This window comes from Myotis yumanensis, unplaced genomic scaffold (assembly GCF_028538775.1).
Source record: "Myotis yumanensis isolate MYYU_CA2020_CCGP unplaced genomic scaffold, mMyoYum1.0.hap1 SCAF_3, whole genome shotgun sequence".
In the NCBI taxonomy this organism is placed as follows: Eukaryota; Metazoa; Chordata; class Mammalia; order Chiroptera; family Vespertilionidae; genus Myotis; species Myotis yumanensis.
In genome coordinates, this window is record NW_027223754.1 from 167,370,198 (window position 1) to 167,514,376 (window position 144,179).

Here is a 144,179-nt window from a genome sequence, read left to right on the forward strand (position 1 = left end):
ACTTCCCAACCTCCAGGCTGTGAGAAAAAAAATGTTGTTGTTCATAAGTCACCCAGTCCATGGTATTGTGTTCCAACAGCCCAAGCTGGCTGAGGCACATTTTATACTTCGTTGGTTTGTCTGTTTGAAGCAATGGATGCTAGATATCTGAATCTTGCATGTCCAAAATGTTTTTATTTTACCTACCAATTTGATTAATATCTATCTACATATACAGTTTTAAATCCAAAACTTCAGAATTTACAAACCATTATGCCATTGCTATATGTGAAACAGCTAATGTTAATCTGATTTACAGTACTCTGTAGCTAGCTAGTTTTTCTCTTTACCTGGAGTTCTAAAGTTTTACAAGTGTGTGTTTTGATATGTTACTTATTTAAAAATTATTATATTTATATGTTATTTATATTTAAAATTATTATCCTCAGCACCTTTCAAATCTTTCTTTAGCTCAGTACATTTTCTACTATTGTTTCTCAATCATTTATTTCCTTTTACTTATCTTGTTTGTTTCTATTGCAACTCCAGACAAGTGGCTATTGGACTTCCTGAATATATCTTCCATCTCTTACATTCTACTTTTTAAATAGGCAATGTAGACTACTAGTTAAGAGTAAGGTCTCTGGGGTCAGATTCCCTGGATTTGAATTTCAGCTATGCTATCTCATCAGCTGTGTGACTTTGGGCATGTTACTTAACATCTATGTGAATATAACTCTCAACAGAGAGTTGTTATGAAAATTAAATAAGCTATTATAACTAAAGCACTCAAAACACTTAGGATAGTATGGCACATATTAAGTGCTACTATTTTTTCCTACCTCATTGATTCTTTATGTTTTCTAAAGAGTTCCTTGAATTTCCTCCCATCCATACTATCAACTTTTCCAGTTATCCAATTCATTATTCAAATGACTCATTAATTTTTTCCACTGGGCAACTGTAATTTTTTAAATCTTCACCCAAGGACATGCTTAGAGAGAGAAATGGGAGAGAGAGAGAGAGAAACATCAATGTGAGAGAGAAACATCGATTGGTTGCCTTCCATATGTGCCCTGACCGGGACTGAACCCGAAACCAGGTATGTGCCCTGGCTGGGAATCAACTGGCAACCTTTTGGTGCATAGGACGAAGCTCTATCAACTGAGCCACTCCTGCCAGGCAGGGTAATTGTATTTTTAACGGCAACAAAGTCTTTCCCATTTTCAGATTGCTTCATTTTCATAGCAGCTTGTTCTTATTTTGGCTGCAAAATCATCTTAATTCTAATTTTATTTTTTTAAGTGTACTAGTAAGCTCTTGTTTGTTCACCAAGTCATCTCCTTTTCTCTAGGGTGAGTGTTTCTTTTGTTCACCTCGGTCTTTCTCTCTCATGGTGCTGTTTTCCTCAAATGCCTAGTGACCCTCGATCTTCTGCTTATGTTTATGGGTGTTGGTAAGTGCACATACTGAGCTCGAGTTTCCTTTCTAGTTGTGTTCAGTCTGGCTCTGTATCTGCCAGAGTCCAAACAGGAAAGGAGAAATCACACTAGGTATTTCCAATGTTAATACAGATCAAATTTAATATAGACATTCTTTACGAGATTATTGAAAATTCTGAAGGAGCAAGAGACAGTGAGGTCAAGTTACCCGAAGATTAATAACTACAGGAAACTGCTGCCATCTCTGTGCTGAGGAGGGAAACTTGACCCAAAGGCCAGGTCAGATCTGCCGCTAAGGCTCCTGCTGGTGGAACCCAGTTCCCTGAGCGGGAACTCAGTAACTTGATCTAAATGGTTGGGGTTGGGGTCCACAAACTTAAATGCCTTCAGGGGCTTGGCAAGCCCCATGATATGTGAAGCAGGTGGGCCAGTGGGCATGGAATTACAAGGGTGGTAGAAACCGAGGCTAGCTGGAGAATGCATGCCTGGCCAAAGGCACTTGGATTTAATTTCTACAAAATATTACTCTGTCTAACAAGACGGATTTTCAGCTAGATTCTATGTCTGTTGGTTTTTCTCTCACCCCAAACATGTTAAATACTTATTTTAAAGAAAAAATTATTTTAAGATTTAACAAAGGCTTAATGTATTCCATAGAGAGTGAGTTTATTATTATTTGTTAGTTGAATAAAAGCAATTTGTATCCTGCTTTATCATTTTGTTAAAATCATATATCACAGCATGATTTTGGTCACACTGGTTTAATCATTTAGTTGCTTTATTGATTGGGTCCTTAAGGGTATAGGAAAAGAATTGTGTTCCTTTTAATATTTTATAGCCAGTTTTTTGGAGTCCTGTCTGACAAACATGAACTGAAGTGTCATTATGATTTGGATGCTTTCCAGATATGAATATCACTTTTTAGGCCATAAAAGGAGTGATCAGATCCTTGGCAAATGGACTAGAACTGCCTGAACCTCAGGACTAACTTTATGCTGACTTGAAGCAGTGGAGGGGAAAAAAGGGGGAAAGCAAACAATCATAAATCACTTGGATTTTTTCATGCACTGTTAAACTTATGGGGGAAAACTCATATCAAGATCAAGCAATTATCTTTAATACTAGGAGAAAGAAACCAAGAGGTTTTTGTGCCAAATACATGCCAGGTGTGTACATGTATTGTTTTGTTTTTCTCAGATTAACAACATAAAGCAGGGCTTTTAGCTCATGTTATGCATGGAAACCTGAGACTTGGAGAATTTAAGTCACTTGACCAGTCAAACAGCTATTGAGTGGCAGTTCTGTTATTCAAACACAAATCTGTTTGATTCCAACACTCAGGTTCTTTCCTCTCCATGTTACTATCTCTTTATGAAGACAGCAGTTGTCAAGAAATTTCAGAAGATCTTAAGTTCTTAAGAGGGGAAGGGAGAGGGAGAGAAAAATTAATTATGAGAATCAATGATTGGCTGCCTCCAGCCCCCACACTGGGGAATGGAACATGTGCCCTGACCAGGAATTGAACCCCTTGACCTCCTGGTTCATGGTTGATGCTCAACCACTGAGCCATGCTGACTGGGCAAGAAAGGAGCATTTTTGAGAGCTGTCAATTTCCCCCTAAAATGTGTTGAAAAAGTGTTAAAAGTTTCAGACATTTTACTGGCTAATTTGCAAGCAGAGCAATAAATGGGTAGAGTTATTTTAACTTAACATCACTTAGAAAGCCACTGAGCCAAGTCAGGCTTTGGAGAAGCCCTTGCTCTTTGCCTCTAGCTCCACAAACAGAGCGGCGACGTATCAAACCCACCCGCTCACACATGCACCCTGGCCTGTGTTCCCCAAGGACTTACGGCGTCTCTGAATGTTGACAGCCAGCCACGTCTAAAATCACAGCTAGGAATAGCAGGGAATCGAGAAACCGGATACTGCTCTCCACTTCCAGAACCCTCACAGCATCATGCAGAAACCAAAGCTGGTCTTCAACAGGCAGCTGAGAGATTAAGTTGTGAGATGGCAGAATGAAACCACCTGAAGCGTTTGAGAGGCAGTTCATCCTATGACTCACTGTAGGGACCCCGAGAGCCTGCAGTTCATGCACACCTGGCTGTATTCCCTTCTCAGAGCAACCTGTTGATATGTTTAAGAGCACATAATGGGCACTGCCTAATACCACTAATTGCCACTTCATGTTAATCTTGGGCTTTATTTTTCTTGCGTGCTCCATGATCCCTTAATTGGTTAATCAGACCAGCACTGACTGTAGAGGAGAAAAGTTAGCGGGTAAGCCAGCACTGCCTCTGCATCCATTGGTAGGTGACTAGAGGCCCTACACTATTCTAGAAAACCGCATCTCAATGTTTCCTTGGCCATATCTTGTTTTGAAGTTATGTATACCTGGGAGGACCTTCGCACTTGTTAGTTTTAACTAAAAAGGTCCTAAATGGCTCCTCAACATCCTGTCTTGCTGCCCTCTGGTCGAGTGATCATCAAACTTTAGCTGCATCAGAACCACCTGGTGGTCTTGTTAAAGCACAGATTGCAGGGCCCAGTTCTGAACGCTTATGCATCAGGCGTAGGGTACAGCCCCTAAATTTGCATTTTCAACAAGTTACCATGTGATGGGGGAGGGTACACCTTGAGCAACTACTGCTTTAACCAGTATCTCAAAGCTGCCCTGGAGGACAAAGGAAGGGGGCAGTCTTCATCCACCTAGCCTTGCAGGTGCCCAGCATGGAGACTCTGGGCTTTGTGAAAAGAAACGCTGAGGAAAAGCCAAACTCTCTGGGTTATTCCCCCACCCACCTTTGAGATGAATAGAAATGGGGAAAAGCTACAGTTCCTCCTGAGACTTCCTTTCCCTCCATAATTCTTTCAGGTGTTAGTTGCTCTACTATGGTGCCCCTTCTCTATAGTTGCCTGGAATATGTTTCTGTTTTCCCTGTTCTCTAAGCTCCCTGAAGGCAAGAACTCTTTCTTCATTGCTGTCTCTGCATTGCTCGTCAAAGTGCCCGCCACACAGGCTGCCGAGACCCGAGTCACCAGCCACCCTGATGTGCAACCCTCCTCATAGGACCACCCACAAGGAAGGAAAAAATTAACCAAACTTTAGCTCTGAAATGAACATCACCCTCATCATCTCTGATCTGCTTTCAAAACATTCTGCAATTACAAAGAGACGTTTATTGTTGAGCACTTGTGTGGCATAGTGTTTTGGCAAAGTGTTTTGTAATTAGCTCGTTGATTATTTCTCAAAACGCTTAAGGAGAAATGTTCACCCTCTCTCAGAGATTAGGGAACTGAGCTCAGAGAGATCAGAAAACCACATCTAAAGTCACGTGGCAGCTCATTAGCCTCACCACAAAGGGTCTGTCTCCTTGGCTTTGGCCCTGGTGTGTAACTGCTCGCTGTACTGGGAAGTCCATGACACACAGGGAGTTATCCAATAGGCTGTTCTTTTTGGACCATTCACAAAATTCAAATGATTATGGAATGTGCTTACTTTTTAAATGTGGAACTAAGATTCTTGTTTAAAGAGTCAGGCTCATTATAAGGCCTGCTCATTAGCTCACTGAATAGTTTCTGGTTTACGGAATGGACTCCACAAAGCAGTACAATCATTCCTACAGCTTCTGTACTATTGGGAGTCGAGAAAAATATTCACAAATGGCATTGGTTCATTCTCTTTATTTTGCAAAGTTTCATCTGGGTCTCTTGTCTAGTAAATAGTTGGAGCAAAATTAAAGACATCCATTGTAATCCACCCACATTGTCAGATCAACCTGAGCCAGGGGTTCTCAAACTACGGCCCGCGGGCCACATGCAAATACAAATATTGTATTTGTTCCTGTTTTGTTTTTTTACTTCAAAATAAGATATGTGCAGTGTGCATAGAAATTTGTTCATAGTTTTTTTTTAAACTATAGTCTGGCCCTCCAAAGGTCTGAGGGACAGTGAATTGGCCCCCTGTTTAAAAAGTTTGAGGACCCCTGCCTTCAATGCTGGGCCCTTAAAAAAGGAAGAAGGGCCTACTCAGAGGGAATAGTAGACAACAAAGAAAATTCTGGAAGAATACTTTCTTCCTATATAGGAAGACTATCCCCTTTATAGCCTGCTCTTTTAGCTCTAAGGTAGTAAATTCTGACTCTATATAGTTGCCTTTGGGCAGCTGTGGTTGGGACAAATGCAGTATTAGGGCTCCTTCTTAGACCAAGGCTAGACTGCTGCTGATCTCCATTCTTGCCCAGAAGAAGAAGGCATAGGGAACAGGCCAGTCTCAAAACATCACTTGAGCCGAAACCGGTTTGGCTCAGTGGATAGAGCGTCGGCCTGCGGACTGAAAGGTCCCAGGTTCGATTTCAGTCAAGGGCATGTATCTGGGTTGCGGGCACATCCCCAGTGGGAGATGTGCAGGAGGCAGCTGATCGATGTTTCTCTCTCATCGATGTTTCTAACTCTCTATCTCTCTCCCTTCCTCTCTGTAAAAAAATCAATAAAATTTATTAAAAAAACAAAAAAAACCAAAACATCACCTGAGCTAGTGAGCTGGATACAACAGCAGCTGTAACCTGTCCAGGGCTAGGCCTCACCCCACATCCATCCATTAAACAGGACCTCCTCATTTCTGGTTGATCTGCCCCAGGACTATTGCACCAGGTTCAGAAGTGTACTTCCCACAGACTTATTTTCTCCTAAACTCACTCAGAAAGAGATTATAGACTCAACAGTTTCATCTTGCTTATGAAGGTAACATTTAGCTAATACTAGGATTTAAAACATATTTGTAGTCTGATTCCACTGACCAATATAAAACTGTTGTTCATTTATTTATTCAACATATACTTACTGAGAACTTTCTCTGTGCCAGGTACTATGTTTGGCACTGAGCACAGAGGGGTGAACAACATAAGCAGGGGCTCTACCTTCTTGGAGCTCACAGTTTAGCAGGGAAAGAGCTGTATATTAAAGTCATACAAATGCACATACACCTCCTTTACCTCCTTTAAAGCCAGCCTATGTATGCAGCATTGATTTGTTATAACACCATTTATATTTGAAATACACACACACACACACACACACACACACACACACACAGCACGTTATGAATAAAACACTCTTGCAGTGCAGTGTGGGTGCATGTGCATGTGCTCAGTGAGAGCCAGCTCAGCCACTGGAGCATCAGGCACCATCTGCAAAGACCCTCAGCCTGCAGGTCTTTCTTAGGACAGCAGCGCTGTGCTGCCCACATCCACATGGAGCTGAATTCTGACAATAACTTGAATGAGCTTGAAAGTGGGTTCATGCCCAGAGCTTCCAGAAAGGAATGCTGCCCTGATGACACATTAGACTTTCTAGGTCCTACCTGGATCGGAAAGCCCGCCAAGCCTATTGGGTTGCTATGGGACTTGTGAGATTATAATTAGCGTTGTTTTAAGATGCTGAGTTTTGATAAGTTGTTATAGTAGCAACAGAAAACTAATAGAGGAATAAGGACATGCACACCAACAAGAAATTACTGTAAAAGTTTAGCAAAAATTACTAGTCCAGGCAACAGCAGTATGGAAGTGATCAATAAGAAGTGGTCAGATTCTGTATATATTTTGAAGGTAGAACCTGAACGATTTGGTGATTGGTGTGCGTTTGGGAGGAGCCAACGGTCACTCCAAATTAAAAGAATGGAGTTTTCGTTGAAATTGAGTCCACCCTGGGAGGAGCAGTTTGCAAAGAGGAGTTTAGAGAGGTAAGTAGGAACCAAACTATACAGAACTTTCTAAGTTATGTTAAGAATTTTGAACATGATCTCAAAAATAAAGGACGATTATTAAATACTTTTAAGTAGGCTAAGGTTAGAACAAGATTTGTGGGTTGTTTTTTTGTTTGTTTGTTTGTTTTTAGCACTCAGGAGCCCTCACAGTGATGAAACTGATGGAGTAAGGTACATACAACCCACCCATGTAGGAAACCCACCCATGTAGGAAACCCACACAAGTAGGAAACCCACACATTCAGGAAGACCGGCAAAAGCAGGGTCCCCCAAGTGAGACTAAGGAGCATCTCCTATGTTGTTAGAACAGAATCTCTCAAATGTAAGTAACAAGATGAGACACTATTTCAAAAGAAAAAAGCCCTCATAGTTGACTAGGCTTTATTAAACCTATTTTAATGACAATGTTACTTAAATATGAAACTAGGCATAAATAATGTATAATTATAGTTCTTATACTACTATAAAACCAAATCAATTTACAAATTAAACACTAAGGAAAATATAAGTCAAAATTAGAGTATGAAATAAATTGCTAAAGCTTATTTAGTAGTTGAAAGTGTGGTGTCTTTTTCTTTTCTTTTTCTTTAGTTAAGGTCCTCTTATCCATGGGCTGACCTCTTCCAGCTGATTTAATAATATAAATGCAAATGCCTGTTCTCAAATGTGTTGTAAAAAGTGATGCTACCAACATCAAAGCTTTACTTACTAGTTCAAGATAATCGGATATATTAGTCCAATTGGCCAATGGACAATCTTCAAATGGAATTTTTAATGCGGTACAATTTGATAGTTCTGTAAAGTTTACTTACTGGCGTCAAGATGATATAGCATTGCAACATCTTAGGAGTCTTCATTAACATGACATTGAATAGTTTTGTTAAACATTCTACATTATATATTTACCTCTTCACTTACTACTGATGAACTATTGCAAATGGGTACAAATAATGGTGGAATCTGTGTAATACATTACTTACAACAGCACGGTTCCTTTTTTTTAAAGTTATTTTTTGTTTGTTTTTTTAATCCTCACCGGAGGATATTTTTCCATTGATTTTTAGAGAGAGTGGAAGAGAGAAGGAAAGACACAGAGAAATATCGATGTGAGAGAAACACATAGATCGGTTGCCTCCTGCACAAGCCCGACCAGGGCTCTTGCCGGGGAGGAGCCTGCATGTGAGGTACGTGCCCTTGACCGGGACCCTTTGGTCCACTGAGCCAAACCGTCTAGGGCAGCACAGTTCCTTTTGAAACTTGCAAAGAAGACAAGTAGAAATAAGTAAAACTATAAGCATTAGAAAGGAAGAAACAAAAGTATTTGCAAATGTTGTTATTTTGTGCATAAACATTCCAAAAGAAGCTTCAGAAGATTAGTAGAAATAAGAGTTTAGCAAAATTGCTGGAAATAACTCAAAAGTGCTGGCAGAGCCAAGCAACTGTCAGGAGGGGGCACCTTTTCTTTCTCACACAAAGGCCTCAACAGGCTCACAGAGGCCTTGGGTGGACAATATGACGTGACCCCATCACGCCAGAGGGTGGGCCTCAGGAGGCCATCGCTGCCACCTCCCTGAGCCCAGCACCCTGCAGGTGACAGAGCAGGCATTCCTGTCACTGCTGCCAGAGAGACAGTATCCTCCCAGTCCCCGAGTGGAGTGTGCTGGCAACGCCTGAGCTACTTTGGGCTCTCACTTCAAAGGAGGTGGGGAAAGCAAGTCCCTGACATATTCCCCTTTAATGGTGAGCAGTGTCTGAACCACCCAGCAAGACTCAAAAGGTGAGGCATTCCCCAGACACTGGAAGGGGGAGTGGAGGCTGTGCAGCTAAGAAGGCTGCCACACATTTATTTGTTGTTGATGTTTCCTCTGTTTCTTTTTTAGCCTTTGTTTTGCCTTTCTGGCATTCTAAGCACAGACAAATGAGATGGTGCCCAAATGCAATAGAAGACTAAGGAAATCAGCTGGAAGAGGTCAGCCCGTGGATAAGAGAGGACCTTAACTAAATAAAAAAGAAAAAAAAAGAAGAAGAAATAAATAATTTTTCTAATAATTGTACTGTCCTCCAGTCTACTGAGATTCGTTCCATTTACATGGACCATTGTGTGACATGAGGAGATGTGGCAATTAGGTGTTAGTTTAAAATGAAAGGACTAGATATGATTAAGATTAACACTATTTCTTATTTATTAAAGTTTGCCCTTGGAATGTTATTGCTATAGGCACACACGAGGATGGAGAGTGTTACGTTATACGTATGTACATAGGGGCAGCAGTATGTACTAGTGTGTATGTATATGTGTGTAGGAGTGTATATATACTAGATAACATCTATAGCATATATGCATCAGTCTCTGTGCTTGTGATCTTTCAACCTTGCTTCTATTTACTCACTTTGTCTTGTATTTTTCCTCCTTCCTTTCTCCCTTCCCTCCTCCCCCTGCCCCCAGCACTATTGATTGAACCTGATACCAAAACAATATATATTTCAACCCTCAGCCACAAGTCCTTGATCCTGGCTCGATTAATTCAATTGAATAAATATTTGTCTACTATGGTCAGAGAGTTATTAGAAATTCAGCAACAGATTTTTTTCTCTCTTTGTCTCCTCCCCCTCACAGCTCATAACAGATCAACCTGCCCCAGATAGATACCCTATAAAAGCAAATGAGATGAATGAGGGAATATAGAAAAGATACACAGAGAACAAATGAATCAGTTATCCATAAACTATCAGTGTATCAGTAAAATACTTCTCTTTGTCACAACTTTTTTTGTTTTTATTCTTTAATGTCTGAAAATACCTGATTTTAGCACAATCATTGGAAAGCAAATTCTGCATACAGTTAGAAATTCACTATATAGAAGATAAAACCTGTGATGAGTAAATTTAAAGTAAGCTATTTTACACTATTTCATACAAGAGAAAAATGTTAGAGATGTCTTTCGTATTTTTGATTCACTTTTTTCAATATTCAGTAAATATATTCTCATAAATTAGTAAATGATATTAAGAAATGTGCATTTGAGATTGAGAAAAAAAAATGTCCTGAGACACTTACAATTTACCAGAATTTAATTAGATATATTCGTTAAATATGCTGGATACAGTTGGAGCCAGCTAATTAGTAATACTTTTGAAGCCTAAGTCAGGCTGCATTGCCTCGCCCACCTGAGGAAGGCAGTGGTAATGGCCCTCCCTGTAAGCCCAGGGGAAGAGGCTGAATGACTCCTAAGAGCAGCGCATTAACATCTAATTAAGAACCTAATGAGGACTTAGACAGTTGTATTGCTTGTGATCTAAACATCTATCTTGTCACTTAACAGTCCTGAAGACATAGATTTATCTATTACTGGTACAATTTCTGTGAATTGGAGTTACTTCTACAAAAGGAGATTGTTGTTGGCCACATTAAAAAGATAGCCGTAACTAACAGATTCTGAAAGAAAGAGGATTTGCTTTTCAAAAGCAAATATGTGACGCTGCCAGCTTAAAGTCAGGTTCTGGGACTTGAATTTAGAGAGATGCAAGCAAAAAGTTCTGCCAAGCTCTGTTCTTGTTTACATATGCCTGGTCTGTCTGTTTCCTCTTTCCCTACTGCTCCTGTTCTAACCTTCATCTCTTTCAAGCCCCCTGCTCAACTCCATTCCCTTTCGCAGCAAGTAACCTTGCCTTCCACCTTTCAGTGAAAGAAGAAGGTCAACTCTCCCAGAGTCCCAACTTTCGTACTGACGTAAATAGGTGTGTAATTATTTGCTTAATGTCTGCACACATTTCCTGCTAAATAGAAAGAGCTCCCTGTGAGATCAGGGATGGAGCCCGTTCCCCAGTGTCCCCAGCACCCAGCACAGGGTCTGAATAAACATACTTCCTTCTCCTCATTTATAAGTTTTGTTTTTAACATATATTATTACGGTAGAAAAACAAAATAGTACTGAATTCTGTTGAAGGAAATGTCAAAGTTGCCTTCCCGGGTAAATTCCACTGGCACCTCCCTCACCCCCTTCTCTGCAGCCCCAGAAGCAAACTCCTGAGTCCCCGCTTTCACCCTCTGTGATCTCTTAGGAACCACTTCTCCACGTGGACAAGTCAGGGAGGGGCTCGGTGGGGTGGTTGCTTAGCGTGGCCAAGAGTTGCAACAGCTGAGGGTGAGGGCAGTAGGATGGCCAAGAAGAAAGTGGCCAGGTGCCAGAGCAGCTAAATGAGTCATCAAGTCTTAAGGGTGAGTGCAGGTGAAAGAAAATATGAGGCAAAGTTAAAGGTCTGGGGAATTCAGTAGTAGGCTAGGAATGGAAACACAACTCGAGACCCAGTGAGAGGACTCAGAGATATAAAGGACTAACTTCACAGTCATTTAAAAGGAAAACATTTTCTGAAGAAATTTATGCACTTCCTAAAAGAAAATTTCTCTTAATGAAATTTTAAAATATTGACATCAATAAGAAGGTTAAAAAAATACCCTGTACCTATTTGACCCCAAATACATTTGCAATGTTCATTTATTTTTATTTATTTACTTATTTTTAAATTTATTTATTTTTTAATTCCAAAGCATACAAGATATTGGCATTCCTTTAAATCTAGGGGTAGGTACATGGGTGTTTGTTATATGTCTCTGTATTTTTTGTATGAGTGAAATATTTCAAAATGAAACAACAACAGCAAACATGAAATATTCCAGGAAATAAGCCAATAAATAAGCCAATAAGCCAATAAAAAGTCAAGTCAGAAAATTAAATACCAGAAGCAGTAAAAGATCAGCAATATTGCCAAGGAGCCTCAAAAGGAAAGTTTATAGTCTCAACCTAATAAAATGTACCTTGAAATATTCTGCCGATATTTTGTAGTAATTTCCAATATTGTAGAGACAATAACAAATAAAATCTTGGCTCTATTTATATTTCAGGATAATGAGAAGCAGGAAGTTGGCCAATATCATTTGCCTTGGCCGCACATAAAAGCCATTAGTCTGGTTTAATGAGTGGATATTACTCTTGTGAGACAACATAAACAGAAATATTATTTAAAATTTGGAAGCAAACTATGTCTGAAACAAGAGTGGGGATCTACAAGTGATCGCTAATCAGACATGGCTTTGGTCATTGGTACAGAGAATAATGAAACCACTTCTCCCTCCCCAGCACTGCCTACTATCACAACCACCATCTGGAGAGTTGGAGGCTGAGAGGAGGAGGAGGATGCAGGAGCCAGTGTGGCCTCTGCTTCTGCCCAGAGACCCAAGGATCAGAGAAGTCCCTTCTCCCCACCATTGTCCCTGCCCATCCAGGCCCTGGTGGACAATGGGCATTCTGCAGGCCATACTGTGGGTGTGGCTCCTGGGACAGCACTGGTGGAGGAGGTACAGAGCAGGAAGGAGGGACAGGGTAGTGACTGAAGCTCACCACAGTGACTGGTATGTGGGCATGTGTGAGGTACCCCCTTTGGACATACTTGGAAATAAGTAGGAGCACCGTGAAAAAGAAGAACCAGATCCCAGGCCCTCACCGAACTTTGATGGCAAATCATATCTATAATAATAAAAGCATAATATGCTAATTAGACTGGACAGCCGAATGACCATCTGGACATCATTCCAGACGTCCTTCCAGACGAAGCTGTGGTGGTGGCAGGGGCCAAAGCAGAGGCGATCAGGCAGGCAGGCAGAGGTGGTTAGGGGTAATCAGGCAGGCAGGCAGAGTGGTTAGGGGTGATGAGGCAGGCAGGCAGGTGAGCGATTAGGAGCCAGAGGTCCCGGATTTTGAGAGGGATGTCTGACTGCTGGTTTAGGCCTGATCCCGTAGGACATCCCCCGAGGGGTCCTGGATTGTGAGAGGGTGCAGGCTGGGCTGAGGGACACTCCTACCCTCCAACCCCCCTGTGCATGAATTTCGCGCACCGGGCCTCTAGTATATATATATGTGTGTGTGTGTGTGTGTGTGTGTGTGTGTATAAATAACATATAGTACTATGTGATGTTATGTGATATTATATATATCATATATTGTATTATCCTCCATTAAATATAAACTTATATAGGAGTAGAATTTTGTATCTTAGAATAAAGAGGCAATAAATACTTATGACTGAAAAAAACCCACACATTTTCAGGACATTAAAGTTCTGAATAATGCCTGTATACAATAAATAGACATGCAGAAAGAGACAGGGAGTGAGTTTATCCTTTTGCCTAATTTTACATTTTAAAAATTTATTTGTTTCAATTCAAATAATACAAATTGTTGGTGAAGTATTTTTTTTAAAGCACCTCCAGAATGGGATTCCCCCTCCCCCCCCGCTACCCCCCACCCCCAGTTTTTGTTAATCCTTACCCGAGAATATTTTTCCATTGATTTTTTTAAGGGAGAGTGGAAGAGAGAGGGAAAAACAGAGAGAAACACATTGATTGGTTGCCTCCCAGGCATGCAGGAGCCTGCAACCAAGGAGCCTGGCAACCAAGAAACGTGCCCTTGACCGGAATTAAGCCCGGGATCCTTTGGTCCGCAGGGCAACACTCTATTCACTGAGCTAGGGCCAGAATGGGATGGTTTTAACAAAAGTCTATTTGTGTACTTCTCAAAGTTATATACTCTCCTTTTCATTCTTTTATTTAATTTCCTTTTGTTATTAAAATGGACACAAGTTATGCAAATTAATTTTATTGCTATATAAAGCAGCGCTTTTCATAAGTGAAAATAGAAGTAAATGCTTTTTTTTTCAATTCCTCTGGGTTTTATTTTCTTATAAGTATTTTCTTGTAGGACTGAAATTGTATAAAAAAATGATTCCCTGCAATGATTGCCTGAAGTTCAGTACCTGACTCTCCCACCGTGAGGACACTGGGGCTGGCTTCTCTGGGCCCCGGCCTTAGCAATAATTCCTCACCTTAAACTACCCTTCACTCACAGTGGCCACCTGATTTTCCATGTGCAGAATCAATTTCAACCCAGTTCAGAAGAATCTGATATTCAGGGACTCTCCCTCCAGCCATTGGTGTACCCAGAGCTGACAGTGTGTTCCTACATCTTTCTTCCATTTAAATTCTTCCTTGGGAATCAGCCTTGGACTCCAATTTTCCTGAGAGACTGGTGTCCTGCCTTCACTTCCCAGTGCCACAACCACGGTCCTTCTGCTCAGAGAACCCTATGACCTAAGTCTGAGTCTCCAACATCAGGCCTCACTCCACCTTCCCCACACCATCCTCTGGAATTTCCTCTGCAGCTACTCCCATCACTTGGCCCTCTTGCTCCTTCATACTGCCGCAAGTCATCACCAGATCCTTCAGGCTATGTTTGGCCTGCTGGGCCTGCCACCCTCCCAGCACAGCCCTCAAATCTATCTCCTCAGTGGGGAGCCTGATCTAGATGTTCTCAGTCTCAGCAGCAGCAAGAACCACTGCTCATTCCAGAGCTTCTGATTCAGCAGGCCTGGGGTGGGATTAGGGAATTCGTCACAAGGTCCCTGAGGAATTCTCATTCAGGTGGCTGTCCAGGGACCCTGCTTTGCAAAACATTGATTTGGTTCCAGGCCCCATGCCCTTTGGCCCTGTCCTGCTGAAGTTCATGGACCAGGATTCCAGAGCAAGCAGCATCATGTAATAGGTATGGACACTGAAACCCAAGAACCCAATCCTACGTCGTACTCTGGCATTAGTGATGGCCCCAGGAAAGGGCGAGAGCTCACTTTCCAATAGACATGCCCAACCTGGCATAACTTCAGGCATTTCAAGAGACAGCAGTTTCCAAACTTGCTCACACATTGAAATGACCTGAGGTATGTGATTAAAATATGGATTCAAAGGCCACGGCTGACATTACTAAATAAAATTCTCCAGAGCGGAGAGAGTTTCCATTTCACCGTGTGCTCCAGGGGAACCTGGTACACACCTGTGTGTGGACCCGTCAGCGAGGAGAGACTGCAAGGGACGAGGTTATGCTTCCTCCTGGCACCTGAAACTCCACAGTTAGAGATGCATACCTTTGGCCTAAAGTTTGTTTCGATTATTCTGCGAATATTAAACATCTCTAGGAAAAAGGACTCCTTCCAATGCTAAAGAACAGAAATAATTAACATTAAACACCACCAGTTATTTTGAGGAGGGTATTGAGATAGGTCCAGCAATGTCCCAGCTGGAACCATGAGGCTACTTGGTTCTACATTTCTTCACACATGCTCCTCACCATGTCCTCCACCCCATCCCAACAACTACTGTCACTTAGAATAATTATTAGGCACACGTACACTCCGGGGCACTAAGCCACACATGCCAAAGAACAGAGAACGCCTGATTTGTCTCTGTATCTTAGACATTGTCCAGCATGCAAATGTTCAATAAGGTGTTGCTTAATGAACACAAGATAGCATCTTACATCCTTACGCCTTAAAGCCAGGGAGTTTATCAGGCCTTTTCCTCTGAGCAGGTTTTGATACGGACAAGGGTGAGACTATGAGGACACTGGGGCCACCCACATCTCCCCACACACACCACTTCCCCTGGGGCAAGGAAAAGCTGAAGACATATGAGATACATCAAATGGTTGTGTTTTGTGCTGAGGGCAATTCTCAAAAGGCTTGTGCCTCTCCCGTCTCAGGAGACCTCTTACGTCGGCTGCCACTAGACAGCTCTTTCCAGGGCTTGCTGTGCAAGCAGGCAGAGGGAGGGACTCTCTGAGGGTGTGGTTTAGGTTGCACCTGAAGGCTTGCTTGACCTAAATATTCAGTCTGCCTCATATCTCAATAAGAACAAGCTCCTGGTAAAATGAAGAAAATACATTAAGTTTGATGGGGTGTCAAGATTCTGGGACACTACACTAGGGAACACAGTAGGGAGTTTGCCTCCCTGGTTGGACAGAAAGCTCTTTCCAGTCCTGCAAAAATAGGAATAGGGTAGTGAACAGGCCTGCAGGGACCAGAGGACACTCCAAGGGGAAACAGGCCAATGTGCCAATGTCACATTCTATATGATTCAGTCTCCTGACCAAGGCGGGGGCCCTGTGAAGTGAGATTTTATTGAGAGAGCAAGCAAAACACTAGGTCTATGAGCAGAAGACTCAACTTGATAAGGATATTTGGAATTGATATTTGGAAACCAACTGTCTTGGCCATCTTGACCAACTGTCTTGGCCATCTTGACCAACCCGTGCACTACCGCATACCTTTGAATCGGGATGACCATGTTTACCTGGTGGGATTTCCCCTTCATGCTGTAAGTTAAATGATCGAGTGAAAACGTGCTAGAGTGATGGTTACATTAAAAAAACAGAAAACCCAGAACTCATGATTGAAGTGTGACTCTGTCCTTTACACATTAAATATTGCAGAATATTGTGACACAACTTTCCTAACATACTATATGCTTCAATATGTCAATGAAGAAATGTGGGAACTGACTATAAATTTCAGTTCAAATCAACTTTCCCACTTTTTTGTTTGTTCTTCTGTTTAAGGTTTATTTATTTATATATTTTTAAAAGGTATATATATATATATATATTTATTTGTTTTATTTTTTAAAGTATTACAAAGAGTATTATATATGTTTCCTTTTTTTTTCTCCCCTTGACCCTCCGCTAGCCTCCCATGCCCCCCGGTGTCTTGTGACCATTGGTTATGCTCGTATACATGCATAAAAGTCCTTCGGTTGATCTCTTACTCCCCCCGCTCCTACCCCCCAACCCTCCCCAGCCTTCCCGCTGTAGTTTGACAGTCTGTTCAATGTTGCTCTGCCTCTGTATCTATTTTTGCTCATCAGTTTATAATGGTCTTAATTATCCATAAATGAGTGAGATCATGTGGTATTTTTTTTTCATTGACTGGCTTATTTTACTTAGCATAATGCTCTCCAGTTCCATCCATGCTGTCGCAAATGGTAAGAATTCCTTCTTTTTTACAACAGCATAGTATTCTATCATGTAGATATACCATGGTTTTCTAATCCATTCATCTGCTGATGGGAACTTAGGCTGTTTCCAGAGCTTAGCTATGGTGAATTGTGCTGCTATGAACATAGGGGTGCATATATCCTTTCTGATTGATGTTTCTGATTTCTTGGGATATATTCCTAGAAGTGGGATCACTGGGTCAAATGGGAGTTTCATTTTTAACTTTTTGAGGAAACTCCATACTGTCTTCCATAGTGGCTGCACTAGTCTGCCTTCCCACCAGCAGTGCACGAGTGTTCCTTTTTCTCCACATCCTCTCCAGCACTTGTCGTTTGTTGATTTGTTGATGATAGCCATTCTGACAGGTGTGAGATGGTACCTCATTGTTGTTTTGATTTGCATCTCTCGGATGATTAGTGACTTTGAGCATGTTTTCATATGTCTCTTGGCTTTCTGAATGTCCTCTTTTGAAAAGTGTCTATTTAGGTCCTTTGCCCATTTTTTGATTGGATTGTTTATCTTCCTTTTCTTAAGTTGTATGAGTTCCCTATAAATGTTGGAGATTAAACCCTTATCGGTGATAACATTGGCAAATATGTTTTCCCACGAGGTGGGTTTTCTTGTTGTTTTGTTGATGGTTTCTTTTGCTGTGCAGAAGCTTTTTATTTTGATGTAGTCCCATTGTTTATTTTCGCTTTAGTTTCCAATGCCCTAGGAGCTGTATCAGTGAAGAAATTGCTTCGGCATATGTCTGAGATTTTGTTGCCTTTGGATTCCTCTACTATTTTTATGTTTCTCATCTTACATTTAAGTCCTTTATCCATTTTGAATTTATTTTTGTGTATGGTGTAAGTTGGTGGTCTAGTTTCATTTTTTTGCATATATCTGTCCAATTTTCCCAACACCATTTATTGAAGAAACTGCCTTGACTCCATTGTATGTTCTTGCCTCCTTTGTCAAATATTAATTGAGCATATTGGTTTGGGTTGATGTCTGGGCTCTTTATTCTATTCCATTGATCTATATGTCTGTTCTTGTGCCAGTACCAGGCAGTTTTGAGAACAGTGGCTTTGTAATACAGCTTGATATATGGTATTGAGATCCCACCTACTTTGTTCTTCTTTCTCAGGATTGCTGCAGCTATTTGGGGTCTTTTTTTTATTCCAGATGAATTTTTGGAGAGTTCATTCTAGATCTGTGAAATATGCCATTGGTATTTTAATGGGAAGTGCGTTGAATTTATAGATTGTTTTGGGTAGTATGGACATTTTAATGATGTTGATTCTACTAATCCAAGAACATGGTATGTTCTTCCATCTGTTTATGTCTTCCTCTATCTCTTTTTTCAACATCCTGTAGTTTTCTGAGTAGAGGTCTTTTATCTCTTTAGTTAAGTTTATTCCTAGGTATCTTAATTTTTTTTGGTGTGATGGTAAATGGGATTGCTTTTTTATTCTCTCTTTTGCTGGGGTCCAACCCCAGCAGGTCCAGGGGTCCCCAAAGGTGTGGACAGAGTTGGCGAAGAAGGAAGAACACGGAGATAGCATTCAGTTGATCAGCAGCCTAGCCAGGATCTCTAGCCAGGATCTCCAGCCAAGTTCTGGTCTGGTCTGGATCTCCAGCGAAGTTCTGATCAGGATCTCCAGAGAAGATCTGGTTCTAGGTTCTCCAGCCAGGTTCTATCCGGGTTCTCTGCCATGTTCTGTCTAGGTTCTCCTGCCAAGTTCTGTAGCCAGGTTCTGTCCAGGATCTTTTGCCATGTTCTCTCACTAGGTTCTGTCTCTAGGTCTGTCTCTAGGTTCTGTCTCTAGGTTCTTCAGCCAGGTTCTCTTGCTAGGTTCTGTCTCTAGGTTCTGTGTAGGATCTTCAGCCAAGTCCTGACTCTAGGTTCTGGTCATGGTGTATGATCCTTCTGATGTACTGCTGGATCCGATTTGCTAAGATTTTGTTGAGGATTTTGGCATCTATGTTCATGAGGGATATTGGCCTGTAATTCTCTTTCATTGTGATGTCTTTACCTGGTTTTGGTATTAGGGTGATGCTGGCTTCATAGAATGAGCTTGGAAGTGTTCCTTCCTCTTGAATTTTTTGTAGTAGTCTGAGGAGAATAGGTTTTAGTTCTTCCTTGAATGTTTGGTAAAACTCCCCTGTGAAGCCGTCTAACTCTGGACTTTTGTTTGCTGGAAGCTTTTTGATTACTGCTTCAATTTCTTCCATAGTTATTGGCCTATTGACATTTTTAGCTTCTTCCTGATAGAGTTTTGGAATGTTGTATTTTTCCAGGAATTTGTCCATTTCCTCCAGGTTGTCTAATTTGTTGGAGTAGAGTAGTCCATAGTATTTTTTAACAATCATTTGTATTTCTGTGGAGTCTGTTGTTATTTCGCCTATATCATTTCTGATTTTGTTTATTTGGGTCCTCTCTCTTTGCTTCTTGGTGAGCCTGGCTAGAGGTTCATCAATCTTGTTTATCCTTTTAAAGAAACAGCTCTTGGTTTCATTGATTTTATGTATTGTTTTTTGGTCTCTATGTCATTTATTTCTGATCAGATCTTTATTATCTCCTTCCTTCTGCTCACTCTGGGCTTTTCTTGTTGCTCTCTTTCTAATTCTTTGAGATGTAGAGTTAGATGATTTACTACTATTTTTTCTTGTTATTTGAGGTAGGCCTGTAGAGCTATGAACTTCCCTCTCAGGACTGCTTTCATTGTATTCCATAGGTTTTGGATTGTTGTATTTTCATTGTCATTAGTTTCCAGGATGTTTTTAATTTCTTCTTTGATCTCATTGGTAACCCAATCAATATTTAATAACATGCTATTCAGCTTCCAAGTGTTTGAATATTTCAGGTTGTTTTTATTGTAGTTTATTTCTAATATTATGCCATTGTGGTCTGAGAAGACGCTTGGTGTGATTTCAATCTTCTTGAATTTGGGGAGACTTTGCTTGTGACCCAATATGTGGTCTATTTTTGAAAATGTTCCATGCGCACTTGAGAAGAACGTATATTCTGTGGCTTTGGGGTGAAATGTTCTGAAGATGTCAATTAAGTCCATCTGATCTAGTGAGTCATTTAGGATTGCTGTTTCTTTGCTGATTTTTTGTCTAGAGGATTTATCCAGTGATGTCAGTGGTGTATTAAAGTCCCCTACTACGATGGTATTGTTGTCGATCTCTCCTTTGATATCTTCCAAGAGTTTTTTTTATGTATTTGGGTGCTCCTGCATTGGGTGCATATATGTTTATCAGGGTTATATCTTCTTGTTGTATCGAACCCTTTAGTATTATGAAGTGGCCTTCCTTATCTCTTGTTATGGCCTTCACTTTGATGTCTATTTTGTCTGATATAAGTATTGCTACCCCAGCTTTTTTTTCATTTCCATTTGCCTGAAAGATATTTTTCCATCCCTTCACTTTCAGTCTGTGTGAGTCCCTTCTTCTGAGGTGGGTCTTTTGTAGAAAGCAAATATATGGGTCATGTTGTTTTATCCGTTCAGCCACTCGATGTCTTTTGATTTGAGCATTTAGTCCATTTACATTTAAAGTTATTATTGAAAGGTACTTGTTTGTAGCCATTTCTATTTTTTGTGGCTGTTTTCTTTCTGAGCTTTTTATTTCTTCTTTTTACACCAGTCCCTTTAGCATTTCTTGCATTGCTGGCTTGGTGGTGATAAACTCCCTTAGCCATTTTTGTCTGTGAAGCTTCTTATTTCCCCTTCAATTTTGAATGATAGCCTTGCTGGATAGAGTATTCTTGGATTCAGTCCTTTGCTTTGCATCACTTTGTAAATTTCCATCCATTCTTTTCTGGCCTGATGTGTTTCTGTTGAGAAATCATTTGATAATCTAATGGGAGATCTCTTGTATGTAACTTTCTGTTTCTCTCTTGCAGTCTTTAAGATTGTCTCTTTGTCCTGAACATTTGCCATGGTAATTATGATGTATCTTGACATGGGTCTTTTCGGGTTCATATTGTTTGGAACTCTCTGTTCTTGTGTGACTTTTTTCTTCCCCACCTCAGGGAAGTTTTCTGATATTATTTCTTCGAATAGGTTTTCTAACCCTTGTTCCTCTTTCTGTTGTTCTGGCACCCCTATTATTCATATGTTGTTTCGTTTCATGTTGTCCCTTAGTTCCCTTAGGCTCTCCTGTCTTTTAATTATTTTCTCCAATTGCAGTTAAGTTTGGGTGTGTTTTGTTTCCCTGTCTTCTAATTCGCTAATTTGGTCCTCTGCTTCTCCTAGTCTACTGTGGAAACTTTCAATGGTGTTTTTTATTGCAGTTATATCACTCTTCATTTCTTCTTGGTTCTTACATAAGTTATTGATTTTTTCATCCATTTCTTTTTGATTCTTACATAACTTGTTGATTTTTTCTTTTTTTTTAAAAATTTTAATAATTTTTATTTCTTAAAGTATTACAAAGAGTATTATATATGACTCCTTTTTTCCCTCCCTTGACATTCCCCCGGCCCCTACCCCCCGCCCCCCCCCCCCCCCCGCCCCGTGTCTTGTGTCCATTGGTTAATCTTATATGCATGCATATAAGTCCTTCAGTTGGTCTCTTAAGCCCCCCCCCCAACCCTCCCCAGGCTTCCCACTGTAGTTTAACATTCTGTTCAATGTTGCTCTGCTTCTGTATCTACCCCTGTTCATCAGTCCATACTGGTCCCCTTTATTTGTCCCAACCTCACTGAGGTAATCTCAACCTCACCAGGGCCGTCTGAGCCTCACCAGGGCCGTTTCAACCTCACCGGGGTCGTCCCTACCACACTGGGGCCGTTTCAACCTGACCGGGGTTGTCCCTACCACACCGGGGCCGTTTCGACCTGACCGGGGTTGTCCCTACCAGACTGGGGTCGTCCCTACCTCACGGGGGGCGTTTCAACCTCACCGGGGTTGTCCCTACCACACCGGGGCTGTTTCGACCTGACCGGGGCCGTCCCTACCTCACGGGGGCCGTTTCAACCTCACCGGGGTTGTCCCTACCACACCGGGGCTGTTTCAACCTGACCGGGGTTGTCCCTACCACACCGGGGCCGTTTCAACCTGACCAGGGTCGTCCCTACCTCACAGGGGCTGTTTCGACCTCACCGGGGTCGTCCCTACCTCACGGGGGCCGTTTCAACCTCACCGGGGTTGTCCCTACCACACCGAGGCTGTTTCAACCTGACTGAGGTCGTCCCTACCTCACGAGGGCCGTTTCAACCTCACCGGGGTCGTCCCTACCACACCGGGGCCGTTTCAACCTGACCGGGGTTGTCCCTACCACACCGGGGCCGTTTCGACCTGACCAGGGTCGTCCCTACCTCACGGGGGCCGTTGCAACCTCACCGGGGTCGTCCCTACCTCACGGGGGCCGTTTCAACCTCACCGGGGTTGTCCCTACCACACCGGGGCCGTTTCGACCTGACCAGGGTCGTCCCTACCACACGGGGGCCGTTTCAACCTCACCGGGGTCGTCCCTACCACACCGGGGCTGTTTCAACCTGACCGGGGTTGTCCCTACCACACCGGGGCCGTTTCAACCTGACCAGGGTCGTCCCTACCTCACAGGGGCCGTTTCGACCTCACCGGGGTCGTCCCTACCTCACGGGGGCCGTTTCAACCTCACCGGGGTTGTCCCTACCACACCGGGGCTGTTTCAACCTGACTGGGGTTGTCCCTACCACACTGGGGCCGTTTCAACCTGACTGGGGTTGTCCCTACCACACCGGGGCCATTTCAACCTGACTGGGGTTGTCCCTACCACACCGGGGCCGTTTCAACCTGACCGGGGTTGTCCCTACCACACCGGGGCCGTTTCAACCTCACCTGGGTCGTCCCTACCTCACGGGGGCCGTTTCAACCTCACCGGGGTTGTCCCTACCACACCGGGGCCGTTTCGACCTGACCAGGGTCGTCCCTACCTCACAGGGGCTGTTTCGACCTCACCGGGGTCGTCCCTACCTCACGAGGGCCGTTTCAACCTCACCGGGGTCGTCCCTACCACACCGGGGCCGTTTCAACCTGACCGGGGTCGTCCCTACCTCACAGGGGCCGTTTCGACCTCACCGGGGTCGTCCCTACCTCACGGGGGCCGTTTCAACCTCACCGGGGTTGTCCCTACCACACCGGGGCAGTTTCAACCTGACTGGGGTTGTCCCTACCACACCGGGGCCGTTTCAACCTGACCGGGGTCGTCCCTACCACACCGGGGCTGTTTCAACCTGACCGGGGTAGTCCCTACCACACCGGGGCCGTTTCAACCTGACCAGGGTCGTCCCTACCTCACAGGGGCCGTTTCGACCTCACCGGGGTCGTCCCTACCTCACGGGGGCCGTTTCAACCTCACCGGGGTTGTCCCTACCACACCGGGGCTGTTTCAACCTGACTGCGGTTGTCCCTACCACACCTGGGCCGTTTCAACCTGACCAGGGTCGTCCCTACCTCACAGGGGCTGTTTCGACCTCACCGGGGTCGTCCCTACCTCACGGGGGCCGTTTCAACCTCACCGGGGTTGTCCCTACCACACCGGGGCTGTTTCAACCTGACTGAGGTCGTCCCTACCTCACGAGGGCTGTTTCAACCTCACCGGGGTCGTCCCTACCACACCGGGGCCGTTTCAACCTGACCGGGGTTGTCCCTACCACACCGGGGCCGTTTCAACCTGACTGGGGTTGTCCCTACCTACCGGGGGCCGTTTCAACCTCACTGGGGTTGTCCCTACCACACCGGGGCTGTTTCAACCTGACTGGGGTTGTCCCTACCACACCAGGGCCGTTTCGACCTGACCAGGGTCGTCCCTACCTCACGGGGGCCGTTTCAACCTCACCGGGGTCGTCCCTACCTCACGGGGGCCGTTTCAACCTCACCGGGGTTGTCCCTACCACACCAGGGCTGTTTCAACCTGACCGGGGTTGTCCCTACCACACCGGGGCCGTTTCAACCTGACCAGGGTCGTCCCTACCTCACAGGGGCCGTTTCGACCTCACCGGGGTCGTCCCTACCTCACGGGGGCCGTTTCAACCTCACCGGGGTCGTCCCTACCTCACGGGGGCCGTTTCAACCTCACCGGGGTTGTCCCTACCACACCGGGGCTGTTTCAACCTGACTGGGGTTGTCCCTACCACACTGGGGCCGTTTCAACCTGACTGGGGTTGTCCCTACCACACCGGGGCCATTTCAACCTGACTGGGGTTGTCCCTACCACACCGGGGCCGTTTCAACCTGACCGGGGTTGTCCCTACCACACCGGGGCCGTTTCGACCTGACCGGGGTCGTCCCTACCTCACGGGGGCGTTTCAACCTCACCGGGGTCGTCCCTACCTCACGGGGGCCGTTGCAACCTCACCGGGGTCGTCCCTACCTCACGGGGGCCGTTTCAACCTCACCGGGGTTGTCCCTACCACACCGGGGCTGTTTCAACCTGACCGGGGTCGTCCCTACCTCACGGGGGCCGTTGCAACCTCACCGGGTCGTCCCTACCTCACGGGGGCCGTTTCAACCTCACCTGGGTCGTCCCTACCTCACGGGGGCCGTTTCAACCTCACCGGGGTTGTCCCTACCACACCGGGGCCGTTTCGACCTGACCAGGGTCGTCCCTACCACACGGGGGCCGTTTCAACCTCACCGGGGTCGTCCCTACCACACCGGGGCTGTTTCAACCTGACCGGGGTTGTCCCTACCACACCGGGGCCGTTTCAACCTGACCAGGGTCGTCCCTACCTCACAGGGGCCGTTTCGACCTCACCGGGGTCGTCCCTACCTCACGGGGGCCGTTTCAACCTCACCGGGGTTGTCCCTACCACACCGGGGCAGTTTCAACCTGACTGGGGTTGTCCCTACCACACCGGGGCCGTTTCAACCTGACTGGGGTTGTCCCTACCACACCGGGGCCGTTTCAACCTAACCGGGGTTGTCCCTACAACACCGGGGCCGTTTCAACCTGACCGGGGTTGTCCCTACCACACTGGGGCCGTTTCGACCTGACCGGGGTCGTCCCTACCTCACGGGGGCCGTTGCAACCTCACCGGGGTCGTCCCTACCACACCGGGGCTGTTTCAACCTGACCGGGGTTGTCCCTACCACACCGGGGCCGTTTCAACCTGACCAGGGTCGTCCCTACCTCACAGGGGCCGTTTCAACCTCACCGGGGTCGTCCCTACCTCACGGGGGCCGTTTCAACCTCACCGGGGTTGTCCCTACCACACCGGGGCTGTTTCAACCTGACTGCGGTTGTCCCTACCACACCGGGGCCGTTTCAACCTGACCAGGGTCGTCCCTACCTCACAGGGGCTGTTTCGACCTCACCGGGGTCGTCCCTACCTCACGGGGGCCGTTTCAACCTCACCGGGGTTGTCCCTACCACACCGGGGCTGTTTCAACCTGACTGAGGTCGTCCCTACCTCACGAGGGCTGTTTCAACCTCACCGGGGTCGTCCCTACCACACCGGGGCCGTTTCAACCTGACCGGGGTTGTCCCTACCACACCGGGGCTGTTTCAACCTGACTGGGGTTGTCCCTACCACACCGGGGCCGTTTCAACCTGACTGGGGTTGTCCCTACCTCACGGGGGCCGTTTCAACCTCACCGGGGTTGTCCCTACCACACCAGGGCTGTTTCAACCTGACTGGGGTTGTCCCTACCACACCGGGGCCGTTTTGACCTGACCAGGGTCGTCCCTACCTCACGGGGGCCGTTTCAACCTCACCGGGGTCGTCCCTACCTCACGGGGGCCGTTTCAACCTCACCGGGGTTGTCCCTACCACACCGGGGCTGTTTCAACCTGACTGGGGTTGTCCCTACCACACCGGGGCCGTTTCAACCTGACTGGGGTTGTCCCTACCACACCGGGGCCGTTTCAACCTGACCGGGGTTGTCCCTACCACACCGGGGCCGTTTCAACCTGACTGGGGTTGTCCCTACCTCACGGGGGCCGTTTCAACCTCACCGGGGTTGTCCCTACCACACCGGGGCTGTTTCAACCTGAACGGGGTCGTCCCTACCTCACGGGGGCCGTAGCAACCTCACCGGGGTCGTCCCTACCTCACGGGGGCCGTTTCAACCTCACCGGGGTCGTCCCTACCTCACGGGGGCCGTTTCAACCTGACCGGGGTTGTCCCTACCACACCGGGGCCGTTTCGACCTGACCAGGGTCGTCCCTACCACACGGGGGCCGTTTCAACCTCACCGGGGTCGTCCCTACCACACCGGGGCTGTTTCAACCTGACCGGGGTTGTCCCTACCACACCGGGGCCGTTTCAACCTGACCAGGGTCGTCCCTACCTCACAGGGGCCGTTTCGACCTCACCGGGGTCGTCCCTACCTCACGGGGGCCGTTTCAACCTCACCGGGGTTGTCCCTACCACACCGGGGCTGTTTCAACCTGACTGGGGTTGTCCCTACCACACCGGGGCCGTTTCAACCTGACTGGGGTTGTCCCTACCACACCGGGGCCGTTTCAACCTGACCGGGGTTGTCCCTACCACACCGGGGCCGTTTCAACCTGACCGGGGTTGTCCCTACCACACCGGGGCCGTTTCGACCTGACCGGGTTCGTCCCTACCTCACGGGGGCTGTTTCGACCTCACCGGGGTCGTCCCTACCTCACGGGGGCCGTTTCAACCTCACCGGGGTCGTCCCTACCACACCGGGGCCGTTTCAACCTGACCGGGGTTGTCCCTACCACACCGGGGCCGTTTAGACCTGACCGGGGTCGTCCCTACCTCACAGGGGCCGTTGCAACCTCACCGGGGTCGTCCCTACCTCACGGGGGCCGTTTCAACCTCACCGGGGTTGTCCCTACCACACCGGGGCTGTTTCAACCTGACCGGGGTCGTCCCTACCTCACGGGGGCCGTTGCAACCTCACCGGGGTCGTCCCTACCTCACGGGGGCCGTTTCAACCTCACCGGGGTTGTCCCTACCACACCGGGGCCGTTTAGACCTGACCGGGGTCGTCCCTACCTCACAGGGGCCGTTGCAACCTCACCGGGGTCGTCCCTACCTCACGGGGGCCGTTTCAACCTCACCGGGGTCGTCCCTACCACACCGGGGCCGTTTCAACCTGACCGGGGTTGTCCCTACCACACCGGGGCCGTTTAGACCTGACCGGGGTCGTCCCTACCTCACAGGGGCCGTTGCAACCTCACCGGGGTCGTCCCTACCTCACGGGGGCCGTTTCAACCTCACCGGGGTTGTCCCTACCACACCGGGGCTGTTTCAACCTGACCGGGGTCGTCCCTACCTCACGGGGGCCGTTGCAACCTCACCGGGGTCGTCCCTACCTCACGGGGGCCGTTTCAACCTCACCGGGGTTGTCCCTACCACACCGGGGCCGTTTAGACCTGACCGGGGTCGTCCCTACCTCACAGGGGCCGTTGCAACCTCACCGGGGTCGTCCCTACCTCACGGGGGCCGTTTCAACCTCACCGGGGTTGTCCCTACCACACCGGGGCTGTTTCAACCTGACCGGGGTCGTCCCTACCTCACGGGGGCCGTTTCAACCTCACCGGGGTCGTCCCTACCTCACGGGGGCCGTTTCAACCTCACCGGGGTTGTCCCTACCACACCGGGGCCGTTTCGACCTGACCAGGGTCGTCCCTACCACACGGGGGCCGTTTCAACCTCACCGGGGTCGTCCCTACCACACCGGGGCTGTTTCAACCTGACCGGGGTTGTCCCTACCACACCGGGGCCGTTTCAACCTGACCAGGGTCGTCCCTACCTCACAGGGGCCGTTTCGACCTCACCGGGGTCGTCTCTACCTCACGGGGGCCGTTTCAACCTCACCGGGGTTGTCCCTACCACACCGGGGCTGTTTCAACCTGACTGTGGTTGTCCCTACCACACCGGGGCCGTTTCAACCTGACCAGGGTCGTCCCTACCTCACAGGGGCTGTTTCGACCTCACCGGGGTCGTCCCTACCTCACGGGGGCCGTTTCAACCTCACCGGGGTTGTCCCTACCACACCGGGGCTGTTTCAACCTGACTGAGGTCGTCCCTACCTCACGAGGGCTGTTTCAACCTCACCGGGGTCGTCCCTACCACACCGGGGCCGTTTCAACCTGACCGGGGTTGTCCCTACCACACCGGGGCTGTTTCAACCTGACTGGGGTTGTCCCTACCACACCGGGGCCGTTTCAACCTGACTGGGGTTGTCCCTACCTCACGGGGGCCGTTTCCACCTCACTGGGGTTGTCCCTACCACACCGGGGCTGTTTCAACCTGACTGGGGTTGTCCCTACCACACCAGGGCCGTTTCGACCTGACCAGGGTCGTCCCTACCTCACGGGGGCCGTTTCAACCTCACCGGGGTCGTCCCTACCTCACGGGGGCCGTTTCAACCTCACCGGGGTTGTCCCTACCACACCAGGGCTGTTTCAACCTGACTGGGGTTGTCCCTACCACACCGGGGCCCTTTTGACCTGACCAGGGTCGTCCCTACCTCACGGGGGCCGTTTCAACCTCACCGGGGTCGTCCCTACCTCACGGGGGCCGTTTCAACCTCACCGGGGTTGTCCCTACCACACCGGGGCTGTTTCAACCTGACTGGGGTTGTCCCTACCACACCGGGGCCGTTTCGACCTGACTGGGGTCGTCCCTACCTCACGGGGGCCGTTTCAACCTCACCGGGGTCGTCCCTACCTCACGGGGGCCGTTTCAACCTCACCGGGGTTGTCCCTACCACACCGGGGCCCTTTCGACCTGACCGGGGTCGTCCCTACCACACCGGGACCGTTTCAACCTCACCGGGGCCATCCTGACCTCACCGGGGCCATCCCAGCCTTACCGGGGAAACAGGAAGTTTGGCCCTCTGTCCGCTGCCGGCGGCTCCCCACCAGACAAAATCTCCAGGCGTTCCTGGTGGTTGAACATCCAGCACTCCTGCCCTCCACCAAGTGCACAGACTGCCTGTCTGCTGTCCCCCAGCGCCCCACAAGAGACTGGGACCAGTGGGCATGTTTGTGCGCTTGCTGGTACAGCAGTTCTACAGTGCCGGCCGAGTCAGGCCCAGCCCTGGCCGGCCCCGGACCCGACTCTGCCCCCCGATTGCGTCCCTCCCAGATGCAAGGAGCTGAAATCTGCAGCCTGCTGGGATGGGCTCTGTACTTGGTGCCTCTGCACATCCTACTCTTTCTCAATGCGCTTCTTTCTATGCGAGGAGTTGAAATCTGCAGTTTGTTGGGTTGGGCTCTGTACTTGGTGTCACATCCTACTCAGTCTCAATGTTCTTTCTCTCCTTCCAGTTGTAGAGCTTCCACTGGGCCAACTTTCCCATGGTTCTGTATGATAGGTGTTTGTCTGATATTTGGTAGTTTCCATGTTGTTGTGTGAGGTAGCACGCACAGGTCTCTTCCTTATGCCGCCATCCTGGTTCTCCTGGGTCTGCTTCTTGAGTGTGTCTCCCATGGCTGCGAGCAGTTGAAGTCTGCAATTTGTTGGGATAGGCTGCAAAAGCGCAGGTGGGTCTTTTTTGTGCACCTGGCACAGCTTGGATGGGGATGTAAATTGATTAGGGCTGAGACTCAGGGAGTCGCCATGGCGGAGCAAATAGCACTGGCTGAGTCTCCGCGGCCCCTTGAATCTCTGCCAGGGCTTTGTGTCCCCCAGTGCCGGTGAGCAGCTGTGCGACAGAGTCTCCCTTGCTTTCTGATGGCTGCAAGGCCGTGCTGCCTCTCCCCGTAGGGTCTGGTGCCTCATGATCCCGCCTGAACCAGCTCAGTGGATTTGAAAGTTTGCAGAAGCAAAGGCGTTTCTACTTGTGAGTCTGGCACAGCCCAGATGGGAATGTAAATTGCGTAGGGCGGGGTCACAGGGAGTCGCCGGGGCGGAGACTCAGGGGCCCCTTGCCTATCCAGGACTCCAGGACTTTGTGTCCCCCAGTGCCAGCGAGCAGCCGAGCGCCAGAGCCTCCCTCGCTTTCTGACCGCTGGAAGGCCGTGCCGTCTCTCGCCTTGGGGCCTGGGGCCTCAGAGACCCGCCCGAACCAGCTCAGTGGATTTGAGAGTTTGTAAAAGCACAGTCATTCGCTCTTGTGCCTCTGGCACAGCCCTGAGGGTAGGGCGGGGTCACAGGGAGTCGCCAGCGTGGAGGAAATAGCGATGGCGGCGTCTCTGCGCCCCTCGCCTCCCCGGGACACCAGGACTTCTTGTCCCTCGGTGCCGGCGAGCAGCCGCGTGTCAGAGCTTCCCTCGCTCTCCAACCACTGCAAGGCCGTGGCCGCCTCTCCCTGTGGGATCTGGGGCCTCAGAGACCCGCCCCGAGCAAGCCCAGAGGATTCGAGGGTTCGTAAAAAACCGAGAATCCATTTGCAGCCCGCGTGGCGTGTGACTGCGTACCTCTGGTTTTGGTGCCTCCGTAGCTCCCACTCAGTCTCACTGCGCTTCTTTCTTTTCCTCCAGTTGTAGATCTCCCACTGGGCCAACTTCCCCATGGTTCTGAGTGGCGGTTGTTTACTTCATAGTTGATAGTTTCAATGATGCTGTGAGAGAGCAGCACACACAGGTCCGCTCCCTACGCCGCCATCTTGGTTCTCCCCACTTGTTGATTTTTTCATCTGTTTCTTGTTGATTCTTACATAAATTGTTGATTTTTTCCTCCATCCAGTTTATGCACTCTAGGACCCTTAATCTGAATTCTTTTTCTGACATGTTGCATGCCTCTGTTTCACTTAGCTGCTTTTCTGGCGAGTTCTCCTCTTCTTTCCTTTGGGGGTTTCTTTGTCTACCCATGTTTGATCTCACCGACATATCTAGATGTTGAGTCGTTCAGTGGCTGCTCCTTGGGTGGCTGTGGCTCCTTGGGCTGTGGTTGCTCCTTGGGTTGTTGTGGTAGTAGTTGCTCCTCAGTTGGCAGCAGCTCCTCTGGTGGGTGCTGTTCACAGCCGTGGTGGCTCCTCTGGCTGGTGGGGGGAGGCTCCTCTGGCTGGTAGGGGGATACTTCTCAGACAGAGGGTGTGCTGATCATGAGGCTGCTGTTCCTTGGATGGGGGTGGGCTACACACACAGCTGCTACTCCTTGAACTGGGCGGACTGCTCACATGGCTGCTGTTCCTTGAATGGGGGCTGGCTGCATGCTGCTGTTGTTCCTCTGATGTGGTGGACTGCTTTTGGGGCTACTGCTCCTTGGACTTGGACAGGTTGATTGCAAGTCTTCTGCTTCTCAGATGGGGGTTGGCTGCTTGCACAGCTGCTGCTCTTTGGATGGGAGTGAGCTGCACACGTCGCTGCTCCTCCTCTCCAGGTGTCTGGTTATGTGGCTTGCTCTCTAGCACTTTAGCCAGACAGGATAAAATTCACCTTAACAAGATATGACTCAAGGGGAACAAAGCATGAATGTACTCATGACACCGATAACCCCAATATAAGTGACCACCTGAGAAAGAGAATTAGGGGAGAGAAAAGAGAGTACAAATGATATCTAAGAGAGAGAAAGAGAAAAAAGAAAAAAAAAGGTAGGAGAGAAAAGAAAAAGGAGAATATCCTATATAATAAAAGGCTAATATGCAAATAGACCAAATGGCAGAATGACCGGTCACTATGATGCATTCTGACCACCAGGGGGCAGACACTCAATGCAGGAGCTGCCCCCTGATGGTCAGTGCACTCCCATAGGGGGAGTGCCACTCAGTCACAAGCCAGGCTCATGACTGGCAAGCACAGTGGCGGTGGCGGGAGTCTCTCCTGCCTCCACAGCAGCCCTAAGGATGCCCGATGGTGGGCCTAAGCCATCAGTCAGACATCCCCCGAGGGCTCCTGGACTGGGAGAGGATGCTGGCAAGCTGAGCAACGCCCCCCTCAAACCAGTGCAAAATTTGTGCACTGGTCCTCTAATATATATATGGAGAAAACACCACAGAACCAATAGATAAACCAAACAAATACAAACACCAAACACCCAGTAAAGATGGTGGGGGCAGAATCTGTAGAGGCTGACCTGATATACAGGAAATAAGGTTAAGAATTGTATAAATATGGGGAGGACCTCACATCAGTATAGCGGAGGTAGAAAAGGGATGAGTGGATAAGAAGAGACAGAAAGGGAACAAAATAATATATTTACAAAAAATTGATTTAAAAAAATGGTATAAAATATAAAATAACAAGTAATAAAATAAAATTGAATGATGAAAAAATAACGTGAAAAGAAGTAGAAAATAAAGCAACAAACAAAAAAAGGGAAACAAAGAAAAAAGCAAGAAAAAGAGCTAATAAAATAATAATAAAAAAATAAAAATGAAAAATTGAAATGTCATTCCTTTGGCTGGCTTAAGACCCCTAAAATATATTTTTATTGACTTCAGAGAGGAATGGAGAGGGAGAAATAGAAACATCATTGATGAGAGAGAATCATTGATTGGCTGCCTCCTGCATGCCCCACACTGGGAATTGAGCCCACAACCCTGGCATTTGTCTTGACCAGGAATTGAACCATGACCTCCTGGTTCATAGATTAGTGCTCAACCACTGAGCCACGCCAGCTGGGCTTTATGTTTAAGGTTTAAAGGAACCTCTCTGTGTTTCCTGTACCAGGCCCTCCTCAAAATGCTGGTGCTCGATGCCCCCGCATGTGAGGCTCATTCTTTACCAGCTCACTCAGACGCTGCCTTCAGTTTATAATCTGGCTTATTATAAGAACTAAATTCTTTTTTCCTTCTGAACTCTTTGTGGCAAGTGGAACTAACAGATTTCTCCCTCCTCAACCTTGCTCATCAGCAGAAGACCGGTATCAAAAAGATTCCATGAAGCTAGATCATTCCTCCCAGACAGCAAAGGGAGCAAACTGACAAGCAGTGTACCAGTACTATGATGTTTGTACCATGTGGCTGGCCTAAGGCAGGACAGAAAGAGTCAAAAGCACTGTATTGGGGGTGGGAAGGGACCCTCTGTTATTCCTAAAGGATCAGGCAAAAGGAGGAGTAACTCTGGTTATTTATAGAGGAGTAAAGCCTATCTCTGCAGGCCTGTTGATTGACAGGGGAACTAGAAACACAGACCAGCCACCCCATGGCTCCCACTAGTGGGAGACAAAACTAGAATCAGGGTCCAGTATTTATTCCAGCAGGAGAGAATGAGTAGAGAAGAACTGGGCAGGAAAGAGGACTTGCTGCCTAAGGCAATTGCTCCACCTGAGATCCAACCCTGCTGCCACCTCAGGAGCACCAGCTATGTCCTGCCTCAACCGCAGCCTGAGCTTTCCATAGGCGTATAAATATGCTGACATCGCTACGGCCTTAAGAAACAAAACTTTCCTCTCACTCATCTTCAAGAGTCATTTCTCCAGGGGAGCCTTTGCCTAGGCCCAGTGCTTCCTTCCTTCACTGCAGTGTTTGTCATTTTATATTTTCTAGTCACATTTTGATTAAAACATTTCCTCCAGCCAAATTATAAACTCCACGGGGAAAGGGGTTGTGTCTATTTTATTCATGATTCTGTCCCTAACACCCAGCACTTAGGAGGCCCCCCAAACTGTCTGTTAAGTCAGAGGATGCACAAATGTGGACTGAACTGGGTTGCTGAGGGAGGAGATGGACTCACCAGATTTGAATAGGGAGCTACCTGTGGGCATGCAGAGTCCAGAGGGGACAGGTGTCTCAAATGAAGTAGCATCCAGCAGGCATCAGAGCCTTCCTTTGTGCAGTTAATTTAGCCAGAATTTCAACCTTGACTCTTCCACCTTGGAATACCCTTCTGAGACTGCCTCACTCTTCAGAACTTGGCATATATCTACGTAGTCCTGCGTCTGTGGGCTTTTGAAGGCTGACCAAGCAGGACGCCATGAAAGAGGAGGGTATGGACCTCCGCCACTTTGCTGAGAGCCCCATCAGAGAGGAGGCTGGAAGAGTCCTGGCCTCCCAGGTGGAACAGGAGGTGGGTTTCCTCTCGGTCAGAGGCAGCCGCATGGAGTGGCACAAAGGACCTGAAGAAGATCCAGCTTCTCCAATGGCCTACATAGGTTATGAAGATCCCCCTCCAGCCTGAAGTAAGATTAGGCTCGCAGTAAGCCAAGTTATAATTGTAAAGCCTCTAAGTTCTAAAATCTTCTTCATGAGAGTATTTCAATCTGAAATGTTCTTGTTTGATTAAATTCCATCCTTATCTTTAAGAAAATGATCACTCAGCTTTTCAACTTCTTAAAAAAACAGGGAAGCATCAACTGACTTACCCATTCATTCATTCATTTATTCAGAAAATAAATTTGAAAAAGCATCTATAGAACTTACAATCTCAAGAGGAACCCTGCAAACAACCTGTTATACAGTGAAAAAGACTGAAACAGTACCACAACTTTGGAACATCCAGATGCTGGGGGAGTTGTAAGGACTAAATTCCAGGTCCAATGGAATTTATTTCTCTTTTTCACCCTTCAAACTTCTCCATCACTCCATGCCCCCAGCCTACCAAGAGAAAATAATAGCTGGAGGTGTTGGGGAAGGTTTCATTCACTTACGTGGTGACATGTGAGCCGGGGCCTGAAAGATGAGTAACAGGTAAAGTTGACAGGCAGAGCCAGGAGCAAGAGCTCCCAGGAGGTGGGGACAGTGTGTTCAAAAGCACTAAGGCATGGGAGACCATGGTGTTGGGCGCAGGGATGGTGAGCGGCTTAAAATATGGGCTGTCTGAGGAGTGCAGTTGAACGGTACCATGAGCATCAAGATGGAAAAGAAAGGTGGACGTGACTAGTCAGCCGTCAACATGTAGTGCTATTTCCTGACCAGAGAAATAAAGCCAACCTCCCTGAGGCTGGGTGTGGCTCGGAGTGCACAGGAAGCACCCTCTCCTCTCGGAGCTGTATCCAGGTACAGCGTGGCCCTGCTCTCCCCTTTCACCTCCTGGGTGGGACCTCAGAGTCTGGGCCCTGACATTGCAATCCTGAACTTTACAGTTGGGTCTTCTAAGATCCTAAATCTATTTTTGTTTTGAGACCCAATATCTAGTTGTTACATTATGTGTGAAACTGAGACGGTGAGCGATCTATTCAAGTATCTTTTTCCTGGTGCCAGTAAGAAATAGTGGCCCATTTAGAGAACCTGCACTGAAGAAACTCAACCGTAATCATTAGTCATGGTATTACTCAGTTTCTCACATAAATCAAATTCAAACCCACAGAAAAGAAAATCATTATGCTGACATTAGAGTTCATAGAGGCTTGTATAATTATGATAAGATAATCACTTTTATAGTAGTTATTTTTAAAATCATAATTTTATAGGTAAGCATGCCATTTAGGGTTAGCTACACTGTAGGCACAAAAAAAATTAAACAGTCCTAGTAAAGAAAATGCTCAGAAGAAAAGAGACATGAGCTATGGGAATGGAGACATTGATTTTGAAGCCAGGAAACCTGGTTCATGAGACTGTCATTTACTGGCTCTGTGTCTTTGGGGAAGCCACTTAACTTCTCTGAATCTCAATTTTTCCTCCCATTGAATAGAGAAAATAATATCTATGTGATTAGCTTATGTTAATATCAAGTAGCATGGCATATGTTAAGGTGCTTTGTAACCTAAAGCCATTTTACTAATTATAATAATTACTAGAGGCTCGATGCATGAAATTCGTGCAAGGGATGCGGCTCGGCTGCCTGCTCACTGGTCCTTCCGGAAGGCATATTAGCTCTTTATTATGTAGGATTAGTTAGAAAAATAATCCAGGTTAAAATTCTCATATCAAAGAAAAATATTATACAAAAGGCTACTAAAATTACTGCTACCAAGCTTTGCAGTGATAATCCATAAACCAAAAAACTTCATACGAAAGGTGCTTGAATAATAATTGTATTCTTCTTCCTTTCTATGGTATTTGTTTATATTAAAATTAGGAATGGCTGTTCTCTAGACCATTAGACCTTAGAGATACTCCTCCAAAAAGGGCTCATGATCATACTGCACACTGCAACTCAACTTAGAGAGGCTGATTAAAACCTCTGAGGAACGCCACAATAACTTTTAATACAATGTTCTCTAAACCTCTTGGAGCATAGAGCTCCATTTTCAAGTATTAGCTTCAGTTCAAAAGAATATATTTTGGGGATTTTTAAAAATAATAGTTTATTGATTTTTAGAGAGAGAGGAAGGGAGAGGGAATGAGAGAGAGATAAAAACATGTATGTGGGAGCACAACATTGATCAGCTGCCTCCTGCATGCCCCTTACCAGGGATGGAGCCCGAAACCCGAGCATGTGCCCTGACTGGGAATTGAATTAGCAATCTCCTGGTGCATGGGAAGACGCCCAACCACCTGAGCCACACTGGCCAGAGCAGGAATATTTTTAATATAGAGTTTTCTTAAAACACAAGCATCCACAACAAAACTAATAACCAATTCTAGAACCAGTGTGTTAATATAATTTTAGAGTGGAGAGCCCCAATCAGTTCAGCTTTGTCAAAATGGTAATAAATTCTAACTGCTCTGTAAGCTTTTTTACTCGATTGCAAACAGTTTATGTTCCTCCTTCACTATGTGGGTTTGCAGTTCTCTGAAAATATGTCAGGAAAAGAATGTATTAAGAAACTGAGTCACTTAGAATTTAAGCGCCTTTGCCAAGGAGGTGGCTGTGAGATTCGAACTCAAGCTATTTTCTTCAGAGCCAGAGAATGATCTGATGATAAATCAAAATGTTTCACACTGTGATCCTGCCTGGATAATCATGTTGCTGATTAGAGCTGCTTCTTTCAAATGCCAGTTTAAAATAAACCCTTGAGTATTGTTGGGTAGATTCAGCATAGTCATTAATGATTCAAGTTTTTTAAAAATTAATTTTAAAATATGTTTTTATTGAGAGAGAGGGATAAAAACATCAATGATGAGAGAGAATCGTTGATCAGCTGCCTCCTGCTTGCCCCACATTCCGGGCATGTGCCCTGACCAGAATTGAACCATGACCTCCTGGTTCATAGGTTGATGCTCAGCCACTGAACCACACAGGCCAGGCAATGGCTCAAGTTTTTTATTGTAGCACAGGAGATAATGGATTATCAGCTGTCTCATATCACCCAGACATTGCTTTAGCTCTTCTAAAACTCTACTGATGTAGCTACAAAAGATGAGATTGGAACTTTGCTCAGCACTTCATAGCTTTATGGATGAATGAAACTCATGTCGCCTCACCCCACAACCTGTTAATAATTAATATTAACAGCATATATAGATGAGTAACCCATAGTTCTCTGGGAAAGGAACCCCTGTTTTTTATCTTTTCTGTACTAGCTAAGATAGAGATGCCAAGAACTGGTTAAATAAGCAGTGCTTTACAAAGTTGAGCAGTTGCATAGTAAATTAACATCTCTTTTAGAACTGCATTGATCCATCTTCATTTGTGCTTTTTTCCTGGAAGGGTTTTTAGAAATCTTGGTTTTACTTTTACTAAATCTCAGGTTAGGCAGAGAGAAATACATATCTGTCTTCATCTCTCACTAATCTTCTCCCAAACCTACCGTTTTGGACATTTTAGTAGTTTTATAAAAGATGCTTATATTTATTAAGAATCAAATGGAGAAGTGTAATAGGGTAAAGGTAATCTAGTTTTAACAAGTTTAAAGGACTTTCAAAATTATTCTGATGTGTTCTAATTTTACAAAATGGAAATCTTATGAGAAACTGAAGAGGTATATTGTGTTTGGTCAGATGGGGAATAACCAGCTTTCATAAAACAAATATTTCTCATATACTCCATTTAATAATTAATTTGTTTTTAAGTTCCAAATAATAACTCCAGCGAAAATATTTGGCATTGTTGAATGGCTTTAGTACAACTTGATGTGTGTGTGTTAGTCATGTTTTTAATGTTCCTTACTATTATGCATTATCTGGATGGCTTTTTGTTGTTAATACCCTGTTTCTTAAAATGCTAAGGTGCTGCTCAAATTTTAGTTAATGGGACCTGTGAAATGAAAGAGTTCTAGGTATTCGTTTTATGAACAAGCATGAGACCCTTCTGAACACAGTTAAATTGGACATTTGAGAATTCAAAAAGTAATTTTTGTTGCCTGGTGAGATTGCTAAAGTGTGGAATCAGTCTCCATAGGAGAATATTTCCCCTCTAAAGAATGAGAAGTGAGTGCTAAATGAACAGGGGATCGTGAACATATGTGTTACACGGGCTTTCTTTGAAACAAGAATTGTGGTTAACATCAGAGAATGGTTTTAAATAGAAATATTTTTTCTTAAAATGGTAGTTAGTGCCTTCAACAAATAGAATTGAAATGTCATTTATTATATCCTAATTTCTTTTTCTACACTGAGGATTATGCTTATACTGGACTCCCAGGGGGAAAAAAAACTACCCCTACAAAAGCCCCTACCCACGGCTAAGTGTTAGCAAGTTACCCCCCACTTTCCTCTCCCCTAAGGAGACTGTAGCTGTGAATGACAGCTTTTTCATTTGTACCCCTTCCCCATTTGTTTATTTTTTCCCCTGATGTTAAGTTGAGGAGTGACATCCCCAAACCCAGAGGAAGTTTGGTCCCCTTCCAGAAAGACTTACAGACTGCAAAATGAAGACCAACATATTCCCCATAGAGAACAGATCCAATAGATGCAACCTTGACTCATGAAACATAATCGCCCAAAAAACAAACAAAAAATCCCAGTCACACAAAGAGCTTCTCTCCCTGTTTGGGGGGACCCAGGAGAGAGGGAGCAGGGGCTCGTAGCTCCCCGGCTTTGCTCTTGGGGGACAAAGGACAACTCAGCCCCACCTGGGAGGATGCTGCTGTGTACAGATCAGGTTGCCGCCTGACGATTGGCGGCTGGGCTGGAAGGGAAGGTCCTCAGGAAACGCGACACTGGGGATGCTGCCCCCGATCACATGACGGAAATTTCCACTCTTAGGCGAAAAGAAAAGGAATAGGGTCTCTCAATCCGCCCTTTTCTGATACTTCCCCTGGAGCCCAGTCCCGAGAGGGCGGAAGAAGAGCCGGGTGAGTGGACGTTTTGATATTTTCTGTTCGCCTTGGAGACTTGTCAGTGTGCAAACCTGTGGCTGGATCCCCGCGGGAATGAGTGTGTGCGCGCGCGCGCGTGGAAACCCGCACACGTGTGCATCTCGTCTGGGGCTTAGCTCGGGCGTTGTGGCTCTTCATAACTTGTTGGTAGCCTCAAATTCTTATTATTTCCCCAAGGACCACACTCTGGGCGGGTCATTGCAGGCTAATGACCGGATTGAGTAGGAATTAAGTAACCAGGACGCACGGAGGTAGAGGAGTCTGGCAGAGGGAGCCGCTGGAGAGCTGGCTGTGCCAAGGCAGCCAGTTCCTGGGGGGCGGGACGGGGTGGCCGGGCGTGGGGCGCTCCCCCCCACCCCGGGATTCCCTCCGCGCCGGGATTTTGAGCTCCATGGCCAGCGGCCACGCTAACTGCCCATCGGAGGAGTCCGCCCCGCTGGGGAGCTGGCTCTGCCGCAGCTCAGGATGGAGCGGGCAAGGTGTCACCCGAGTCGCGGGACCGGTGCCCGCGTCCTCAGGGCGGGAGCACTGGGTGCAGGACTTAAAATAGACCCGCCGTCCCTGACAGCTGGGCCACCCCGAGGCCAGCGGGGTTCCGGGGGGCGGCACCTGGAGCCCTGGGGAGTCTCCTTCTAGGGAGGATGGAAGCCAGAGCAGTGCTGGGTCGGGGCGGGTTGGAAGCCCGAGGCCGCGATTGCGAGGGAGGCGCCGCTGGCGGCGGAGTAGGGGTCGTGCTGGAAGGCAGGCAGGGCCGGTGCCGAAATGGCGAGCGGGAAAGGGGATGAAATTGTGGAGCCGAGAGAGGAGGTGGGGGGAGAGGGGGAAAGCATGAGTGATAGGAGTCCAAACCCCAAGAGCGTGGGAGTGGGAGGAAAATGGAGGAAAGAGAATGAATGGAGCGAAGAGGAGGAAGCATGGACAGGGAGCCCCTGAGAGAGGGCGTTGGGAGCACCTCGGAGTCCAAGAGACTAGAGGTGAGGGAGGGGGCCAGCCCGCGGGTCGCGGGAAACGGCGCTCGGGGAGGGGCTCCTCCCTGTTGGAGCTACAGGTGGGCGCTGCGGAGGATGGATGCGCGGAGTGGGGGGACCCGCGAGTCCCCCTGTTCCTCTTAGTGATTCAGCAGGGCGTGTCCTAATGTGCGCGCCCGGACCCCTCCAGGGGCTGCCTAGCGAGCTGCTGACTTGGTTAGAGGAAAGGGGCTGAATTTGCTAACCTGGGGAACCCAGGCCAAGGAGACTTAGCCTTGGGGTGCTAGGGCTGTGTCGGGAAGTGAGGGGCAAGCAGTTGGGAGCCTTGAGATTGTTTCAAGAGATCCCCAGCCGCAGTCCTCCCAGAGCCTTTAGGCCCTGAGGCTGGCCCCGGGGAGGAAGGTTGGCTCCAGCTGTCTGAGCCTCAGTGCAAAAAGGTGCCCCTCTACCTGTCTCTTACCTCCGAGAGCAGATCTTACCTCCGAGAGCAGAAGTGAAGGGGCTGAGGCCCTAGAGCTGGGGGCTGACCTGGGCCAGGCGCTCCTCAAGGCTGCCCCTTCCCCAAGGCCCTTGACCAGTCTTCCTTGATATTCACTTGGGAGAGATGCAGCTTCTCACCCTTAAATATGGGGAGGACAGAGCCGCCAAGCCTTGGCCCTGGATGGCCTACTTCCCAATATTCACCTGTAGTTGCTTCTGCGCAGCGCAGACAATCAATCATTCTGACTAAAATGTCTCACTTGTAGGGAGAGCATCCTACACCTAGAGCACACTCCCCCGGGCCTGGTAGCCAGGGTCATAGCTTGGGCTTGTTTCAGCTTTGGTTACAGCCTTTTGTAGACCGTACCTTTTGGGGCTGGGGTGAGGGTTGGAGTGGGAAAATTAGCCCATGGCTGTGTTTCCCCTTCACTGCAAACAAGTCTCTAAAGAGTCAGTGAGATTGGTGGACTGTCTTAGATGGAACATGTGTGTGTGTGTGTGTGTGTGTGTGTGTGTGTGTGTAATAGATCCGCTCACATTCTAACAAATGAAGCTACAGAAAAAAAAAAAATCTGTGTTCCTGGTAGAAGTCTATGAGGACAGAGATACTGAAGGAAACACCTGCTCTTCCCAAATCACCCAATACCATCTGAGTTCAGAGACAGGAAGCTTTTAAGCTGATTTTATCCCCAACATCTAAAAGCAGGAAGACTGACATCAGGGGATGAATAGCTTTCCAGGCTGCAGGCTGGGTAGGGAGCTCTGTGCTAGAGAGTGCCATGCCCAGGGCTCTAGGAGCTACCAGGGGTGGGCAAACTTTTTGACTCGAGGGCCACAATGGGTTCTTAAACTGGACCGGAGGGCCGGAGCAAAAGCATGGATGGAGTGTTTGTGTGAACTAATATAAATTCAAAGTAAACATCATTACATAAAAGGGTACGGTCTTTTTTTTTTTTTTTTAAGTTTTATTCATTTCAAATGGGCCGGATCCGGCCCGCGGGCCGTAGTTTGCCCACGGCTGAGCTAGTTTCTACCAGGTTACCAATCAGAGTGGTTCATATATACACACACGATTCCTTCTATATTACTAGGTGCTTCTTTTACGTTATCACTTACTCTCATAACAACCTTATGAAATAGATTCCATTATTATACCCATTTTAAAGAACAGGAAATGGGGACACAGATCAGTGTGGGGACGAGAGAACATCTTTGGAAGTTCTATTTGGACATTAATTATTCTTAAATGTAAATGAAAAATTCTCTTTCACTTTGTACTTTATCATGGACAGAACTGGACAGGTGACTTCTTAGGGACCCAAAGCTGACTTTTTGGTCGATTACAGACTAATCCTAGCCTAAGAAAGACAATAACACCATCATGTAGCTAAACACTAACTCTTTGCAGCCCCAAGACTGGATTGCTTGAACAAGTGGTTTTTGAGAAATGCATAGTATAACTGTGGTTACCTGCCCATTATCAAATGCTGAAAGCAAGCTTAATAAACATAGCAGCTTGTGGACTCTGTGTTAAATATTTTTCTTCTCTTATGTCATTGCCTTTGTTCATTTTCATCAGTGTTTTTCAGGCATCTATTCCTTTTCTTCCTATTTGTACTGACTTTCTGATATTTTCTATTTTTGAAACCTAAACTCCTCTTCTTCTCCCTCCTCCTTCTCCTTCTCCTTCTCCTTCTCCTTCTCCTTCTCCTTCTCCTTCTCCTTCTCCTTCTCCTTCTCCTCTTCCTCCTCCTCCTCCTCCTCCTCCTCCTCCTCCTCCTCCTTCTTCTTCTGTACTTTTTACATATCCAATGCAATGATTTCTATAAAAATTAAAAGTTTTATGGGGTTTAATGACTATTTACATATTTTAATAGATATCAAAATAATCATACATTTTAAAAAATTGCTTCCATGTATCACCTGAGATTATTTCACATGCCATCCTGCCTTGATGACACCCTGTAGGAAGGGTTAGGGGTGGGCACCAGGGAGAGACCAAAGGAAGTGAAGGAGGCTGCTCTAAGTCAGACTTTGCACGAAGCCCTTTGCATATTCAAATCTCACTTAATCTTCACACCGTACCCCAGGCTATAGGTGTTGGTTATCTCCATTTAACAGAGGAGGAAATTGAAACTCAGAAAAATCAAGGAAAGAGTCAAGGGTCACACAGCTAGGAAGCAACAGTGCTGGCATCAGATATGTCCCTCCTGTGTCAACGTTTGCTTCCAATAAAGACAGCAGAAGGAGAGACTACTATGAGAACAAACACTTAAGGAAAGAAGAGGCTTAGAAAGGTGTTGCACAACAGAGTATGATGTGAGAGATGGGAGAATAGAAAAACCGAGTTACTTCCCTGTGACTGCTAATCTTCCTCTGGTCTTCCTTCCCCTATTTCTGTAATGACCTAATTCCATTCATTCATCCCACAGACAATCATCGAGTATCATTATCTTCCAGAAACAGTATTAGGAAGTTTCTTTCATCCCTGTCTCCCTGACACCTACCACAGTCCTGGGCAAATACTAGGTGCTCAAAAAATGTTTGTGAAGTAAGTGACTTAGTCTAGTGGGGGAAAGAATAAACAGTTGTACTAACAGCATGTTAAGGGCCAGGGAAATCAGATTTGAGTACTCTGCCACTGAACCTGGCTTAGAAAAGGGATCAGAGAACACGTCAAGACTAGGTGATGCCTGAGCTAGGTTTTGAAGCAGAAATAAAAGTTAGTTGGACAAATGAAGTGGGGGAGGATTCTCAACAAAGACACCAGTGTGAACAGAGAAGAGAAAAAATGGGAGCCACTCTGGGAATATAGGAGTTCAGTTCTCAAAATGGAGAATGCAAGGGAGGGGGCTGGGAGGGACATTCGGTCTAGGAGGTCTTTTGCATATTCTCTCTGCAAGTGTCCCATTTTCTGCCCCTCCCTTGAAGCTCTGAAGAGAATTGTGCTATAGGGAACAAAATGACTGGATATAGTACATCCTCACTTAACGTGGTCGATAGGCTCTGCAACTTTAAACAAAAAGGCATATAACAGAACCAGTCTTAATGCTGGCTAACTGATATAAACAAGAGTTAAGTTCCTCCAAAATGACGTTGGACAAAAGCACATTATTTGAGTACCTGCAGTACAGGAATTAGCAATGCATTTTATTATTTTATCATTTTATTGTGGCCCTATAATAGAGAACTATAGTTATTTAGACTCCTAGATAGTGTTTTAAAACCCATACTCAAATGGACAGACTAGATTTCATTGTCTCCTATGTGGAAAAACCAAATTATTTTTCTGTTTCTCCAGGGGATATTCTTTTTTAGCATAGACACAATCCACGCAATTACGAAAAAAGACTTCCACGCAAATGCTCTTCTGTGCTTTTCCTTGGGGGGTAACTGGAGGGAGGGGGAAGGATTTCTCTCCTTATTTTAGCTTTTAATAGTTTTATTTTTTTTTCAGTCTGTTATAGAGGAGTCAGGAAGTAAAAAGGTATTAAAAATAAAGTGAGATGGGGAATGGAATAACAGATAGATATTTGTGCCAGTTAAGATGGCTTTTGATAATAGACTTCGAAAACTTAATGCCCAATGTCGCTTTTTCTTTAGGAATCTTTTATAACAATTTTTCATTCCAGGCTCAGAGGGCTGTATGCCTTGTCACCCTTCCCACACGTGTATAATACTGTTAGTTACATTGTTATTAGGAAGGGAATTCAAAGGGTAAATGAAATCTGCAAATAACCCCAAGCCTAATTTCAGTTAATAGACTAAATCCTCCACTCTTTAGCATTATATCCTTGCCTTATAGCCAAGTTCCTTAATGTTTCTGAGCTTCAATCTCTTTATCTATAAAATCAGGATCATAATAGCATCTACCTCATGAGATTGTTATAAGGATGAAATGATTTCGCACGTGTAAAATGCTTAGACTAATGTCTGATGCATAGTAAGCACTCAATATGTGATAGCTGTTATTCGTGTTATTACTAGTACTTCTGCCACCCGCTGTATTATTTGAAATGTTAACATATGTCCATGATAAATGTTCTTTGATAATGTGTTTTCCTCTAGCTGTCGTAACTAAAATGAAGGAAACAGAAGAGAGGAAATGAAAAAAGGGCTGCATAACACATATGTAGAACCATCCAGTCCACAATAGTGTCATTTCCTAAATAATAAGATTGAACTGTTCCTTTATTTCCTGTTGGCTACTTGCCACTATTGCTCCTGATAAACCTAATGTGTGTCCATCATTGAAATGAACAGCATCTCCAGTTTCCTGTTTTCTCTTGTTTTTGTCTCTTTTGGTCACTGCTGTTACCCTGGTCCCTAATTTCATGCCTGGAATAAACAGACACTCGTGCCTGTTTGTAGAATGAAGGGAGAAAGGAAAACCTGTTTCATTTTTTTCTTCAACTAGACACGTCTTCATTGCAGTGTTTAAGGCCTTTGCAGAGTGAGTTTGTGCATTGTTGACAGTCAATATAAGTATTTTCAAATTAAATTATTTCCTCAGTATTCACTGCTGCACAAGATTCCATGTGCAGTCTTGGGTGTCAGGGCATGTGGCTGTGAATCCCAGTGTCATCCTAGAGTTGGACTTCCTGGATTCAGACCTGGGCTCTATCACTGGACTTCCTGTGATCAAGTTTTGGCTCTCCCACATTCTCTCTGAGTGACCTTAGGCAAGTCACTTAACCTGACTGCCTCATTCCATTCATCTGTAAAATGAGGGAAATAGTTCCTATTTCATAAGGATTTTTTGAGGAAGAAATGAGTTAATATGTGTAAAGATTAACATTTGGCACTTTGGAAACATTAGGAGTGTCTGTTAAACAGGTTTTTAAAACCCTGGTTTTCTAATTCGATATCATAATAGTACCTACCTTACAGAATTGATTCGATGATACTACATGATACGTGATAAACACTCAAAAAATGTTACTTTTGCTATTGCTTTGATTGCAAATATTTATTTCTTTTATCTGCTATGAGGAGTCGGGGCTCTGACCTGGCTTTTCCATTTTTTGGGTCCATTGAAGTCATCGATTCTATCTTACCTTTCACACGTATACCCTGTGTTTGTCCTGTCATTGTGCCTTGCGTCATTGGCACCTTTTACATCGCATACTCCTCAGGACAAGGACTTTGCACTTTGTTTTGGCATAATTTTATAACATTGGGTACACCCACGGTACTATAAAAATGTTAAAGAAAAAAAGATGTAACTGACCAAGAGGCCGCTTTGGCTGGCAGCTGGCGGAGCTGCTGTTCTGTTTGCAGTGCTGGTCCTCCCGCCCAGCAGCATCCCGGCGGCTGTGGCTGGTGTCGCCTGGCTCTGGGTTGACACGCGCGTGTCCTGCGGGCCACCACCGGGGCGTGCACGGGTGCCCTGAGCATGAGCTGCGTCCTGGCGCGCAGGGAGGACCACGGGAGGCCAGCGCCTTGGGACACAGCACTGCTCACAGGTTTGTCTGCGTTTGCTTGACTTTGCCAGAGAGGCCGGACGAGTGAATGAGATGAGCTTGAAAGGAGAAGGAGCAAAGAACTGAAAAAGGAGGGAAGAGGGAGGCTCCATGAAGGAGACTGTAGTAGCCCCGTTCTGTTTTAAGCAACGCTTCCGGGTGGCCACACAGCCTCTGGTCGTTCTGGCATGTTTCCATATCGGAGAAATGTGGTGTATGGATGCGAATGTTCTTGTAAACTCTATGACCAAACCGACCTTGAGTGCTAACGTTATCTAACGGGGCTCGTGTTTCAAGCCTGGCGCTGGGAATGCCTGAAAAGCAACCACTGGTTCAGAGCATTACATAAACAGGGCGGTGACAGTCCTGGGAGCACATTTCATCACTCTTTTATTCCTTGTTGTCTTTGAAGCAGCTCTTTGGTAACAGCACATTTAAAAACGTACCTGACACTTGTTTGGCTTGTGCTGTAGTCACACCTGCCGTACAGCAGTCCGCACAGTTGGTTGGCATATGTATTTAACCCTTTTATTTTGGAGCAATTGTAGATTCACAGGAAGTTGCAAAGGTAACTCAGAGAGGCTCCAAATGCCTTTTGCTCAGTTTCTTCTAATGATTCCTCAGACATAATTTTCTTGCAATAACACCAGGAAATTGACTTTGGCACCATATGTATGTATAGTTTTTATGTCATTTTATCACATACAGTGTAACCACCACCACAACCAAGATATAGAACTTCTACCGCCACAAAGATCTCCCTCCTGCTACCCCTTTAGTCAAAACCACCTCCTTCTCCCTATCCTTGGCAACCAGACGTGTTCCATCTATTTATTTATTTATTTATTTATGTATGTTGTATGAATGTATGTATATGTATAGTATGTTACATAAATGGTATCATACTGCATGTAACCTTTCTGAGATTTCCCTCCCATTGAGTATAATGTTTTTGAGATACATTCAGGTTGTATAAATAGTTGGGTCCTTTTTATTGCCAAGCAGTATTCCAGTTGCTTGACTATATTCAATGGTATTTTTTTCTCTCTGAATTGATATACTTACATCACTTATGGTGATGTAAAAAGTGTGGGGACAAAGTTTGAATAAGTTTTTCCTCTTCAAAATGACAACTAGTTTGTGCTGGGGCAAAAGGGTTTATAAACTACATTTTCATTTAACACAGAGGCCAGTGGAGGATTGGAAAGAAGAAACAGAACAGAGCAGAGATAAGTATGTATTTGGACAATAAGGTGTAAAATCTGGCACCTTTAAAAAATTTCCACGCCCATATGATAATCTAGTCTGCGATCTTACCTTTAGTTAAGACAACTTATATATTTTTTAAAATTAATAAAAAACACACCTTTGTTATAGGAAATTCCCTGCCAGTCTATGTTCAGTCACAGAGATGATAAGTCAGGGCCAGGGGCATGGCTGGAAATGACAGCAAGTGGCTGTCCAGTTTGACACAGGTCTCAGAGAGTCAAGACAGCATCTTCAGTCCCAGGGCAACCATCACGGGTCCAGAGACTGTCAGTGCTATGCTTTTCTGTCCTTTCAACCCATTTGCCGGTGGGAGAAGCCTCTCCCAGAGGTGGCTTAAGTCGGATTTTAAAATGAGAATGTTATTCTTCACCTGAATTCTCACAGGCATGGGGACTCTGGACACTGGTGGCTGCAACCAGCTCAGGGAAGTACATCAGTTCTGAATAGCACCTGGAACAGCGAGGTGCAAGCCCTCCCTTTAGCCAGCACCCGTTGGAGAGCTCTCCCCCCACCATCCTGCCACCCAAGCAGAGGAGAGGATAAGATACCCACTGCTATCAGCAAGTGTAAACACCCCTTAGAGTTTTTAGAATTTCACATTTTGAGCTTTCAGAGATGTATTGTCAATTCATGAAATCATAACAAGCTATCAATCAGTCTGGAGCCCTTGCTAGACCCAAGTCTAACTGAAGGCACTGCCCTGGGTCTTCATTTTAGTGATGTCTGTTATCCGAAAAATGGCGCTTGTCCCAGACCCTTCCAGAGGATGGAGGGTAGGTAGGGGAAGCTGGTCCAAAGTCTAAACATTCGAAGAACTGACATAGCTAAAATAATTTATAACTCCTTTCATAGGCAACATTGCTTCTCTGAATCTTTTGAAATGGAATAAAATCATATGTGCTGTCTGTGTGATTTGTTTTGTGTAAACATTAGACACCTCAGGTCACTCTGCAGGCTGTTCTGGGTCCTCTCCCCTGGCTGTGGGCTGTAAGATCCCTCAGCATGTGGTGGGGCAGATGACACAGCCCTGTCATCTTGAAGGGCTGAACAGTTCTCTGTAAATGGGCGACTGGACAAAAGGTCCCCTGAATTTTGTGGACCTCTCTGGTGTGATGCTGTTTACTTATTTGACTAATGGTGATAGTCAATAGCGGGGGTGGGGGAGGGTGACAGGAAATGTAAACACACTGGTTATGGCTTCCAACCTCACAGGCATTGTTTTTGTAAGGGGTAATGAGAAGGTTTATTTGCCTTTTGAACTTTTTCTTTAATGAGAAGAAATAGAGTTTTTCTGAAAGAAAAGTGAAATAGAAATGCCTTATGTATATGTCAATGTAGACAAAAATCAAGTCCTAGCTTTACTTTCAAACAACTGGGTAATATTATAGCTGTATTCACACTTGGAAGAATGAAACCAAACACAATACTTAACACTATATATTTTTTTAATACCAGAATTCCATAAAGTTTAAACTCGTTTACCTGGCCGTCAAGGTCAACCTCAGCCAGACTCTCTACAAACATGCCATTTGCGCTAAAGCCAACTCTAGTTGTTTTGTGGCCAAACCTCTGCTCCCATTTCTCCTGCCTGGAGCCCTCTCCTCTCTCTGAAGTCATACCATTCTTCCTCCATAAAACCTGCTGTTTGCCCTCGCTCTCATGCTGAGCTCTCAGTTCACTCCCATGTCTCCTAGATGGTGCTCCTGTTAGGAATCATGTCACCATGGAATGAAGTGGTAATGGAATATCATTAGGAGGGGCCTCTGCAGTCAGATATGGGGGTGTGAGTCCTAGCTCAGCTATTCGTTCACCAGCTTTGGTTTTCAGGCAAGTTACTCAATCTTTGAGTGTTAGTTGCCTCATTTGAAAAATGCGGATAATAATTACACTTCCCCAAAAGGTGAGGGTATTACTGATATGATACATGTGAAGTGCTTGGCACAGTGCTGGGCTATCATGAGTATGATGATTACTCAAGAGAACTTTAAAACATGAGATTTCAGACTTTACAAAATTAACAGCACTATGGTCTGAGTGGAGGATGCAGACCATAAAACTTGATTGTTTAGGCTTCTCTGTGTCTGTCAACCCTAATTGCTGTCATAAGAAGGGGCAGGGTCCTCTACACCCATCGACCTGGAAGAGAGAATCTCCAGTTGCCACCCACTGAGATTGGACACAAACAGATTGAAATGGAATGATTCTTTCCTTCTCAGATAGAATAGAAATATGTGTGGTTTGGCAGAGGTTTCATTTTAGTAGGAGGTAATCAACTGATGAATGAGTTTCTATAAAGAAGGGAACAAATGCTAGATATTAGCAACTAAGAGTAATTAAAATAGCTTCATGATGAATCCTCTATCCTTGAAGTATTTATAAGCACAACCTGAAGGCTTAGAAAAGTGAAAATGTCACTTAACTGGTTGTTTGATCTACAAATACAAAATCATAGGTTTTCTGATATTTCCCTACAAATTGGTTGATGTTTCACTGAAGCATGGCTTCAATCAAACCAAGGGCATAACCATTAGCAGTTTTTTGGTAACACTGATGTCTAAACAAATCCCTTTTGTGTTTTGAATTACAGATCTAAAAATGATTGTCTGGGCCACAGCATGCAATTACAAACAGAACAGGCAATACTTTAAATAAATATCAAGCCAGCTTGGGTTTGGGATGAGGCATGCAGTCCCATGCAGCTTCTGATTTCATCCTGTCCCAAGGCCACCCTTAAACAATTACTCTTTGTTAGATGATTGGAGCTTTATGATGCAAGTGTTTCAGAACTTTTCAAAATTTCAGTGAGGTGCACATGTGCACATGGATATGTATAAATTTTACAGGCACAGAAAAGGGAAATTCTGCTTAAAAGTCTCCCTTGTCTAGCTGAGGATATAGAAAAACTCGTTGTTACATAATTTTTTGAACATAATTTAATCTTCCGATGTTTCAGAGTGCCTTAGGTTCACCATTGTTAAAGTCAACTATAATGGCAAAACTCAAAAGCGCTTGTTAATAGAAACTTCTAGTTGGCTGAAGGAATTTATAGGATCTTCCTTCTTCTTTCAAACTTTTGGGAGGAATATTAAGAAATATATATGTTCTAAACTAGGAAGCTTAAACTTTTTTAATATGAAAAATTTCTAACACATTCCAAAGTAAAAAATAGTATGAGACTCCATCTTCACCCATCTTTCACAATTATTAATACTTGTCTGTTGTATTTCTTCTCTACCCACACCTCTCTTCCCTGCTACTCCTATGATAATCATTTCTAGATTATTTCCAAGTCACCATATAATTTGATCCATACATGATTCGGTATGTATCTCAAAAAGGTAAAGAAGTCTTGAAGAATACGTAACTAAAATATTATTACACCTTAAATAAACCAACATTTCCTTAATATTATCACATTTCCAGGCAGTGTTCAAATATCTCTAATGAGTCTCTATTTTTTTTGTTTTACACTTAGTTTGTTTGAATCAGAATCCAAACAGGGTTCATAAACTCATTGGTTGATATGTCTCTTAAGTCTGTTTTAATCCATAGGTTCAACCAATCTCTCTCTCTCTCTCTCTCTCTCTCTCTCTCTCTCTCTCTCTCTCTCTAGTTTTGTTTTACAATTTACTTGATGATGAAACCAAGTCATGTGTCCTATAGAATTTCCCATATTCTGATTTTTTTTCTGTTTATACAACCTCTAAAATGTCATTCTCAAACTTGAATATTGTGTTTCTTCAATCTCATAAAATTGCTTCTCTTTTAAAGAAAAATTGTACTTTGTTGTCATTCCTTTGCCTGTTTCCTTGAGGATTTTCATTTTCTTGAGGGCCTACATTTTGCCCAAATATCCTTCCTCCTCAGTAAATCTTCCATGACTTACCTAACAGTTCTTCCTGATAGAACCTGATTGACCTGGAATGCCCCTTCAGTTAGGTTTCAAAATGTGTACTGGTCTACCCAGTGCTTACTCAGCTTTCCCTAAGATTGAAAGGCATCACCAGTAAACAGTAGGGTTGTTTTGATTTTAACAATTGTGCCACATGATTACTTTTTAAAAAGTACTTTTCTGTTCCTATTATATAAGGATATATTTAGTAGGAAATTATATATTTGGAATTTGCTTTAAAATAATGGTGGGAGGAGTGGTAGTTTAGATGTAATAAGATTGCCATGGTTAATAATTTTGAAGCTAGATAATACATATGTGAGGTTTCACTATAGTATTCCATCTACAAATTTCCATAATAAGAAATAAAAATGAAAATCTGAAAATTTCCATAATAAGAAATAAAAATGAAGTTTATCATTCTACCTAAGCTAAGTAATGAAGCATTTCATTTTGGGGGTCTATATTGTAACACTTTTGCCAAGGATCATCATCGAAAAATTATGTCTAAGGTGGTGAACACACAATAAAACATACAGATAATATATTATAGAATTGTACACCTATATAATTTTACTAAATGTCACCCCAATAAATTCAATAAAAAATAATAATGTCTAAGGAACAACAAAGCACTTGCTTTTCTCATTCTGCAATTCTGGTTTGCCTAAAAACAAGTCAGTTTTGAAGTAAAAAAATTCAGCATGTAAATAATATTTTATGTTAAATATTATTTTCATTATTTATATTATTCTTATTATTGTATACGAAATATTTAATATTTGGGAAAATGGTTTGGAATGATTGAAAATACCAGCCATGCAGAGGTGCTTCATAGGTTTTGTGATCTACCCAGGCTGCCTTTAAGATTCTCATGTGGCAAAACTCATTGACATGCACCTGTAGTCTGCCAATAGCTGATAAGACTCCTAGAAGAGGAATGACCTAAACCAGTGGTCGGCAAACCCGGCTCGCGAGCCACATGCGGCTCTTTGGTCCCTTGAGTGTGGCTCTTCCACAAAATACCACGTGCGGGCGCGCACGTACAGTGCGATTGAAACTTCGTGGCTCATGAGCAGAAGTCGGTTTTCAGCCTGGGCAAGTCTATTTTGAAGAAGTGGTGTTAGAAGAAGTGGGGGTATGTTCGCTGAGGTCGACCACTCAGATTGAGGACGTTTTCAGCAAAGGCCAGCTTAGGAGTACCCTAATAAAGTTAATAACAACGTACCTACCTATATAGTTTAAGTTTAAAAAATTTGGCTCTCAAAAGAAATTTCAGTCGTTATACTGTTGATATTTGGCTCTGTTGACTAATGAGTTTGCCGACCACTGAACTAAACCATTCAGTTATCTCATAAGAAAATATACTAGGATGGACTATGAAGGTCATACCTACAAGCATTCCCTGCTGTTATGTCAGATGAACATGCAGGCCCTATTTTCCAAGGTGAAAGTCTACCAGCTTTTATCTTTAGTCTGAGTTCTTTTTATTCTGTTCCATCACTGAAAAGACAGGAGAATTTAATGACTTATGCTTACACTAGCCATATATACTAGAAAATAAAATTTAAGGATCTTGACCTTTGTGAATTATTTTCTATTATTTCATTAGTGTTGCATTTTAAGTAATTTATTTAATAGTAATTGAATTTTAACTGCAGTTAGCTATGCAACAGCAAAATTTAAGACTCTAGAAACATTTTAGTAAACTAAAGGTGAAAAGTTGAAATTTAATTGTATTTCTTATTACCAATTTAAAGTATGTAGCAATATCATTGGTAATATTTTTCCTTCTATGAATGTAAAAATATTTTACAGATTCACACAAGCTTAGCCCCAACCCTATAACCATGTCTCCCCATAAGCTGTTAAGTTACTCAACCTGGAATTCTCTTGTCATGGACTTTCAGGAATTTGATCCTCTCATCTCGTGGGAGGTTATTCTATATTCCCCATACCTTTGAGCTATTATTACCTGCACATAAATTTTGATCAGAATTGAAATAAAGCCCTGACCAGTTTGGCTCAGTGGATAGAGCATCGGCCTGTGGACTGAAAAGTCCCAGGTTTGTCAAGGGCATGTACCTTGGTTGCGGGCACATCCCCAGTAGGGAGTGTGCAGGAGGCAGCTGATCGATGTTTCTAACTATCCCTCTCCTTCTCCCTTCCTCTCTGTAAAAAAATCAATAAAATATATTAAAAAAAAAAGAATTGAAATAAAAAGCCAATTTGTGCCCCTTTGTATTTTTTTCAATAAAACTAATATTATATATATATATATATATATATGAATTTCTGAGTTTCTAAATTTGTATGTATTTTAAGTTTTGAAAAAATTTAGAAAAGCAATTAAAAACACACATGTGAGTACTTTTTTACTCCTTCATTCTCTACCAGAATTAACTGAGAAAAATAAATGAAGGCAGCAACTTTTTGAATAGAAAAAGTAAGGAAATAGTCAAGTGTGGTGAGCTTCAAATTTCATGGGATTTAAGCCACCAAATATACCAAACTAGAGGCCTGGTGCATGAATTCGTGCACCAGTGGGGTCCTGCGGTCTGGCCTGGGGATCGGGCCTAAACCAGCTCTCCGACATCCCTCGAGGGGTCCTGGATTGCGAGAAGGTGCAGGCCAGGCCAAGGGACCTCACTGGTGCACGATTGGGACCCGGGAGGGACACAGGAGGTTGGTCAGCTGGGGAGGGACCACAGGAGGGCTTCAGGGCATGTCTGGCCTGTCTTGCTCAGTCCTGATCGGTGGCCCCCAGCAGCAAGCTAACCTACTGGTTGGAACGTCTGCCCCCTGGTGGTCAGTGCACATCATAGCAAGCAGTTGAGTGACTTTAGCATATCATTAGCATATTATGCTTTGATTGGTTGATGTGGTGACCAGACACTTAGCATATTAGGCTTTATTATATATAGGATAGGATATTGAGACTGAAAGAAGACCTAGTCATCTGCTCACCTGATAATAGAATACTAATCATTTTGCACAATAAAAATGGAAGAAATGTTTCATACTTGTTCTTTAGAAATAGGTGTCTCAGAGTGGTTTTGTTTCAGGTTCCTCAAAGTTCATTTTTAACAAACATATTCAGAAAACATTAAGCAAAATAAAAATAAGGTATTATATTTACATATTGTGTTTTTTATAAAGTGACAGTCTTTAACCCACATTCTTACTTTGCTATGGTTGTGCATTCTTTGCCAGAGTTACTGTTATGCATCCAAATATACTACACATTTAAGATTCCTTTTATAAATAATAATAAGTACTTAGAAATATTGTATTTACAAATATTCTTATGGTTTTTTATGGAAAAGTTATTACCATACACATTTTCATTTTGCAGAATATCTAATTTGTACCTGTACAACTAACATATTTCTGTATGTTTCTTTTAAAAAAAGGCTCTTTTTAACTTAAAAGCACATATAAGCCCATATGGCAGTGGTTGCTATGGCAAGTTTGTATATTTTATTGAGCACCAGACCAGAATCAACAGACATTGCATCAGACTGAGGTAGCACTGGAGGTATCAAGACCGTATCATTATTTCTGCTATAAATATGTATATTTTCAGGATTCCATATACATGGAATGGTAACTTCATAACAAGTTAATACAAGGCAACAAATACTAATGTCCATGTGGATGAATATTTTAAGGGGCCCACTAAAGGAAGCTATATCTCCTGGGAATCTGTGAATATTGCAAATAACAGAAGTTTGGGAACCATTCCTGGAATGTTTGCCTAGGAATTAAATTTGTCATCTAGTTCTCAGCCAAGAATGCAGAATGAAATTTTTGAATTGTGGTTTAGTTAATATGTAATTATTCTTCTGAATAAAAATAACTGACTGTTTAAGAGTAGGTCCTTATAAAAATATTAAGTACCTAGGCTATTTTATGAGGTTCACTGATTTAAAAATATACATACAACCAACAACAGCAATTAATATTACTTAGTTCTTACTATATCCCAGGCCCTGTTGTAAGCTCTTTACATGTACTATCTGACTTGCAGAAAAGGAAATAAAGAATATACTTTCCCTCTTTAATATGGTACTTTTCTGTGCAAAATTAAGAAAATAGGAAGGAATGGAAGGAAGGAAGAGGGGAGGTAGGGAGGAAGGAAGAAAAGAGTAATAGAATAAAAAATAAAAATAGGCCTTAATTTATTAATCTACTCAAGATTCATAGAGCCACATATAGAGAGTGAGACAGATACCTTCTAACTACTTAAAATTCTTGAAAAGTTATCCCCCCACCCCACCCAAATGTACTCAATACAGGCATACCATCTCATGTACATCTGCGCCAATTATTCTCAAATAATTTCAGCAGCAACAACATAGAATAGCTGAGTGTGATTAGATCATGTAGAGCTTTGAAAGTTATTTCTTAAACATTTTAGAAAACTCATGTGCCACAGTCATGTGACCTCATCTATTTCCACACATTGAAAAGAAATAAATATATACCTAAATATTTCTCATGGGTATATCTAAATATTTGTGATAATACACATGAGCACTTTTATGTGCTGAAGTTCTAGGGGAAGAAGAATAAACAGAGCCTCCAATTTTTCACTATAGCTGGGGTGATTTAGTTTACTGAGGTAAACCTAAGATTTCTCTGTTGAGAGGCCATCTAAAGATGTGTTTCATCTTTTTTGCTACCTATTTCTAAATCCTTATATTAGTGTGATAAAAATAAGTACTGCTGACTAATAAAGAAATATTTAAATAATGTTTCCTGTGACCAAACTATGACCAGATAACATGGAGCAAAATCCTAGGGGGTGTTTCAAGAGCCCACTGAAGCTCGTTTTCTCTATTTCATATTGCAGTTCTTGCTCCTGTCAATTGGGAGTAATAAAAATCTTGTTTACTTAACGATTGCCCCAGGAAAATAGTCTAGATGACTATGCATTAGACAACTGAATAATTCAGCAGACTAATTACTATTATCCAACCACCAAATCGTGTGTTACTGACTTTTTAAAACTAAATTTGCCTTATATCAATTAAGCTGGATTATTGAGACCATGAATCTTAGTACTCTGAATAGGTACTAAGCCTAGAGACATCTGTACCTCCGTAATAAATGTACTTCAATATTATTCTGTTTAGGAGGAAACAGGCACTTATTCATGTCAGTATATTTACACTCCTGAGAGAACAATTCAGCATGTCAGCAACTACAAGACCAACTGTTTGAAAGGGGAAGAGATGAAAATTATGTAAAATACCAGAGTGGACATCACCAATTTCCATCAGCATTCTATTTATCCCCATTTTAACCCATAACACCTAATAGGTAAATAAGCTGCTATATTTCTCAAATAGCATAAAATATTTTATAACAACACTAAAGGTTTTTAAGTAATGTTATTTTTAATTTCTATAAAGCTTCCTATTTGAAAACACCTGCATATGTGTCTCATTTCTAAATTTTAGACAATGAATCGTGCTGGACCTAATAAAGGATTTAACACTACAGACTTTCAGACATCAACTCGAATTCTAAGCAGCGTTGTCCAGGTTAACCTCAAATTAATGAGAAGTAGTATATATGCATGCTCATAAGACTTCCTTATATTTAAGATTCGTAAAGATGGAAAATGCCCACCAATGATACAGTCCTATTGGATCAGCAAGCTGCCTCAAAGAGAGCCAGTCATCCATTCCTATTTCCAGTTTATCCATTCACTAATCCATGGATGATTCAAAGGGTTTTACACTTGAATAAACTATGATTAGATCAAAATTATGTGGCTGGCCAACTTGAAAATGAGTACTAAAATGCCCAGCAATCTGAAATCCTAGAATGTAAGCAAAATGTATGTCACTTACTTAGGCATTTGGAAAATGTGCCTTGATACATCTTAGGGTCTTCGTGTTTGTCAATCTGACTGAAAAGAAAAATAACCATAGAGAGTCCAACCAAATCCCCCCGAATCTGCCAGCACATTTTCATGTTTAAACACTGGCTCTGAGGACAGGTTCAGGGGTAAATATGCACCATGGTGCTGTTCAACTTCACAGTTTGGTTAACGTTAAACAAACACATTGCAAACCATGTCTTATTACGTGGTTGTTTTCTGAGATTCCATGGGTCAGGGTCAAAATCTGTCGTTTTTCTAGCCTTTCTACAGCACTGGTCAATAGTTTAACAAATGAAATAATGGTCCATTGAACAGTGGCAATACACCTCCGAAGCAAAAGGCTTTGAAACAAATTTAATTCCATGACCAATTTTGCTAATGTCATAATGCCCTTATGAAAGAACAGTAATGAAAATACCTTTTATGTTTACAATGCGTAAATGTCCATGATCTCATTTAATCCTCATAGTAACTTTGTATTGTGGCTTTTCTTAGACCCAATTTTAAAGAGAAAAATGAATTCCAGAATATTTATATGATTTTACTTACTCAACAAAGACTTACTAAATCGGAACCATAATTAGGTTTTGATGTTGGAGACAATTCTTTAAATACACACGTGTAACAAATACATAATGTTTTCTGTGTGCCAGACACTCTTCTAAATGCTCTACAAATATTAACTTAGTTAGTCCTCATAATAGCAGAGTGAGGTAGGCACTATTATTATCTTCTTTTTACTGATGAGGAGGACACGGATGTGCAGAGATGGCAAACAACTATCCCGAAGCCAGACAGCTAATAAGTGATGGGAATCAGAGTTAAGTCTAGTCACTTGAGCTCCAGAATCTATACTAGTTGACCCCGTGCTATACTGAACAAGACACGGTGTCTGCTCCTGAGGACTTCAAAGTCTAGAAGGCAGACATATAGGCAAATGTTAGTTCAGCATGTAGCACAACAGCAAAGCGTGCAGCTCAGGAAGGGAGGGATTAATTCTGTCCTGTTTAACGTCTCTCAGAGAGTAAGCAGCAGGATGAGTCACATCTGTACCCTTGAGTTTGAACTCCAGTGTGCTCTCCATTTCATAGGCCAGCCCCATATTTGATAAAAAGAATTTGGAATCACAGTGAGAAAACAAACTGCACTTACTGGAACATAGCATATGAACCAAAGAATAAAGGCTGAGCTTCTTTGAATAGGAAAGACCCCCCTATGAGTCCTAATAGATATAGATGTAGATAATACAAGTATGCAGATCTCTTTCTTCATATATGCAACATATACTATGTAATATACTGTATACTTATGTAGATGTGGACAGAACTCTTTTGTGTGTCAAATCAACTTTATAGCTCCCCAGTTATTCTAAAGCTTATGGCCAGTCAGAAAAAAAAACAGAGGCAGATGTCTCCAAGTAGAAGGAAATCCTGAAGTCATAGAATCACTGGTAACCATCATACCGGACACAATAAATGCTCAGTAATTACTTATGGTGATTACTTGCTTGATTAACTGATTGAAACAGGAAAGGGAAAGAAAAAAAGACTAAAGACATTTCAGTCCACTGTTCACCTTTTAACTTTGGTGAAAATATTGATGAAGAAATACTTAGAATCAGAATTTTATGACAGCGTTATCAGAATTGTATGTCCAACATGCCTCTAATGGACAACTACTTTGCTGTTTCTTTTACTGCTATTAAGTATAGCTATCATCTAATTACATTTCTAAGTTTTGTAGTCCAAACAGTGGCAAAAGAAGCTCCGCATGAATACAGAAATGACTATTTTGCCAGTTTGACCTATATAGCGTTTATAAGTGTATTTTTGGCACATAGTAGATCCTCAATAAATGAATGAGTGAATTTCATTTCTTTCTTCCAATGGTTCTGTTTTAACCCGGGAATTATATACTCTATAAATGAGAAAATGAAGGCCCAGAGAGTTGACCAAATGATTGATAGTTCCATAGCTAGTGAGTGAAGAAGTTAGAACTTGAACTCAAATCTGTGGAATGGAAATCTGCTAAATGTTAGCATAACGAAGGAGGAAGACCCTGTTCAGCCACTTAGAACATTTGGGTGTTGGAAGATATCGATTAGAAGGGGTGAATAGAGAGAATTTCAATATGAAAAAGTGAGCTCTCAGGCTTCCTCTGAAAAAGCTAATGTTAAAAATCTTAAGCAAGCTTCAAAGGATGTGCCATCAGCCTTTTAAACTCTAGGCAAGGGCATAAGCAAAACTATGTGCACCAATAAGATTGTCTTATGCACATGTAAAATCATACATCATTATAAAGCAAATACATTTATAATGATGTATGATTTTACATAAGCATCAATCAGACCGTCAAACCTGAGAGGGAAGGTAGGGGAGGGTGGGGCTAAAGGGGAGAGATCAACCAAAGGACTTATATGCAAGCATATAGGCCTAACCAATGGACACAGACAACAGGGGGGTGAGGGCATGAGTGGGGAGAATGGGGGGGAATGTAGGGATAAGGACACATATGTAATAACTTAATCAATAAAAAAATAATCAAAAAATAAAGCAAATACCATTTTTCCAATTGTGACGTATACTACATTAGACATTATAAAAAAGGATTAGAGACTATAAATGCTTGCAAATTAAGACATTAATATTATTCAGTAAATTACTCATGATTTACTTAGGCATCAATCTTTACTTAGATGTATTTTAAATTATGACGAAAAGTTTAAATATGTTGAACCTTAGAGTCTAACTTAAAAATAACCTTTAAATATCTAGGAAGGACTAGAGAAAAAGCCAAGATTTTTGTAGTTAAAAATTCAATTTTTTTAAGTCTTGTAATTAGCTCCTTTTTCATATATTTTACATTATTTGAAGCAAAATACCTCATGACCTGAACTTTTCTGTCCGTAGCTAAATTATAATACAACAATTCTGACGGTCGAAGCACAAAGTAGAGACCCAGGCCATATAGATACTCTCTCCAAGGACTCGATGCAGGCAAGAATTGCCTCTTGCTACCCTGATAATTTTTACTTTGCAGTATCCTTTATTATCACATTCTCTTCACCTATCTGAAATTTGGAGCTCTGTGTGGCACCGTAGCCTGGTCTTTTTTCTGAACTGATTTGAACTGACAGAACAAAGACAAGACATGGCACCCAAACACCCCGTGGTCCCGCCAGTGACCTCTCCAGCCGCATTTCTCAGCATTCCAGGAACACCAGGTGGCCAGGAGCTGCTTCCTTCCTCCTTGCCTTTGCTCTGCTGTCCCTCTAACATTTGATCTGCTCCCCACCCTTTGCTCCTGGCCAGCTCTGTTTATTCTTTTAGTGGGAGCCCAGCTGTCACCTTCCCGTGTAGTCTTCTCTGCCCTGTTCACTCTGAGTTGGGTGCCACACTTCCTTCCCGACAGTTCCCACAGGCATCTCACCCACCACACTACAGCAGAGTGAGAGACCAGAGTTTCTTGAGAGCAGAGACTGTGTCTTATTTTTTTTTATTGTCTCTTTTGCCTTAGCCCCTCCGGTAAAGCCTGACACGTAGGTGCTCAATAATACGGATTGAATGAATAAATGAGGATTATTCCTTATGCTATCATAAAAATTGATGATCTCACAGCATTATGAACAAATATTGAGGCTCCAAATATATTGTAAAATCTCCATTTTTCTCAATAATATTTTGAGATCTATTAGAGTACTTCTTGCTGATGGAAAAAACAATCCATCTTCCAGAACAAACTGGACATATATAATTTTATGTAGATTTTAAATAACTCATAAGTGCCCACTCAGAATTGAAGATGTTTTAAGAGAGTTGATTGTTGCTGGTCAAGCATGTGAAACATTCTCATTAAAAATAGGATTTAGCTAGTGGCTCATGACTGGGATTGATTAACAATTGTTATAAAACCTAAGAGAGGAACTCTTTGGTTTTGCTGCTTTTTTAAAAAAAAATAACACTTGTGATTGTTTTTTTGGAGTAAAAGCAATTGATACTTTTTAAAGGTTAGTTGACAAATAAAGATGAGAAAAAAATAAAAATTATCCACATTTCCACAATCTGGAAATAACCACTATTTATATTTTGATATGTGTTCTTTCAGGCATTTTTTCCTTTGCAAATGCTTTTCTATATCGTATGCATAATTTTAAAAACAGCACAGGGATCATATTACTATTAGATTTTGTATCTTGCTTTTAAAATCTTACCAAAATTATAATTTTGCCATGCTTTTGTTATTCTTTGAATATTCTTTGAACACGTGATTGATTGGTAATTACTGCTTAGGATTCCGGGAAGGCAGGTCTCTATACAGGGACTAATGGCTCCTTGCATGAAGCATGAACTTTCACTTTACCATCTCACAGTGGGCCCTGAGCCTAAGAAGGGACTACTGCATTAATACAAGGCAGGGTCCACCAATTGGGATACTTATTAGGATGTTTCTTGTTGAAACCCTTAAATGAGTTCTAAAGAATTGTTTTGGAGGTACAGATTGAATCAGTGCCTTTATTAAAGACTTTCATTACTCAACATTTATAAAATACCTACTATGAACCAGGCATGGCCTAATGCTAATCAAGGTAAACAGACAAAAGATATTATTCACCACTAATCTAAATGGGCTGTCTGGAATGCTTGGATCCATCCCAAACCTACTAAATATACCCTCTGCCCAGACATCCCCCCTCTGCTGTGGTCCTCCTGAATGAGGTCAAGACATTTACTTTTTCTGAGTCAGCTTTTCTATATTTAAAGAAAGAGTGTGCTACCAACTTTATCCCCAACCCTCCAGGAATTGTACTTCCCAACTCGTGCAACCCATAGACAACAACAAGCTCAGTTAACCTTGCCATGCTGGGCACTGCTGACCCTTGTAGCAAAGTGGCCTGGAGCTCTGACTACAGCAGGGCCCAGCCCTGGAACTGCTTACAGACCAGCAGGAGAGGCAAGCACCCCAGGCAGAAACCTACCTCCTCATTAGGAGACCTGACTCAGGAAATCCTTCGTTGCAGTCACCAAAAAGTCCATTAAGAAATGCTAATCTGCCCTAACCGGTTTGGCTCAGTGGATAGAGCATCAGCCTACGGACTGAAGGGTCCCAGGTTCGATTCTGGTCAAGGGCATGTACCTTGGTTGTGGGCACATCCCCAGTAGGGAGTGTGCAGGAGGCAGCTGATCGATGTTTCTCTCTCATCGATGTTTCCAGCTCTCTATCCCTCTCCCTTCCTCTCTGTAAAAAATCAATAAAATATATTAAAAAAAAAAGAAATGCTAATCTCTAATATATATATATATATATATATATATATATATATATATTATCTATTATATATATCTCACTCTGCTCAAATTCCTTTGAAGACCACTTTATAGTCGACATGCATTCCTTATTTCAACATTCTGAGTAGGATACTGACAATGCCAGCCTAGCAGACCACTCATTATCAGTGACACTGCTTCTTTCCCAGCATAGGTCTGTGGTGTCACCTCCTAGGAGCGCCTCCCATTACAGAGCCTGCTGGGTGCTCTTCTCCCTCGCTTGTGCCCTGTCTCATCCCAGTCTAGCCACTCAGCCTAGTGGGTCACAGCTCAAGATACTGTTGGGGGTCCGAGTTCCAGCAAGATGACAGGTTTACAAAGTACAATCACTGATGAACCTACAAAATCAAAATGCAATGACACCATTCTGCTAGGGAATTTGTTTTTAAAGGAAAGGGATGGGTAGCAACATGAAAGAGCAATGGAAATGAATGTGCTGTGGCCCAAAAGGAGGTAATTTTTTAAAAAAATCATCAATTGCTATTATGAATTAGTAAGGCAGTTAAATCAACCCAGCACTACATTAATATTGCATTTTATATGAATAACTCAACAAGATGATTTGATTGTTTAAAAATTTTTGTTATATTTATCATTATAATTATATATCTCTTAGTGGTGCTATTTTCTCAAGCAGGCATTTTATTTTATTTTTTTTTAATGAAACATTTTTTTAAAATATATTTTTATTGATTTCAGAGAAGAAGGGAGAGGGAGAGAGAGATAGAAACATCAATGATGAGAGAGAATCATTGATTGGCTGCCTCCTGCACACCCACAACCGGGGATCGAGCCCGCAACCAAGGCATGTGCCCTTGACTGGAATCGAACCTGGGACCCTTCAGTCTGCAGTCTGACGCTCTATCCACTGTGCAAAACCAGCCAGGGCTCAAGCAGGCATTTTAAATGGTAGGAATCAGTCTTTAAAGCAAGCTTCCAAAAGCTCTAATTTAACATTTAGAATCAGTACATTACTTCAGCCATGAGGCTTACAGACCTTGTTTTCCTTCTTCACCAGGATCTATCTGCTTAGGCAGAAGTTGGGAATGAACTTGTGATACTCATTCCTCTCCATCCTTTCGTTGTGGGATCAAGAAATGGAATTGGCCAGAAGGATTTGAGTTGCTTGAAAAGGGAAAGGCAGAGAGCAGAGTATCATCAACAACATGAGCTGTTTTGTTTGTCAGCTGAGGCTAAAAGAAATTTTCTATTTCGGTTTGTGGCAAAGTCAGTAAGTTTGTCAACCTGCACCAAACTTGTTTGCTAATTTTGCAATGTGGCAATTGACTGTCCAAACATTTCCCAAATGCACCATTGTATAACTGTAAAGGCGGTGTGGGCTGGGCTAAGGAGAGGGGAGGCCATCAACTTTGCAATGTCCTCAGCACCCCTGGGTCATCACATTTCTCTTAGGGAAGTTTACAGAACAGAAAAGCAGAGCCTCTCCCAAGGGGCCTGGGCAGGGAACCCCTTTGGGGCCTCATATTCAGGAAGGTCCCAAGTTTAAACTTTTTGAAAGTATCATCAAATGAGGTTATTCATAAAGTCATTTGTAGTATAAGTGTGTTAAGGTGTTGTTTTGTTAAATAAGAACATTGAAAATGTACTACAACTTAGTAACCCTGTTTTGGATTTTCCCCCATTGATTTTTAAAAAGAGTGGGAGGGAGGGAGGGAGGGAGGGAGGCAGGGAGGGAGAGGGAGAGAGAGAGAGAGAGAGAGAGAGAGAGAGAGAGAGAGAAACATCTAGGTGAGAGAGACACATTGCCTCTTGCACTAGGCTGGACCTGGGCCCCGGGGTTTGAACCTGCAACCCAGGTCTGTGCCCTTGGCCAGGAATAGAACCTGTGACCTTTTGGTGTGTGAGCTGATACTAACCACACTGGCCAGGTCTGGATTTTTTGTTATGTAAGTAGTTGAGGTTAATAACTACATAATCATGAAGAGAGATACCTATTAGCATACTAAGCTTTCATCACTCTGAAAATCATATAGTAACACAAGTATGTAAGTACTCAATTCACTTTCAGAATAACATGGGATTCTGCTATTTGAATGATTTGGGAAGATTTCTGTAATATTTCTGTATGGATCTTCTCTTCCTCCTCCTCCTCCTCTTCCTCCTAGTTCTTTTTGCCCATATCCATATTAAGAGGGATAAAATAAAGGATTTGGAGTGCCAAAGTAGGTCATTAAAAGAGATCACAAATTCTCTTCATCACTGTAAGTCTGAAACCCAAAAGGCCAGAGGGTAAATCCTAGGATAACAAGGAATCATCAAAATATTGTTCTTAATTGCAGTTGTGCTACTGTCTTCCAATTTTAGGAGTAACTTGGTAGGTCAGACAGACATTTTCCTATCTATACTAATAAAAGGACAATATGCTAATTTGGGCAGACGTCTTCCAGACGTCCATCTGGACAAAGCCACAGCGGCTGCGAGGCCTGGGCTCATGGCAGCCATGGGCTCAGGCAGCTGCGAGGCCCGGGGCTCAGACCTCACAGCTGCCGTGGCTGGCAGTGGCAGCAGCAGCAGGGTGATGGGGGTGACGCCTTCCCCTGATCAGCCCAGTCGCCTCCTGCAGAGACATTAGTAGGACATCCCCTGAGGGCTCCTAGACTGTGAGAGGGGGCAGGCCGGGCTGAGGGACCCCCTCTCTCCCAGTGAACAAATTTTCATGCACTGGGCCTCTAGTAATACTATAAAAACAGTTGGATCAATGTAAGTGTTTTTTTTATATTGGGAAGCACTAATAGGCTATAGGATGAAGACAGACATATACTCTTGAGACTTGATTTACTTCATTAGATTCTGAGTTTATAAATCTGAAGGCTGAAAATGATAAAAGGTAACTAACTCTTCTTGGAGAATAAGGCATAATAAAAGCAGGGTAGTATAGAAAGGTTAAATTGAAACAGAAAGGAGAAAAAAGGAAGGTGACCTAATTGGTATTTGAAGTGGGAGCAAAAAAAAAAAAAAAAGCAAGTGAATGCAGGTACAAAGGGAATATGAGATTTTTAAAAATTAGGGAATTTGGTTTCTTAGTTATCACTATTTCTACCTGTTTTCTTCTAATTTGCCTATAACTAGATTCTATTTCCAAGTATTATTTTGTCCTGTGACTAAAATTAGAAATTTGGGTACACTCATGATTAGAACAAGAGGTTATCTTTCCCTGTGTCATTGCAAAATGCCATGATGGTCTGGCTAAGGGATTTTTTTTTAATTGTTGACTAATTTTGACTTGGTCCAGCTGGCATGTTCTCTTCGAGGACATCATTGAAGGTAGAAATTTTAAACAAAGATGATGAGTAATTTTTAAATATGGGCATAAGTACGATCTGAATCACTTTGTTTATTTTGAGCAATTTTGTACATTCAATAGATAGTATATTGGAATATACTAGGACCTTCTCTGGACTATGTGAAAACGACAGCCAGAGACAGAGGAAAGGGGTGCTGAAGTGCATGGATCATACCATATATTCTCTTTCTCTATGTCAATAAAAATGAAGGTTTTATTGCAAGTTTCTGTTTCTCATTGAATGATTACATAGAAGTTTTTATAACATGTACTAGTATTGTTAGCTAGTGAGAGTGATGAACAGAAACAGTACTACAAGAAAGAATCAAACGACCTTTGACCCCAATTAAAATTCTTTCCATGTGCCTTTTCCTCGGCCATCCTTCTCAGACAGGCACACATTGCCAAGGCCAACTATCAGTCAACCTCCTCAACTGTCCTCCTTGTCCCGGCCTTCGTCTCTAACCCATCATCCCACTTGCACTCCTTCCCCGCTGATTTCCCTTAGAAGCTTTCAAGAAGAGACCCTCATCACTAAACACGTGGGTTTCCTGGACTTAATGCCTTTTATGGTCTGGATGATTCCATTTGGTTCTGTTTTGGTCCAGAAAGTCTCCACTGCAGCCAGACTGGTTCTCTTTGTTGCCAGAATATCTTTTTAGCATATCTGCATTTTTCATCCAGGATGCCTCTCTCTTTCCTCTCTGCCTATCGGAATTGCACCTGGATTTTAAGGCCCTCCTCAAGGTACATGGGCTCCCTGAAGGCTTTGTGAATGGCCGCAGCCCCTGGGGACTCTTCTCGAGTCCTGGGCATATTGTGCAATTCTACTAACATTAATTGTTATAGTTTGAAAAGCCAGCTATCGCTGTATGTGTATATCTCTTACCCCCTACAACCTACTGTGCCCCTCTCTGGACCAAGTCTCATATACCTATTCTTGGTGGCACTTACATGAATGCCTTATATGAAGGATCAGTTAAAGTGTTTGTCGTCTCATTGCTCAGACTTCCTTCTTTGTTCACTACTGACGTATTTTTCATTTTGTAAAATCTAGACGTATTCTGGTCCATTACCTCTTTCTACATTTGCCATGCTTTAAATATCAAAAGAGCATACACCTATTGCCAAATGTATATGAAATTATATTATGGTATGATTTTAAGAAATATTCAGAACATTAAACTATAATGCTTTAGCTTGTGTTTTCCTTATGGAAGGAAAATTACTGAGTTTTGTCAAGACCATACCTTTCTTCATTAATTTTGGCATATCTAAATAAACAAGTTCCTGAGCTATTTTAATTCAGCTAACTTTTGTCAAGATAGTTTTCATGTGTATATTCAATTTTTGAGTCAGAATTAGGAAAGTTTTATGATAAAAACTTTGCTATTAGAGTAGGTTCAAAAGAAATAGAAATCCTTTTGTGTGCTTTTTATTTTAATCCAACATGCTAACTTACTATAATTATTTAGTACACTTGAAGAAGATCAGAATTACAAGGAATTTAAAACTTTAAAGAGGTAAAATTTGAGGTATATATACATTTATCTCCATCCTATTTATATGAGGGTATCATAATATGAAATTCACATTTTGTAGTACATTCATTCTTTTTCAGTCGATCCACTATCAAGTGGGATTTTACTAGGATAAAAGTATTTAATTTTCTAACAATTATTTCAGGACTGTGCTTGATTAATCTTATACTCATGTGGTAACTTTGCAAACAGAAGGACATTTTAAGTGGAAAAGATCACAGTTAAATGACAAAAATTATTTAAAAAGAAATATTCTTCAAATTTCCTATATATTAAAATAGCATATTTATTATTATTTTTCCCTAGACCATAATACTTCTCATTCGATAAAGAACAAAACTACAGGATAACTCTGAAAAATAAAGAACAAGTTAACTAAAAGACAAATAAAAGGAAATATATAAAACTTAAGACCAAACGGGCACATTTGATAAGGAAAAGAGAAATGGGTACTGGGCATTTTGTTTACTGTTTAATATCTTGCATTAACTTAATTTCTTGCTCTAAGAACAATGTTTAGTTGTTTTTTTCTAAAAACAGGGAATTAACACAACTCTTGTAATGTAGCATTTCTTCTAACAGCTTATCAGATTGTTCATTCATGTTATAAAGATTGATTTTCATTCTATATATTTTCAATTTTTAAAATTGAAAAAATATAACATTTTTCAACATACAGTATAAAGATATATTGAAAAGGCAAAATTTTTATCATGAAACTTTCTTAATTCTGGATGATTTGGGAGTGTTGCTTTGTTGTTAATCCTCACCTGAGGATACTTTTTCCATCGCTTTTTTTAGAGTGAGTGGAAGGGAAGGAGGGAGGAGAGAGAGAGAAAGAAACATCAATGTGAGAGAGACAAATTGATTGGTTGTCTCCAACACTCGCCCCAACCAGGGCCTGGATTGAAACTACAAAGCAGGTACCTGCCCTTGGCTGGGAATTGAACTCACAACCCCTTGGTCTATGTGCGGACCGACACTCTACCCACTTAGCACACTGGACAGGGAACGGATGATTTCTAATATGCTTTTCTCACTTTACTTTCAGACCAAGTCAATTTGATCCTTTTTCGTAACAGAATAAATTATTTGCCAACACATTTTAATTCTTCCTCTGATAGGTGGAAAGCTAAGTAGTTTTTTTAAAAAAATGTCTGTTTAAAAATTCTTTAAAAACTCCAAGTAGAGTTTTGCTTACTCAGCACACTTCCTGTGGAATGGTAGCAGCAGTGGCAGGGCGTGTTTCCAACCTCAGGGCACCTTGAGTAAGTTGGTGACTGTCATTCTACTACATTTTCTCTAAATAAGTCAACCATCCAAAAGAAAACAATTCTTCTGCTGTGTAATTAATTTTTTCTGTGTACTCGGATTATAATATTTCATTTAACAGTCTAACTCCACAACTATAATTAGTGTGTTGTTTTACTTTGACTTCAGTTCATAAACCTTTTGAAAAACTAACATTGCTAGATTTATCAGTCAACCAGAGTACAGAATCTTGATACGGAATGACACCGATCAAGGTAGAACTTTTAGTAAATGGGTATTTTGTTGAATAAAAGCCAAAATCCTAAAAGCAAATAGAAATTGGTGTAACTGATGTTTAATCCAAATGAAAAACATTAAACTGATTTAGCTTTTCGTTTTTTTGTTTTTTTTTTTTAAAGAACTGACGCAATTTGGACAGAGGGAGGTGTTGGGGCAAGGTGGTGGCGGTGATTGGCTTGTCTCCTTTACGCCCTCTGGTCTTTAAATCATTGTCTAGATGCCCAAAGGTTCATATAAGTCAACTCTGTTTCAGGGTTCTGCGTTCCAAACAATTCTGGAAAGACTGCCCAGGACTGGATGAATAATTAAGGTAAAGCTGTTTTTACATGAATATATGCAGTGTTGAAATAATGCTTCCTTTCTTCTTTTTATAGTGTTTATTGTTTACTACAAACTTAAAAGTTTAAAAATACTATTTGGGTCGCTTTTTTCTCAATATGAAAAAAAAGGACCAATTTAATATAATGTCAGACATTGGAATTATTTACTCGGATTCTGATTGCAGTTTTCTTTCGCAGATAATTTTAGGTTTGAGCATAAAATCAGGACAGTGGATAATAGGAAAGGAAAACAGCCCAAACCCAGTGGTAGAAAGGCTTAGTTATTTACATATTTTGGTTAATCACTAAATAAAGTGAAGGGTTAACATAATTTGTTTTAGGAAAAAATATAAAGTTTTAAAAATATGTTCTCAATTTATAACATCGAAGATTTTATCTTGAAAAACAAAAAGAGTAACCGAGAAGGAACATCACATGCAGCAGATGGGAAAGGCTAAAGGTTTGGGCTGTGTCACTGTTAAGTGAAAAAGAGAGAGTGTGTCTCACCTTGTCTTCTTGTGTGACCATTTTAATATAGTATTTTTAGAGCTACTTACTGGAAGAAATGGATAAATTGAATAGAATAGAAGCACAGCTTTATTAATTAATTAATAAAGGACTGAAATTAATTATCTAAAAATAGAGCTATACTCACATTTATTAATTAGACAGGGAGAGAATTCTCAGGGGATGTGGGTATCCTTGCATTTGGGGCATATGGTGATGGTTTTTATTAAATGCCCAGGTGATAAGATGAACAGTGCTTTATAAGTTAGTGAAAATTTAATTTGACTGATGACATAGATCATATTCATGGACAGTTGGTTGAGAGTTTTATTTTTGACAAACTAAAGAAATTTAGGTGTGTGTTCTAGAAAAAATTGGCATTTATTTTACAGGTCAACTTCTTCTAGTCATTCAGATTTATATTTCAATAATGTTTTGGGTTTTTTCTTGACAGTCTTTCTATTTATATTTTTAAGAAGTATAAACACTTCAATGTTTAAGTATTGAGACATGTAGTATTGGGGCTAAACTCTTGAGTTTTCTTTAACCATGTTATTTAATTTATTTTCATAAAGAAAAAGTACCTCTAGGGGTGGCTCACTATCAATTATATACAATGTACACATTTTGGAATTTACTGTACCCACAATTCATTATAAGTTATTAAATATCATGCATTAGCATGTATAGCATAAAGAGGTCACTATGTTAATATCATATATGCTACATATCCCTGTACATTTATGGAAACTACTGTTTGGGGAAATAGGAACTACAATTAAGCAGGAATTTAAGATGTTTCTTCATGTTTAAGATGACGAGAGAATCCATGTTTCTGAAGAGCAGAGCTAGAAAGTTCGTAAGCAAAATAACATATTCAGATTTTATGAAGAGTCCTTTATACCTCTTCATAGGTTGCTTTAAATCTTATATTAGCAAGCATGTAATATTCTTAGCAAAGAGAAAAGACATCACTATGGGGTTATTTTAACTTTTCTAGTTCTCCCTAGATATTATTTCTAAGCTGTGTCTAAGTAGAGGAAAGGAATGAAAATGCTATAATATTAGCACTGGCAATAGGGAATAGTCAAGTAAACACAGTTCTGCTGTTACTGGCCGTCATTTCTTTTCTAAGATGTACCTCAGACTGACTGTAGTGAATGTTTCTCTGGAAGTTAATTTCGGTGAGAAATCATGCCAGAGACTAACAAGTCATCTGATTATCAATGTGCGACTAGAACGGTATTGTTTGGGAGGTTGTTTAAGAGAGTTTAATTTAAAAATGATATTAGATTGATTTCATTGCCAAAGCTATATTCATAGGTCTCAGATACATTTTGTATGTGGATTTAAATCAGTTCCTGGGATCCAACATAGTTGGCTTTTAGAAGTTGCATGACCAGCTACACCCTGTTTGCTCAACCAAAGGGTACAAGGCATGTGAGGCTATGTGCTACCTTAATCTAGATTTCAGAGTAGATTCGTCAGAGCTGGTTGGCATGAAAGACAGAACAGATAGGGATGGTGGGAAGTGCTCTGACCATGTTCGCTCCCTTCTCACTCTCACTTATCAGGAAAAATAAATGTTTGCAGTAACTAGGGAAGGTCATAACTTTTGTCTCTTGACTCAAGGACAGTTTTGCTTCCAGGTTGTTGATGTTCTTCTTTGAACAACGTAAGTAAAAATTTGAGATATTTGCTTTTTTGAGAATCTTATATACTGAGTTTCTTAGGTACATTTTCAAAGAACAGGATAGTATAGTATTTAAAAAACAAGCAGTTGGATATAAGGAATTAGCTAGTTGGTATATTTAGACATCTCTTAATAAATGTCATGAAACAAGATCTTCTAATGCTGATAATATTCTAAATACTTTTTTTTCAAGTTTTGATTTTACATCTTCGTGAATGAGTGAACTGAAGCAATAATTCTGCACTGGAATATGTTCTACAAAACATCTTTGTATCACAGAATAACAACCTCATCAGAAAGAAAGGCTAGACTACACAAAGTTCCGTCAAATCGAATTTGATTTTTCTTTTAGAATAATTTTGAATATTCATTGTGCAACAAAGCTATTCTTCTGGTAACCAGAGGAACACTTTCCTTTTCACTTTGAAATATTAACCTATGCATACTTGTATCTACATAGGAAATCATATGAAGGTGCACTGGTCTTAGTAGAATATAACACTAGGCAACGTGCTAGATATTGGGAATATGTAGAGTCTACAAACTGGACATCGTTTCCACCTTCATGAAGCTTTCTGCCTACTGGAAGAAACAGTTTTTTTTTTTATCAAACAAGCACAACTAAACATGTAGGTGCAAAATGTGACAAGTACTCTGAGGCAGAGGAGAACATGCTGTGTGAATATGTAACAGGGGAGTTAGTTTTCATGTGGGGCCTCTGTGACCACACGGCATTTAAAGATTTTCAGGTTCTTTTAATTAACTTTGGGAGAAACCTGGGTTCAGAGGAGCATCGGAGGCAGAGGGAACAGAATGTTAAAAGGTCCTGAGGTGGAATGGGAAAATCCAGTTTCTGGCTCATGTTTCATTCTCAATATTTGTTGAAAGAACAAATAAATGACACCTGTAAAATACTTCTGCATTGAAGTAGAATAGTGTAATTAATTATGAAAATAAATTTTAGCCATTATGATGTAGTGGAAATGCTTCAAAGCACGTACTTTGTGCTGCAGGCAAATGGTTCAGAATATCTAGTTTCTCCTAATGTTCAACTTTTTTTAATTTTGCTTTTAGCTGCTGTTCCCTTAAAATAGATCAGTAATAGAATCTTCAGAGCTAAATATGTGAGCTCTGCAAAAGTGTTCCAACTTTTGTGAGAAGATGTCGCTTGACTGGGTCCAAAATTAGGATGAGGGGCCCAGGTCTTAATCCACTACAAGGGGCATAACATCATGTTATATCACCTCAAAAGAGAGTGGACTAAGTATTTTATATATGGTAAAGTAGCTTTAAGTTTAGGTCTCAATTTCCTTATTTGTGAAGGGTACCTACCTTTCCTACCATGTTTGTGAGAGTTCTGAGAACTATAACGTTCTCTTTTGTAATTGCCTAAGGTATACTTATATGCATGTGTAGATATGGGTATAAAATACTGATTATTGGAAGAGGGAAAAGGGATTTAAATTTATTAAGGGCCCACTACACACCAAACTTTGACATGCATAGTATAATTTAAACCCTTATGGTACTGCTTCGTGGTAAATGATATTTTCCTCATTTTACATGTGGGAAGACACAAGTAAGAAGTCAGCTAATTTGGCCAGATTTATACCCACTTTTATCATCAAAGCCAAAATTTCTATTCCCCATGTGGACTTGAGTTCTCTGTAGCAGAGATAGCAAGCAGTCCAGAGGTGACAGAGCATGCAGGCTACTTAATCTCTCTGTGACTCCATTATCTCATCTGTAAAATGGGAGTAAGGACAAAAATAGTACCGGCCAAGAGTGATGGTGGAAGGAATGCAAGTAGACTAATTTAAGCCATACTTTAGTTATTTGTAAAGTCAATCAGACTTTGTAAAAGACTGGATGCCAGGGGGGAGAAAGAAAACATTATAATGGAAGACTGACATTTCTTGGTTTGAGTAGCTGGATAAGGGGTGACAACATTCTTTGGATAGGAAACATTGGAAGGAGAGGAAACTAGCACCAGTTAGATTTGGGGCACATGGAATTTAAACTACCTTTGAGATATGCAAGCGTATACATCAGCTAGGCCACAGGACACATGGAACTAGAGACAAGAGTAGAGGCCTGGGCTGAAGATGACCTTGAGGAATCCTTGGTGTATAAAATCTTAGGAGTGGATTGGAAGAAGGGGGGCTCAGGACCTAGCCTTGAGGAATTCAAGCAGTGAAACTTCAAACAAAATGATACTTTTAAAAAGAAAAACAAAACAAAAGCTCTGACAAATAACAGCAGTGTTATTAACAATCAGAAAATTTGAAGACTTCCTAGGAGCTAGAAAGCAGATAGGGCTGGGAAATCTATGAAAGAAAAAACCAGGGTAAAGCAGGGCATGGAGTGGGAGGGTCCATGGGAGCCTGGTAGCAGTTCAAGTTAAGTCAATATGTACAAAGAGGAGGATTGGACCGCAGGCAACCAGTGACCAGTATTTACCAAGCAAGCTCAGTTTGGACATCTTGGTCAGTTTGGGCTGCCACTGGTGCCCATCGGATAAGGCTGGTTGTAAAGAAAATCTGAAGGTGGACTCTAGAATAGGTCTAAGGGCCACCACAGCAGACAAAGATGGGTAACAAGCAGGACTGGAAGCTCCACCAAGAGAAAATACATCACAGCATTTTGCTCCCAGAGGAACCTCTCTGTCCAGAGGGCAAGCTGTGTCTGGGCGTGGGCTCCTCTAAGGGCACTCAGACAGGCCCTCCAAGAGAGGAAGCCATCAGTGACAGGCCTGCAAGACATCAGAGCAACCCTGAGAACTAGCTGTCGAAGTTAGCCAATATACTCTCCATTCATAAATATGACTAGACAACTCAGGATTGCTAAGACTGTAAGGAAAACCAGCAGCATGAAAGAGAAGAGCCAAGAATGAACGAGCAGAATAACTAACTCCAGAGGAAAGATACATAATTTAAGGAACAAAAGGAACCCTTGAAAACTTCCAATCAATATTCTGAGAAAGAGTTAAGAAAATAATTGCATCTGAAAAACAACAACAAAGGTAATACGAAAAAAGAGGAACGGGATAGGCACACATTATTAGAAGTTAAAATATGATTGACTAATTAGTGGACAAGTTGAAAAATAAAATGGATACAGACTAAAAGTAAATAATGTTTATCTACTCTAATCTCAATACTTCCGTCTGATACTAAATGTGTGTATGTGTGTGTGTGTGTGTGTGTTTTCCCACACTCACCAATTCTTCAACACCAGCTGGATATCCTACGATTCAATTCAAATCTGATACTATCTACTAGGCGTTATTGTCAGATCCCCAGGTTAAGGGCTCAGTTCCACAAGGCTGCCCCTACTTCAGATGATATGGCAAGTCCAGACATTCTGTACTTCTGACAAAGTAAATTGAATGGAATAATTTGCTAGAGTTGCTTACAGAAACTCTGGAAAGCAGTTTACTTACTAGATTACTAGTTTATTATAAAAAGATAGAACTCAGAAACAGCTGGATGGCAGAGATGCATAGGAGAAGGCATAGGGAAAAGGTGTAAGCTTCCACACTCTCTCCTGGTGTACCACCCTCGCAACAATTCTGTTAAGATTTTTATGGAGACTTCATTACTTAGGCAGGATCAAATCATGGACCACTAGTGATTAACTCAACCTTCAGTCCTTTCCCGCACCCAGGAGGTTGACGGTGTGGTGCTGAAAGTTCCAACCCTCTCACTTCTATTCTTCTGGGTGGCTTTGAAGATGTTTCTCTATATCTTTGACATCTTGAACTACCTCATATTAATGAATATATTCATTTTCACTCCTCCTGCTTGAAGTACTATGCGCTTTTTTTAAACCCTAAGAACTACCATCTTTTTTCCAGTTCCAGACAATTCTCTACCATTATGTCTTTCTATTGTGTGACTCCCTAGTCTCACAATTCTCTCCTATTAGAATAACTATTACCGTGTGTTTAAACTTCTTATTCTTATTTTCCTCCATGTCTCTTAATGTCATATTTTTCTTTATCTCCTTGTGATATAACTTGAGTGCTTCCCACAGATCTATCTTCCAGTTTCATTACTCTACCTTCAGTGGAATTTTCTTTATTTCAATGACTATGTTTTTTATTTTTAGAATTCTCTCTTGGCTTTTTTAAAAACCAGCCTGATCTTCTATTCTAAAGATGCTATTTATTATTTTAAATCTTTTTATTATTTTTATTATATTAATTTTAAAGTCCCTTTTTAATTGCTTCGCTGTAGTTAACTCAGGTGTGAATGTTGTTCTCATGCCTATGACACTCTCCCAAGGAGTTTCCATATGTGTTTGGTAGCTTTTGTAATTTGGAGTACGAGTTGCCTTCCACAAATATGCTGCATCAACGCCAGATTGTGTAAGCCTTTTCATATATATATATATATATATATATATATATATATATATTTGCAAGGGGGTTTATGGATTTAATGAGTTCTGAAGTATTTTTTTGTTTGTTTCTCTGCTCAGGATTTCATTACCAAGAACCACATCTTCCAAGAGTGATAGTATTTCCCCCAATATGGTTCAACAAGAAATGAATGATTCTAATAGCAGAAATTTCATATGAAATTGTATTGATAACATGATGGATTCATAGCATGTTTTCTTTCCTTTTTTTTTTACTCAATGCCAGTCCACCCTTTTTCAGTTACAACTGAGAAAACTAAGGGGCAAATAGTTAAATAACTTGTGCTGAGATCTCATGAATTAAAGATAGAGGGGAGTCTAAAAGCTAAATATCTTTGTTGTTAAAATGTATTTTAATTTTATGTAGATGGTGACTGATACTGATTCAAAGATAAACCTGAACTTCCTTTTGTTTCTATTCTTAACATTGGCTTCATGATCCAAGTGCCTAGAAAGTAGCTCCCTGAGCCCAATCCTACCCTGGGTTGCATGTTATCAAGCATTTTGGTGGTGTTAATTCTTTCATGCACAATTAGCAAATTAAAGTGGTAAGATCTGGATGTTACTCCTAGTAGAGACCCTGATAGATTCTGCATTGGTAGATCTTATTTGTCATCAACTTACTTTTGTATCCCTTCCCTTTAAGTCTTGCAATCTGCTTACAAATACCTAAAGGTTTGGAGGTAGAAGAGGGTTAAGGGAGGATAAATGGTGACAGAAGGAGCCTTGACTTTAGGTGGTGAACACACAAGCAATATACAGATGATGTATTATAGAATTGTACACTCAAAACCTATATAATTTTATTAACCAATGTCACCCCAATAAGTTCAATAAATATAAAAAAACATAGCTAAAGCTTCTTGAAGACTGTTGCTACATCTTAAAATTTATTTTTTTCTTCCCACGGTGACTAGCAAAGCGCCTGTAAGTTCACATACGCAGGCACTTTATAAACATGTGCTTGCCCTAACCCGTTTGGCTCAGTGGATAGAGTGTCAGCCTATGGACTGAAAGGTTCCAGGTTTGATTCTGGTCAAGGGCATGTACCTTGGTTGCGGGCACATCTCCAGTAGGGGATGTGCAGGAGGCAGCTGATCGATGTTTCTAACTCTCTACCCCTCTCCCTTCCTCTCTGTAAAAAATCAATAAAATGCATTTTTTAAATGTGCTGATTTGGCAATTTACTAATAATTTTCTTTCTCCCTGCAATTCAATTCAATCTTTCTGTGAATATTTATGTGAAGTTCTCAGGAGTTTATTTCCTTTCCATGTTTGTATAGAGAACATACACAAAATAGGTGGTTCATATTCTTTTATCATTTAAAGAAAACTATAGTAATTTATTTTATGTTCTATTTGCAGAACAGAGTGTACTGAACACCAACACAAAGTGGAAGAGCCTGGAGCTGAAGGTACAGTATACTGTTTACACTGAAGGAGCTGGTGTGTGGACAAGGCAGCGCTGACGGCTCAAATGGATCCTGTGGAACTGGCAAATGTCAACATGGGACCCGATGATGAGAGCAGCAGTGGAGAAAGTGCCCAAGACAGCTACTCCGGGATGGAAAACTTAGAAAAGGCAGCAATGAACAGGTATGAGGTTAAAAATGGCCAGGTTCCATGGGAGAATCAGACAGGTTTATGGACATGGACAACAAGGTGTTTGTCAGGAAGAATTGAATGCATTACCTGTCTGAGAGATAACAATGATATTGATGTTAGCACATCAACTCCCTGATCCTGAAGTACTGATTATTACACCATTTTTATATGTCAATCCTTTGTGTGGCTAATTTAGAATTAAAGTTACGTTGTTCCTATCCTCATTAATAATATAGAATAACTGAAATGATATTAGCCTATCACTTCTCTTACCTATCGGACCATTCTATCTTAGAGTCTTCTTCCTTGACTACCTTTTAACATTTGCTCCATCTCCAGAGTGCTGTAGGGATTCTTTTCTCACTAAAAGTGCCCTATCAGGAAGCTCATTCATAACTATCATGGTTTTTACCCACTAAATATATGCTGTATCTTTAGCCTGTTAGACTTCTTAACTGAAGTCCAAATCATTATATCTCCTGTCTATTACACATCTCGACTGGATGACTCTTGTATCTGAACTGCCTTATTTATGAAGTCAAAGTTGTAATGTCAAACATGAAACTCCTGTGATTCCTTTCAAACCCTGCTCCTCTTCCAGTAATTCCCATGTTGGTGAAAGTCCCCACTGGCATTCAATAACTCAACCAAAAGACCTCAGTGGTAAAACCACACATCTCCTACCCCAAACGACACATCCAGTTGGGTCCACCTCATTAATGTTTCAAATTCACTCTCTTCTCTGTATGCATTCTGTTGCTACCTACTATAGGCCCTCATCCTCTCTCACCTGTCTATCACCTGATTGGGCTCCCTGTTAATACATTTTGTTCTCCTCCAACTAGCCCTCCACCTTCTTGCAAAAGTAATCTTTTTTAAAAAATATTTTTATTGATTTCAGAGAGGAAGGGAGAGGGAGAGAGAGAGAGAGAGAGACATCAATGATGAGAGGGAATCATTGATTGGCTGCCTCCTGTAAGACCCCCACTGGGGAGCAAGCCCACAAGCTGGGCATGTGCCCTTGACAGGAATTGAACCTGAAACCCTTCAGTCTGCAGACCAATGCTCTATCCACTGAAGCAAACTAGCTAGGGCAAAAGTAATATTTTACAAATGCAAATTAACTCATGTTCCATTCTTGGGTAAAATCTTTCCATGGCTCCCCATTAACTATAAGATAAATATGAGACTATACATTGTTTGGCATGTAAGCCCCTTCATGATCTGTCCCTTACTTCACTCTCCTGTCCTATCTCTTGCCTGCTCCCTGTGTTACCGTCCTATCTTGCCTTGATGAGCCGCTCACAGATCCTTGTGCCTTCATGCATTCTTCTCGGTCTCTCTGGAATGCCCTCTTTTAGTGTCACCTACCCAACTATCCCTTTCTCTCTAGTGACTCCACTCACCTCCAAGATTCAGCTTAATGGCAGGTCTCCTATGAAGCCTTCCCCCAGGTAGAAGTGGCACCCCCTCCTTTGCACACCCTCTCCCTATCCAGATACTCATCATGCCACTACAGCAGGCTAATGGCTTCTGTGGTCCCAGCATATGTCCCACTGCCTGGTACATAGCAGGTGCACAATAGTTACTTGATAAGTAAATTAATTTCTCACACAATGTTGTATAATACAAGTTATGCATGACTTAAGATGCCCAGAAGGGGATTTTTGAAGTAAGGAATATTATCTTCATGGGGGCTTGTCCTGGAGGTGGGAGTGGCCGGGGGGAGGGGGTGTCAATCGGGGAAAAAGGAGACATATGTAAAACTTTAAACAAACAAACAAACAAAATATTATCTTCAAACAAGGATGCCTCATTTTATTCACAACACCCAGGAAGGGCCATCAGGAGGAAGCACTGCTCTTCCTCTAAGGAGTCAGTGCAGTGAAGTTTAGTTGGTGAGCTAGAAAGGCCCTGGAACCCTGGCCAGTGGGACCAGTGGTTAGAGTGTGGGCTTGTACACCAAAGGATCTCGGGTTCGATTCCTGGTCAAGGGCCCATACCTAGTTGCAGGTTCTATCCCCAGCCCTAGTCGGGGCATGTGCAGAAGGCAATCAATTGATGTGTCTCTTTCATATTGATATTTCTCTCACACTCTCTTCCCTCTCTCTCTCTCTCTCTCTCTCTCCATTCCTCCCTCCCTCCCTCTCACCCTCTCTCCTTTTCTCTCTCTCTAAAAATCAATGGAAAAATATCCTTGGGTGAGGATTAATAATAAATAAATAAAAAAGAAAGACCTCGGAGATGTAAATGATGGTATCTTCTACAGCAGGAAAAACAATGTGGTAAAACATGGGGCTTTGGAGTCTGCATAGTGGTTGCCTAACGCTGGAGAAGGTATTTTCTTCTTTGGGTGTTAGTAGAAAATACAGACTGGCAAACCAGCACCCACTTTTCTGAGAACAAAATGATACTCAGTAAACGTGTTCTTTCTCCTCTACTGCATCACCCTTGGTAAACTGACCCAAGTCTGAGGGCTCTTTTGTTTCTGAGAAGGATGCACACAGAGAGGAGCTCTGCAGAGGTGACCAAGCTGAAGGAGACACCGTCCCAAGATCAGACCTATGGAGCCATTCCATTGCTCCTCTAAAAGCCATAATGGAAAGAGAAAGGGCGCTTTTGTTAAGCTTCATACAGCATGTTCTGGACCATTCACAGGGCCCTACCTTTCACTTCTGATTCAAACATGGGTCATTGGTTTCCAATTTTATAATCGCCTTAAAATGGGTTTTGTTTTTATTTGGTTTGAAATGTAAATTTTTGAGAAATTCAACATAATGCATTTATTTGGAATCACCACACTGTGTTTTCAATACATGCTGGGTTCAGTATCAAAACATTGAAGACGCTGGGGACATTCCTCATATTTTGTACAATCTTGGCATGTTTCTTGAGCACAATTCATCCCAGGCCAAAATAAGAGCATGCAGATGCCTTGGAGAAAAATCTAATTACTTCCACATTCTAAATTTTAAAAACTACTCATGGACTAAAGGATTCCAGTGTATTGATTAAGGTAAAAAGTAGAATGCTGGGTATTCCAGAGTTTAAATCACTTTTGTTTTTATCCTTAGGCCCATTTTAGGCTCCATTTCATCTTATTTTCTCATATTCCAATTATGAATATTATATGCCAGTCTCCACATAGCAAGTATATTAACTACAGACTAAATAAAACACAAAGGCGTGCAGTGCAGAGATGGAAGAAGGCGGCACCTGAGGGCGTTACGCTTCCTATGGGAAATAGGAGGAGAATGGCAGGAAATGTTCCAACCTGGATGTACACTTGAGGGTCTTGAAAACCCACACCTCAGGTTCTAGAAAGCACATAGAACTCTGTGATCTTGTCTGCTGGTTCTGTCGACACCTGTGATAATTGTTCTCTATTCTCAAAAAGTAACCTCGTCATCCCTCTTCCTCGCAAGGTTCCTTTCAGGATTAGTTCCTATTATTAAATATAATCGGCACAGGGGCTCTCCCATATTAATTATTTTCCACTTTTTTATTTATAAAGGTCATTTTAATAAAATGTCCTCCAATTGTTTTATCTTACTCTGCCATGTAAGAAATGCCCTAAAAATTGCAATCCATCTCATTATAAAGCACTTTGAGGAAGCATGCATAGTGGAGCATTTCATATCACCAAAAGAAAGCCTGTGTGATACTGTGCAGTGTCCATAGGCGATGGTGGCAGCTGCACTTATTAGCCAAACCTTTGGAAATGGGGCTGGTACTAGGTTCATACCCTCAGAGCCCCTGGCCAGCAACTACAGGAACCAACCAGCACAGCGAGGGACATGTAGCTTCCAGCCTGCGCACAAGTAGACCATAATCACACGTTCTGTCAAGAGTGACATTTTAATGCCCTGCTTTCCTCTCAACGCTTCTCATAATTCATTGGGTTTCTTTAATGTTTTCTTAGTTTCATCCATTGTCTAATCACCCAAGCCTATTTGCAGAGTGACTCAAATATACAAACTCGCACAACAAAAACAACCAAACACAACATCGAGCTACCACTGAACTGCTTTCTAGAGAGGGTTATGGGAATAAACAGATGGAGAGCAAAAACAAAGAGGAAAATATCAGCTCTAGGCCCCTGCCTGGGACGGCATGTGGAAGATGCTGGACTTGGAGTGTGGTGGGTGTAAGCAGGTGACTTCACTTATATGAGCCGTAGTCACCTTGTCCTTGGACTCAGGGCACAGAAGGCCCTCTCATGGGGATATTTGAGCATCAAGTGAGATGAGGACCACAGTGCCTAGTCCATTAATAAGCATTCATTGAATTAATAAAATGATCTGATTATAGTGTGGGAGGAGTTGAGAAACCTCCATGACGAGTCTTTATCTTTCCTTTGGAAGAGCTCTAAGTGGGAACAAAATGAGCTCTAATTATTCTCTTTATTGCATAATTAATATGAGGAGAAGAAATGTGGTTTTAAAAATTCCAACTAAAGCGCCAATACTTTCTTCTTTCATAACTTCCTCCTTCCCTCCCCTAACTGGAGCTCAGTCACTGGGCTGGAAGGGACACTCGTATGGAGGAAAAGAGAAAAAAGTTTTAGGCGTCCTGTTTTTCCTCCCTTTATTCAGTCACTTAAATCACCTGAAACATAGATATAATTCAGAGCATTTGCTTAGATGTATTTACTTTCTTATTTTCCTTTTTCGATTCTCGTTCAGTCAATTTACTAATGAAGATGATGAAAGTCAGAAATTCCTGACAAATGGATTTTTGGGGAAAAAGAAGCTGGCAGATTATGATGATGAACATGTAAGTGAATCTCTGCTTTCAGGCAATAAACAGGACTTGAGGGTGTCTGATCTACCCAGGTCTCTGTGGGAAAACAGTGTGACTGAAATTTTCCAAGCCTTGATCAGCACATTCTCTGTTTATTCAGGCCCTTACTGGAATAAGGGCTTGTTTTTCCTGTTCGCCATATGGCTACATAAATCATTTATGAAATTTATTTGTTTTTTGGAGAAATCATTCGAACCCAAATGCAATCAGCAATCATACATGTTTTCCCTTCTTTGTGATACTCAACCTGTATTTTTTTTAACCGAGATCCTTGCTAGAGCTAAGCACTGAATTCCATTGACAATTACATGCTTTTATTGAAGTTGAGTCAATAAAAAAGCTTTTATTCACTGTGATGTTATCTTAGTCTTCAAGCTCAGACTATAATCTCCAGTAAAGATAATGTGAAAATAAGAATAATCCCAAACTGGCTCATTCTTTGGGAGTTATTTGCTGATAATGTGTCCCTTTTTCTTCAAGCATCCTGGAAACACCTCGTTTGGAATGTCTTCATTTAACCTGAGTAATGCCATCATGGGCAGTGGAATCTTGGGCCTGTCCTATGCCATGGCCAACACAGGGATCATACTGTTTGTGTAAGTGAACGGACATGTCCACATTTGGTTTGAAGCCCATATATACCTGGTGTTCTTTTAATTAACAATCTGAAGTTTGATCTTTGTGAACAGAAATAATCTGAGAAAATAGCAAATTCCTCTTGCTTTTAGATAAAACAGCAACCTGAGGAAGAATCAGAGTAGTCGAATCATAGTACGTGTTCAACCAACTGTCCCTAATCAAATGGCAGAAACTGTATGCTCTCAACCAACCACGGTGATGGAGAAGCCCCCCACCACAGCCTATAGGACCATTAAAAAAACTAATTCATTATTTAGTGGATGCTTAAAATAATTTGGTGTTTAGTAGTCAAAAGAGCTTTCTCAGAAGCAAAGCTAACTTTATAACACTTTGGGGAAAAAGACCCACTTTAAACCAGGGCCCTGCATACCCTGGTTCTATGTCACACCTCATCTCTCATGTGCCTGGGCACCAGATATACTGGGCACACTAGCCTTTTTTCCATTCTATGAAGGCGACATGTTTCCTTTTACCACAGGGCCTTTGCACATGCTCTTGGAAATCCTCTTTCCTTTTCATGTAGTAACTCCTGATATCTCAGCTCAGCCTCACATCTGTGCTGCCTTCCCTGACCTCCATGACTGGGACAAACCACCTTACCACCTTTATTATGCACTTACTCACCATTTTTAATGTTTCAGTATAGTTGTGTGACTTACTTGATAAATGTATATCTCCCTTGCTACACTGTAACCTCCAGAGAGTAGAGTCCAGGTCTGATTTTACTCATCACATGTTTGTATCCCCAAGACCTAGTACAAGCTTGGCACAGGGAATATTTGTGGAGTGGCCCAAGTTTATTCCTAAACCTATGCACTATAATCAAATGTGGTCAAAAGCTGCCTGAGATTAGTAATGTCACACAGCTGACCTGGAGGAAGGATACTGCATTGTCAGTGACAGACAGCCACAGGTGCTTGTGTGCATTACGTCCTGCCTGGTATTTTCCAAGACACAGTTGGCAGCACTGGAATTCTTCACAGGAATCAAGTCTGATATTAGTCAGGCATCAGTGTGAATGCAGATCACAATCTCTAATGCAATGCTAGAGCATTAAATAACTGTCTAAGAATGCAATATTTATATTACAAATATATGCTATTTATGTTCTGAACATCACTTATGATTAGATAATCACACAGCTATTTGAGGGCTAAGGATCAAGCAGGACTATAAATATTTATATTGAGTTAGTGCTTTCATTGAAGTGTTTTAGCTATAAGACTTTTTAGCTGAATGGGTTTTTATATCAACTTTACTTTTATAAGCCATGTTTGAAATAAACTCATTTTTAAAATTCTCTGAATCTTCCTAGCTAGAGATGTATTCACATATGTAGCTGCATATATAATGTCTTCTCATTAAGTACACATACTATCAATAATTAGGAAGTTAGCATAGATCACTGGTGAACAGAAAAACTAAACATTTCCCCCAAGGCTAGAGCCACAGGCCATTTTCACGGGAGGAAAATATTCCAGTTTTAGAACCAAGGGCCTCACTTCAGGCTTACAAACATGCGGCAGGTTCATTTGGCCAGAGAAGCTAAATTGCTCTACATTGTGGGTATGTTTTCTGTGTAAGCAGCTCAGACTGGATTCAGCTCTCGCCCTTAATTCACAGCAAGTGACACAGCGTTTCATTGGTTTTACTCTGTTTGCCAAAGCAAGCTTGTGTTTAGAATACTGGGAATGTCCAGTATTTTTCCAAGTGACAAAATGATGTCATCTGAAATACATAATTCTTAAAGAACAGGTAAGCTCATAAGGCATGCAGAAGAACACATGAACAAGTCATTGATTAGTCAGTTCTGGCACAACAAAGTCAGAGTCATTATAAAATTAGTAACTTGTGGTCCAAATGTACAGTTGCAACCCTGTCTGCAGCGGGAGTTACCAAAGGACATGATCAACTGTGGAAAAATGTTTAGTGTGCTCTCTTCATGTGAAAACAGACAAAGAATGTGATTTTTTTTTTAAATGACAGGCAACATTTAGTATTGCTCTTTAAGTTATTACATAAATGCCTCTATTCTTGTTTTTCAAGTCTTGTTTTTGGAGAGACACTGATAACTATCTAGATAAAGAAATCATATATGCATGTAGACACGTGGAGGGTCCTGAACCAGAAATGATTTTTGTTTTAATACAAGAAAGCAATTTCCCTGCACCCTACACTTACCTTTCTGTTTCTCTATTGCCTGACCCTCCCGTTCACCACTTGACCCCTAATGTGCTGGGATGGTAGTAATGGAGCTCAGACTCTGCTCGCTTTGGCTTTTCTATTTCTAGGTTTTAGAATAAGGTTTAGCCAGACTACTGAATAGCCCTATATATGTTGGTACAATTATCATGCAAATATGATGTATATAGACCCATGTGCTGAGTAAGCAGATATGGTATTTGCTAATTTTGCTATACATTTAGCACCTAAGTTACGAACCAGATTTTACTACTGGGTAACACTAAAGAAAAAGAGAGAGAGATATTAGGAACTTCAGGTAGTAGGTTTTGGTGCATAAATAATAGCACATTCCAGCTCTGTAACATTAAAGAGTATGTGTGGAGTTCTGAAAAGAATTTCCCAGCTTCCCCCAAATCCATACTTTTGGAGAGTTAATGATTGAAAAGACCAATGTGATCATTTATTGTAACATCTGTTATTATGTATTGTGTATTATAGAAACTTATTTCTATTCTCTGTTCCCCTCACAGAATCATGCTGCTTACTGTGGCAATATTATCGCTCTATTCAGTTCACCTTTTATTAAAGACTTCGAAGGAAGGAGGTATGCTACCCGTTAAGTCCAAATGTCCTATTTTGATTCTCTTTAAAGGGTATTTCAGTCTATAGCTCCATAACTACAGGATGATTTTGGTCAGTTTCACATTTTATTTTCTTCTGAGCCCAATGACATGGTCTCTCGATGTTTTCAGTTATTTGAGCAACTGAGAGAAGTGAAAGTCAACTGGCTCAAGTTGAAGCCAAATAGATAAAAAGATTTTGGTGAATAATCCAAATAATAAGAGTTTCAACTTGCTGCATGGAGCTCACATGAATGAAGCCACTGCTTCTTGTGTAGGGAATATTTTAACATATTTTGCATTGGTTTTTGATATCGCATCTTTTGAGTTTATAATTTATATATGGTTCTTATTCATACATTTGAGACTCCAGTGTAGAATTATATTACAGAAATATTTTAGTCATTAAAACAATCTTTTTAACAAGGTTTTTTATCTTTGATTGTAGGGTCTTTGATTTATGAAAAATTGGGGGAAAAGGCATTTGGATGGCCTGGGAAAATCGCAGCTTTTATTTCCATTACAATGCAGAACATTGGAGGTAAGGAGATATAGCCTTCAATAGGCTACTTAAACTTTCTAAAGAATGTTTAATATATAAGAAAACTCTTACACAATACATGAGCACTTTAAATACAGAAAAATAGCTGTTTTGTAGTTTTTAAATTAAAAAAATAAGTTTTAAAAATAGACTTGCTGCCCCTCTTTAATTAAAAATAACAATATGTAACAATGAAATACTATATAAAACCCTACCAATGACTTTTAGAATTAAAATATAGAGTAAAACCTTCCTTGAAATCTGGGTGTCAGCCTGAGTTTTCACTCTCCCTAACCCTGAACATCCAATCAAATACCAACTGGCTCCTGTTCATGTTATCTCTTACCTACCTCTTCAATCTTTCCTTCTCATTCTGTTCTCACCACTACAGTGATCACCTGAACTTGAATTTCCCCTGCTCTTATCTCTAATTCATCCTACAGATTAACTTTCTCAAATCAAATCTATTCTTGCTTCTACTGTGCATAAAATTCTTCCTTATTATTTTCAAGGTAAAATTTAAACTCTTTGGCCTGATATGTAAGGGCCTTCATCATCTTTCCTCCACCTACCTTTCTGATACCTTTCCTAACAACCCCCTCAAATCAATCTATCTATCTATCTATCTATCTATCTATCTATCTAGTCATCTATCTCACCTATCTCTCTACTATGTGTCCTGTGTCATCTCATAACAAATTATATCCAGTTCCCCTATTCTTGTAGTTCTCCACCCTAACAAACACAATTACACAGATTTTCTCTCTCTCTCTCTCTCTCTCTCTCTCTCTCACACACACACAACCCACCACTTCTCTCGGCTTTTAGGAACTAGTGTTCCCTACTTCCTCTGGGCTCCCTTAGCCCTCTTTGTAGGTATCTTGTTTGTTACTATTTTAAAAGGTACTTAAAACCCTTGTATGGATGGTAGGCTTTTGGATTCAGATACACCTGAATTTGAGTCCATTTCTGTCACTACCTGTGACCTTGGGAAAGTCACGTTGCTCCTTTGAGTTTAATTTTCCATCTATGAAAGTGGGAGTAATATTCCATCCTCACAAGGTCGCTGCAAGGATGAAATAAGACAACATATGGCACATGCTTCCTTCCCCCCTGGCTCTCGGATCCAATGTCCATGTCTCTGGAGCCCTTCTGATTATTTTTTAAATGGACATTTTTATAATTATAAGACAAATAAATGCTAACTGTGAACAACTAAAACATTACTTAAAAATATAGATGACAAAGAAATGTTTATGTAAGTCACCCTTAGAAATAACAACCTCAGGATTTTCTCTGCCAAATTTAATAAGTTATATTTTTTTCTGTTAAAATTGGACCTTCTTTTAATACTGATTTGCAGTTTGCTTTTTTAAATTTAACAATATGCCCTGACTGTATCCACGCATTGTCCTTTTTAATGGCTTTTGCATTTTTTATCGTGCCAGTGTAGCATAATTGGCTTACTGAATCCCTTATTGATAGACAGTTGGATTGTTTCCCGTTTTTCACTCTTACAGACGATGCTGCAGTAAATAAACTTGCACAGAGATCTTGCAAATAGGTAACCCTTTTTGACAAATAGAATCACTGGAATTATCTAGGATTTCTGGAATGCAGCAATTCTTTTAATAACCTTATCTAACTATATCTGCTCCTGATAATGGATAGTTGTCAAGCAGATAAAATGTAGGCATATATGGATTTATATTTTTTTCTTCTCGTGTTTTTATATGTTAAGACTACAGTCGGGCAGAATTTGGCAGTATTGACAGGATTGCTTCATTCATTTTACTGGTTTGGGGTCATAAGCATGTCAGCCCCCATCCTCCACCAAATAGACTGCTCTACATTTGGTTCAAATGTTCAGCCTTATCAGGATTTAAAGTATCAAGCATTTCATAGGATTATCTACAGTTGATCTATTTTGTTTGGACAACTGAAATGACCATACACATATTTAGCCCTGACTACAACAGGCTAAGTGGCAATAGCACTGTCTATTGTTCAAAGTATAGCTACTATTACGCTTCTAAATAATGGTATAGACTATAAAGTGGTGTCTCGATGAAGCCACACACATGACAAGAAGTGTGGCTTTAAGGTAGAAAGATAAAATTTTATATATAGTTCCTAAAAATGCTCTCACTTTGGTTACTCTCCTTGATGAGTGGTTATTTTGCCCTAAGGGGAATCACTTGTATTTCTGTATTTAGCAACTCCACATTTAGAACGTTTAATTTCCTCAGTCCCCTGAAATTTAACATTTACCATGGATGTTTCAACACTGGCAGAATCACGTTGACATTACCCAGACTGGTCGGGATCATTCTGAATTTTTGAAGACCAAACACATTAACAGTGGTAACATCACTGAAAGTCAGCAATAATAGCTCTCTAAAATTGAATGGCACCGCACGAAGCCAGTTAATCAGAAATATCTCGTCTGTTTACTCTCTGTAAGATTTTGCTTTAGCCAAGCTTTGTAAAGATTAACCAGAGAGTGTTTGCAGAAGATACAGCAGGCATTGTAAGAATCACTTTACTCCACAATAGAGGAGGAGCACTGGCCTGAAAGCAGGGAACGTGCATTTGGGATGAGGTCTGCCATGTTCAAGCTGCATGATCTTGGACATGCCGTGGAAGCCCTCTGCCCTCAGCTGAGGAATGAAGACAATAATGTACCTCTTGCTGTTTAGATGAGTGATGTGCAGAACTAAAAGTGTGGGGGATTATTATCACCATTATTACTTCCATTTGAGGTTAAGGAAACATCTGTAATATTCATTAGTTTAATGTTAATAGTTCAACTTACAACTTAGCATCTGCTTTAAAATGTGTTAGCAAAAATTCGCCAGAAGGATGTAGCATTCAGCCGAATTCTACATTCAGTTTCAATGTAAAACCCGCCAGTTTATTTTTAATTGAGACTTTTGACAGTGTATCAAATAACAAATCACTGAGTGGATGGAACTGAGAGAGGGATGTTGCATAAATCCCTACAGTTGTAGGCAAAATTATATAGTATGCATATATACACATATACTGAACGTTTTTCCAGGGATTGGGTTTATAGATTTCATCTGGTTTTTAGAAGAGTGCATGATCACACATCTATCACTTATCTAAATGCTCAAGAAATGTTGCCACTTCGTATAATTTCTTATTCAGCCAAAGGAAGGCCAGGATGCAGAGGAGGAAAAATTTCATTGACCACGGGAGGAGGAGCTATCCACTCCTGTATTCTTTTATCAAGTATGATGCCAGACTAGACAGTGGTCTGAGATTTGGTGCCCCTCAGGGAGATACAGAGGACTAGACTGGCACCCACCTGGAGAGAGCTAGAGGGACACGTGGTCTACCCTGGTGGACCCAGGCCTTTTGTTGCCAGGCCCTTCCTCGAGTTATAGACACTAAGACAGGATCACCCAGCACAGTCCCTGATGACTTATAACTAATGAGGGGAAAACATTCAAAGTGCAGCTTCACTGAAAACCTCAGAGCAGGATTGAACACAGAATCGTTATTGATACTGTTAGCGAAGTTCCAGACAAAAGAGCCAGAGGGCCAAACGGCTATTTTTGGAAAGAACTTGGAAGCAGTACAGAATACACAGTGGGGAACTTTCCTTGCCATTTGGGGGACTAAATGTGCACCTTACTGGGAAGAATGTGTATCTCAAATGCAAGGACTTCTCACAACTTGCCCGTGACTTTAATGCTGTGCACTCTACTAAGCTGTCATGCTTTTCATTTTAGCAATGTCAAGCTACCTCTTTATCATTAAATACGAACTACCTGAAGTAATCAAAGCATTCATGGGACTTGAAGAAAATACTGGGTAGGTCTTATGTTCTCTCTGTAATAGCAAGTGACTCATTCTAGTTGGTCTTTTCCAATCCCAATATTCTGGTCTGTCTTTCTCTTCTAGAGAATGGTACCTCAATGGCAACTACCTCGTCATATTTGTGTCTGTTGGAATCATTCTCCCACTTTCTCTACTTAAAAATTTAGGTAAAGTTGTTTTTTTATTTTTATTTTTGTTTTGTATTTATAGTAAGCTGATTGTAGATGCCATATTCACCTTCCAGAATTTCTCTGCTAACTCCTAGGTTACCTTGGTTATACCAGTGGATTTTCTCTTACCTGCATGGTGTTTTTTGTCAGTGTGGTAAGTGATTTATTGACATGATTCTTATAGCATGAGATGCGTTTAGTGCCTGAATTAGTGTTCTTTTTTTGTTGTTGTTCAAGCACCTCACTAGCATGAAATGGTTCTTGCATCACAAACAATATTTTTTTTTTTTGTATTCTAATTTGGAATGAGAAAAGAACAGTCATGAGTTTAAAAATAGTTGAGTTAGAATGTCAAGACCATTGCTAATAGTATGTTTTAGGCACACAATATATATTTGGACCAAAAGAATACTTCAAGTGGGAACATGACAATAACCTAGTATTTAGAAGGTGGCAGAAGAAGATAAGAGTCCTAGAAGAGAAATGAGTAAGCTACCGAATTAGCCATATCCGCATGAATTAGCCATTTTCTCTTGATCATTCTACCTATGAAGAGAAGGCAACCACAGTGGGATTAAAGAAGAAATCCCTCTCCTCACCTGTCCTCAATCCCCACCAAAAAGGAATTTCTTGTAATATCATGGGTGCCAGATTTTACACAGCATTTCTCCAAAGAGGTGAAGAAGAAGGGAGTTAATAACCCATATTATTATTAGTTTGAAAAAATAAAAGACATGAGGCAGAGCAAGGAAATGATCATCTTTCTAATGGAAGAGTATGAATGAAGCTTAGGATGGATTCATGCAGAATACTGTCTTGTTGACTTTAAGGGGTAGGGCTTCCAACTATAGTTCCAGCTCTTTCCTTAGAACAGAGGCTAGATAGAGGGAGTCTCCATTGTCCCTTAGTCTAAAAGGATTCATCAGCAGAGGCCCCTCACCTTCATCCCATAAGGCACACATACAGATTTTCATATCATTGTGTTCAAAAGGCTAACGCTGTTGTTTTTTATGATTGGGTCTAGGTGATTTATAAGAAATTCCAAATACCCTGCCCTCTGCCTAATCTGGATCACAATGTTGGAAATCTGACATGCAACAATACATTTCCAATGCACATGGTAATGTTACCCAACAACTCTGAGAGCAGTGGTGTGAACTTCATGATGGATTACACCCACCAGCATCCTGACAACCCGGCCAAGGACTCTCTTCATGGCAGCGGAGTAGAGTATGAAGCACACAGTGATGACAAGTGTCAACCCAAATACTTTGTATTCAACTCCCGGGTAAGTGCAAGGCCTGGGTCTCTAATGAGCCCAGTAGTGTGGCCTCTGAGCGTTTATTTCATAAGCTGAGGTGGCCTGGGATTGCCATCCGTGTTGGAATGCTAAACATGCGGTGTTGTCTTTGTTTTTCAGACGGCCTATGCAATTCCTATCCTAGCATTTGCTTTTGTTTGCCACCCTGAGGTCCTTCCCATCTACAGTGAACTTAAAGAGTAAGGCAGCCATCATTTTAGCATTCTAATTTGCTTTGAAAATGGGCTCATATTTTCAATGGTGCTTTACTCAGTAGCATGGTTTATAGCTTTCTCTTCAGAGAATTTGCGCTGTAACTACTTTTCAGTAATGTGCTTTAACCAGAAAGGTGTGAGTCAGACCCCTCACCGCACTACCTTCTCTACGTCCGTCTCTTCTATTCCTCCACCCTAATGGTCCAGGGGAGGGTCCAGGGAAGGGGAGAAGCCAGTGGCTGTAAGGATTTTGGCAGACATGGAGAATTCAAATTTTAATTTTGGCAGAAAGAAGTGATGTCACTTGAACTGGAAACTACCACACTCATAAAGATAAAAAATTATGGTTAGGGTGACCTTACTAGGCCACTGAGGTCTCCTGTAGTCAGTCCCTAACCCTTGTCTAGAAGACATTGACCACAGAGATGTGCCAATATCTGACCTCCATTGCCTTACCTGTACAATGGAGACACTGGCTAGACAATCTTGTTTCTTCCAGCTGATATTCTATGTCATTAATACTCTTTGCCCTTTGAGGTTGTTGCATCCACTTGAGGATGAGTTGGCTCTGACCCCACTATAATAGCAGCTTCCCTCTTTGGCCTTAAGGGATAATGTCATATAATAAGTTCAACTTCTTTAACACAGACATGAACAATCTCAGTCTTCATTTTTACTAAGTAGCAATAACTTTCTCCATAAATTCTGATTTATTTCATAAAAATTTTTTGGAATTTTAAATTATTTTGATGTCTTGGAAAATCACATGTAGCAGTTACTCTAGAGGCCTGCCAATTGACTTCAAGCCACTGTGTGCCTTCCTGGTATCTAGAAGCTGTCCAGGTAACAATATCAAGTATCTTGGTAATAATAGAACTCCTAGAGGTAGGGTTTTGCTGATTCACGTAGGTACTTGTCCTCATTAAACCCACCCCACTATGAAATATTAAGGCTTTCATGTTAATTACATTGTTAAATACTCAGTAGACAAGCTTACTTGTCAACAGGAAATAAACTTGTCCTCTTTTAGGAAGGTAGTTGTTTCTAAGACTGAAGGAGTAATGTTTTAGAAAAATGGAAACAAATCCTTTGTAAGACAAATTTAAATAAGCTATGCTTTTGCATCAGGAATGAGGTTTTATAATGACATACATCCTTTCATTATTTTCATTTTGAAAAGTGACCTGTTCATAAATTTAAAGACACAAAACTCAGTGTTCATTTTATTTCCAGTCGGTCCCGGAGGAAGATGCAGTCAGTGTCAAATATTTCCATCACGGGGATGCTCATCATGTACCTGCTTGCTGCCCTCTTTGGTTACCTAACATTTTATGGTAGGTCGCTCTGTCAAAGTCATTCTCTTTGTGCAAATCCTGGCTGAACTGATCATTAACCCCAGTAGGTATCATTCTTTTAGTTACCCTCTTAAGCAGCATGAATTGTAGATACAAGTACTTGGTTAACATGCTCTCTTAACCTTGTCACTTGACCCAAGAAAATAGGACCTGAACCAGCTTGGCTAACAAATTACAACAATTTGTAAATTCATACTTTTTTTTAATTCCTAAAATTTAAGTATTTTCCTTCTGGGATAGGTGGTATTTCTTTGGCTTGACTCCCTAGTCCAGTGATGGTGAACCTATGACACGTGCAAACTCATTTTTTTCGTTGATTTTTCTTTGTTAAATGGCACTTAAATATATAAAATAAATATCAAAAATATAAGTATTTGTTTTACTCTGGTTGCATATATAAAAAAATTTCTATATGTGACACGGCACCAGAGTTAAGTTAGGGTTTTTCAAAATGCTGACACGCCGAGCTCAAAAGGTTCGCCATCACTGCCCTCGTCCATCTCAGGCTAAAAGCAACGAGAATGAATCCAATTGCATGTTGTAAAGCTCTATTGGTAGAATAACTTCCTACCAAACAAATGGCAGAAAAAGTACAACATTCTAGAGTTAGAACCTGTTTTTTTATGTACCAGTTAAGTCAAATCTGAGGGCTTGGAGCATTGGGCAACATTTTTTGCTCATCCTATTCTATTCTGTTATCATGAATGGTTTCCTAAAGAAAGAAAAGTACATGCCAGAATTCCCTTCAATCTGGGAATGTACTATCAAAACAAAATGTGACATGCCCCATTAGATTATGCCTAAAACACTTCCTCTATGGCATCTAAACAGGACACAAAAGGAGTAGGATTGTCATTCCCTTCTCCGAAGCATGGCCCTACAGACAAATTTCAGGGAGTCAAACATTGGCCTGCTAGTATTTGTTCACACTAATCATAAATATACTTTTTGTATAAACTTAACTTTTTGCATTTTTCTGAGTGACTTGGTAAATTAAATTGTTTGCAAGACAAGTTGAGGGGAAAGATTGGGTGAGGGAAAGCACCATTTGATTGACTTTTATTCTATTTGACCAATATTTGGCTATTAACCAAGTACTTGCTTTAGAGTGGGCATTAAGTCCTTGCTGGTTGTGAGTTAATGAAAGTCCGGTCAATACCACTGAAGATATTTTTTTTGTCTGATTTTGAGGGGAGTAATGGGACAAACAGACTGCATCTGATTCTATTAGCACCTCCTTGTCATTTGTGCTTGAAATTCTAAATGACTGTGTTTTCCAGGAGGGCGGCATCTTAGTCTTAGCACAATATTCATTGAGAGACCCTGTAAAACTCATACTAACTCATCCTTGCATGTTACTTATATTGACTCTGAGTTTCATAAGACAAGCAAAAACTTGAAAAATCCAAATGTATGTGTATCCGTGTTGTCATGGAGTCATAATTGTTGAGCTTGAAAAAATGTTGTAGATCAATTGTACTAGGGCTTTCGTACTGGGTTAGGAGAAGCTGCCTCAGGCTGACTGGGCAGGTGGGGGTAGAGGGGGTGGTGGTGACAGGATGTGAGGGACAACTGGTGGTGCTTGGGCCTTTCATGACCTTGAACCAGGGCACCTCAGTCTGTCATCTGTTTTGTGATGCTTCAGTGGAGCAGAGATAGATGTGTCACCATGCATAATAGCCTCTGCAACGTATAAGCTTCAGGGCCCCTTTGTTCAATGGTCACACAGCTAATAAGCTCAGAGACACGGTAAAAACAGAAGTGTCTGGATTCGCCGACATGAGTTGTTTCTACTATGTTCCCTCTGTAGAATGTTGCCAGAGGTAACCAAATGGACTCTTTCTATTCTTCCTCTTTGTAGGAGAAGTTGAAGATGAATTGCTTCATGCTTACATCAAAGTGTACACATTCGACACCCCTCTCCTCATGGTACGCCTGGCGGTCCTTGTGGCAGTAACACTAACGGTGCCCATCGTCCTGTTCCCAGTAAGTACATGGAGCTTTGAGGAAAGAATCCTGCTTGACTCCATAGATTAGTACATATGTTCTGACTTGATATGGGCTTAATTGTAGTGTGAGTTTGCAATCGCAATGCCCGAGGAATATTATTATTTTTATACAGCATTTTGGAGCCATTTAAAATTGACTATAGAGCAAGTATTTTTAGATGTTAGGTATTTTTAAAGTGTAGGGGGGAAAAATTATGAAATTTATTTTTGTTTATTTTCCAGCCTTATTGAGGCTGAAATTTATTTTTAAATTTAAAATCAAAAAACAGATCTTGAACTTCTATCTTGTGCATTAGTAGAAATGAGTAGGAGTTCATATAACTTCTGACACTTGAAAGCCAAAACCACAATAACTTTCAACTCATATTACATTTCACCACAGTTTTGAAGGTATTTCATCCCCCCACCCCAGTTTATTGTGCCACAGTAACATCCAAAAGTTGTATTATTTAACCTAATTCCTTGAAGACTAATTAAAAGGGGTCCATGTGAAGTAAATGGCATCCTAAAACCAAATTTTTTGGAAAAGTTACATTATCCATCATATATCTCTTCTACTGCCCCCCCCTCCCCCTGCCCAAAGCTGACACATGTCCTCATTGGCATGCCCCTTCCTGGCATTTGCATTGGCGTCAGTTTTGCTGGGATCACAGAGCGGGGCTGGTTGTAGAGATTTGGGCTGCGTGAGTTAAAACCACCACCTATGGATAAACATAGGTCTGTGCTCTCCTGCCAACTCTTCTCCTTTCATAAACACTGAATTTACTCATTCATTTTAGGGGGGAAAATAAGCGACACAGTAACCGGCAGTGTCCTGTACAGAATGTTCCATACAGGGCCAAGCAGAGGAGGACTGCTCATATAATGATTCTGTGGTCACTTTAAATGCAGTGTGTGTGCTGAAATATTTTTTGGCACATTCCTTTTTCATGAGTGCATGAAATCAGATCCTTATTGCTATGTTGGCTAATATTTACTGTTAAATAATGTCTTGCCTCTCATATATCTGAAAGTATTTCAAATGACATGTACACAGCTTTAGCCTAAAATCAGCTCCAACATGGATACAAGGCAGAAGACAGCTGTAGACAGAAAGTGTATTATAGGGTAGAATTTCTAAGCAAATCACATCACTGGGAAAAGAACATTGGGAGCCCTTCTTTTTGTATGTAAAGATCACTAACTACATTTTGGTACACAGTAGGCACATCGCTGTTGAATCAAAGCATTTTGTAAAAGAAATCTGGTATGTGCTTCTGTATTGCTTTATTCATAAACCCTGAATACAGTGCTTTTAAGTCTTGGTGTCAGGGGATTAACAGACTTGGCTGTGGTCACACAGCTAATCAGTACCAGTTAAACTAACGCAGCACTCATAGCATGACAGTGATGGCTGGATCATGGCAATGGAAAGTAAAAGTCAGCTTTTCATATACTGGGGACCATTTCACCTCGACATTTATAATCCCAACATCCCCATGGAAGTTCTCCCTCTATGTGATAGATACGGCACCACTACCATCAGGAAGGGCAGTAGGTTGGAAATACCCCCCATCAGATGTCTGTTAGAACCAAAGTTGACCATTAGAAACAAATTTCAGAAAAATAACTGCTATCCTTAATTATGTATTTTCACTCAACCTTTGCATTTATGAAACACGGTGCATGTAATTTTTGCCCTTTCAATGTTACACTGAGATGATCTGTATACTTGTCCACCTTTCTCCTGGTTGTAAATCCCTGGAGGTTAGGGAATGACTGGCGTAGGACAATATCAGCAATGTTTTCCAAGGAAAACTGTCTTCAAATGAATCTGCCTTTTCCTGAGATGTACAAACTCCCTTTTCTAGCAAAAGTGTTAGGCCAGTCCCCTTGCTGACATTTGTCAGCAATTCCAGTTTGGGCGAGGATCTGGGCTGAATAAACCCAGCTCTGTGGATGTGATGGATAGGTCAGCTTCCTTGTCCCAGCCAAGTGCCACAAGGCGACATTCACTCCCCCCCGCAAGGTGACAGAGGACGTTGCTAGTGTTGTTTTTGTTTGTTTCTTACAATTTAGAGCCAGGATTTTCAATGTGTCAAATGCCGAGCCTCAGCATGGTTCTCTTGACAGGTTTCTATGTGTTAACAGACTCTTGACCAATAAGAAGTGTATTTAGTTTGCCTCAATATCCCCATATAAATAATAGAACAAACAAGCAAATAAAACCTAATCTGGATTAAAATTTGTCAATTTTAGGGGCTGGGTTTTTGGGTTTTTTTATTTCTTTTTCTTTCAACATGTAACTGGGCTCTCTTTCTTACAAACCCAGGAAGATATGAGAATGGTTTTGTTGCTGTAAGATGGTTGGATGGGTTTTCCTTCGATTAATCCATTTATTATCTTTCTTTTCTCCAGTTAGATTAGTTTTTTCCTTCTTACTCAAATGCACATAGTGAGAGCTTGCAATGTTTGTTGAGCAGATGAATAAATGAAGTGAATTTAGACACGAGCTTTTTCACTGGCAGCCCAACATTTCTCTTTCTTAGTAGTAGAAGGGAGATGATAGGGGGCAGGGGTGTCTGTTAGTCCTCCCCAAGGACTAATAATGCATATTAGCTTATACTTCCCTTTACATAGTACAATTCACACAACACCATGAAAAACAGAAAAGCAAATAATTCTAACAGGTTTATCAAGAACACAGAGACTCAAATTCCACCTGCCACACCTTACAAAAAAGAGATCAAGTCTCAGATTCTCTAGCTATTTCTATTTTATTATATCATAGTAAAGTCATTCTTTTCATGTCTGTTGCTTTCAGATGTGATTTTAAGTATATGTAGAGGTAGGCATAGGAATATGGCAGATGTCGCTATGTAAACTGGAATAGAATCGTGATCCATAGGTATTGTCCTAAGCAATCCTACAAAGTGAAACTGTGATTTACTCCTAAGCACCAGAGTTTTTTTATTTTTATTTTTATTTTTTTAGAATTTAGACCTAAGGCTCCCACTTCCTCCTCTCCCTCTGCATTTCTGACTTTCACGTTGGGTCCTACATTAGAACATAGCACCTCCTAAGTAAGGCTCCTGTTCAGAACACGCTCTCTGGGAATAACAAGTTTTCTCTCGAGCTCTGGAACTTTTCTGGAATCATTCAGAGTTGGAAGCTATGGCGGTTGCTGGGGACTTCCCCCACCCACAGCATCTGACCCACATTTCCAGGTTCTTATCAGTTCGTGTCTGTAGAGAAAAGGGCACTTAGATAAGTGGAACAGCAGGCAGTGCTTTGTGGGTAATAAGCCAGAGTGATCTCTATGCTGACATAGGTAAACAGAATTGCTGAGGATCTTTTGATCCCAGGCTCACATCTCAAGGCTGCATTTTAACATGGAATGACCAGCAGGTTTCCTTCCGTTCTTTTCTACCTCCCCCTACCATCACCAGCAGCCTGCTGACTCCCTGCTTGCCCTATCGCCCTCTTCAGGAATACACTGGCAACTCTAAACATCTTCAGTTCTGTTTGGATTTTGTTTTTCCTTATTCACCATGAGGAGCAAGCTTTCACCATTTACTCCAACCAGTGCTCATTATGCTAAACCTTCATCCTTCTGGGAGCCATATGACCTTAAGAAACCACTTATACCGTACATACAAGATTGCCTCTAACTCAGCTTATTCAGTTAAATGCGTTATTTTAACAAAGGACTAAAAAGCACTTAGATGTGACCTCTGCCTGGAAATAACTTGTATTCTAGTTGTTTATTCTATAAATGTAGCACTTCAGACAAATGAACCCTTTAGCGCTATGTATGTACCATAGAAAGCTTATTTCAAGCCCACTGATTAGACCAGATTGGACAGCATTGAATAGGACATAATGTAGAATTTATAAGCTGCTGGGAAAACAAAATAAAGGCATTTGCTTTCCTCAGTCCTTTTCACAATGACTTTCATAATTTTTGCTAATCCAATTTTTAAAATCCGTTACAAAGTCGCTCTTAAACCATTTCCAGAGACTCTCTGGTTTGCCATTCTGGAAATGAAATTGTTTTATAAACCTGAACAGATGGCTTTAATTTTGGTGCAGTGGTATGAAAGGAATGTCATATTAGAAACTGCAAGCAATTCAGTTCGAAGTTTTTGTCGTTCATACATGTGTTTCAAAATACTACGTTTTACATTTTCTCTTTTAAGTAAATTCCCATCTCCATGCCATTAAGAGACTTCAGAAGTAAAATTTTAAAGTGCAAATCAATCCCAGCATTTCTAAAAATGTGATGTCCCAGCTTAAATGAAGTGCTCACTTATTGAAGAGCCAATAGACTAATTTCACAAAGTTAAAAGTGTCTTCTAAGAGTCCAAAGATAAGAGTATTTCCAACTTTGTTAAGCTGTTCAAACATAACTGGCGCTCCCTCTACTCCAGAGGACCTTTTCATCCAGTTATATCAGAGTAACTTGAGCAGCTGCTGCCAAAGGAGCCTCTCCTGACCCTTCACCTACTTATTTCAGTCACTAAAATAGGGCTGAAATCTGTCAAGGACCCTGAAGGGAGGGGGAAGATTTGTTCTGTTCCATTTAATTCAACATTTACTGAGTGCCTGCTCTATGCAAGACTTTAAGCTAGAAACTCTGAGGAATGTTAACATTTTTAGGTCCTGTTCTTTGTCTTTTGTGTATTTATAATCTATAATTGGCGGGGTGGGGGTGACTAAACGGGTAAAAAGAGAAAGGAGTAAACACAGTATCGTTTTAAAAAAATCAGGTGGAAAAAAAAAACATGTTAAGTACAAAGCAAAGTTAAGAAAAACCCAGGTCTGTAAAGATTCCATTTGCAATCCCATGCAAATCAATTCAGTGCTCACCCTTAATGCTTGCTCCAGTCTGACAAGACATAATTAGAAATCAACCAGGGTTTTACTGTCTCTGATTTATATCTCTTATCTGTTATTTTATCTCTTTCTGACAGATTTTAAGAAAAAATTATTATACTGTACTTATACTGTATGTACATATAAAAAATATGAATTTACTTATTACCACTGAACTGTACACTTAAAAATAGTTAAGATGGCGAATTTTGTGTTTTATCACAGTAAGAAAATTCTAAAAAAAAAAAAAATCAGCATCAAGGTATTTTCTGGTAGAAAAAGGAGAAACAAAGAAAATGCTCCAGAGCAATGAGAATATCTATACATATCAAAGCTTAAGTGACAGTTACAACTGGTTGACTGAACGACCAGTCACTATGACACCACCAGGGGGCAGATGTCCAATGCAGGAGCTGCCCCCTGGTGGTCAGCACGCTCCCACAGCCAACCTCCCCCGGCCAGTCAACCTCCTGCACTCCCTCCACCTGGACTGGGCGAGACGGCCCTGATTGGCCCCGATCACCGGCCAGGCTGAGGGACCCCACCCGTGCATGAATTTGTGCACCGGGCCTCTAGTTTTAAATAATAAAGTAAAAAACAAAGCAGTGACCTTGCCTTTGAACTTTCTTGTTGCAGATTCGTACGTCAGTGACAACACTGCTATTTCCCAAAAGGCCCTTCAGCTGGATAAGACATATCGTGATTGCAGCCATGCTTATTGCACTTAACAATATTTTGGTCATCCTTGTGCCAACTATAAAATACATCTTTGGATTCATAGGTAAGTTTCAGAAAGGCTTTTTTTTTCCATCTACTTTTTTTTAAAAAAAAATTGTTGTTTAATTACAGTTTATATTCACTATTAATTCGTATTACTTTCAGGTGTACTGTATACTGGTTAGATAACCATACACTTTATGAAGTGTTCCCCCTGAAATTTCCAGCACCCGTCTGAAATCATACATAGTTATCACAATATTTTTTACTTTATTCCCTAGGCTGTACTTTACATCCCTGTAACTATTTTGTAACTACCGACTTGTACTTAATCCCTCCACCTTTTCATGTAGTCAACTGAAGCTGATAGCCCCTTAAATGGCAGACAGGGAGCCTCTGCTGGGAGGCCAAGAATCCCCATCTGTCTGAGGCTCCCAGGCTTCCTAATAGTCCCATGGGGCTCCAGCTGTCACCTTCCCTCCCTCCCAGGTGACACTGGAAGTTACTCACACAATCCGAAAATGTTAGTGCCAAAAGCTACCTTACAGGTCGTCTAGTCCAGCTGCCTTTTCTGACAGACGAGGAAACTGAGCCCCACAGAAGTCAAGTCCTATACCTTGGAGTGGACCCTGGGTTTGCACTTAGGTCTTAACTCTGCAGCAAAAAATAAGGGAGACAGATTTTACCCTCGGGATGCTCTCTCAGGTCTGTGATTAGCTGAGAATTAAGGATATCTTTGGAGGAGGAGGAGATTGATTTTGTAAAGCACATTATTTCCCTTTACTGTGTGGCCTGCTAATATATTTAATATTTTTATTCTGCTGATTTGGGGGTTTACTACAACTTTAAATACAATATTGTACAAAACTTCTAAAACTTAGGTAAAAGCAACTTGAAAAGTTAGAAGTAAATAGGAAGGGTGTGTGATGAGTTCAGCCTCCTTAGTAGATGCTTTTTGTATTACTAGAGGCCCAGTGCACAAATTCGTGCACTGGTGGGGTCCAGTTGGCCCACCCCGATGGGGGCCGATCGGGGGCGGGGCCAGCCAGGGTGAGGGGCCTCAGTTGTTCCTGTCGTTCTGGTCATTCTGCCATTCGGTCACTGGGCTTTTATTATATAGGATTAATTTCCTGTAAATTTGTAACATTTGGTCGTTTTATTATTGATTATAGGTTATGTGTACTTAGTATGCAGCTATGATGTTAGGTATAGTTTAATTTTCCTTATAAACATATCTTCTTTGAATAAGCAACACAGAGGATCTTATAGTGGATTTAGTGCTAAGATTAGGGCAGCTTTAGATCTGGTGTCTTTGCTTTGCTGAGTCAGATCTGCTATGTAAGATGTTGACCTGTCCGGTGTTTCTCTCCTCAGGGGCTTCTTCTGCCACTATGCTGATCTTCATTCTCCCAGCAGCTTTTTATCTTAAACTTGTCAAGAAAGAACCTCTTCGGTCACCCCAAAAGGTTGGGGTAAGTAAGACTTGCAGTTTTCCCCATTATAAGTTGTTCTTTGACTACTCAGAATAAACCAGAAAATACACATGGTTCAAAAAAAATATGAATTGCTGAACAAGAATGAACAATCAAAGATGAATTGGAATTCTCTGGTGGAGAGAAAGAAGGCTGGAATTCTGGTTCAGATGATTCCAGGATTTCTTCTCTTCAAATGCCTAATATCTTGGGCTGAGTCCTTCCTACCTGTCAGAGGCTAATGGAGCTCTCCCACAGGCACACATGCATCCTATCTCCCCCACTCAGCGTTTGTGGCACTATTTTATGGGAAATTACACTTTGGCCATATTCGTTAGGTTTGTAAGGCCAAAAGAAAAGATGTTGCTTTTGTTCTCCCCTCCGCAGGAGCTTGCTGTCCTCTGGTGTGGACTGAGATCCAGACCAGACGCACTCCTTCCCCAGTTAACCTCCTTAGATATGAAATAGAGTTTTATGAAACTAGAGAGTATGTACTTCTTTTCTGTAATATAACTACAGAAAAATACACTAGAAATAATTGTTTTTCCACTAATTACATATTATCCATGACTGCTTAATAAAGTCTTATAGTAAGACTTGAAATGAATTACACTGAATTTTGCCTGGGAGTCATTCACCTCTTAGGGTTTTTTGGGACAATTTGGTATCAAAAGCTCCTCCAATCATCTCACCCCCAAGTTTCTACTCTGTGTAGTCTTCTTTGGGCTTTATAGCAGTGTGACCTTGGCAAGTTACTTGTCCTTTTTGTGACCCATTTTCAGTTTATCAGATGTAAAAATGAGTAAAATTATATTCTAGATTCTTTCAAGTTAAAAAGAAATTAGCAGCTGCTTCCTAGTATATAGAATTGGGAGATTGACCTGTGTGGTACTAAATAAGGCAGTTTCTAGTGTTACTATTCTAAAGCATTGTATTATACACACACACACACACACACACACACACGCACACACATACTTCGTTTTTCCCCCCAATATGCAACATATATTAGGATTTCATTTTTGTTTGCTTTATAAATTTTCATCACACCTACTACTCTCTTATGACCTGCCTTTTTTCACCTAAAAGACTGTGAGCTCTCCCCTGGTCATTCAATCGTCTTCTGTTGCTTGACTTTTTAATGATTCCAGGGTATTCCATCATTTTGATGTACCAAATCAATGAACCATTACCGTATTTTGAACATTTGGGTTACAATCTCTCTAATGTATTCACCCTCTTTCCTGAATTAGGGTTCTAAATTGACCGAATTGCTAGGCATGGATAGCTGAGCTATAAGAATAATACAATTCAATAGGCAAATCAGATTGCTGACTTAGGTAAACAATTTACTGTTTACTGACTTAGCACAAGCTTTGCTAAGTAAGGATGGTTTCTGTGTTCCTAACAAGTTCTCTCTGACTTACAGGCTTTAATTTTCCTCGTGGTTGGCATCATCTTCATGAGTGGAAGCATGGCGCTCATTATCACTGACTGGATTTACAACCCCCCGAATACCAAGCATCACTAACCCAAAGAAAAATACTTTCTTTTTCTACTGGAACTGGTTACAAATTATGCTCCAAAGGACATGTGAGCTATTTTACCCTGATGATTGGAATGTTATTCATAGGAAGTAACAAGAAGATTCCAAAGATATTCACCAGTAACATCACCAGGCACCTTCAGAAGAGAAAATCATCATTTTTGTCAAGAGTGGCTGCTTATGTGTTTAAAATCTGTGGTGCACATTTCTACCCAGGTTTTGCCAGAGGAGTATAAGATGATGTATTTTTGCTGTTGTACAAGCAGAATAAGGGTAGCTGAGTGTAATGGTCATCAGATAGTCCCCTCCCCCTTTCCATAGTACCAAATATTTGTATTCTCAGAATATCAAACGAAATGCCCTGGTGGCAAAGCTATCACCACTTAAAGCCTTCCCCTAATCTTGCACTAAACACTTTGGATCTATTTAATAACAGGCAAAAGGCATGTCTTACAAACTGTCCCTGTAAGATACATGAATGATCAGACACCAGGCTAGAATATCTTATTATCAACAGTAAAAGAATATTTTGCCCATCCTATTTGTGACATTGAATTAATGACTTCTTCATTTAGACTTTTTTTTAAACATTAAGAGAGGGGTCTTATTTAAATTATAGAGCAACAACAAAAATAATGCTTATAGCTAAACTGCCTGTTCTGGAAGCATTTGCTTTTTCATATTAGTCCTAGTCCTCTTATCATACTTTTATTATTGAACAATGCTCTCCCTCTCGTCTTCCATTCTCATTCAGAATTTTTAGAAGACCACAATTCATGTGGAGGTACACTACCCAGTATTGTTTGATACATTTTTATTTGCTAAACATTCAGTGCAGGAAACTGTGATTGCTATATGTTTGTGTATATAATCTTATACTGTAGTTGCCAGAATTTTAATGTATGGTACATTTGATTTTTATTTTTTACATGTGTAGTTTGTCTCTCATTACAGTCAAAACATTTATATTATTTGGGGTGAGGGCAGGGAATTAAGTTGATGGGCTCAAAAATCCATTTGTATGTATCTGTCTGTTGGGGATATTTTAAATTTGAAACCTAAGTTATACATAGCTCAGTAATGTTCTTTTTCAATGTTTACAGTAATATCATAATCACCTACAAGAAAATAAGTTCTTATTTGCAAATAATTATTAATAATACTGTTCATTTAATTTAGCATGACTACAATAGCATTTAGTTCATTATATCTTAGACAGGTGTTTGCTGACATTTATTTGCCATTTAATACAATGTTGAGTGGTTCTCCATAAAAATAAATGCTAACACTACAAGGAGAAGCAAACTATTATTTTTGCTCACTTCTACAACATACATGAAATGGATTTAAAAAATAGTACTTACCGCCTGGAATTTCTGGAGTTTGCTACTTTTTTTTCAAATCAGTAGCAAGAACATTTGTTCTATATTTTATATTTTAGTGAAGCCAAGTATGAAATACAAGTATCATATAAGTATGATAATATTAAATCATATTCCAATAGTTTTTCTGGAATGTGCTATAAGAAAATATATTTGTTTTATGTATTATTTTCTAGAGGCACAATACTGTAAAATGGTGCACTTTTTTATGGAAATTGAACATTACTAGAAACTATCATAACTTTTAAGTTACTATTATTGGAAAAAATTTTCCAAACAGCATCTTTAAGATGTATTTTCATTCATCTAAAGAGATAGCAAGTGGAAAAGGTACTTTCTGAGTGTTAAAAAAAATGTTTAATCTGAATGTTTTTAAATGTAAATATCAATAATTAACAAAAAAAATGGAAAACTGTAAAATCTGTATATATTTTGAATGTTTTACATTTGAAATGACTAACTTAAAAATGTCAACATATGTAATTATATAAATACTCAAGAGCAATACTACAGTGCCCCATAATGAAGCACCATTTCTTTCTCATGGCCATTTCGGGATGAATTCAGACTGCAGGGCAGACATACATATGGTTAATTTAACCCCATTTGTAAACAGATGAAAATTTTATTTTCTTATTTCATTTATAAGATGGTTCAATGTATTGGGAGGCTTTTTTTGTTACAGAAAGTGTATATTGGTATATAATAAATGAACTTTTCAAAATGACTATGATATGATTTTTTTTCCATTGCTAAAGACTCTGAATTATTTATACAAGAAAAGAATTTTAAATCTAAATATTGTCTTTCTTTGTTCTATTATCATTGTTACTATTGACATAGAACTAACATCTGTAGCTGTCAAAAATAGTTGCCACCTTATTTAGGCAAAATACACAGCTAATTCTAAATCATTTTTATTTTATATCATCACATATATACCTCTTAGAATAAATGTGGAAGAAATTAATCCCTTTATGGTTAATTAGGGAGAATTCACTTGAGATGGAAAAAAAAAAAGAGGGACTAGAAGAAACATGAGAATAGTAAGATAAAGACATGGAAGATTTCGGAGAGAGGAAAGCAACATGCGAGTGTTGAGGACTGGGCAGAAATGGACTTTTAGTGGGAATGATGGGTCATATGGTAAAGTGTTTGCTTAACTTTCTCAGAAACTTCCAAATAGTTCTTCAAAGGGGTTCTACCATTTCCATTTTCCCCAGTAAGTATACAAGCTCCAGTTGTGCCACATCCCTGACATTCGCTGTTGTATTTTGTACTTGATAGCCTTTCTAGTAAGTGTGAAATATAGGGTGTCCCAAAAACATTTTTGGTACATTAACAGCTGATAGTTGAATTGATGTTTCTTTATTTTCAGCCAGATTAAGCTTTGAACAAAGGAAATTCATCCTAAAATGCTACTGGAAGTTTGAAAGCACAGTTGAAGTACAAACACTGCCTTTATAATTATAACAAATGCTGATAACTCACTCAATTTTCACTCCTTTTCAGGTTTAACTGGTTGAAATAATGGGGGAAGCTAGACTAAGCTTTGAACAAAGAAAATTTACCCACTAGACTTTTTTATGGGGGTACATAAAAGATAAAGTTTATGGTATAAAACTGGCAACAGTTGATTAATTGAGGGTCCAAATACCGAAGGAAATGATTCTTGATGTTTGCAATTCCATTGCTTCACGGTATTTGCAGTGCTTGGACCAGAGCGGTCATCAGTTTGAAAGCAGACATTGACCAAAAAAAATTCATATTCATTACTGTAGATTCTTTTAAATTTTGAAAATGAACTATATGTTAATAAACACTGACTTTATAGTCATTCAAAGTGTGATTACATTTTTGGGGGGACACCTATAGTATCTTGTGATTTTCATTTGCATTTCCCTGATGACTAGTGTTGGCAACCTCCATGTGTTTCATGCCCACTCATGCTTCCTTTTGTAAAGTGCCTTTTCGAATATTTTGTTTATTTTTAAAATTAGGTGGCTTGTCTTTTGATTGTTGATTTGTCAACGTTCTTTTTATATTCTGGATATATGTCCTTTGTCAGGCTGCACATATATTTCCTCAGTATATAGCATGCTACTCATTTTCCTAATGTGTCTTAATTACATCTTTCTGGGGCCAGGTGTTTACAGCTTAGAGCTCTACAATTCCTGCCTAACCAAGATATGATGAATTGGAATGGTATTGTTGTAATTAATGTTGAAATTTTCAAATTTCTTTCTTTCAGTTGGTTTTTCTTTTTTGCTTTATTAATGTATGCTAATATAACTCTTGTCTTATACAGATATTTCATTAAAAGTAACTTTTTCAAAATCACTTTGAATCTTAGTTGAGACCCAGTACTACATAGACAGGCCCAGGATAGCAAAAAACCTTACTGGCTGCTTGTAATCAACTTTATTAGCTTTCTCAGCCTTTGTTGCAGATATAACTGAAACAGGAGAAATTGTTTCATTTTATTTTTATTTACCAGATTGGAAGTTTTGCCATTTTCTCTTGACTCAGCATTCTGCCTTCTATGCAGAAGCCATATGTACAGCCTTGGCCTCTTCAGGATGCACCTTCCTGACTGTCTTTTCCCAATAAAAATTTTGCACTAACTATTTAATGGAAAATATTGAAGAAACTGATTGAAAAAAGAAATAAGTTTAGAAATAAGCTTTTGGGGCCTGGAATTATAAATATATATTACATTTTAATTGTCTGAGATTATTTTGACGTATTTCTTTCATACGTAAAGAGTTGCCATTTTCTCTTGCATCACACACCAACATGGAAAAATTCAATATGAAAGCCAAAACATAGCCAGTAGACAGTTTAGAAAGAACTATTTGATAGGTACCTATGAAAGTAAAACACTATGGAAGAAATCACAAAAGTAATTGTGAATACACTTGTCAAAATAAGTAGGATGCACTTAATGCAGTGTTGAGAAGGAAATTAAAGCACTAAATGCTAACATTACAAAGAGGAAAGCTCTCAGATCCATATTTTAAATTCTTACATTAAGAAACCAGGAAAAGAAGAACAAGATAAACCCAGAGCAAGCAGAAGAAAAAAATTAATAAAGAGCATATATCAAGGAAACAGAAAATAGGAAAACAACTGAGAAAATCAATGAAGCAAAAGTTTTCTTTGGAAAACTTAATAAAATTGATAAACCTCTACCAAGACTGACAAAAATAAAAAAAGACCGCATTTTACATCATTTTAATTGGCAGCAGTTTTCCTCTTCTAGTGGCATATAAAATAATGGTTCATCTTAAAATAAAAGTTCTTAAAGTCAATTAAAAAAACGTATTAGCTTCCTGTGGTCAAAAGGATATGGGGCTCATTTTTTCTAGAGTTTCTGAGCACAGACGTACAAAATGGTATGGTAACCATCACCCATGCCACTCTAATTCTAGTGTGTGTGTGTGTGTGTGTGTGTGTGTGTGTGTGTGTGTCTGTTGGAGGTGGGATTGAGGAGGCCAGGCCAGACCAAAGGAGGGTTACAGAAGGTAACCAAATAAAACATGTACTCACTGCAATTGGAATTATTTTCCAAACCAATCTGATTCCAGTTTAATTGACTAGCTTAGTAGAAATAAATGATTATATCCATTAGGAAGAAATTATTATATCCATTTTATAAGAGGGAAATGGAGGCCCCAAAATAAATGGTCACCACACTGCAATTGACCTCCTGGTCTCCTAAGTTCGAGCCTGGCCAGGGCAGTGGGTAGTTCTAGCCATAGGCTTCTCAGAAGCAATCGTTACTCTTAGTTTTGTTACTGGAATGGGGACGGGACCCAGAGCAGGAATGCCTCGGGCCAGCCAGCAATGTGTGGGTTCCTGACTTTATGCAGGAAAGATTTCACAAGATGAGTCCACGTGACTTTGAGAGGATGCTTACTAAAGCTGGGGACAGTGAAACAAAGAAAAGGCTTAAGACAGAAGAAGCAATAGGGGAGACCCTAGACGGGGCTGCTTTGGCTCACTGAGAAGTAAAAGTCACAGTGAAAAAAGTGAGCCAAGGCAGGGCTGCTGTCACCTCATCGGAAAGTCAGAGAAAAAGGGGGCCTTGAAGACAGGTTCAGGGGGTGAGCCTGGATGAGCTGCTCCCCTGGTTGCAAGTCTCATGGGGCCCCTTAGAGTTCAGGAGAAAGAGCAGAGATACAAGGTGGATGTATCGCTAGTGAGAGCTACACTGTGATTCTTGGTCTTGAGGCCTGTGGGAATCCTAGGGGAGGTGCCAGGGAGGTTTTAGCAGAATATTCATTCGCTTTTCAGGTGTGTCCTTTCATATGTTGAGTCATTATAATGTGTGTAGAGGGGTCAGGGTTATTTTATGATTAGTTTTTAAAGAAGGATACTGGAGAGGGACCTGACCAAGGCTGGTCTGCCCTGAGAGAGTCTGGAATATGTAAACCATTTGCTCCTTACGTCCTTGGTCATGGAAGATAAACCTTGTGATTCATTAGCAGGCTGTAAATTGCTCAAATTGTTTGGCTTTGTTTAATTATTTTGTCTCAGTTTCTCTTATTCCAATGTCAAGAAATTTCCCTAGCTTCTTACTATCCTGCCTCAGTTTGACGTTAAGTTTGTGTCACTAAGTTGGAGTTTTTCCACCAGCCCTGGAGGGATAAAAACAGAAACCCAATTCTTTCTTGTCAAACTTCCCTGGCACAGGGTCATGGAGCATTTTATCAGGATTATCTGTGAATAAGTCACATGAGAGTGATTACTTTATAGTCAGGTTCTGGTATAATCATCTCAAGAGGAAAACGTGACTGTTCTCCTTAAAGTGATGGGCATATTTCTTCCATTATTGTCAGCTTTTTAACTTAACATTTTGGAAACTCACCAAGTTTTACTTGGTGAGTAAGAGGTTGTCTAAACCTGGTCTGTGGCCCAAACCTCTGTTCCCAGATGTATAATCACCATTTCTTTCAGCCTGTGCGAACTCGGCAATTTAAAGAAGGCCCAAAATAGTTGCCATTTTGCATTATCTTTTTTTCTAAATGTACAAATCTTGGTCAGCCACTGATAGGTTGTTGAAAGGGTATAGTTGCTAAGATGACTAGTCCTCACCTTGCCTTGCAGGAAAGAAAGGATAAGACAGACTATGTCATCAAATGATTGTATATATATGAAGGATGCTTATCACATGGATCATTTTCTATTTAATAATGCTATTAAATAAAGTACTGTTTAGTAGAGTGTTAGGAAGAATTTGGGCTATTTATTTAGCATGATCTAATCAAATTACATTATTTTACTTCCAACCCCAACTCTCATGGGAGAGTTGCAAGTTTGAGAACTATCTATCTACCTACCTACCTACCTACCTACCTACCTATCTCTATCACTCTCTCTCCTCCCTGCCAGGTGACCTGGGAGAGGCCCTCCTTGCATCAAAGCCCTTCCCACAGGAAACACAAATGAACTGAGCTGGATCCTCCCTAGGAACCCTCTGAGTCTACAGAGGAGCCTTCAGCTGGAGGAAAACTTACCAAGTGACAGTTGTAAAATTGCTGGGTTCTTGTGATATCAAAATCTCCCTGAAAGACAGGTGGCCCCACAATTTGGGCAGAATCTTGTATTAAAGTCAAGGGCCAGGATATAGCTTCCTGGTTTATACAACTCTTCAAATCCCAGTCCCATGTTTCTTTTATCAGCGACACACATACTGCTGTGGACTGAATGTATCCCTGCCAAATTCACATGTTGAAAAGCCAACTCCCAATCTGATGGTATTTGGAGGTTAGACCTTTGGGAGGTAATTAGGTTTAGATGAGGTGTTTTATATTGGTCTCAGCCTATCAGTAACCAAAGTAGTGGCCAGCCCAGCTCTTGTGATTGTTATTATGACTGCAAGATGCCTTTCAGAAATAACCATCAGGAAACTTTAAAAAAAAGGTTTATTATCATGGGATCTGGAAATTACATAGCACACCTGGGGCCAAACAGTGAGGTGGCAGGGAGGAGGGAGAGTGATAGAGATAGGTAGGTAGGTAGGTAGGTAGATGATAGATAGATAGATGATAGATAGATAGATAGATAGATAGACAGATAGAACATGAGCCTGGGATTCTGCTTTTATTAGGGTGAAGGGTGGAGAACTAAGTTTTTGTGAGGTCACTCTCTATTGTGAATTTAAAACATACGAGTGGGAATTTAAAGCATGGGAAGAGAGAGAAAAACCACACAAGTATCCATATGATCAGTTATTTTTTTAAAAAAATATATACTTTATTGATTTTTTACAGAGAGGAAGGGAGAGGGATAGAGAGTTAGAAACATTGATGAGAGAGAAACATCAATCAGCTGCCTCTTGCACACCCCATACTGGGGATGTGCCCGCAACCAAGGTACATACCCTTGACCAGAATCGAACCTGGGACCCTTCAGTCTGCAGACTGACGCTCTATCCACTGAGCCACAGCGGTTAGGGCGATATGATCAGTTATTGAAATTGTCGAAGATCTCTGAAACAAAGGATCCTCAGTGCAGGGAGGTAGCCTGGCTCTTTTTTAGCGCATGGCTTGTGTGTGTGTTTGAGATACCTGTCTTAGAAGTGGATACCTCTTTGAAATACTAGTAGATGCTTTGGCAATTAAAGTTTTAAATTAGCCACTTGCATTACAAAACAAACAAACAAACAAACAAAAACAACTTTCAGGGCTTACGCTACTGAGGTCATGAAGATGACCTCATTACACCATAAAGAGATTAGTGCCTTTAGAAGAAGAGATAGAGAACAGGGCTCTTTCTCTCTCTCTTACATGTGAGGGCCCAGCAAGAAGGCAGCCTTCTGCAAGCCAGGAAGAGGGCCCTTCCCAGATACCAAATTTGCAGAAACCTTGATCTTGGACTTCCCAACCTCCAGGACTGTGAGAAATAAATGTCTACTGTTTAAGCCACCCAGTCAATGGTATTTTGCTAGAGCCAAGACACACACACACACACACACACACATTACTGCACCATGTACACATACATTTGCCACACAACACCCATGCATACACATGCACACAGATACATACATGGACATACCACACCATGAATGTGTACACACCACACTGCACACAACACATGCACACGTGCCCCTTCCCTCCCTGACCCACACATACATGCTACTCAGTACTATGCACTTGACCCACACTGATCCCCTGTAATTCTCGAGTGTGCCATGCCCTCTCTCACCTTTCAGGCCTTGACACATGCTGTCCCCTCTATATGGAACGTTTCTCTGTGATCCTCTTCATCTGGTTTATTCTTCCCCATCCTTCAGTTCTCACCTTAGATGGTTCTACCTCCAGAGAGCCTTTCTGGCATCTGAAATCCCTCTCCCCCTACCCCAGCTCATTTAGATCCACTGGAGTAGTGCAGTGGTCTTGTGCTGGCTTTCAAGATCTGTATCTCTTTACAACTCCCTCAGTGACATCATGATGGCTGCTTGAAACTGGTTGGAGTCTTTAGACCATGGAAATTGACAAACACTACAAATGATTGGGGGGCACTTGTTTTGTTTTGTCTTTTTGGTAGAGCCAGATGTTAAACACCAGCATACCACTGTTTAGATCCCCCTGTGGTCTTCACATAGCACCTTACAATTTCCCTTTATTTGTACTTAACACGTATTACTCTTGTTGTTTCCTTGCCTCTATATCTCATGAGACTATAAGCTCTGTGAGAGCTGACCCTGACTGTCTTGTTCACTTCTGGTACACTCAGTGCCTTGTATAGTGGCCAGCAACATTGACCTCAACAAATAGTTTTGAGTAGATGACTCACTGACTTCTTGTTGTCCCTCCCCTCCCATTTGATATCGGACATGGCCAGTAACTAACTGTGGCTCAGCAAGCCATGGGAAAGTGGTTACAGTATACTTCTGTTTCAGGTAACAACGAACACCTTTCAGAAGCTCAGAGCCAAGTTCTGGGCAGCTTCCGTGAATGGAGAACTCAGTCCCTGCAGGGTAATATTACCCTTTTATCCCCAGCCAGCTTTTAAGAAGGTGCAGAAGGTGAAGCACTTAGAAAACCATGAGGTGTGACTCAAACGCAAAACTCCAAAAAGCACTTTCCCCTCTTGTTAGTGCCTGAACTTGTCTTAAGAAAGATAAATCATTTCTTGCCACAATCAGAGAGAGATATAAAATGTAAATGTTCCATCAGAATGTCTTATCTTGTTTCAAGTTAACAATTAAAGTAAAAGAATCCTATAAAATCTTCTTAAAAGCTAGCTTTGATGGAGATATAGGGAAGAGTTAAAGAGCCAAGAACTGGAGGATATTAACTTCTTAAAAGAGAGAAAGGAAAATATAGTAGATAGTCTCCAAAGATGGTCCCCATGAATTCCACCACCACCACCACCAACACCACCACCACCACTGCCCATACACTTGCCACTCCTCCCATCAAGGAATGAAGTCTCTTTGAATCTGAGCTGGCCTTGAGACTTTCTTTGACCAATAGTTGAAATGACCCTATGCCAGTTCTGGACACTTAAGAGACCTGGAAGCTTCTTTCACATTCTTTGTGAATCTTTCCAGACCTTTTTCTATATTTTATACCATAAATAGAACATAAAATTCTTTTGTGTCCTTTTAAAATGTAAGTTTATATGGTATATTTATTCTATAACTTTCTTTTTATTATTCAATATAATTTTTAAAAATATATTTTATTGATTTTTTACAGAGAGGAAGGGAGAGGGATAGAGAATCAGAAACATCAATGAGAGAGAAACATCGATCAGCTGCCTCCTGCACACCCGCCACGGGGGATGTGCCTGCAACCAAGGCACATGCCCTTGACTGGAATCGAACCTGGGACCCTTCAGTCCACAGGCCGACGCTCTATCCACTGAGCCAAACTGGTCAGGGCTCAATATAATTTTTAAGATATATTTTGTTGATTTATATGAAGATTTCATTTATTGCTTTAATTATGGTAACTCTAGTGTATGAATTATCACATTTCATTTAACTACTCCTCAAGTCAGAGTCATTTGTTGTTTCTAATATGTTTATTATCACAAAAATGCTGCAGTAAAGTATGCAGCTATCATTCACATCTTCTCATATACATATGCAAATATTTTTCTAGCTGGGTCATTCAGCCTGCACATAATTAATCTAATAGAAACTGTCAAATTACTGTCAAAATCACTGCATCAATTTATTTGCTCACTGGTAGTACACAAGAGTACTCATTTTCCTATAATTTGATAACTTCTTGATAGTCTCATTATTTAATAATTGCCTTTATGTGAGGAAATATAGTATTTCATTATTTTATTTAGCATAAATCTGACTATATATTTAGTGATATACTTATAACCTTTGGAAAGTTGTTTGCTTATATTCTTTGCCCATTTTTGTGAGAATGTTTCTTTATTTACACATTAATATGTATTATCAGTTTCTTATAGACATTGTGCTGATGTGAATCCTAAATGACCTGAACAAAGTCTTCTGATATCAGATATCTCAGTACCGGTAGTCACCTGATTTGATAACAGGGAGAATACATTTATAAAGTAAATATTCACAATAACAAAAAAAGGGCAGACCACATAAGCAAGACCCTTTTGAAATAAAATGTTACTTTTTGAATAGTTTGTTCTGAGGTATTTAAAACTGGTAATTTTTTGTAAAAATAATTCTGCTCCAAATAAAGTTACAGCTTAAAAATTTGAGTGTATTTTTTCATAATCTTTCATCAAATTATAACATTAGTACTTCATAATTTTTATAGTTTATTTGGAATTTTCTCCTTAGTGCTTAGTGTGATGTTACTGTCTGTGAACTTGAAAATACATGGGTGAAGTATGAAGTAATCCTACAATACGGAGGGTTTGTTTTTTAAAAATTTAGTATTTATAAAGTTAGGTGACTGGGAATATAAAAAAGAAAAGCAGGTCAAAAGAATTTCATCATGATTAATACCAATCATGCATAGTTTTAGCTCTTCACAGTACATTCGCATATACAATACAATCTGCAAAAGAAGTTCATAACTTCATGAACTACACACAGGATTCCATAGGAAATTCATTTTCCAAACATTCTTTGACTTCTTGAAAGGATTTTGTAGGAACATAATCTACAAGCAAACTTGTCCTGCTGGAGCCCTATATGTGCCCCCATCATCAGAACACCGGTCACATTTTTGTCTAACATTTTGGCATCACTTTGTGCTCCACCTTCAGAAACCCCAAAGATTCAAGCCTTTTGAGAAACCTACCCATCACACAGGCCCACCCACTATAGAGCCAAGCCCCAACATTTAAGAAGAAAAAAAAAGCTAATTAGTGGAATAAACAGAGGAATTACTTTCAAGGGAAGCACAATTAATGCAAGAAATTAAGTAAATACTAAAAAGTTATTTACAGAAATGTCTTCTGAGAATTCAAGAAAATCATATCTATTAAATGATAAAAAATAGTATGAAATTCAAGCATGAGAACACTAAATAATTCTTTGGAAGTTAAAAAATCTGGTTGCTCAAATGAAAATTCAGTAGAAGGATTGAATAGAAGAATGGAGAGGACTAGAGGCATACGTAGCAACCTGGAAGTTTAAGATAAGAAGTTTACCAAGAACACAGAAAGAGGAAGAAAAATGAAAACAATGAGAGACAAGTTTCAAAATCAGAGAGGGTGGAAGGAAAGAAAAATTAGAAATTAAAATGAGTCTGGCATCAGACTTCTGATTGGCAAGAGGAAAAGCTAGAAAGCCATGGAGAAATAGCCAAAATATTCTGAGTGAAAAGCATTTGGAAACTTCTCCTAGGCAAATTACCATTTAAGTATGAAGGCAAAATGAAGATAATTTCAAATATGCAAGCAATTTAAATTTTTTTTCCACCCACATAACCTTCTGAAAATATTACTCAACGTAAAAATGTAATTCAAGAAATGGAATGACATAGGATACAAGAAACAGAACAAGACTAGAAGAAATAGAACAAGTAACCAGTAAAGCATATAATTAAGACAATTTCTAACATGCAACTGTATTATGTATTCCAATCCTTGGGCAAAGATTCCTAAAATAGAAAATGCAATTTAAAAACTACTAGAGGAAATCGGTGTGAGAAATCCCCTTGGTCTTGCTCCCTGAAATTTCAACAATCTGAACAACTATAACTCAACAAGGATCCCCTGCTCAACATACAGGCATGACTCAGAGATCCCTGCATTGAAGCATCTAAAAGTGGGCAAGGGGAACAAGGGAGGGGTACAGGGAGGAGGGACCAGACTAGCCACAGATGCAGCCCTGCAGCCAGGAGCTCATGGCAGGGCTCAGCCCAGAGATGGGAGGAAGCTGGTTGGGGCTGGTGCTTCCTTCAGCCAGGAAGAGCAGAAAACCTCAATGAGCACACCTGCAGGAGTGAGCAGTGCAAGGTGCAGCTGTGTCCTTGCCCAGAGACCTGGGCAAGGACACAGCACAGGGGTTCTGCCATGGTTGTCGAGTGGCATTCTGAACAAAGAAAAAAAGCCAGGGCACCCTGTCATCCTATAGACCCCCAAAACTCACTCCTGTCACCCTCAGTATTGGGTTGTAGAGCACATAATCTGCAAACCCCAGAAGTGTTATTACAGAATCACTATTTTCCCTGCGCAAAGGGTCCACTCTTTGACTGATCCTTGGTTGGGGCACATGGGGGAGGGAGGACCCCCACAGAGCTCTAAGATCACCATTACTGAGAGGACAAAACAAAAAAAGCAGCAGGTTCCCCCCGAGACAACCCCACTCCCAAGCATTGTGGCTACACTGACCATCGATGGCAGTCAATGGGTGTGTGTGTGGCGGTGGGGGGGGAGGGGGGGATCAGCTTTTGGATTTCACAGAGCTAAAAAACTTGTGATTCAATGCCACCTTTTGGAAAAGAATAGAAAGACCACTTCTAGTAATCTGCTAGACTAATGCCACTTATACATAGATGCCTAGACTGAGAAGGAACCCATCAAATATCATGAATAACCAAGGTAGCAAGGTAGCTCAAAAAGAAAATGAAAAGTCTCCAGAAAGTAAACTTGAATAAATGGAAATATGTGATATAAATGACAGAGAATTCAAGATTGCAGCTCTGAAAATACTCAATAAGATGTGATAAAATACAGACAGGTGATTTAATGTACTCAGAAAACAAATTAATAAACAAAATGAGTACTTTACCAAAGATATTGAAACTTTATAAAAGAACCAAACAGAAATTCGGGAAATGAAGAACTCAACAAAAAAGATCAGGAATGGACTAGAGAGCATAGTAAATAGAGCCAGCCATATGGAGGGAAGAATTAATGATATTGAAGATAGGAATCTAGAAATGATACAAAGGGAATAAGAGAGAGAGTTGAGCATAAAGAAATGTGAAAGAGCTCTATAAGAACTATCTAACTCCATCAGAAAAATCAAAATAAGAATAATAGGCATACCAGAAAAAGAAGAGAAGGAGAAGGAAACAGAGAGCTTTTTCAAGCGAAGAGTGGATGGTAACTTCCCAAACCTATGGAAAGAGTAGATCCTCAAATCCAAGAAGCAAACAGAACACCTAGTTACCTCAATCCAAAGAGGCCTTCTCCAAGGCACATTGTATTAAAACTGCCAAAATTTAATGACAAAAGAATTCTCAAGGCAGACAGAGAAAAGAAGAAAGTAACCTATTAAGGAAAGCCCATTAGGTTATCATAGAACTTCTCAACAGGAATTCTACAAGTCAGAAGATAGTGGAACCAAATACTCAAACTATTGATAGAGAGAAATTGCAAGCCAAGAATAATATATAGAGAGTAAAGTTATCCTTTAAATATGAAGGATAAATAAAGGTTTTTTTCAGACATACAGACACTGAGGGGATTTATCACCAGAACACTTCCATTGTGGGAAATACTCAAGGAGGTTATTCTATCTGAAACATAGAATAAAAGGTCACAACACTATAAGTAAGACTACCAACAAACTTACAAGATAATTTGTGACAACAAAAACATAAAAGGGGAAGGGATAAAGGTCAGAATTTGTAAAGGAGAGTGAAGGTCAGATGTATTCAAAAGGAAAAAAAAACTACTGTATATATGAAACTTCTTTTTCATAAACCTAATGGTAACCACACACAAAACACCCAGAACTGAGAAACAGCTTTAAAAAAGAGGAAAGGAGTATGGAATATCACTAAACAGAAATTATAGATAAGAACACAAAGGAAAAGAACCAATGAAGGCACAGAGTTACCAGAAAACAAAAGATAAAATGACTATAGGAAATCCTCATACATCAATAATTACCCTAAATGTAAATAAACTGAATACACCAAGAAAGCGGCACCGAGGAGCTGAGTGGATCAAAAACAAAACTCCACTACATGCTGCCTTCAGGAGACATATCTAAGCTACAAAGACAAAGGTAGATTCAAAGTGAAAGGGTGGAAAATGATTCCCTAAGCAAATAACATCCACAGAGAAGCAGGTATAGCCATACTTATACCTGACAAAATAGAGTTCAAGATAATAAAGGTAGAAAGAGACACAGATAGACATTTTATAATGATAAAGGGAACACTACATCAAGAAGACATAACCGTTCTTAATATACATACACCGAACCAGGGAGCACTGACCAAAACACAATCATAGTTGAGGAATTTAATCCTCCATTGACAGCTCTAGACAGATCATCCAAACAGAAAATCAATAAAGAAATATCAGCCTTAAATGACACATTAGACCAAATTGACATTTACAGAGCCTTTCATCCCAGAACATCAGATGATACATTCTTCTCCTGAGTACATGGAACATTCTCAAGGACAGACTATATGTTGGGTCATAAAACTAGTCTCAACAAATTCAAGAAGATTGAAATTATACTAAGCATATCCTCTGACCACAATGCCTTGAAATTAGAAATCAACTGCAAAAGAGGAAGTAAAGAAACCCACAAATATGTGGAGAATAAACAACATACTACTAAGAAATGACTGGGCAAAGAAGAAATAAAAGATCAGATCAAAAATATATAGAGACAACCTGGCTGAGTGACTCAATTAGTTGGAGTGCCATCCTATACACAAAACTTCTGGATTTGATTCCTGGTCACGGCATATACCTAAGTTGCAGGTTCAATCCCTGGTCAGGGCATGTACAGGAGGCAACCCATCGATGTTTCTCTCTCTGTGTGTGTCTCTCTCCATCTCTTTAAAATCAATAAACATATCCTCAAATGAGGATTAAAAAAAGATATATAGAGACAAATGAGAATGACAATACAACACAAAAACTTCTGGGATGCAGCAAAAGCAGTACTGAGAGGGAAATTTATATCATAACGGGCCTACCTCAAGAAACAAGAGAAATCCCAAGTAAATAACCTAACATTATGTATAAACGCACTTGAAAAAGAAGAATTAAAGCAACCAAAAGACATCAAAAGAAAGGAAATAATAAAAATTAGCACAGAATTGAATAAAATAGAAAAGAAAAAGACTACACAAAAAATTAATACAACAAAGAGCTGATTCTTTGAAAAAAAATTAATAAAATTGACAAACCCCTGGCTAGACTCATTAAGGAAAAAAGAAAAAAATGACCCATATAAACAAAATCAGAAATGAAAGAGGAAAAGTTATCATAGACAACACAGGTATACAAAGGATCATACCAGAATATTATGAAGATTATATTCAACCAAATTTAATAACTTAAAATAAATGGATGTTTCTAGAAATATATTACCTTCCTAGACTGAATCATGAAGAATTGGGAAATCTAAGTAGACTGATCAGCAGCAAGGAAATTGAAACAACCATCAAAAACGTCCCAAAAAATAAAAGTCCAGGACCAGATGGCTTTACTAGTGAATTCTACCAAACATTCAAAGATTTGAAATCTATCCTCAAACTCTTCTACCAAAATTGAAGAAGAGGTAATACTTCCTAACACATGTTATGAGGCCAACATAACTGATACTAAAATCTGGCAAGGTAACATCAAAAAAGAAAACTGCAGACCAATATCACTGATAAATACAGATGAAACATAATGATCTTGTATCATAAAAATGTACACTTGAATCCTATATGATCCTATTAATCAATGCTACCCCAATACATTTAATTTTAAAAATAAACTAAATAAATAGCCCTGGGTGATGTTCTCAGTGGTTAGAGCACTGGCCCACACACCAAATGGTGGAGGGTTTGATTCCCAGTCAGGGGCCCTTGCCTAGGTTGCAGGTTTAATCCCTGGCCCTGGTCAGGGACGCATACAGGAGGCAACCAGTAAATATGTCTCTTCACGTTGATGCCTCTCTCTCTCTCTCTCTCTCTCTCTCTCTGCCTTTCTCTCTCACTCTCTTCCTCTCCCCCTCTCCTTTCCTTAACTGTCTAAACTTCAATGGAAAAATATCATCCGGTGAAGATTAATAAAAAGTTAAAATAAATAAAAATAAAAACAATCTGGAGCAATTGAGAAGAAGGAAAAAGAAGAGGAAGAGAAAGAGTAGGAAGGAAGCAAAATGATGCCAATGGTCTTGTTTATTTAGCTTTAAGGCAGCGGTTCTCAACCGGTGGGTCGTGACCCCTTTGGTGGTCGAACGACCCTCTCACAGGGGTCGCCTAAGACCATCCTGCATATCAGATATTTACATTACGATTCATAACAGTAGCAACATTACAGTTATGAAGTAGCAACAAAAATAATTTTATGGTTGGGTCACAACATGAGGAACTGTATTTAAAGGGCCAGAAGGTTGAGAACCACTGCTTTAAGTGGAGGATACAGTGCTCAGCAGAGTACAGATTGGTGGGAAGGACCCACCCCATGGTGTCCCTGATGTTTCCATTAAGTTCCTAATTCAATGAGCAGAAATCACAATTTATCAAAGCTCCCAAAATCCTGTAGGACAAGAGCAGATGCTACATATCCTGATGTAACTTTTTCTTGACCTCTTGTGTGTTTATAAATAAGTTGTCCATTAAGTTTATTATCTAAATCTGAACATGCTTGGGAGTGAAAGGGCTGTTAACTGGACAGATGTGGAAGCAATATGCATAAACCAGGATTGCCCTAGCAAATGGGGACATATGGTCATCCTACCTGTGAGGTAGTCATCTGCCAGTCACACTCACTTTGCCGGATAGGGCCCGGTCAGGTTGGAGGAAACAGCTGGATCCTTGCTTGGCCACAAATCATTTATGGGCTTTCATCAGCATTGCTGAAGAATTTACATAGCAAATTATGTACTTCCATGCAAAGGACGGTTTACAAACGACAGGGTCTGTTAAATTCTTGAATTAAGCTCTGCTAATGGTCATTCTTGATGAGAGCTCCCACTCTGCCATCCTGTTTACTCCTAAAATGGTTACATCTCACAAAGAAGGTGCCAAATTTGAGGTCTATTGCAACCCTCATTTAAAATGATCATTTCCTCACACTCAAAAGCTGAGAGGCAGAGGTTGTAAAATGCTCCTTTGAAGAAACTTAAGAGGTAAATTGCCACCTTGGTGGCTGAGAGCTCTGCACATAATATCCATATGGGCTGGTCATAGCTCAGGAAAACCTAGGGAAGCATGTGTAGATGAAAAGACCATCAAACAAATGTATTGTGTTTGAAGTCAGGAAAACAAAGAGGCTGAGAGCTGTATGGGCCCAGGTGAGCCTGAGTCAGGGTTTCCCACTACATCCTGTCTCCACATCCTGCAAGTTTTCAACATCTTTTACCGGCCAGGCTTTCCGGGTTATGAGCTTCCTAGGATGTGGGCCCTGAATGCATGTTCCGGTACATCCTCTCTGACTTGGAAGTGTTTACTCTCTGTAAATATACCTCTACTCTCATACTATCTTTAAAGCCCTTTAAAAAAATCCCCACACTTAGGTTATAATTAAAATTGTCCCAAATACATATATGTATGTGATTAATAGGTGTGTAGTTCCTTTCAATTATTCCTGAGTTTTTCTGGAAAACCAATATCCAGTCTTGTTAAGCAGAAATATATGTGTGAAGCTGGGTATTAAAAGAAAAGCAAAACTGAGCATCTAAAAGAACAGGGTTGTTTTTATGCATAATATTTAAGTTTAATCACATGAAATTAGACCTAATGTTCAGCATCAGTTGATTCTCCTTGCACTATATCAGCTACAGCATTAATGATGTTTAGGATCTTTGTCATGGTGGTATTAAAATCATCCTCTAATCACACTCAAGAGCAAGATTTAGCATAAAATAAGTCCATCTTGCAACATTTGCAACAACATGGATGAATCTTGAGGGCATTGTGCTAAGTGAAATAAGTCAGACAGAGAAAGACAGTCCTGTATGATCTCACTATGCGTGTAATCCAAAAAACAGAACCATAGATACAGAGAACATATTAGCGGTTGCCTGAATCAGGGAGAGACAAATTTTATAACTATGTGAGGTGATACCTGTTGACTAAAATTGTGGTAAACATGTTGCAATATATATACATAGGAAATCACTATGTTGTACACCTTAAACCAATAAAATGTTATATATTAACTAGAGGCCTGTTGCATGAAATTTGTACATGGGTGTGGTCCCTAGGCCTGGCTGGCAATCGAAGAGCTAGCGTCTGGCATGGAAGGGCAGGTCCCAGCTGACCTCTGGGCCCTGGGCAGCACTTGGGCCCCCACGCACCACCCTCCACCTGAATCATGGCGCCGAGTCCCCACACGGAGATGCAGTGAGCACAGCCAGACGCCAAGGTCTGGGGCTCAGAGTGGGCCTCTGGGCTTCCCAGCAGTGCTACATGGAAGCCGGGCAGGCAGTATGCTCTCTCCCAGCCGGCCTTGCACACTGTCTCCTGTGTGAACCCATGGGGAGCCCGACCAGCCCCTGCAGTCCTGGCAGCTGTGGCCGGTCTCACCTGGAAGAGGCCGCGCGGATGCAGGGTGGGCTCCTTGCGGGTGCCCGGCACCTGAGCGCTGGGGGAGGAGGGGGCTCCCCACATTATCACGGCACCTCCGGCCCTGTCACCCCCGCCTCCAGGTAGCCAGCAAGAGTTCGCAGTGTGTCGCAGTGCATCACCAATGCCCGCCATGTTCCACACCGCCCCCTGGTGGTCAGCGCATGTCATAGCAAGTGGTTGAACTCCCAGTCTCCTGGTCCAACTTCCAGTAGAACCCCCCCACCCAAGGGGACAATTTGCATATTAGGCTTTTATTATATAGGATTACATCTCAATGAAACTGAGAAGAAGTAGGTCCATCTTGGATACCTTCCAGAGTGGTTTAATTCCTGAAGTGCTTTTAAAAAAATCACTGTAAAGCAGGATGGGCCCCAGAGTATGTTCATATTTTTAAATTAGTAAATAAATAAAAATGAATAACAAACAATGCTTACTATATGTCTGGAACTATTTTAAGTCCTTTATAAATATTAACTCACTATAGTGAAGTCAAAAGGGCTTTACTCTAGAAAAGAATAATATGAAATGTTTCTAATAATGCAAAAACCCTATTCTTAAGGCAGAAAAGGAAGGCAAAGAGTGCAGGAATGGCAAGAAAGAGGGGAGGGAGACCAGGGAACTGAGAAACTGAAACAGAAAGGTGAGGAAAGGAGAGACAGAAAGTGGAACTTGTTTCAATAGGAGAGATAATTGATAAAGAGGGTTAATGATGAGGGGGGGGGAGAGAATATAAAAAGATACTCATCAAAGACTAGCCCCCTTTCAGCACTGGTATTTGGAGAAAGCCTTTATTAAGAGCATCGCACTGGTAGCTAACGTGAGGATTTAGTACACAGATGAGGCATTTCTGCTAAATGAAGGCCAAATGATGTCACTGTGTACCTTATAAGAAAAGTTTCTCATATTTTGAATGAAGAAAATGGATGGGAAACTTGAGTAATCCTTTGACGCAAGAGAGCTTAGGTAGAGCAATCTCAGAAGACCCAAACAACACCTCATTCACATTTCAAATCGCAGCTTAGCCAAGGAAAACAATTTTCCATCACACTGAAATAATATTAATTTTGAATATTATGGTTTTTACTGCATTATTGATTTTTAGCAGATAAATTCATTTTCTTCTCATGCTTGTATAGATTTTATGGGCTGTAGGAATTTATAACTAATTTTTCTTTTTTATTTATAAGAAACATTAAAATTTTATATGAGAAACACCCTATCAACAAACCTTTACACACATAAACATACACACAAAATCCAGGTTCAGTGTTCTCACCTGTAAACTCTTATACACATTAAAGGAGAAATAACAATACCTTTACAGAAACTCTCCCAGAGAAGAGAACACAAGCATTCCCAACTCACTTCCTTAGGCCAGTATAACCTTGACACAAAAAAATTGTTTCAAATAGTACAATAAAGAAAATGGTAAATTAATCTCTCTCACAAACAGTGATGTGAACCTCCACAGAATAGTAGTAAAATGTATAAAAGGAGGCTTTTTACTAGAGTCTATGAAATTATTGATATACAGAGGTGGACGTTTATATTAGAACAGCACTATGTAGCATTAGTTAATTGTAATATAGTGCATTTAATGAGGTAAAACTTATTTTAAAAGTCAACAGCAGCATTTTTTTTGAGAGAGAATTATTTTTTTATTTAATAATCCTGATAGGCCATGGTAGTGGGGCGTGGGGTCTAAAACAAAGATGGAGTTTCTCTGGCAGCCAGGAAAGAGGACATGAGACAAGGCTAAAAAGGAAGAGAGATGAAGAAGTGTAAGCTGAAAGAGAGAGGAAGAGGCTCGGTAGCTTGGCCATGTGAGACAAAGCGGTGGCCAGGAACACATTCCTGGCCATGGAAATATCCAATGGACCTTCAAAAACACAGGCGTTCCATGAGAGTCCACAGGAAGCTGCAGTGCTATGGCACAGCTGCTGCTGTTACCCTCTCAGCCTTGGATAAAATTCTTCTACCTTGCCTTGTGGTGAAGATACTTTGAGGAAACCTAGGACAAGAGATTGTGATCTACATTTGGACCAACAAAGTTGGAAAAAAGAGCACAACCACAGGACATGAGAAATGAGCAGAAGAGTTTAGTGAGTAAGAGCTGCTATAATCTACAGGAATGTATCAAAATCTAGGACAGGGGGCACTGTAGATAGGACCAGACCCTGGGCCATTTTCATATTAATACCAAGAACAAGATGATTCTTTGAGATGAGGCTATTTGGGTTAAATATATACCAATATTTATTGAGTTTTTATTATGTATCGGGCAGGCAGTTTTCCCAAGCCCTTTAATGCATTAACCTATTTAATTCTCACAACAACCATATAACTAAGTAAGATTATGATTCCCACTTTATAGAAGAGGATTAGGTAATTTGTTGAAGATCACACGACTCTAATGTGGCAGGGTTGGCATCTGAACCCAGGGAGCTGATTTACCGGCACCTGTGGTTTTACCTGCCAAAGCATACTGCCTCTTAAAAATGACATATCCTGCATCTTTTATCTTTTAAGGATTCAATCATACATTAAGTCAGACAAACAAACAAATAAAAAGCAAAAAGCTACACAGAAATCCATCTTTCTGTTGATGTCATAAAGTCTTGAGTTATATCTCAACCAACACTGCCTGAGACTAGAACCGTATCTTCTGCCCTGCCTGTTCTCCTATCCTCCCTTCCTCCAGGCAGCTCCCTTCAGTCTTTCTCACACCAATTACTCTAAGCATATTGTTTTACACGGTGATTCATTTAAAACACAAATTGTCTGGGGCAGTATTTAGCCTCGGTAGGAGGTACCTGTCTGTCTCAGGCAAGATTTTGGTGATCAGAATATGCTAAACCAAGTAATCTCGTGTCTTACAGAATGTCTCCTATGCCTATTGTTGCCACGCTCTGCTCTCTCCTCTAACAGCTGGGCGGTTGACGCTGCTGGAGAAAATCACCCTGTCCTGCCAGGCTGTCTTCTCCAGGCTCTGAGTCCTCAGTTCTGCCCTTCACTTCTAGTTACCTGTGGTCAGCATCTTGTCTATATTCACTTACCATTGTAAATCTTCATCATCCTCGAGGCCCTAACACACTCCCACGCCTCTCGTTATTAGCAGGTGGCACTGCTTCCTACTTGACCCAGAAAACTGGAGGTAGCAGCCTTACGCTGCTACAGCTTCTACTTCATCTTCTCCTCACACCTCCTGCTGCTCCTGTGTTTTTTATCTCAGCCTGCAGAAGGAAATCATCCTTCACCCCTCACTGATCCTTAGTCAGTTCCCAGCACTCTCCCGTCCCCTCTCAAGGACAACGCTTCCCACCTTTGCCTCATCACTCAGACGACCTTATATCTTTCAGAAATGACTGCAATAGTTTCCTTTTGGTCGCCCCGCATCAGGTTTTTTCTCTCCCTTCAAATACAGCCTTTTGGATAGACTTTAAATCCAATTCCTACCACCACTGCTTGGATTTCCCCATGTTCTCAGGTGTAGGATAAAAGGTAAACTAAGCTCCTTTTCTTCCTCCAGAACTTTATTGGTGATTGTTTCATCAGGTTTACGTATTTTAAAACCAATTCTGTTTTTCAGCGACTTGGGATCAGAACAAGATAAAGAGGGCTGGCATCTTGAAACTCTTTGGCAGCTCATAAATGGTTAGATTATCTTTTTTTTTTTTCCAAAAAGAGCTGGAGGACTCACATTTATTGATTTCAAAACCATACTACAAAGCTATGGTAATTAAAGCAGTGTGGTACTAGCATAAATACAGACAAATAATCAATGAAATAGAAATGCAAGTCCAGAAATGCATCTATAATCTACAATCATAATTTTTTTTACTTTAATATTTCAATTACAGTAGATTACAGCACAGGGAACATAGTCAATAATGTCGAGATAACTATGTATGGGGCCAGGTGGGTACTTGCAGCAGCAGGGGCACCACTCTGTAAAGTACGTGATTTCTAACCACTTTGCTGTTCATCTGAAAGTAACACAGAATAATATTGACTGTACCTTGTAATTGAAAAATAAAAAATAGATTTTCTCTGATCATCAGTTTATTTGGTTCATTAGATTCCACATATTGAGTGACTGTTGAACCTCAGAGGGAAGATAAGGGAGGGTGGGTGGGAAGAGATCCTATATGCATAACCCACAGACACAGACAATGGGGTGGTGAGGGCCTGGGGGGCAGGGAGGGAGGAGGATGGGAGCGGGCTGGAAGAGGTTAATGGGGGGGGAAAGGAGGACCTATGTAAACCTTTAACAATAAAGATTTAAAGAAAAATATATTTAAAAAATAGATTCTCTTTATGGCTCTCAGCACTCTGCTTCAGAATGAGAGAGGAAAAGCAGCAGGAATTGAAAAGTATTTTTTCATTTCTTGGTTTTAGGCTTCTCATTTTCTGGAACTCGGGATCCAGGAATGGTGGACCAGACATGGTGCCTTGGGCTCCTTCTCTAATTACTTACACACCTGGTGCACAACAAACAGGCTAATGAGACACAGTTAAGTAAAAACATGGCATATGATAACAGAGAGTTACCAAACAAATTATTTTCTTTTACAGGAGCCATGTAATATTCAAGTTAAGCTGCTTTTGTGGTGTTTTCATGTATTTTGGCACAATTGGGTGAGGGTATCTCTTTGTTCCCGAGCTGGTTCGCACACGCCTGGACAGTCGCTAGCTGTGCTAGATGCGCACTGTTGGAGTTAACACCGCATATTTTGGGAGCTCGTCATGTCTGAGAGCAGGAGCTTCCTCTCCTGGATTGAGGCATGTACTTGCTTGTTTTGCTCACTTCTTCCTTCCCCAAAGGCTTAGCAACCCAGGGGGAGCTGACAACTCATTATTTTGGAACTTGGAAGAAGTGTTGGAGTTGGCAAGCGTGAGCCTGTCCTCCCCACGAAGGTTGCCTCCCTGATCCTCGATTCGGTGACATTCAATTACACAAATATTTACCAACTGACTTAGGCACAAGGGACGAGGCTGGACACCCAAGGAAAAGGAGCATGATACAATTTCTCCTACCAGACGTCTTGTCACTGGGGCATTACACAGGATCACCTGTATCATGGTGGACAGATGGCCAGAAACCAGCTTGAATAACAATAGTTCAGGTTCTTGGGAACTAAAAGCCTCACCTTCCAGAACCCTTAAGTTCACAGATTAAAATCTGCCTAGACAAGCACCAGCCCCTGATCCCTGCTTGGCTGCTCTCCAAAGACAGGTGGATGGATGAGCCACCCAAAGAGCGCCGTTCTGGAAGCCTGGGGAGGCCTGACTCCTTCCCCCAGACATTACCTCCAGCCAGCAGGCAAACTTAGGGTTAACAGTGTGTCCTTGGGGTTAAGAACATGTATCACCTCCTGATGAAGGTTGGAATTAATACTTCGGCTTTAAGAAAAACCAGTAAGTGAAAAATATAATCCACATGGCTTAAAGAACAGAATTTACATCTAATGCTAAAACTTCAACCTCATCCCTCAGTAAAGGGAAGAAATTAGGAGAGGAACCTCGGTTGCGTGTGTGTGTGTGGGGGGGGGCGGGGGGGGCGGACTCTGCGGTGAAGTGGATGAAGGTGAATTCTACAACTTCAACTTCAGAATAGGCATCAGGTGCAAGATTTACTGGGGAAACAAGTAACCTGAGGGGGCTTGAAGCCCCCTGCTCTCCTGATAGTCTAAACTGGAAAGTGAACTTTGTAGTAGATGAGACCATCACTTTCACACTCACGTGTTGAGCCAACTGAAGTCAAGTGCCTGCTGATTAGGGAAATACTGACAATGATAGCTGCTGGGGGGGAGGGGGGCAGGGTAGATAAGACCTTGAGGGCCTATGAGAATTAGCCACCCCTCCTGCTGTGGGAAAGAAGCCAGCAGTCCCTGAGGCCACCCTATCCTTGGCAAGTTGGGTTCAGGTACAGCCCTTCCCACTGGGAAAATGGGACCTTCAGTCCCAGCCAGCTCAGTTGTTAACAGTCCACAGAGAACTCCTGGGTGATTCCACCAGCCTCATCCCTGAAGAACCACAGGTTTTGATCAAGGGTCTGAACTGTGTGCTCGCTCCATCAGCAATGGAAGGGTGTTGGGGGGAGGGGTGGAAGAGCCTGGGGCGGTCCCAGCAGCATTCAGATATTCACAAAACTGCACCCATTGTGCTCTGGATACTCAAGATGAAGAAGGGCACAAAACCCACATCCTCAGAAAACAGTTAAAATACTTTAGAATGGTTAACTGACAGGGACTGGACTCAAGTTTTACAGTCATGCAGATAAAACGCAGCCTTAGTCAGTGTAATTCCAGACAGCAGACCTGAAAATAATGAGTAGATTTTACCTCAACATAAAAGCAAATGAAAACACAATTAGAGCTGCCCAGCAATGGATGAAGTGGGATCCTTCAAGAGAATGAGTTCCCTATCACTGGAGGTATTGAAGCACAGACTGGGGGCCATCTGTCAACTGTTATGTAGGTGGTATTTCTGCACTGGGAGGTGGTTGAAGTAAACAAAGGAGGCTTTCCCTTGACCAACACTTACCAAGGCTGTTTTTGCTCTTTCAATGACCCAACTCTAATGTTGCTTTAATTTTGCTTCATAGAACCCAGAGTGTTAAAGAGTTTTGCTTTGGTCTTTCAGGCTCTACAAAGGACTGTGGGGATATTATAAGTCAACATCACTTCATTTTACTGATGAAGAGGTGGAGATGCCACTGTTAGGTTTCTACGGTTACATGGTTGATAAGTGATAGAACAGGCATATGAACTCATGACCTGGAGTACACTAGTCTCCCCTTATCCATAGGGTTCACATTCCAAGATCTCCAATTGATGCCTGAAACTGTGGATAGTACCAAACCCTATAAATAGTGCTTTTTCTATATATACATACCTATGACAAAGTTTAATTTATAAATTAGACACAGTAAGAGGTTACCAACAACAATAATAAAATAGAAAATTATCATAATACTAGAGGCCTGGTGCACGAATTCATGCACAGGTGGGGTCCATCGACCTGGCTGGCAATTGGGGCCAATCAGGGCCAACTCGCCCAGTCCTGTTCAGGGTCAATAGGGGCCGGCTGGCCGGGGAGGGACCACAGGAGGGCTCCAGGGCATGTCCAGCCCTCTTGCCTAGTCCCAATTTGCCAGACCCCAGCAGCAAGCTAAACTACCGGTCAGAGCGTCTGCCCCCTGGTGGTCAGTGTGCATCATAGCCACTGGTCGAGTGGTCGACCGAATGGTCGGAAACTTAGCATATGGCTTTGGGGTCATAATTAAGTAAAATAAGAGTTACTTGATACTAAGACAATTATCTGATAACACAGATAGCTACTAAGTGACTAACGGGCAGTGTGAATACACTGGATGATTCAAGTCTGGGTGGGATGGAGCAGACAATGTGAGATTTCATCATGCTACTAAGAACAGCAAGCAATTTAAAACATGAATTGTTTATTTATTGCAATTTCTATTTCATACTTTTGGATCACTGTTGACAGTAGGTAACTGAAACCATGGAAAGTGAAAACATGGATAAGGGGGAAATACTGTACTGTGATGGTTTCCTAACTGTTCTTCCATCTATTATTTTCCCAATACTACTTATCCTACACACATACCATGCTGATATACCTAAAACACAGTCCTGATTATGTCATTGCTGTATTTAAACCATTTCCAAAGCTCCCTGTGCTCTTTAAAAATATACTTAGAATTATTTATTATACCATTTAAGGTTCAACTTTCTTGGTTTTATCTCTAATTCCAGCCCTCAACCCAGTTCATTTTATACACCAAGATGTATGTTAAATGTGTACTGAATACAATTGATTGTGGGAATAACAATTTTATTTTTTCAGACTATTTCTTGCCATATTCCTCCTTTGCTGATCATCTGGCTGTTGACTAGCATGTGACAAACCTCAGTATTTCAAAACACGTGCTGTTCTTTAGGAAAATAACACAAGATACCATGGAGCATGTTTTGAGCAATGTTTCACTAAGGGAACTTCAAATGAAAGCCTGTGTATGTAGGAGGGGGAAAACCTAGTCATAGCCCACTTCCAAGAATTTCCTAATTATTCCTCTTTCTTTCGCCAGAAAAATAAATCAGAGCTTTTAAAATGTACCTTCTAGATAACAGCTTTTCATAAATCATTCTGCACTTACATGAGAGTACACGCCCTTACAAGATCAACAGCAGCACCCTTATTACTCTAAGATAAAGGATCAAGCCCCTAATGCATTTAAAGCCCAAGTAGAAAACGCCTCCAGAAACATTTAAGACATCTGAAATTCTAGACTTTAACGGGAATGACAAAATAAAATGTATCAAATCATAAATTAATCAGAATTTACGACAGTGATATCTTTGACTCCTACCCACTTTCACAAACCATAATTTCCATTAATAATTGACCATCTATATTCCCCAACTTACATGTCAAATGACCCAGGATCCTACTCTTTTGAGAATAAAAAATGGAATGATTTGTGATGGATCTGTTAATTGCCAGAGGGAATGAGTTAACTTTTGCTGCATAGCAACTTACCACCCAAACTTAGTGGCTTGAAATGTCATCTATTGGATTGTCAGAGGGTGATAAACCATCACTCAATATCTCAAACAAACAAACAAAACACAAAGCTGAGTTTATTGCTGACATGAGAGGGGAGAATTATGCAGATCAGGCATAGTCTCTCCAAGCAGAGCAGACTGCTAATCTGATAAAGGGCCTACGGGATTCATGGAATTCAAAGATTGGTGGATTTTCAGGGTCATAAGTGAGTTGACATTATCTGTTGAATCATAGTACGTTGGGTGAGACTTTTGTTGATGGGTTGACACACTCAGAGATGTGCTTATATGAATGAATTCGTTCCAGATTAACTGATTTACAGAAGTGAGAAGCTAATACTGATTGGTTGGGCTTACAAAAGCATGTTTAATGAGGCAAGTTGTAGTTATCTATTAAATGGGTTAGACATTGGTATGGTGATTATTCATGTCCATGAATATGGAAAAATTTATCTTTTTCTAGAGTATGTGAAATAGGAAATCTCAAAGATGACTTCCTGCTATCATGCTCCTGGAATGTGGGCTGGGTTTAGTGACTTGTGTTAACATAATGTGGCAGAAGTAAATGAGATGTTAACTTCAGGACTAGGTTATAAAAAGACTGTGGCTTCTGCCCTGGGGGTCTTCTTTCACTTGACTCTCTCACTCCGGGAGGAAGTAAGCTGCCATGTTGTGAGCAGCTCTGATGAGAGCCCCATGTGACAAGAAACTGATATCTGAAGCCAACAACCAGTGAGGACCTGAGGTTTGTCAGTAGACATTTGAATGAGTGGATCCTTCCCTAGTCAAGTTTTGAGATGACTGCAGTCTCAGCTGACACATTGACCTAAGTCTTGTGAGAGACCTCAAGTCAGAGGCACCCAGTTAAGCTGTGCCTGGATTCCTACAGAAACTGTGAGATCATAGATGTTTGTTGTTTTAAGCTGCTAAATTTGAGGATGGTGTATTACACAGCAATAGAAAATCTATACAGGGTGGGAACTTTATTTAATCATCATTATTGAGCTTATGATCTGTGAGTCAGCTAGATAGTTCTTTGGAACTGGACATGTTCATTTAATCTTTCTTGGGCTTTGTTATGCATTGGTGGTAAGCTGGTACATTCGATAGTGAATGCATGATGTTGGATGCCCTCACTCACATCTAATGGCTGGCAAGCCATTGGCTAGGGATCCCCATTTCTCTTCCATCTTCTATCGGTTTAGATCTGGTTGTTCACCTGGTGGTCTGTCTCAAGGTTCTAAGCCCAGCAAAAAGGTAATTCCCGGTATGCAAGTAGTTTTCAAGTCTCTGTTTGCTTTAGGTTTGCTAATATTCCATTGGCTAGAGTAAGTCACATGGCCAACCCATATTCAAAGGGTGATGATACAGACCAGCACCTTAAAGGGAGGGTCTGCAATGTCACAAATTACAAGGGGAAGAATTTGTGGTCATTTTAATTTAAAACATGACAAAAATAATAAGTAATGGCCTTTCCTTTTTTTCTTCTATTTCCCCAAAGAAGAAGTGAACAGCCCAGGCATTACTAAGCATTTATAAATCATCTGAAAAGAGTTCATAGAAGAGAAAGTTAAGGAATTAGGTGGTTGCTTTAAAGAGGAAGATTAGATGAGCAAAATATATCATTTGGATAAAAAAACTATATATACATATAATTTGCAAAAATAAGAAAGCATATATAAACATGATCCTGAAGTCACAAAAATAAATTTGGCCTGGACATTAAGAAACCTATCTGCCAAAGGGATTTGGAACATCTCTCACCCATTAATAAACTTGAAATTTCACTGCATTAGAGTCACCCTCATTAAGAAATACATGGCAAGTTTTCTCGATTCAAGTCTAAGAATATGTATCACATCCACATTTAGAGCCTAAGATTATAGAAAAGATTCTAGTACATCACCCTTTAGTATATCCATCTAATCTATCAATGTCTTTGGGGTTTTCCCTAGTTGATCATGTAATTTTGTGATGTTGTAATTGCACCAGGAACTCTGCCCAGGGATCCAGATGCATAGGCCCATGGGAAAGTAGAATCTAGGTCACCTGTTTTCTCAAGTTGTCATTGAGGTTCTCATGTTTTAGGCTCTCTTGTTTACTGTTTTGTTTTCTTGTCAACTGCTCATACTAGTTCTTACCAAACCATATTAACCATATCCATTTGACCATGCCAGCTTCCACGCTAACACAATGGCTTTTCCATATGTATATTACTTATCATTGCAGAGAAAATTGATATACTTCAAATAGCTTATAAAAGCCATAAAGATGGTATTTCTATAGTAAACTGGAATTGCAAAGGATTTTCTCAATTTTTCTTCACAGCAGCCATACCATGTTTTATTTTTAAAAACAAATAGAAAACATTTTATAGAGGGAAAATCTCATTGTCAGAAGGATATGTCTTGCCCAGAATCACTCAGCTAGTGAATGGAATAATCAGAACCACACATCAGTTCTTCTGGCTCCAAACACATTCTTTCCATTTCATCACATATCTATTTCTTTACCCATCAACCTTTAACCATTCTACCTGCCACATACAAACGGCATTGAAACTATTCTGTGAGAACAGATATGGGACACACAGTCTCTGTGAGTGTTCTCTTTCCCTCAGCAACGACACAGCCCAGTGGGCCTTCACAGTTCAATTACTTGTTAAGAAATTATATCAGTAGGCATTTTGAAGTATGAAAAAATCACAAACACTTTAAAAATGCCTCATTTTAATTAAACCCAAGCCCAGACAATAAGCAGGAAATTCTCTGGATGTGGGAGAAAGAAATTTTGCACACTTTCCTGTTTTGAATTTGGTATAAACATGTGCATACATCTGTTGTTTATATTTTCTTGAATATTCTCAGCAAAGCTTCATGTTTTAAAAAATACTAGAATGATATGAAGAGACCCTTGCCTTTTTGGAGTGTTTTATAGTTGTAAGGCATTTTCAAACACATTCTTTAATTCTCCCACCAAGTTGTGAGGTAAACAGCCAGCAATTGGCCCCATTTTATAGACATAAAATAGAAACTCACAGAGGTTCAGATGCCCTTGAGCTTGGACAACTCAGAATGTTAGAACTAGAAGGGCTTTCCTTAGTGATTGTGTAGGGCATCATTTCCCAGCATGTGCTCTGTGGCACACTGGGCTTGTGAGATGCTCTATAAAAAGTGGTTCAGTGCCAGAAAAATTTAAGTAACACTGCATATTATATTCCCTACTTGAGAATTAATATATATATATATATATATATATATATATATATATATATATATATTACTATAAGTAGTCTCTGAGAAGTATTGCAGTGAAACCACCACTATCTAACTCCAGCACATACTCATCACCCCCTCAAGAACCCCATTCTCCCGGCAAATGTTCCTCTTTCCTCCTCTCCCCCAAACCCTGGCAACCACTTTCTGCTCTATGATTGTGCTTATTTTGAACATTCCATATAAATGGAATCATATGTTATGTAGCCTTTTTGTGACTGGCTTCTTCACTTAGCATAATGTTTTGAAGGCTCATCCATGTTGTAGCATGTATCAATACTTCATTCCACTTATGGCTAAATAATTTACCACATGGATTTACCACATTTTGTTTATTCATTCATTAGTTCGTGGGATTTAGGTTGTCTCCACTTTTTGGCTATTATGAATAATGCTGACATGAACATTCATGTACACATTTTGTATGAACATATGTTTTCAATTCTCTTGGAAATATAACTAGGGTTAGAATTTCAAGGATTTATGGTAACTCAATGTTTAACATTCTGAGGCACTGTCCAACTATTTAACAAAGCAACTACATCATTTTATAATCCCACCAGAAAAGTATGAGCATTCCAATTCCTCATCAACACTTGCTGCTTTATATTTTACTTCATTTTTTTAAAAAAAATTATAGCCATCCCAGTGGCGTAAAGTGGTGTCTCAAAGGATTTTGATATGCATTTTCCTGATGACTAATGATGTTGAACATCTTTTTATATGCTTACTAGAGGCCCGGTGCATGAAAATTCATGCACACGGAGATCCCTCAGCCCGGCCTGTACCCTCTTGCAGTCCGGAACCCCTCAGGGGATGTCCGACTGATGGTTTAGGCCTGCTCCTTGGGGGATGAGGCCTAAGCTGGCAGTCAGACATCCCTCTGGCAGCCCAGGAGCCCTCAGGGGATGTCTGACTAACGGCTCTAAGCCATTAGTTGGACATCCTTAGTGCTGCCGCAGAGGAGGGAGAGGCTCCCGCCACTGCTGCTGCGCTGGCCAGCCATGAGCTGGCTTCTGGCTGAGTGGCACTCCCCCTGTGGGAGTGCACTGACCACCAGGGGGCAGTTCCTGCGTTGAGCGTCTTCCCCCTGGTGGTCAGCGCACATCATAGCGCCTGGTTGTTCCTGGTCATTCTGCCTTAGGGTCAATTTGCATATTACCCTTTTATTTTATAGGATTGACCATTTGTATATCTTCTTTGGGAAAATGTCTTCAAATCCTTTGCTTTTGTTTTAAAATGGGGTCATCTTTTTATTGTTAAGTTGTAAGAATTCTTTATATATTCTGGATACAATTCCCTTATCAGATATTTAATTTACAAATATTTATCACACTTTGTGACTTGTATTTTTAGTCTCTTGATGATATTCTTTGAAACACAAATGTTTTTAACTTTGATGAAGTCCAATTTATCAATTTTTCTCTTATTGCTCCTGCTTTGGGTTTTATATGTAAGAAATCATAGCCTAATCAACACATAAAAATTTATTTTTATGTTTTCTTTTAAAAGTGTATTATTTATGGACTCTATTCCATTGATCTTTATGTCTATCTTTGTGTAAATTACTGTAGACTTATCGTAAGTTTTGAAATTGAAAGCTTTCAAAACATTGTTCAAGATAGTTTTGATTACTCTTGATCCTTTGGATTTCCATATGAATTTTACAGTGTGTCAATTTCTATAAAAAGAAAAAAAAAGGGTTTGATAGGGATTATACTGAATCTGTAGGTCAGTTTGGGAGTATTGCCATCTTAACAATATTAAGTATTTCAGTTCATGAGGATGGAATGTCTTTCCAATTATTTAGGTCTTTTTTAGTTGCTTTCAACATTGTTTTATAGTTTTCAGTTTAAAAGTCTTATACTTTTTATTAAATTTATTTTAATATGTTAGTCTTTTGATGCCATTATAAATAGAATTATTTCATTAATTTCATTTTCAGATTTCTCATTGTTACTGTATAAAAATAGTTAATTTTTTTTTATATTGCCTGCAACCTTATTGAACTTGCTTATTAGCTTTAATTGTTTTCTCGTGGCTTATTAACACTTTTTATATACAACTTATACATCTGTAAATAAGAATTGTATTATTTCTTCCTTTCCAATCTTTATGCCTTTACTAGTATTTCTTTTTTCTTGAATACTTGCCCAGGCTAGAACCTTCAGTACAATGTTGACTAGAAGTGTTGAGAGCAGACATCTTTTTCTTTTCTTGATCTTGGGGAAAAGTCTTTCAGTCTTTCACCTTTAAGTGTTGTATTAGCTGTGGGGTTTTTGAAAATGCTCTTTATCATATTAAGAAAGTCCCTTTTTATTCCTAGTTTGTTGACTGTTTTTATCATGAATGATTTTGATTTTGTTGAATGCTTTTCCTGCATTTATTAAGATGATTATGTTTTTGTCCTTTTTTTCTATTAATATGGTGTATTACATTGACTGATTTTCACAGGCTGAACCAATTTTCCATTCCTGGGATCAATTTCATTTGGGAATGGTGTATACTCCCTTTCATACATTGTTAATTTTGGTCTGCTAGTATTTTGTTAATTTTTGTGTCTATATTCAAAAGAGATATTGGTCTGTTTTCTTCTCTTGATATATCTTTTTCAGGTTTTGGTATGAGGGTAATATTGGCTTCATAAAATGAATTGAAAAAATTTTCCTCCTCTTCTAGTTCTTAAAAAAGTTTGTGGAGGTTTGCTGTTAATTTTCTTTAAACATTTGGTAAAATTCACTGATGAAGTCATCTAGGCCTAGACATTTCTTTAGGAATGTTTTTGATTACTAACTAATTCAATCTCTTTAATTAATAAGATCTAGTCAGATTTTTCTATTTCTGTTGTGTTTGTGTTCTAGGAATTTGTCAATTTCATCTGTTAACTAACTTATAGATATACGATTATTCCCTTGTAATTGTTTTTATTTCCATAAGGTCAGTGTGTCCTCTTTTTTTGCTACTAGTTTTATTAATTTGAGTCTTATTTCTTTTTTATCTTGGCAAGCCTAGCCAAAGGTTTGTGAATTTTGTTCATTTTTTCAAAGGACCAACTTCTTTGGTTTTGTCGATTTCTCTGTTGTTTTTCTATTTCATTTATTTCTGCTCTAATTTTTATTATTTCCTTCTTTCTGCTTATTTTCAGTTTAGTTTCCTTTTTCTAGTTTCTTAAGGTCATAGTTTAAGGTATTGATTTATATTTCTTCTTTTATAATATAGGTGTCTACAGTTATACTGTTCCCTCCACTCACTGCTTTAGCTGCATCCCCTAAGTTTTGGCATGTTGTGTTTTCATTTTCATTAATCTCAAAGTGTGTTTTAATTTTTCTTATGATATTTCTTTTTGTTTGTTTGCTTGCTTTTTAGTCCTCATCTCAGGATATTTTTCCATTGATTTTTATTTTTTTTATTTTTTAGGGAGAGTGGAAGAGAGAGGGAAAGACAGAGAGAAACCTCGATGTGAGAGAAACACATCGATTGGTTGCCTCCTGCATGAGCCCTGGACCAGGGCCCAGGCCAGGGATGAGCATACAACCAAGGTATATGCCCTTGACTGGAGGAATCGAACCCGGAACCCTTTGGTTCACAGGCCAATGCTCTATCCACTGAGCCAAACTGGCTAGGGCTCTTGTGATATTTCTTTGACTCCATTATTTAACCATGTGTTATTTAATTTGTACGTCTTTGTAAATTTTCTAAATTTCTTTGTTATTGATTTCTAATTTCATTGCACTGTGATTGAACAATATACTTTGAATAAGTTTAATCTATTTAAGTCAATTTAGACTTTTTGTTTTTAGTGAACGCATTATGCTGAATATCATGATAACTTATATTAAACTTCTGAGCTGTGTAGATATTTACTGTTTGTTGAACTAAATTCATAAAATTTCCCCCAGATATCAGGTTTAACATAGTATCTTAATAAATATAGCAACCAAAAAATATTTTAAAAGATATGAAGATATATACTATACACCCATGTTACCTAAACTTAACTGATAATCAGAATCTTCAGGAAAGTCTTTTAAAACTGGTGACCATGCCATAGTTAGATAAAACTAATGGGTCTACTCTGTGGCCCCACCCTCAGACTTTCTGAACAGGAGGAACTCACCTCTACATGTACCACCAACAAGTCTAGCAAGTAGCCATTTCTAATAAGAGTACTACATTTTTCTTCTCTTAAATATTGTCCTTAAGGGATCTAGAGTTATTTCTAATTTTCAACAAATGATATACTAAATGCATAAAACCTATAGAATGTAACTCATATTTGTCATTAACACAAATTGGAGGAATAATATTCTGGGCTAAAATATAACAACCTAACACTTAAAGAAATATTTATGTATATATTTTTTTAAGTTTTAAATAAATCCATAAGTTGTTTCTTCACAAATGAAAAGTCAATATGTCACTATTGTCTTTACTATATTAGTAAATAGAGAAATAATGAAAGAAAGTTGAATTCTGTTTGGGACATACTTGTTGAATGAAGTAAATAGAGCCCAAATTCTCTAGACAAATCCTAATTTCAATATTTTTCCCATTGTTTCCTTGTACCTTGAAATATCCTAAAGCTCCCAACATTTTAAAGTTTGACTATATCTCCTAAACTGTGTCTTAAACAATTTGTTGTTAGGTCATATTTCTTGTTCCTCTGTTTAGAAAACAACCACCCACTTTATTCAGATAACCTATTTTCTACCTTAAGAAAAAAACATTGATCCTGCTCTTATTCATTTTTAACCTAATTACAGAAAAGGCTTGAAAATATGTAAATAAAATAAAGGAAATCATAACAGAATATAAAAGAAAACCATCTAAAATCACTAGAAACAATTTCATTTTCTTCACACTTAAGCTCTAAGATGTGGAATTTATAAGAAATTATTCTAGAAAATGGAATATGATTGAACACTTATCAATATTGTGAGGAAGCTATTTTCAATCTTTTTCTCATCTCAATTCTGATTCAGATATGAGACACTTTCATGAGCATAGAAACTGATATAAATGCTTGGGTTTGAGCATGATGCATAATTCTCCTCCAGACATCACAACTGATAGTATCATATTTATGTGTCCAACATCCAGTTGAAAATTGTTGCAAAAGAAAAGGAGGAAGGGCGGAAAGGCTGCTAGGATTTACTGCAAGACTAATATGTGTTAGACTCTTTGACATGTTACCCTAATTAAATTTAAACTTCTATAACTTACAATCACCGTTAACTATAAAAGAGCTAAATTAGTTTTTATGCTACATTGAGTCCAGGATACTATATTGACTCACAATAAGAAGCGTGGATAAATGAAACACAAATTTCACTTAACAGTTGAGTTCTGATTTCTATCAAGGGAATTCTCTCTGGTACAATCTTTATAACATTGTTATATTTTTGTTTGTTTGTTTTTTACTTTTTTATTTAAAACTAGAGGCCCGGTGTATGAAATTTGTGCACTTGGGGGGAGTGGTCCCTCAGCCCAGATTGCAAGAGGGCGCAGGCCAGGCCGAGGGACCCCACCAGTGCACAATTGGGGCTGGGGAGGGACACAGGAGGTTGGCCAGTCAGGGAGGGACCACTGGAGGGCTCCAGGGTGTGTCCAGCCGGTCTCACTCAGTCTCGATCAGCTGACCCCAGCAGCAAACTAACCTACTGGTTGGAGTGTCTACCCCCTGTTGGTCAGTGCATATCATAGCGACTGGTCGACCGGTCGACTGTCTGCCCCCTCGTGGTCAGTGCACGTCATAGTGAGCAGTTGAGCAGCCTTAGCATATCATTAGCATATTATGCTTTGATTGGTTGAATGACTGACCAGACAACAGGACACTTAGCATATTAGGCTTTAATTATATAGGATACTTTAAAATTTACAGAACTTTGATACTTACATATAAATATTTCTTTAACTGTTGTAACGTTATTTCTCTCTCTACCCCTCCTTCCCTTTCACTCTCTTGAAAAATCAATGGAAAAAAATATATCCTCGGGTGAGGATTAACAGAAAAAGAGAAAAAATAAAAATAAATTTACAGAAAATTTCACAGAACTATTACAAAGAACTCTTTGATACCCATCACCCAATTGTGGCATTTAAGTGTGACATTTGTCTTGTTTTATCATTCTCTCTTTCTCTTTGCCCCTAAATGCTTCAGAGTATATTTTCTGAGAACATCAGGAAATTTAACATAATACAATACTATTTTCTAACTTAGTCCTTATTCAAATTTCTCCAATTGTGCCAATAATGTCCTTTATAGACTTTTTTTTTCCTGGTCCAAGATCTACTTTAGGATACACTCTGCATTTAGTTATCATATCTCCATAGTCTCTTTTAAAGAGGAATGAATCCTTAGCCTGTCTTTGTCTTGCATGGCATTTACATTTTTGTCTCCGTTTTTGAAGAGACAAGGAAGATGAAAACGTTTCGTTCTATTCAATAAATGTTCAACATTGATTGATTCAACTTGCTTATTAAGTCCTTTATATTCCTAAAAGATCTCATATCTATAGTACAAAATAATATCAAACAAAACAAATGTTTTAAAACTTGCTACATTTATCTATTTGTTTAAAAAAGTCCAGTGGTTTTAAAGAATCAGGTTTACAAAAGGCTCTTCCTAAGGCTAAATTTATTGGTGTTTTTTCTTGTCGTTGCCTAGAGACTAAACTTATTGATCTAGTTTTCATTGTTTTATAATTAATGCAGAAGAGAGATGAAACTAAGTGAGTAGGAGTAAAAATATTACATGGACTCAAAGCATCCAGATTTCAAGGTCATTTGTCACTAAACATTGATTACAAAGAGATCTCATAGGACTAAGAAGAACAAGGAAAAAAGCTATCTTGTCTTATTAAAATATTTTAAAGAAGCTAAAAGGAGGTAAAAAATATTGAGCTAGCTTCTTGGTTTAACATAAATATTTATTGGACAAATAAAAGAATAAGGAATAAACATAAATATTTATTGGACAAATAAAAGAATAAGGAAAACTAATCAGAGAGTGAAGTGAGGCTAAGTGCTCTAAATAAGATCAAATGTATTATATTTTTAAAGATAAAATAGACAATATATGAAGGCAACCTAGGTGTCCATCAGTAGATGAATGGATAAAGAATGTAGAATATTACTCAGCAGTAAAAAAAGAATGAAATCATGCCATTTGTGACAACATGAATGAACTTAGAGGGTGTTATGTTAAGTGGAGTAAGTCAGACAGAGGAAAACCATATGATTTCACTTATTTGTGGAATTTAAAAAACAAAGCAAATGAATAAACCAAACAGAAACAGATCCCCAAATACAGAGAATAAACTTGTTTGCCAGAGGGGAGAGGGGTAGGGGGTGGGTGAGAAAAAAATATAAAACTTTATTGAAATAACTTAAAGAAGATATAATAAATTGAGAGACAATACATATACATGAATAGGAAAACTATTATAAACATATCAATGATCCAATAACTGAGCTACATATTCAATAAGATTTTAATCAAAATTCCAATAGGATTTTTCAGGTACTGTGATGAGCTTATTCTAAAATGTATAGGGAAGAGCAAACAGCTGAGAAAGAGAGGCCAAGGCAGGCTTAAAGAAAAGCTAGACTGGGAGAGAACCAAGATGGCGGCGTAGGGAGCGGACCTGTGTGTGCTGCTCTCTCACAGCATCATTGAAACTATCAACTATGAAGTAAACAACCGCCACTCAGAACCATGGGGAAGTTGGCCCAGTGGGAGATCTACAACTGGAGGAAAAGAAAGAAGCGCAGTGAGACTGAGTGGGAGCTACGGAGGCACCAAAACCAGAGGTACGCAGTCACACGCCACGCGGGCTGCAAATGGATTCTCGGTTTTTTACGAACCCTCGAATCCTCTGGGCTTGCTCGGGGCGGGTCTCTGAGGCCCCAGATCCCACAGGGAGAGGCGGCCACGGCCTTGCAGTGGTCGGAGAGCGAGGGAAGCTCTGACACGCGGCTGCTCGCCGGCACCGAGGGACAAGAAGTCCTGGTGTCCCGGGGAGGCGAGGGGCGTGGAGACGCCGCCATCGCTATTTCCTCCACGCTGGCGACTCCCTGTGACCCCGCCCTACCCTCAGGGCTGTGCCAGAGGCACAAGAGGGAATGACTGTGCTTTTACAAACTCTCAAATCCACTGAGCTGGTTCGGGCGGGTCTCTGAGGCCCCAGGCCCCAAGGCGAGAGACGGCACAGCCTTCCAGCGGTCAGAAAGCGAGGGAGGCTCTGGCGCTCGGCTGCTCGCCGGCACTGGGGGACGCAAAGTCCTGGAGTCCTGGATAGGCAAGGGGCCGCTGAGTCTCAGCCCCGGCGACTCCCTGTGACCCCGCCCTACGCAATTTACATTCCCATCTGGGCTGTGCCAGACTCACAAGTAGAAACGCCTTTGCTTTTGCAAACTTTCAAATCCACTGAGCTGGTCCAGGCGGGATCATGAAGCACCAGACCCTACGGGGAGAGGCAGCACGGCCTTGCAGCCATCAGAAAGCGAGGGAGACTCTGTCGCACAGCTGCTCGCCGGCACTGGGGGACACAAAGCCCTGGCAGAGAGTCAAGGGGCCGAGGAGACTCAGCCAGTGCTATTTGCTCCGCCATGGCGACTCCCTGAGTCTCAGCCCTAATCAATTTACATCCCCATCCAAGCTGTGCCAGGTGTACAAAAAGACCCACCTGCGCTTTTGCAGCCTAGCCCAACAAATTGCAGACTTCAACTGCTCGCAGCCATGAGAAACACACTCAAGAAGCAGACCCAGGAGAACCAGGATGGCGGCATAAGGAAGAGACCTGTACGTGCTACCTCACACAACAACATCGAAACTACCAAATATCAGACAAACACCTATCATACAGAACCATGGGAAAGTTGGCCCAGTGGAAGCTCTACAACTGGAAGGAGAGAAAGAACATTGAGACTGAGTAGGATGTGACACCAAGTACAGAGCCCAACCCAACAAACTGCAGATTACAACTCCTCGCATAGAAAGAAGCGCATTGAGACTGAGTAGGATGTGCAGAGGCACCAAGTACAGAGCCCATCCCAGCAGGCTGCAGATTTCAGCTCCTTGCATCTGGGAGGGACGCAATTGGGGGGCAGAGTCGGGTCCGGGGCCGGCCAGGGCTGGGCCTGACTCGGCCGGCACTGTGGAACCGCTGTACCAGCAAGCGCACAAACATGCCCACTGGTCTCAGTCTCTTATGGGGCGCTGGGGGACAGCAGACAGGCAGTCTGTGCACTTGGTGGAGGGCAGGAGTGCTGGATGTTCAACCACCAGGAACGCCTGGAGATTTTGTCTAGTGGGGAGCCGCCGGCAGGGGACAGAGGGCCAAACTTCCTGTTTCCCCGGTAAGGCTGGGATGGCCCCGGTGAGGTCGGGATGGCCCCGGTGAGGTTGAAACGGTCCCGGTGTGGTAGGGACGACCCCGGTCACGTCGAAACGGCCCCGGTGTGGTAGGGACGACCCCGGTGAGGTTGAAACGGCCCCCGT

The 144,179-nt window shown here is 40.9% G+C and overlaps 1 protein-coding gene across 4 annotated transcripts; it reads left to right on the top strand.

Moving 5' to 3' along the window:
* The first annotated feature begins 38,842 nt into the window (after nucleotides 1–38,842).
* SLC38A4 (solute carrier family 38 member 4) lies at nucleotides 38,843–105,596 on the top strand. 4 transcript variants are annotated; one of them, XM_070410368.1, is made up of 17 exons: nucleotides 38,843–38,961; nucleotides 68,923–68,979; nucleotides 76,977–77,207; nucleotides 81,902–81,992; nucleotides 82,500–82,615; nucleotides 85,373–85,446; nucleotides 85,911–86,003; nucleotides 89,762–89,843; nucleotides 89,934–90,016; nucleotides 90,115–90,173; nucleotides 91,044–91,307; nucleotides 91,440–91,519; nucleotides 92,768–92,868; nucleotides 94,751–94,875; nucleotides 100,389–100,533; nucleotides 101,844–101,941; nucleotides 103,371–105,596. In XM_070410368.1, exons 3-17 carry the CDS (start codon nucleotides 77,089–77,091, stop codon nucleotides 103,470–103,472), a joined length of 1,632 nt encoding a protein of 543 aa, XP_070266469.1. In that variant the 5' UTR covers nucleotides 38,843–38,961; nucleotides 68,923–68,979; nucleotides 76,977–77,088; the 3' UTR covers nucleotides 103,473–105,596. The 4 variants fall into 4 exon arrangements, with proteins under 4 accessions (XP_070266469.1, XP_070266471.1, XP_070266470.1 ...); XM_070410370.1 differs by lacking the exon at nucleotides 38,843–38,961 and adding an exon at nucleotides 45,785–45,898; XM_070410369.1 differs by lacking the exon at nucleotides 38,843–38,961 and adding an exon at nucleotides 67,436–67,567.
* The last annotated feature ends 38,583 nt before the right edge of the window (nucleotides 105,597–144,179 follow it).

Excerpts from the sequence above, each read along its gene's own strand:
- SLC38A4 (XM_070410368.1), top strand. The coding sequence starts at position 77,089 with ATGGATCCTGTGGAACTGGCAAATGTCAACATGGGACCCGATGATGAG. Across the intron at positions 82,616-85,372 it reads ACAGGGATCATACTGTTTGT|AATCATGCTGCTTACTGTGG; the intron begins GTAAGTGAACGG and ends TTCCCCTCACAG. Across the intron at positions 85,447-85,910 it reads AAAGACTTCGAAGGAAGGAG|GGTCTTTGATTTATGAAAAA; the intron begins GTATGCTACCCG and ends CTTTGATTGTAG.